Source organism: Anoplopoma fimbria, chromosome 19, assembly GCF_027596085.1.
Source record: "Anoplopoma fimbria isolate UVic2021 breed Golden Eagle Sablefish chromosome 19, Afim_UVic_2022, whole genome shotgun sequence".
NCBI classification, from domain to species: Eukaryota; Metazoa; Chordata; class Actinopteri; order Perciformes; family Anoplopomatidae; genus Anoplopoma; species Anoplopoma fimbria.
The window spans coordinates 66,481-210,659 of NC_072467.1; the positions used below are offsets into that span (position 1 = coordinate 66,481).

At 40.2% G+C, this 144,179-nt stretch overlaps 9 protein-coding genes across 11 annotated transcripts; 6 read left to right on the forward strand and 3 right to left on the reverse strand.

The window, feature by feature from the left end:
• Nucleotides 1-267: 267 nt before the first annotated feature.
• Nucleotides 268-11,006, forward strand: kcnc1b (potassium voltage-gated channel, Shaw-related subfamily, member 1b). 3 transcript variants are annotated; one of them, XM_054620177.1, is made up of 4 exons: nucleotides 268-834; nucleotides 5,076-5,991; nucleotides 7,038-7,211; nucleotides 10,897-11,006. In XM_054620177.1, the coding sequence occupies exons 1-4, from the start codon at nucleotides 268-270 to the stop codon at nucleotides 11,004-11,006; spliced, it is 1,767 nt and encodes a 588-aa protein (XP_054476152.1). The 3 variants fall into 3 exon arrangements, with proteins under 3 accessions (XP_054476152.1, XP_054476151.1, XP_054476153.1); XM_054620176.1 differs by lacking the exon at nucleotides 10,897-11,006 and adding an exon at nucleotides 8,281-8,420; XM_054620178.1 differs by lacking the exons at nucleotides 7,038-7,211; nucleotides 10,897-11,006 and adding an exon at nucleotides 8,256-8,420 and having other exon boundaries at nucleotides 5,076-5,969.
• Nucleotides 11,007-12,872: 1,866 nt separating this feature from the next.
• On the reverse strand, nucleotides 12,873-21,853 carry LOC129107858 (secretion-regulating guanine nucleotide exchange factor-like). The gene is given in 12 exon segments (XM_054619448.1): nucleotides 12,873-13,588; nucleotides 16,082-16,118; nucleotides 17,442-17,608; nucleotides 17,709-17,867; nucleotides 18,153-18,215; nucleotides 18,342-18,455; nucleotides 18,541-18,601; nucleotides 18,774-18,868; nucleotides 19,128-19,280; nucleotides 21,125-21,192; nucleotides 21,194-21,230; nucleotides 21,784-21,853. Coding segments are annotated over 12 exon segments (1,218 nt in total). The 3' UTR covers nucleotides 12,873-13,394.
• A 3,381-nt stretch (nucleotides 21,854-25,234) lies between these two features.
• Nucleotides 25,235-30,638, reverse strand: tph1a (tryptophan hydroxylase 1 (tryptophan 5-monooxygenase) a). The gene is made up of 11 exons (XM_054619375.1): nucleotides 30,446-30,638; nucleotides 28,426-28,560; nucleotides 28,058-28,241; nucleotides 27,866-27,966; nucleotides 27,699-27,766; nucleotides 27,415-27,611; nucleotides 27,168-27,303; nucleotides 26,947-27,073; nucleotides 26,754-26,849; nucleotides 26,265-26,398; nucleotides 25,235-26,155 (listed from the first exon to the last, which is right to left on the reverse strand). The coding sequence occupies exons 1-11, from the start codon at nucleotides 30,533-30,535 to the stop codon at nucleotides 25,981-25,983; spliced, it is 1,443 nt and encodes a 480-aa protein (XP_054475350.1). The 5' UTR covers nucleotides 30,536-30,638; the 3' UTR covers nucleotides 25,235-25,980.
• Nucleotides 30,639-37,751: 7,113 nt separating this feature from the next.
• Nucleotides 37,752-43,304, reverse strand: saal1 (serum amyloid A-like 1). The gene is made up of 12 exons (XM_054620448.1): nucleotides 43,101-43,304; nucleotides 42,416-42,517; nucleotides 41,336-41,419; nucleotides 41,134-41,213; nucleotides 40,982-41,041; nucleotides 40,784-40,899; nucleotides 40,189-40,357; nucleotides 40,027-40,109; nucleotides 39,703-39,888; nucleotides 38,866-39,023; nucleotides 38,674-38,766; nucleotides 37,752-38,097 (listed from the first exon to the last, which is right to left on the reverse strand). The coding sequence occupies exons 1-12, from the start codon at nucleotides 43,224-43,226 to the stop codon at nucleotides 38,020-38,022; spliced, it is 1,335 nt and encodes a 444-aa protein (XP_054476423.1). The 5' UTR covers nucleotides 43,227-43,304; the 3' UTR covers nucleotides 37,752-38,019.
• A 7,854-nt stretch (nucleotides 43,305-51,158) lies between these two features.
• Nucleotides 51,159-59,859, forward strand: LOC129107860 (mucin-2-like; the record flags this gene model as incomplete). Its single annotated transcript, XM_054619451.1, has 25 exons — nucleotides 51,159-51,234; nucleotides 51,345-51,600; nucleotides 51,694-51,808; nucleotides 52,285-52,375; nucleotides 52,468-52,595; nucleotides 52,691-52,907; nucleotides 53,347-53,472; nucleotides 53,585-53,699; nucleotides 53,796-53,946; nucleotides 54,064-54,177; nucleotides 54,277-54,346; nucleotides 54,453-54,590; nucleotides 54,793-54,957; nucleotides 55,093-55,187; nucleotides 55,275-55,401; nucleotides 55,528-55,783; nucleotides 55,944-55,996; nucleotides 56,107-56,210; nucleotides 56,409-56,550; nucleotides 57,428-57,516; nucleotides 57,791-57,970; nucleotides 58,345-58,584; nucleotides 58,688-58,844; nucleotides 59,252-59,380; nucleotides 59,561-59,859. Coding segments are annotated over exons 1-25 (3,633 nt in total), but the record flags the coding sequence as incomplete, so codon positions are not given.
• Nucleotides 59,860-66,845: 6,986 nt separating this feature from the next.
• Nucleotides 66,846-71,601, forward strand: LOC129108557 (intestinal mucin-like protein). The gene is made up of 19 exons (XM_054620413.1): nucleotides 66,846-66,908; nucleotides 67,023-67,195; nucleotides 67,291-67,465; nucleotides 67,572-67,819; nucleotides 67,988-68,171; nucleotides 68,261-68,471; nucleotides 68,571-68,746; nucleotides 68,935-69,004; nucleotides 69,219-69,319; nucleotides 69,400-69,431; nucleotides 69,524-69,701; nucleotides 69,818-69,922; nucleotides 70,014-70,054; nucleotides 70,165-70,287; nucleotides 70,417-70,515; nucleotides 70,796-70,924; nucleotides 71,013-71,052; nucleotides 71,132-71,255; nucleotides 71,391-71,601. Exons 2-19 carry the CDS (start codon nucleotides 67,040-67,042, stop codon nucleotides 71,599-71,601), a joined length of 2,403 nt encoding a protein of 800 aa, XP_054476388.1. The 5' UTR covers nucleotides 66,846-66,908; nucleotides 67,023-67,039.
• Nucleotides 71,602-81,261: 9,660 nt separating this feature from the next.
• Nucleotides 81,262-92,677, forward strand: LOC129107861 (mucin-2-like; the record flags this gene model as incomplete). The annotated part of the gene is made up of 22 exons (XM_054619452.1): nucleotides 81,262-81,382; nucleotides 84,165-84,420; nucleotides 84,514-84,628; nucleotides 85,105-85,195; nucleotides 85,288-85,415; nucleotides 85,511-85,727; nucleotides 86,160-86,285; nucleotides 86,398-86,512; nucleotides 86,609-86,759; nucleotides 86,877-86,990; nucleotides 87,090-87,159; nucleotides 87,266-87,403; nucleotides 87,606-87,770; nucleotides 87,906-88,000; nucleotides 88,088-88,214; nucleotides 88,341-88,596; nucleotides 89,221-89,287; nucleotides 90,608-90,787; nucleotides 91,162-91,401; nucleotides 91,505-91,661; nucleotides 92,070-92,198; nucleotides 92,379-92,677. Coding segments are annotated over exons 1-22 (3,357 nt in total), but the record flags the coding sequence as incomplete, so codon positions are not given.
• A 5,529-nt stretch (nucleotides 92,678-98,206) lies between these two features.
• LOC129108558 (intestinal mucin-like protein) lies at nucleotides 98,207-102,749 on the forward strand. Its single transcript, XM_054620414.1, has 18 exons — nucleotides 98,207-98,284; nucleotides 98,378-98,552; nucleotides 98,659-98,906; nucleotides 99,075-99,258; nucleotides 99,348-99,558; nucleotides 99,658-99,833; nucleotides 99,957-100,026; nucleotides 100,241-100,341; nucleotides 100,422-100,453; nucleotides 100,546-100,723; nucleotides 100,840-100,944; nucleotides 101,036-101,076; nucleotides 101,187-101,309; nucleotides 101,439-101,537; nucleotides 101,801-101,929; nucleotides 102,018-102,057; nucleotides 102,137-102,260; nucleotides 102,396-102,749. The coding sequence occupies exons 1-18, from the start codon at nucleotides 98,222-98,224 to the stop codon at nucleotides 102,604-102,606; spliced, it is 2,310 nt and encodes a 769-aa protein (XP_054476389.1). The 5' UTR covers nucleotides 98,207-98,221; the 3' UTR covers nucleotides 102,607-102,749.
• A 9,813-nt stretch (nucleotides 102,750-112,562) lies between these two features.
• On the forward strand, nucleotides 112,563-143,433 carry LOC129107864 (mucin-5B-like). The gene is made up of 48 exons (XM_054619454.1): nucleotides 112,563-112,575; nucleotides 112,706-112,744; nucleotides 112,841-113,102; nucleotides 114,354-114,468; nucleotides 114,729-114,819; nucleotides 114,899-115,011; nucleotides 115,102-115,312; nucleotides 115,405-115,530; nucleotides 116,185-116,302; nucleotides 116,391-116,529; nucleotides 116,643-116,747; nucleotides 116,869-116,938; nucleotides 117,047-117,184; nucleotides 117,276-117,440; nucleotides 117,524-117,618; nucleotides 117,739-117,865; nucleotides 117,960-118,215; nucleotides 119,063-119,088; nucleotides 119,224-119,324; nucleotides 119,419-119,570; nucleotides 119,678-119,816; nucleotides 119,893-120,000; nucleotides 120,095-120,274; nucleotides 120,359-120,598; nucleotides 120,682-120,838; nucleotides 121,033-121,161; nucleotides 121,382-121,532; nucleotides 130,934-131,511; nucleotides 132,847-132,948; nucleotides 133,581-133,718; nucleotides 133,773-133,816; nucleotides 134,725-134,896; nucleotides 135,027-135,271; nucleotides 135,366-135,549; nucleotides 135,726-135,924; nucleotides 136,022-136,200; nucleotides 136,306-136,375; nucleotides 137,128-137,267; nucleotides 137,357-137,388; nucleotides 137,477-137,645; nucleotides 138,367-138,471; nucleotides 138,581-138,621; nucleotides 138,871-138,993; nucleotides 139,716-139,817; nucleotides 139,923-140,051; nucleotides 140,458-140,497; nucleotides 140,939-141,062; nucleotides 141,201-143,433. The coding sequence occupies exons 2-48, from the start codon at nucleotides 112,708-112,710 to the stop codon at nucleotides 141,373-141,375; spliced, it is 6,642 nt and encodes a 2,213-aa protein (XP_054475429.1). The 5' UTR covers nucleotides 112,563-112,575; nucleotides 112,706-112,707; the 3' UTR covers nucleotides 141,376-143,433.
• Nucleotides 143,434-144,179: the final 746 nt, after the last annotated feature.

Genomic DNA, 144,179 nt, shown 5'->3' on the forward strand with positions numbered 1-144,179 from the left:
ACCAGCTGTCTGTAGAGGATAGAACCAGCTGTCTGTAGAGGATAGAACCAGCTGTCTGTAGAGGATAGAACCAGCTGTCTGACGCACATCTCTTTCATCGTTGGTGAAACGACAGGTTGTTCCCTGCGCTGCTGCCTCTTTATGTAATTGCTTCTTTTGTTTCCTCCTCAGTGGCATCACTGCTGTGCGTGGTTGCACGCAGGAGTGCGCCTGTATGCTCACCTTTGCGATGAAGGGAACTTATTGGAGAAATGCCTGAGGGACGCAATGGGCCTGAGCGACGACAAGGATCGCATTGTGATAAACGTGGGAGGGATCAGACACCAGACGTACCGCAGCACCCTGCGCACCCTGCCCGGCACCCGGCTGTCCTGGCTGGCAGAGCCTGATGCGCCCAATCACTTTGACTATGACGCCAAGATCCAGGAGTTTTTCTTCGACCGCCACCCTGGCGTGTTTGCACATATCCTTAACTACTACAGGACAGGTAAACTGCACTGCCCGGCCGATGTCTGCGGGCCTCTGTACGAGGAGGAACTGGCCTTCTGGGGCATCGATGAGACAGACGTGGAGCCGTGCTGCTGGATGACCTATCGCCAGCACCGGGAGGCAGAGGAGGCCCTTGATAGCTTCGGAGGGGGGGGCTTGTTAGACCTGGGGAGCGACGACGTGGAGCCAGACCTGGATCACGCCACCGAGGATGATGTGGATGAGATGACAAGGAGGCTGGCGCAGGGAGACACTCACGATGCCAGGAGTGGAAGCCTGTGGAGCAGGTGGCAGAAACACGTCTGGGCTCTGTTTGAGGACCCTTACTCCTCTAAATATGCAAGGGTAAGTGGCTTTGAACTCTAACATGCTTGCCATGGTGTAATTCTTCTTAATGAACTGAAGATCTGAGGCCTCATTAGGAGTTATCACTGTAAAACACGCCAAAGTGTTTAACTGCTGGTATGAAACAGTCAAAGTTGTATGAACAAGAGTTTAGTTTTTTCATGTGGCTGCCTTTTTCCTTGATGGTGAAACAAAGATTGATGGCTCTGGGAGGTAAGATAAGATAAGATAAGATAAGATAAGATAAGATAAGATAAGATAAGATAAGATAAGATAAGATAAGATACAATAAGATAAGATAAGATAAGATAAGATAAGATAAGATAAGATACAATAAGATAAGATAAGATAAGATAAGATAATCCTTTATTAGTCCCGCAGCGGGGACATGTGCAGGCTTACAGCAGCAGAGAGTAAAGTGCACACAAGAGACATAGTAGAAGAAGACAAGATAAAAATAAAAATGAAATTTAAAAAAAAAAAAAAGTATTATAAATAAGCAATAAAAAACAGTAGAAAATCAACAATAACTGAAGTATTATATTTACAGACAGAAAAAACTATTCTAGCTATAATTGCAGTGTATTGTATTGCACGTGTCCTGTGGTCTGCTGGGAGCAGAGCTGGTTGTGCAGCCTGACAGCAGCAGGAAGGACCTGCAGTACCTCTCCTTCACACACCGGGAGAGGTACCGCAGTAAAGAAGCTTTATGATGACCTTGAAATAGCCCTCCCATGGGTTGCCACAGCAGTGATGTGACTGTACAGAGAAGAAGTAGCGGAAAAAGTCAACCAAAGACCTCATCTGTCAAAATAATTTACATGCAAATGATCAATCCCACCATGCTCTGTCTGGCAGGAGAAGGTAAAGAGTGATCGTGACTCTCATCGGTCTTTGGATTGATATTTCCAGGACACAAGAATTCCCCGAGCAGCCTGGCTCTTTGGTTAAATAGGCCAGAAACACATTAGGAAAGCAGATCTTTGGCACCACCAGGCTTTCAGTGGCAGACCTCCAGACAAAAATTAGGTTGCTGTTCGAGGTGACATTTTTTTGTTGTGGGCACTTTTCCATCCTTTTGATGGTGACAATGAAATTACTTTACACCTTCAGATTGGTTTTTGTAGTTTTTGTAGTTTTTTTTACCACAGCCCCCTACGAATACCTCTTTGCAGCCCACTGGTTTTACAGCTGTAGCACTGATTGGTGTAATTAGTAACCAGGCCCCATCCAGCAAGTGTGAACTGTATTGACATGTTCTCGCTCTTACAGCAAGCGTCAGTGAAAGTGCTTTTAACCAACACACACACACACACACACACACACACACACACACACACACACACACACACACACACACACACACACACACACACACACACACACACACACACACACACACACACACACACACACACACTCCTTTCAAATACCATCCTCTGCATTCCCAAAGCGGAAAACGACTCAGATGTGTCCCACATTTAAGAGTGAGCAAGACAAAGCACAGAGCGAAGATTGACAGAGCTCCATTAAGACTTGCAAGAAAATTAATTAGCAGGGAGCCTCAGAGTTAATTACAGTCTCTATTCACAGTAGATACATCAGTGGAAAACTCTCGTCGCTGCATATCACTGTCGGCCTGTTATTTGCCAGTAACATTGAGAATTGGCCGATATAAAGAGCAAACAATCCTCGCCTGTCACCCTGCCTCCAAGCCACACTGTTCCTAACTGTCATAAAGACCCATCATTTACTGTAAGAGGCGTTCGGATAAGATGCAGCGTTTGTTTAACAGTTTGAATGGTGGGAGGTTCAGAGGGCTGAGCAAGCCAGTGTGTCAGGAGGCATGAAAGTAGCTTATGGGAATGAAGCTTTATCACAATGAAGCGTGCCCGCAGTGATGGTGATGTTCATTCCCCAACTCCCTTGCTAACTGATGGCTGGACAAAATAACAAGGGAACCTGTTATTAAGGAATATTTTAACCATTTATATATACATGACAATTATATTCTCAATAAATTGAATAATGAAATATTGAAAAATGCCCATCACAATTTTGTACAACCCATGTTGATGTTAAAAAAAAAAAGAAAAGCAATCATTCTCAATTTAGAAGGTAGAGACAGTTCATTTGTATACGTTTTTGCTACAAAGATATTACGTTAACAATAACCGGCCTTTACAAATTTCGGGAGATTATTTTCTGTTCAGCTATTCGATTGACTACTTGTGTCAAATCTAATGTTAAAAAATCAAAAAACTAAAGTATCCATTTACTGCATCTGTGATGTATTGACAGTTACTCACTAGGATGCCCCTACAGTTTGAGGTAATTTAGTTAAATGTATTCTGGAGTATAGATCGTGTACATTTAGATACAGGCAGTCAAGACACTCAAACAAATCTACAATTAATTTAAAAAGCACAAACCAGCAGACAGTAAATCTCTGGCTCTTGGGGCTCCTGATGGGAAGTTTCCCGCTTTGCCCAGATGGTAATCGAGCCTTTGCTGTTGAGTCCAATCTGTTACTTTTTGACCACGTAGTCTTTCAGTGTGGTGGACTTGTATTATATTCCTGGGTGTACTTTGTTATTTTGTACAGTGCATACTGTAGAGGGGGTGGACAAAACAACAACATTATGCAATCCAATACAACACCACATACTATTGCCTCCTAAACTCACACAATCTGTTTCTCACACTTTACCATCAAAAGCTGTCTATTATTAGCTTGACAAAGGTTCATTTGTATCTGATTGCATTGAAATGTTCACATTGAATTTAAAGAGTTTAAAAAGTGACAGAGCAGTTCACATGCCGTACTGTAAATGGCAATGAGACTCCATCTTAATCTTCATCAAAGCTGGCATGTGTCCTCTCTGCTCAGTGTGAGTCGTCTCCCCGAGCAGAGAGGACGGCCCTGCTGACTGAATAGAAGTCAGCATGCTGTTTTCTCTGCTAACACGCCGTTTCTCTCTGGACCTTCGTACTAAAATGGATGGGAAGCAGACATTCATAGGCAGCAGTGATTTCCTCAGCACAATGCGATGAATCGTCAGTGATGAGATGTTATGATGAGGGCCTGGTTTCCATCCTCTGCTGCGTGCCTGCCTTAGAGACACTCTGTGAATCAACCTAACTAAGAGGCTGTCTCTCTTTTCCTCAACAGACTCTCTCTCTCTCTCTATATATATGTATATATATATATATATATATATATATATATATATATATATATATATATATATGCATTAGTCTATGCAGCACTACAGAGCCTCACTTACTCCTATAAAGACAAATTCATGCATGAACAAACTGCTATTGATCTAATCTTTTGTTATAAATAGGATGATTAAGTACATCTGCTCTCATGTCTGGATTGTTGTCCAGCAACTCTGATTTATTGACCTCCGATTCCCATGAAGATAAAGCAGGGGTTTTTTTTCCATTTCAACTACAGTGAACACAAACTGTTAAACCAGTACAGGATGATCAGAGCAGGATAACACGAGGACAGGGCTGCAATCAATACCCAAGAGAGAATACTGTATCGGTTACGCCCATGTAGCATGCATTAGACATATCAGGGCTTTAATGTGATGAAATGGGATCATCTAATCAATACAAATGAAGGTTCAAGTACACGATTGCCATTAAGGGAAATATGGGTTTCTCATACAAGTTTGTCATCAGCTTGGCAAGCATCTCCGCTCACTACAATTCCCAAGAGTTGATCACCCGGATAATGTGACCTTGTGTGGGGAAAACCTACTGTAGCGGTGGTGCAGAAGGGAAAAACCCCAGCTAATTTTAGCCATGTTGGTTAATGTCCTGTCTCCTGCTGCTGATGCCTCTTAGTAATTCAAATGAAGCATGCCCTTGTAAATGCCATGACCTTGAGATACAGCAGAGGGAGGAGAAGCAAGAACGCCAAGCTCGCATTGATTGTCCCTTTTCCGATGACACTTCTGCATCAAGACACATAGAGAGCAGAGATAGAGTAAAGGCGGAGTGAGGGAGTGCAAATGCCACTGTCACTGTCAAACCAGACGGCACTGTCTCTGATAATAGATTGAATTGCATTGTGTGCTGCTAAGAATGGCTGCTTGGTGTTGAGCTTGATTACATTGCATGAATTACTGTTCTCCTCTCTGTCCTTCTTCTCCCCATCCTCACCCTCTCCCTTCTCTCTCCCTTCCATGTTTCCTTCTGCACCCTATATGTGCTTCCCCGCTCAGTGGGTGGCTCTGGCCTCGCTGTTCTTTATTCTGGTGTCCATCACCACTTTCTGCTTGGAGACCCACGAGGCCTTCAACCCCATCATCAACCGCACTGAGACGGAGGTGGTGAACAACGTCACAATTGTGCACACCTACCAGGAGACCGAGACTGCGCTCTACCTCACTTACATCGAAGGCGTTTGTGTGGTGTGGTTCACTTTTGAATTTCTGATGCGAATAACTTTCTGCCCGAATAAATGTGACTTCATCCGGAACGCCCTGAACATCATCGACTTTGTGGCCATCCTGCCCTTCTACCTGGAGGTCGGCCTCAGCGGGCTCTCCTCCAAGGCGGCCAAGGACGTGTTAGGTTTCCTGCGAGTCGTCCGCTTTGTTCGGATCCTTCGTATCTTCAAGCTGACCCGTCACTTTGTGGGGCTGAGGGTGCTGGGCCACACGTTGAGGGCCAGCACCAACGAGTTCCTGCTCCTCATCATCTTCCTCGCCCTCGGTGTCCTCATCTTTGCCACTATGATCTACTACGCTGAAAGGATTGGAGCTAACCCCAACGACCCTCGAGCCAGTGAGCACACACAATTCAAGAACATCCCGATCGGATTCTGGTGGGCTGTGGTGACCATGACGACCCTCGGCTACGGAGACATGTACCCTCAGACGACCTCTGGTATGCTGGTCGGAGCCCTGTGCGCCCTGGCGGGTGTGCTGACCATCGCCATGCCCGTCCCTGTGATTGTCAACAACTTTGGAATGTATTACTCCCTGGCGATGGCAAAACAGAAACTACCAAAGAAAAAGAATCGGCATATCCCACGGGCACCCCAACCAGGTTCTCCAAACTTCTGTAAGTCAAGCATCAGCTCCCAACATCCGAGCCCCATACCCCATGACGACGTTTTCGAGATAAAGTTTCAAGGTAAGAAACAAAGCTGATAAACTGTTGTCTCATCCCTTCTCTGTCCTCCCTAAAGCAGCCGCATCACTATTCAGCTGTTTCATTGATCGTCTGTTCCCACACTTCAATCAGCTGATGATTCAGGCACGAGATTAAACAAATGAGTTTCCCACGGAAAACAATCAATAAAAATATGTGATGAAAAGCATGTTTTACTCTGGTTAGGAGAACAGAGAGATTGAGGCCGACCGTGAGTAATCTCGCTATTGATTTTTCACTTCTTAATGCAGTGATTCACTCCTCCTCTCTCTTAAGTGTAACTGAGAGTCTGTAATCACCATGCATTTGTAATCTTAAGAACATGTAAGTAGATGTGGAAGTCACTTGATTTCCTCTTGAATTCCTCTGGTGGTATTAATGCAGTTTGTGCTCAAGAACTCGTAGAACAACAGAGGGCAAAGCAAACACCAGATATTATTGTACACTTAATTCCTCTGTGCATCCAGATAATAGAATGTGAAAACTGAAAATATACAAAAAAAATGCAGTCCCTTTTTACACCCAGATGAAAATAGTCACTTTGCAGTTATTCATCTATTTACACACGGCCAAGTTGAATATGTTACTTAATTTAACAATAGTTAGCTAGCCTAAAGGCAAAATATTTAGAAGTAGTAGTAGTGTGTTTAGGGAGTGGGTTGTAATGGATGAAAAGGTCAAACTCAGGACTTGCACTCAGGAGACCACTGTTCAAAGAGTGTGAGAAAACTATTTCAAACTAAGTTGACACATTTTTTAGTTTTTGTTATTTATATGATTTACAGTTTTCAGTTGCAGTCTAGTTACATTTAGGCCACAAAATTACTTGATTAGGTTTAGTAAAAACATGCATAGCCTTTAGTAGGCTACACATATAGTATGTAATATGTGCCTGGGTGGGGTGCAAAACACATGGGTTCTAATAGCATCTGTAATCTGAAAATGTGGAATTTAAATTCTGTAAAATGCTGGTATATGAAAACAGATTATTTTGTTATTTTTTATTTTCTTAATTGTTTTCTCAAAAGATTCCAAGTTGAACGGTGAGGCAGCAAACGCAGCGCTGGCCAACGAAGATTGTCCTCATATAGACCAGGCCATATCTCCAGAGGAAATCTTCAGCCCCAGCGAGAGAGAGCGGCCCTGCTTCCTGGTCACCACTTCTGAACGCCCCAACCACACAGGGGGCAGAGTGAGGAGGGGTACGTACAGTAACAGCCAATCACAGGCCCCTAAGACACTGACACCCTGTAGACCGTAGACAGGACACGCTCTTTTTCCCCTCTTTGCTGAGTGTTACGTCTCAGTTTTCACAAGCACACACACACAAACACGCACACGCACACGCACACGCACAACAATCAAATCTCTAATTAAACACTTTCACAGCAGCTGCTTCTCCTCATTCCTCCCTTTGGGAATTGTATATATACCAAGCCACAATAACATCTGTTAAGGCCAAGCACAATCACCACAATGTCAATAATGATTATCCACATCTACATAATATATTTTTTGATACCATGCATAATGTAATACCCCTATTTATTTACGAGCAAGAAAGCTATTTTCACGATTTATATGATCTAGAACGTATTGTCTTACATGCCTAGGAAAGTACTTATGTGCTATCTGTGTACCATGTATGTATATCTGTTTTAATGGTAAATACCATGCAGGATCCTGACTTATGAGTAGTACATTGACCATAACGGTGCATGAAGTGTCTTGCTAATGGGTGCTATCAGTATGGTGAAGGAGCACAACACAAATGGAGGAAGGTTAATGTCAAATATCGCTATTAATGTTATTAGGAGCCGAATTCTAGTTCACTGATTTTCACACTTCATTACCAGGGTTAAACCCTTTGTGTTTATTTCATTTATTTAGTTTAAATCTACAAAACATTCCTCTGATAAAGTTGCATTAGTGTGTGAACGAGCCAGCGCATCAACAGTAAAGGGCCTACAGTTTGAAATTCTACCTGTTACTGAGAAAACATTCCCTACCTGAGGTGCCTACCTTTTTCCGAGTCTTTTGTAGTGTTATACTCCAAACCATTCCAGTACCACCCGGTGCATGCTGTTGTACTCCTGATGCACTCAATGCATGGAGAATAATAAACTGTCTCGAGTCTGTGTTCACCTGTTTCTTTGGAGACAAAAACAAGAAAGCAACAGGTGTAGTATTACCAGTGAGGAACAACCAAAACATTTGTCGTGGATTCAGTGCTGCAGTGTACTCAGAACGTTCTCTGTTTTTCAACTGAAGGTTATGAAAAGCCTTGGAGCCTTAACAGCATGTCTGGCATGAGCGGGGATGCCTCTGGAGTGTCCTCAGTGTCCGCCCTGCCCTGCAGCCCACCTTGTCTAATGCAGCACTCACATTCGCCCATCCCATCCATTATGTAGCATGGTCGAGTAGCAGACACAATGCCATTGGAAGGCCAGTCCACACTTACCTGTCAAATTTTGATTTTACACTTGCCTTCACTCTTTCTTTCTTTCTTTCTTTTTTCATTTTGATTTCATTTATTTTTCTGGAAAACTGTATCTTAACTGTGTCTAATACTCAAGCTTTCCCAAGTGTTCTCCTTGGGTGTGTCATCATATGCTAGACTAGAAAACATTGGCACATGCCACTCTGCATGGGTCACCTCAGTTGCAGACAAAGCACTGTGCTACTTCTACCACAGGCTAACCCCACTCTTTCCCTGTGTTTACATCATTGCCTGTTGCTCTGTTGCTTTTGATCTCACATACTCTTCTGCCAATAACTTTTATCTCATCTGCTTTTTACAATTTTGTGAAAGAAACTTTCATAAGATGTAACCCCTGCAAATTAATATGCTGGACATTGACAATACATGGCTCTGAAACATATCCAAAAGGTACCATTGCCAGCTGTTAAGGGAACTACTCTTAAGTGCTTTGTACGTTGCAAAGTAGAGACGTTATTCTGAAAGTGCAGTCAAGACGAGGCTCAATGTTATCTGAGTTGCCATTAGAAAAAAAAAAATGAACATGATGTTCATAATGTCCAATGCAATATGGAGATAATGACAACTTCTATGATACTAGTGATGAATACATTTAATGTCAACAGAACTAAAACTGTTTTGTTCATTTGCATGAACTGCATGAGAAATTATGTTCAAAAAGACTGTATCGCAGTACCTAGAAAAAGAAAGTTTTCTTTCAAAAGCTTCGTCATTTTTTTATGCATTCTGAGACAGCTTTACAAGAGACTCAGTCAAAGCAGAGATTTTTATGTAGCCGCCATTCTTTGCCTTTCCCCAAATTCATAGATTTATTTTCTTGTGTTTATTTGACTGGGGCCTCCAACTAAAATAGCGTGATTTGACTTGAACAATCGGTCATAAAGCCAACTAATGCTGTTATGAGCATAAACAGTTTTTATACAAATATATTTACTGGTAGTTATTAGTTTTTAAACAGTATCTGTAGTCTGCAGCAGCTTCTATAACTGCTGCGATGCCTAAATTAAGGCAAGACTCAAGAATTATAAAACAATGGTGCCTTCATACCTGGTGAGGCAAAGAAAAAGAGAGTAATACAATGAAAAGACATAACATAAGTGTTACCAGTGTAGCATCAGTACACTTTAACATGCTCATAACAGTGTAACGAAAGCTTTATTTTATAAGGTGCACCTTTTGCACCACCCTTGTACTCTTTATCACAGTAAATTGGTCATTATTGTTACACCTTCCAAAACATAGTATGATTTAACCCTTATGGGAATGCACAGCTCCAAGAAGGAAAAAATAACAGCTGAACATACTGACTTTAAAGTCCCTATCTCAAGAATGTTTTTGTATGAAAAAGCACAAATTATTATCGGGGACCAGGCGACTCTACATAGCCAAAATATATCCAGAGATGTCACGATGACTTCAGCACTATATATTTCTATTGATTTAAAACATCAGTATCCTTACTGTTACATGTATTGATGCTGTCCAAATAATTATGCACAATTCTTTCAGGGCACTTTAACAAATTTTATGTTGACCAATCAGAAATGTTAATTTCTAGGAGAAGATATAAGTATAGCAACTCATCAAAGTTCTGTTTTTATTCTGAATGAGCAGAGTTTCACGTTTCAATTCATGTCTCTTGTGGTAATTAATGGACGTTATATATTTAAGAAAAAAAACTTTGTTAAGATTTGATGTGAAGAGATGCAGGTGAATAATATGCTCATGCAATTCAAGTGGAAAAAAAAAAGTACAAAGTACAATACGACACAGCATGGGATGTGGGTCTACTTGGGGAAAGGTAAATGCATGTATTTTCCATTTATGCAACAGAAAAGTATTCAAATAAAAATATGTAAATATAAGTCCTTGCATGAAATAAATTTTATACACAATGAGCGTTTAGACTCGTTTTTATTCAACAGCACATGCAGACATACATCTTTCCTTTCCCTCTAGCTTAAAGCGAGTGCTTTGAACTGCTGTTTGACCCTTTACTGGTGTCCGGATCAAAGAGAGCATTAAATAAAAACCTCAAAGTGACTGCAAGAGCATGACGCAAATGATACAAACGCATGACAATGACCGAACTACTACCTGTACATCAACCTGTAAAACAAAGCATGACCGGGCATGTCTATTAACCGACTCAGAGTGTAACCTCAGACAGATCATCGTTGTCTGATCGTTGCCTTGACTACGCATGGGAAACACATGGTAAACCTGTTGTTTACCATGAGGAACTAACGGAGCACATTTTCTTTACTCTCCAAGCTCGTGTCATGTCTAACCTCTCGCAGAGGTATCCATCATCGCCATCATTTCCACCGTTATACATAATTTGTGTAATAATTTACTTTTGTTATTGTTTTTTTATATGTTTATAGAGACCCAGCGACAGCACCGGAGCAGACAACCAACAGAGTCAGTTTGTGTTATGAACCATGGTGTCCCAACCACTATGTGTATGACCCATAATGGCCCATCACCCACCTGATAGTGCAGTAGCATTGTTGTGTGTATTACTTAGTCTTTTAAATGGGTGTGACAGTGACAACCTGTACATCACAAACTCAGCATAGATGTAGCACTGAGGAAGTTTTGTTGTCAAGCCTTATGTAGCTCAGTATCTGTGAATGTTTACTGTGTTGTAATTTGTGTGCCTATTTTTGGTTTGTGCCAGTGCTGTAAATACGCTTTTTTGTGTGCAAAGTTGTGTGTACCAATGTTTTTGAGTGCTCATCAAATATCTGTGTGCTTCTTCTGTTGAAAGAAAAAAAAATGTTGCTCCGATTTTAATCACCCAGCAAAAAAACTGTCACCCAGACTACACAGTTAAGAAATCAAGTCGTGAACTTTGCACTGTCATCGTCACATTTTTGTAGACTTTTGCACTGTTTTGCACCAGTGAACTTTTTACATTTCTTTGATATGTTTTCAAGCGTCAAAGAGAAAATATCCACAAAAAAAAGGATTGAAAAAAAGGTCATACTTACCACTCTTTACTTTATGGTTAATCAAACCATATATAGGGTTATTCAGAAATGAATAAAAGATATTCAACATTCATTGAATGTTGATATATCTTCATAGCTACATTTTGATTTACAAAGACAGCTTGTATAAAATACACTAAGTCATATCACAGCTCAGACATACATCATTTTTCTGTAGTACTTTTTAATTGTGAATCATGAAGAATTGGGTTATTTTTCTGCACACATGCAAATTGGCATAAAGCAGTAGTATGCAATACTAACTAATGCCAAAACATTACACACATACTGGACAAGTGCCTCTGTTATGCAACTTATTCTTACCATTCAGGAGTATAGCTTAACCAACATGATGAATTCATGTACATTTCATTTGACATTAGTCACCAGTCATTGAAAGCATCAGTTCAGTACTCAAAAAGCACAAAGATACAACAAGGACCCCCATGAGGATCAGCTTCTAAATGAGAGCAATGAGCAAACCTAATTAAAAACAGAAAGGAGAGCCATTGAGTTCATAGTTCAGCTTAATTGTTTGTGTAGAAAAGTTAGTGAAAAGGGACCAACTTTTTACCAAACAACTGCAAACACACTGCCAACAACCTGCTGAGATCTGTTTGCAGTCAGGTGCAGCAGATTTGAATCTGCCATTAGAGCTGAGCACAAATGGGGGACAGTGTGCTGGTCATTGTCAGACGGAATAAATAACAATAACAGCCGCTGTTATTAAAAGGAATCAATAACACAACTAAGAGGCAACTAATGAGCCGTTTGGTGAGACTTGAAAGTGTGTGTTTTGAACACCGTGCATTGTGTGGTTAGTTATCTCAATAAGGTGTTCAGTGATCGTTTTGATTGGTTTGTTGTTTAGGGATTTTTGTGTCCTTTTTGACCGATACAGTTCAGGCTTGTACAATAAATAGTGATAAATAAAAAATAAAAAAAAAACACAGAAATGATCATTTTTCAAAGTGTTGATTTATTGTTTTCTAAACAATCCAGGTTTAGCACATTAACTTTCATTAACGCATATGTCAGTGATACAGATTGTTTTTATATATAATTTGCATAAATCACAAGGATAAAATAAAAACTTTTAAACAAATAAAGTGAATTAATTGCATTAATGAGCCTTCTGACTCCTCCCATTGGCCTTGACTACAGCACTGGCTTCAGACCTGCAGTTTGGTCCCCTGGTGCTGCACTGCGGCCACCCACAGCTTATAAATATGAAAGTAGGGTCAAATGCAGCGGGCAAATTTCCCCCAAGAGGGATTAAGTGCAAATGAGACTAACAGATCATCAAAGAATATGACACAGACTGCCAAGAGCATCAATAAGTGATGTACAGTTGCCAAAGAAAATGTACTGCACTTACTGTGTGAGTGGTAAATCATGAGATGACCAAGAGATTTTCAGTATGAACTGCAGAGATTGACTGCGTTCTGACACTCAATATCACAGCAATAAAACTGCTGACATGGGAAGATGGAGCTCTAGCACCAGTCCTGCCCATTCCTCACATGATCCATAACGGCTTCCTTCTGGCAGGTGGACCAGGAGCCTTAGGCGTGGCCATGTGCTGCAAAGCCATCAGCCCAAATCACGTCCATCAAAGTAAGAGGCTGGTCAGAGAAATGATGGCCTCTGTCCACATGTAACATAACTCAGTCTGTGTCCAACCAAAAACATCAGTATTTATGACAACTGCAGTTTGAAGCCTGATCTTTTAAAATGAGCTCGAGTCGCCTATTAGAAGGTGAAAGTTACAGTATAAGGCACAATAAGAGCACCAATAAGCCACTTTATCAGTCAGATAATTCAAAAAAATTGTGAATCAATTCTCGTCTCTGATTGACTCATGATGAATAAATGTTCCTGGTCCGAGGTCAGTGAGTAGGAGTCGTTGCAGAGTTTTGTCTTAAGTCGGTCGTCGCAGCGCACATTGCTATAGAGTGTCCAGCTCCACAGCCAATGAGAACGGGTCTGAGACCAGAAACGAGCTGTGGCTGACAGACGTCGCTCTGTGAACCGTCTCCACACATCCCGTGTTCGTTCCAGCCCCAGGAGAGGAGACACCCGCCTGAAAAAGGAGAGGGGTCAAGGGTCATTGGAGCTGAAAGGAGAGCAGGGTGGGGTTGCAGCTCTTGGACCATGTACGCTAAAATTAGTAGCCTGAAGAAAAAAAAGGCGGGGTACAAAAAAAACAAACAGAAGGCATGCGTCACATACACTTTCTCTCTCTCTCTCTCTCTCTCTGTCCCCAACACTGACACTCAGCCAGCAGTAAAGCCTCCCTGCTCTTCACAGCTGGTGAGTTTGTTGGTGGGTGTGGTCAGGTCTGCATCACCGCGGAGACACGTGCCATGGCAACACAGTTACCTAATAGGCTCCATTGCCATGGCAACAGAAGCAAGCTCGCTTTTCTCAAGGGTAACACATCTTCAAGCTTTCCCCATCCTGCAAATTGTGTGTCTTTCATGCCATCTTTTCATTTCTCTCATCGAAGGGTTTCTTTGTCTTTCTGCGTTTTCAGCTCGTCTCTGAAAAATCGGTGGCATCGAAGATTTGGATTCGCCAAGTGACACATATGCTTTTGTCTGTCAATAGACAGTGAAAGCATGCCAGCAATGCATGTTAGTGTGACAATCTGCCACATTACAAACACACATGTTGCACCGTCTTTAAGATAATACATGTATTTATAACTGGACTACATGTGTCTCCATCTTTGATTAAGGTTATTCAGTAAACGTCCTGCTTCTCATTTATTAGTGAGCGTAATGTGTTGACATGGTTTCCTTCACTGGGGGAAAAGCTTTATTTTGGTGCTGTGCTTAATTCATGGACTCACTGACTGGAGTACAGAACATCAGTGTTTCCATGGCAACAAAGTGCCATGGAAAATATTCAGCACAACAAAAGGATCAACATCGAGACGCTCAAGCCAAAAGCCATTTCCTTGTAAACAAATCCTGTCATTTGGTTTTACATTCGACGGTTTAAAAACCTCACACCTTATTAACAATACCACAGTGACACAATCTGCAGGACTTCATCATCATACTACACAAACAGGATCTGAGGTTTTTGTCCTAATGCATTCCGGTTAAGTTCAAAATGTTCACATTAACAAAAATCTTTCCTCAGATTGGATGAGCTGTGCCCACAGCGTCTATGACCATTCTCCCACGTCTGACCACGATGATGATTTTCATACATGAGGAGCACATCCTCAGGTGCAAATGGGCAGAGGGCTGAGCAGGCAACAGATATCACGAGCAGCATGCAATGCTCTCCGTTCCTTTCCACCTGACCTACTTCAGCACCCGAAATAGCAGCACTCAGGTCCCTGCTTCCAATCCTGTTTTGCTATTTCACTGCTCCTGCCACCGCGCTCCAGACAGGAGAAGAAAAAGAGGAGAGCATGGCACAGCAACAAAGGGCAGGAGGTTCATGTGAGCTCTCTATTTACTGGTTCTGCTTTCTCATCACATCACCAAACTTGTGAAAGCACAGAGCGGTGGTTTGTGAAAACTGCCATTATGACGGACACTTTTATAACAATTTCATTATTATGGGGGCATTTCCAGTTAACTTTTCAGATTTGACAGAACATTAAAAGTGGATGGCCATTTGCTCGCAGAAATATCAGCCATGTCCAGCGTTTCCTTTCTAATGGAACCCTGTGCTCGTGCTTCAGTGTTCATCTGCAGTACTTCTATTCATGCCAATGTAAAAAAAAAAGGACAAAAAGAAAGTGAGTCAGTGTTCAAATATTAATGCAAAAGATTTTTACTTCCAAAACGTTTTCAGGTGCAGTCGGTGACTATGTGAAAGCTGGTGACTTTTGGAAAGCCTGTAAAGAATAAAAGTACATTTGATCTCTTTGTAAAGCTGATGAGGAACCACAAACACTGAAATATGTCTGTGTTTGTTTAGTATCATGTAAGCAATGTGTGCAGCTGCAATGTCAATGTTCTGTTGTTATGTGGACAAAAGGAGACTGCTGGGAAAACACTATGGAACTGGAAAGACATGTTTGTAAATGTGTGCGTGGTAAATTCTGCTCTTTTGCAGGTCTGTTCGGGTAATTGCCTGTCATTGATACCCATCTATCCATGCTGTAATTACTTCTTGATGTAAAGGCCACAGAGCATTGAGCTGACCTCAGAAATCCTCTGCAGCATTACCAGAAGGATAAATATTTCACACTCATGTTGAACTGTAATGTATTAGACAGTTCCCTTACTTGTTCTTGGATTCCTATGTATTCCCATTTCTATTTTTAAGTGAGAGCCAGAGTCATGTCAGGACAAAAGTGGAGCCTCTTGTTTCAGGCACCTGCACTTATTGAAACGGATATTGTAAGTTTCAATTATTTATGTTTAATTTCTCAGAAAACGCTCTATCTTGATGTATCTTTCGAATGCATTTGTATGTTATGTTAGATGCTTATGCTTGTCTATTTTCCAGCAGAATTACAGGTTCTGATACAGCTAAATAAGTTTTTGAAAATGCCATACAAAAGAAAATGAGACGAAAAGCCAAGAATACTTTTAGAGAATACACTCACCTACAATAGCGAGGTTATGTTCAGATCCGCATGCAATCTGTCAAGAAAAAGATTGGAAATATGTTTATAATGTGTGATGAAAGCAGACAGACAATTTCAAGATTGTAATATCCACAATTAATGAATATATCCAACATGGATACTGAGATGCTTTGGAACGAAATCTTCTCCGAAACAGAAATAAAATTGAATGTGTCAAGATGTTATCATCCAACGTTTATTCATAACTGCATTCAACATGAGTGCACCAAATGCGAAAGAACACCAGTGATGATTTTATCTGTAAATACATCAGACACTCCAATATAAAAGCATGGCAGGAACCTATAACAAAAAAGAGACCTCAAGCAGCGAACCACCAGAAGAGTTAATGCAACTCTCTCAAGACAGCTGCATGTGCCTGCCTTTGATGACTAAAAGCTTTTACAAATTAATGGCCCTTCCCCCACCCCCCCCCCCATAGTATTTCTCTTCATAACAGCTGCAAGAATTGAGGGGACAATTTTAAATTCTGAACCTGAAATCTACAGAGCTCAACAAGAGTTACATATATATAATATATCCTTGCTAATACCATTTAAACTGCTTTGATAAAGCAATGTTTTTTATAAAGCAAACAACTGAGGCGGGCCATGAATAGAAACAGACCCTTTGATCCCTGAGCCACTGACAGGTTATATCATTTGTTACTCCAGTAATGTTCATAGGCCTCATAAAAATGTGAGTTTAATAAATATTGACTCATGACAGTGTTAGGAGGACTAACATGGTAGGGCAGGCTGAGGGATTCATAATCCCTGCAGATAATCCATCTTGCCTTTAGCTTTACACGCGCAAGGTGACTACGCCTTGACACATGTCAGCGCTAATGCAATGATCATGTGCGCACTAGAAGAATGATCCAGACCTTGCCTCTATCCGTCCCTGACATCCACTTTATTGGCAACTATCTCGTACAATACAGCTGCCATTTAGGCTTCAGGTTAACTGCTGCAATCCTGCTCTCACATAATTGCCCTTATGGGAGAAGAGATCTTTGCTTTCAAAATGTAAGTGGTCCTCTGGCAATATGTGTGCGCTCTGTACGATAGATGTGTTGATGCAAATCATTAGGAAGCTAATCTTAGTTGGCCTCACACAAAAAAACCTTCTACTAGCTGTTTTCTTTAAGGTTGCCTGCTGCCCCCTGCTGATGTGACATTGACTTTTTCTGCTAAAACACAAGGGCGACGTCCACAACAATAGGAAATAATACAGAATATAACTAATAATAACAACACTTAATTTAAAACACACTGCCTGTATAAACGTTTGTCATATGCCTCCTTGGTTTTTCAGTCTGTAGGTGTCAAACACTTACCTGTGTCGCTCCACGGAGGACTTTAACTTCTGCAGGGAGGCAAGCTTCCTGGTTTCCAACGTCTGCTGAGGGATCAGTCGATGGCCACTTTGAGTTCTGACTGGTCGATGCTTGTCGGCCCAGTTGCCCATAATCTCCTCTGCCCCATGTAAACACTCTCCCACTCTCTGAAATGAATGATGAGCATGTTCAGATCTGACAACTGTCCTTTGAATCCTGTTAAAACTGATGAGCATCACTGACATATTACACGTTATTATGTTTCACCTGTTTGAGCAACAATGTGCGTCCAGCCGCTCCACACATTGATAACTTTCTCTTTTCCCAGCAGTGAGCGCTTCACAAGAGTTGGAGAGGACAGGAAGGGCTCTGTAGCAGTCAGCTGGCCACGCTTGTTGCTTCCCCACAGAAACAAATCCCCGTCTCCTGCACACATGACACGATCAACATTATTCTTCATTCAGCAGAGGCAGCAACAGAGAGGGCAGGGCAGTACTTGGGCATTGCTGGTCAACAAATTACTGGACAGATTCTGTTGCCCATGTTAATAATATTCTAAGTTAATAAGTTTGGAGCCTATATTCCAACATGTCCTTGCAATTTCCAGGCTGGTATAAATGTTTTTCTCAATCAAAGGTTCAGAACTGTGCTAAATAAACCAAATGTGACATGAACACAGTATAAAGATAGCCATATACGCAGGTGTCATACCTGTAAGGCACACACAGTGCGCTGAGCCTGCAGTCACCTTGTGTGTGGTCTTCTTATCCAGACCTGCAACAAATGCACAATTATCTGGATACATTTATTGCTCATAAGTGTGATTGCAAATCTCGGAATGCTTAAAAACTTTCTTTTCTGTAACTTTTTCTATTCAGTAGAGAAAAGAGCTTCACTTACCTGGTACCAGAGAGGGCACCGTAGAGCTGAGGTGTGAAGGGACAGGACGTGGACTGAGTGCTCTCCTAGCATGACTGAAAAGACCAATACCCCACTGATATACACAGCCTGAGTCTGTAAAGAAAAAGAGAAAATAAAGTTTGTGAGATAACTGCCAAATAAAAAAAACACACTAATGAAGGTTTTGTTGCAAACTTACCAGTAGCAGCTAGCGAATGTCTGAGTCCTGCTGCTACACTCACCACTGGCTCCTCCAGACTCTGAGAACAAGCAGCACAGTGACATCTGCTTAAAAAGCACCTGATCAAAGTGATCATGAGGTGAAGTTGGTTTGGAGCAATTTGATCACTCAAGAATGAATACATTGGTAGGTTAGAAACATTAGATTGGATGTATTGTGTTCTTTGAACTACATGCTGCTCATGTGCTCACCTCAATGACCAGTAGATCTGCAGAGTGTGTGATGTTTTGTCCAACACCTAGTTGTCCATAAGCATTTGATCCACATGCTAGTACTCGACCACAATCTATCAGTGTTACATTAAAAGAAAAGAAACAAACACTATAAATAAAACGTTTATTAAATAATATTCAACATTTGGATGGGTGGAAGGAATTCAAGTTTTTAACAACTCAACACTGTTGTATTTAAGGATAAATTAAATGTCATTGCAACCTATCCATTATCCCTGTTGAGGAGCAAATGCTTAATTATAGCTGATAGATGTATCCTTCTAGTGTATGTGTAAAACAGAGCACCAAATCCTGGTGTAAAATGGTTCCCACCGTTGAGCAGAAGAGTAAAATCCCAACCACAGGCTACTTTTGTGACCCTCTGATTCAGACTGGGGCAGAGTTGAAGAGTTGAGACGTCTGCATTGTGGCCAAGTCCCAGCTGGCCTCTGTGATTCTGTCCGCACACAAACACCTCTCCATTTTCTGTCCAACAAAAAAATACACCAAACATTTGAGAAACCGTACAACTTTGTTGGCCATTCATGTATAAAAGATTAAGATTAAAAAAGCTCCATGGAGCTAGGGAGATGAGGAAAAACATTGATTAAAAGAGAAACAACATTGACTTTTAATCAAAAATGTATTTAAACAGGCAATGGATTTCATTTTTTGTTTGTTTTAACTTAACCTTACACCTACATGTGATGGCAATGTGATACACTCCTTTTAAGATTAGGAAAAATTAAATTGACCATTTATTTGGAATTTTGCGTGAAACATGCAATCTAAAAATGACATAGATGATGTTATAGTGTTTTTTGTTTGACTGTATATTTTTCCCGTTAAATGAATATGTGTCTTGCTGTACAGTACCAGTCAAAAGTTTGGACACACCTTCTCATTCAATGGTTTTCTTTATTTAATTTATTTTTATTTTTCTATATTGTAGATTAATATTGAAGACATCCAAACTATGAAGGAACACATATGGAATTATGTGGTAAACAAACAAATGCTCAACAAACCAGAATATGTTTTATATCTTATATTCTTCAAAGTAGTTGAATGAGAAGGTGTGTCCACACTTTTGACTGGTACTGTACATGTGATTGATATGTGACATACTTTGGTGTTTTATAATCCCATGTAGAATTGTCATATAAAAATAAACATAAGTACTTTCCATCACTTACTATCTTAACTTAATAGTCAACATCAACAATGAACTCTGACGTATTAGGCCCGGCAGGGGGCGCCACGTGATCTCTGGTGCGTTCACAGGCAGAAAGTGGAAATCAAGTTGTTTATTGTAGAGAGCAGGAAGGTAAAATTATATAATTGTACTAAATATATTTTATTCTACCACCATAGCCACATATCGTCATGTTTGAATGTGCCTTTCCCTCGGGCTGTTTGTTTCCCCCATGCCGTCCAGAAGGGGTGTCCGTCCGCCGGATTACATGTGAATGCAGCACCAGTAGGTGAGAACAGAAACCAGTAGGTAGGAACAGAAACCAGTAGGTAGGAACAGAAACCAGTAGGTAGGAAAACAGAAACCAGTAGGTGAGAACAGAAACCAGTAGGTGAGAACAGAAACCAGTAGGTGAGAACAGAAACCAGTAGGTGTGAACCAGTAGGTGAGGAACAGAAACCAGTAGGTGAGAACAGAAACCAGTAGGTGAGAAACAGAAACCAGTAGGTAGGAACAGAAACCAGTAGGTAGGAACAGAAACCAGTAGGTAGGAACAGAAACCAGTAGGTGAGAACATAAACCAGTAGGTAGGAACAGAAACCAGTAGGTAGGAACAGAAACCAGTAGGTGAGAACATAAACCAGTAGGTGTGAACAGAAACCAGTAGGTAGGAACAGAAACCAGTAGGTAGGAACATAAACCAGTAGGTAGGAACATAAACCAGTAGGTAGGAACAGAAACCAGTAGGTAGGAACAGAAACCAGTAGGTAGGAACAGAAACCAGTAGGTAGGAACATAAACCAGTAGGTAGAAACCAGAACAGAAACCAGTAGGTGAGGAACATAAACCAGTAGGTAGTGAACAGAAACCAGTAGGTAGGAACAGAAACCAGTAGGTAGGAACAGAAACCAGTAGGTAGGAACAGAAACCAGTAGGTAGGAACAGAAACCAGTAGGTAGGAACATAAACCAGTAGGTAGGAACAGAAACCAGTAGGTAGGAACAGAAACCAGTAGGTAGGAACAGAAACCAGTAGGTAGGAACATAAACCAGTAGGTAGGAACAGAAACCAGTAGGTAGGAACAGAAACCAGTAGGTGGAGGAACAGAAACCAGTAGGTGTGAACATAAACGCACCTGTGACGGCCGCCGTGTGACCCCCGCCGCCGCTGAGCGCCGTCACGGCCTCCTGCAGAACAGAAACCAGTCAGCCCGGGCTGAGACACGTCCTCCACAGGTGACCCTGACAGAGAAACTGACCACACACACACACACAGACACAGACACACACACACACACACACACACACAGACACACACACACACAACACAAACACACACACAGAGACAACAGAAACAGACACACAGTAGGTAGGAACAGAAACACAGTAGGTGGAACAGAAACACAGTAGGTACACACAGAAACCAGTAGGTAGATACACAAACACAGTAGGTAGGACACACACACCACAGGTACAGAACAGACACACACACACACACACACCAGTACACAGAACACACACACACAGATACACACACACACAGTAGGTAGGACACACACACACAGTACACACACACACACACACAGACACACACACACACACACACACACACAGATACACACGCACGAACACACACCAGTACACACACACAGATAAACCAGTAGGTAGAACACACACCACACAACAGACACACACACACACACAGTACAGACACCACAGGTAGGAACACTACAGGTGTAACACTACAGAAACCACAGGTGGGTAAACCAGGTAGGTAGGAATGTAAAGAACTTACCCAAGAGTGTAAACAAAACCCAGTCCGCCGGCTCGTTTCCATGAGTCACTTTGCGGTAACTTTGCGGCATGATTTACGACACTGTCGTGAAGCAGGCTGTTGCAGCAGGCTGGCTTGGTATCGAAATGTGAAGAATGGTATGGCTTTGATAGAATATCAGTAACACCTTTCGGACGTATGCATCACAGTTTAGTTTAATTCAGTTTATTTAGTAGAGCCCAGAATCACAAAGTACAAATTAGCCTCAGAGGGCTTTATAATCTGTACACATGAGACATCCACACCTTACACACACACACACACAGACAGTCACTTACACACACACACACATCCTCTGTCCTTACACCCTCACACACACACACACACACACACACCCACACATCCACTGACACACACACCACACACACACAGACCTCTGTCACAGACACACACACACACATCCTCTGTCCTTAGACCCACACCTCCTCTGTCCTTACACCCTCACACATCCTCTGTCCTTACACCCACACAGGTCTGTCCTTACACCCTCACATCCTCTGTCCTTACACCCTCACATCCTCTGTCCTTACACCCTCACATCCTCTGTCCTTACACCTCACCTCCATGTCACTTACACCCTCACATCCTCTGTCCTTACACCCTCACCTCCTCTGAACAGGCTCACATCAGGCTGTCCTTACACCCTCACATCCTCTGTCACTTACACACCTCACATCACTCTGTCCTTACACCCTCACATCCTTAGTAGTCCTTACACCCTCACCACAAAGTACAAATTACACCCTCACATCCTCTTATCCTTACACCCACACACCTCCCTCTGTCCTTACACCCTCACACACCTCTGTCCTTACACCCTCACATCCTCTGTCCTTACACCCTCACATCCTCTGTCCTTAGACCCTCACATCCTCTGTCCTTACACCCTCACATCCTCTGTCCTTACACCCTCACATCCTCTGTCCTTACACCCTCACATCCTCTGTCCTTAGACCCTCACATCCTCTGTCCTTACACCCTCACATCCTCTGTCCTTACACCCTCACATCCTCTGTCCTTAGACCCTCACATCCTCTGTCCTTACACCCTCACATCCTCTGTCCTTACACCCTCACATCCTCTGTCCTTACACCCTCACATCCTCTGTCCTTACACCCTCACATCCTCTGTCCTTACACCCTCACATCCTCTGTCCTTAGACCCTCACATCCTCTGTCCTTACACCCTCACATCCTCGTATATGATGTCTATGGCTGTCCTTAGACCCTCACATCCTCTGTCCTTACACCCTCACATCCTCTGTCCTTACACCCTCACCTCCTCTGTCCTTAGACCCTCACATCCTCTGTCCTTAGACCCTCACACCTCTGTCCTTAGACCCTCACATCCTCTGTCCTTACACCCTCACATCCTCTGTCCTTAGACCCTCACCTCCTCTGTCCTTACACCCTCACATCCTCTGTCCTTACACCCTCACCTCCTCTGTCCTTACACCCTCACATCCTCTGTCCTTACACCCTCACCTCCTCTGTCCTTAGACCCTCACATCCTCTGTCCTTACACCCTCACATCCTCTGTCCTTACACCCTCACATCCTCTGTCCTTACACCCTCACATCCTCTGTCCTTAGACCCTCACATCCTCTGTCCTTAGACCCTCACCTCCTCTGTCCTTACACCCTCACATCCTCTGTCCTTAGACCCTCACATCCTCTGTCCTTACACCCTCACCTCCTCTGTCCTTAGACCCTCACATCCTCTGTCCTTACACCCTCACATCCTCTGTCCTTAGACCCTCACCTCCTCTGTCCTTACACCCTCACCTCCTCTGTCCTTAGACCCTCACATCCTCTGTCCTTACACCCTCACATCCTCTGTCCTTAGACCCTCACATCCTCTGTCCTTAGACCCTCACATCCTCTGTCCTTACACCCTCACCTCCTCTGTCCTTACACCCTCACATCCTCTGTCCTTCCCTCACATCCTCTGTCCTTAGACCCTCACATCCTCTGTCCTTACACCCTCACATCCTCTGTCCTTAGACCCTCACATCCTCTGTCCTTACACCCTCACCTCCTCTGTCCTTACACCCTCACATCCTCTGTCCTTACCCCCTCACATCCTCTGTCCTTAGACCCTCACATCCTCTGTCCTTACACCCTCACATCCTCTGTCCTTACACCCTCACATCCTCTGTCCTTAGCCCCTCACATCCTCTGTCCTTAGACCCTCACATCCTCTGTCCTTAGACCCTCACATCCTCTGTCCTTACACCCTCACATCCTCTGTCCTTAGACCCTCACATCCTCTGTCCTTACACCCTCACATCCTCTGTCCTTACACCCTCACCTCCTCTGTCCTTACCCCTCACATCCTCTGTCCTTCCCCCCCTCACATCCTCTGTCCTTACACCCTCACATCCTCTGTCCTTACACCCTCACATCCTCTGTCCTTAGACCCTCACATCCTCTGTCCTTACACCCTCACATCCTCTGTCCTTACACCCTCACATCCTCTGTCCTTACACCCTCACATCCTCTGTCCTTACACCCTCACATCCTCTGTCCTTACACCCTCACATCCTCTGTCCTTACACCCTCACATCCTCTGTCCTTACACCCTCACATCCTCTGTCCTTAGACCCTCACATCCTCTGTCCTTACACCCTCACATCCTCTGTCCTTAGACCCTCACATCCTCTGTCCTTACACCCTCACATCCTCTGTCCTTAGACCCTCACATCCTCTGTCCTTCCCTCACCTCCTCTGTCCTTACACCCTCACATCCTCTGTCCTTCCCTCACATCGGCACAGGAAAAACTCCCCTAAAAACCCCTTTAACAGGGAGAAAAAAGGAAGAAACCTCTGGGAGAACGACAGAGGAGGGATCCTTCTCCCAGGATGGACAGAAGTCAATAGATGTCATGTGACCAGAATGAGCAGCATAACAGAGATACAACACATTCAATGTATATGACATAAATGATTCATATAATAAGAGTAGTAAGCAGAGTAACACCACAAATGACCATGATGTTTAATTAACACCTTTCTCTGACTGTTTTAATGATATTTAGATTGCATTAGTTTGAACAAGGTGTACCAGTAATCTATAAACTGGCAACTGGGTGTCGAATTTAATAAAGTTATATTAGTAACAAAGCTTCATTATCTGTTTTTTTTACATGGCCCTGGGGTCAAAGGGATAATTATTCTTAGATACACAAACTACAGCCATATTGTCATCACTTTCAGGGTCCTTGCTGTCATCCTTCTGCTTCTTCATGATCATCATCAGCATCTTCCTCAGCATCTAGTATCCACAACCAGACCACCACCATGATGGCATATAAAAGTGACCAAGTCAACAGGTAACAAACTGTTCAACACACTGTTAGGACACAATACATTTTATTTATTCATTTATTTGAATTGTTTTAATACATAGCCTACTCATAATGTATATATTTCTTTACAGTAGAAAAATAGTGTTTTGATTTCAGGTGCACTACAATTATTTTCACTTCCAAGAGGGTGTATTTAAAACCATTACTGTAAAATAAAATAGGTCAGGGTATATGGGCCATGTCAGTCAATAAACATTCTTATAACACCAATTTCCACTTTCACAATTTCCCTCAACAGCACAGCAAAAGGAAAATGATACATACACCGAAAGCATACAAACAAGGTACATTTTTATACATATCACTGAAGTGAGGAAGAGTAAATGTGAAGGAGAATGAAATTAAATATAAAACAATTCACATGATAATATACAACAGCAGAGTTAACAATAGGATGGAGAAACCACATCGGTGTTTGTACCAGCTGGGGATTTTTTAAAAAGGTAATAAAGTACCATGAAAGCGTGATGACTGTTTGCAATTCAGAAGCCGACCGGGCCAAAGCACAACTGACAACAAACAACTGAAGCAAAAACAGTGTCTGGGGTCCAGCAGCTCCTTGGGTTTGTGCAATTTACTGATGTCAGTGGCTAAACATAAAATGTGCCTCTGTTAATTGAATAAGCATTACACCTTGTAGTGGGGACAATGGAGGGTTTTAACAAAAGAAGTGCACAATCATTGTACTGACGAAGGGCGATACACAAGCAGTATCTCTACAGTGGTGCTTTGGGGTTACACAGCGAACAATGATGGACTGAAGGTGGATGACTTCAACTGGAATGCGGGCCGTCAGATACCCAGCTGCTTGTTCAGCCGGCTGAGGGCGTCACCGACAATGTCAAGCTCGTGCCGAAGCTCCTCCACCACGCTGTTGATGCTGGGAGTGTCTTTCAGCACATCCACACTCTGGGTGTAAGGGTTGTATCGGACTGTGAAGGGACGCTTGATGGTCTTGGCAAACTCCCTGAAATGACCATAATATCATTATTGAATTATCTGTAGTGGATATTTAGATCATTTTTCTTGTACTCATATCATTATTAACATATATAATGTTTAACTTCTGAGCTCACCTCATCTTGACTTTGGCCTCCTCAAAGCTGTCTGACACAAAATAGACATCCTGAAATGTTGTGATGATGCATTCTTGTTTGGATGTGACTTTGGGGTCAAAGGGCATTATCCTTGCATTGCCAGATAGTGCATGCTGAAATAGAGAAACACAGTTCAGATGTTGCAACCATTGTGCGTAAACACTAGCACACATTTGTGTCATTTGATTAAATGCAAATCAGAGTAGTTCTAATAGAGAAAAAAATGTAGTCTGTTATCAAGTTAGAAATTCTAAGGGACACTTTAGGATTAAAATGTTAAAATATTGCCAGACCTGTATTATGACTTTAACATTTGTTTAATATAATTATTGAATGGGTTTGGCTGCTTAGAAGTATGGTGTGTAGATAATATACAGCTGGCACTTTTCCATATGATAAGTACATTTATGAGCAATATAATTGGAAAAGATCTGTTAACATGTTTACAGTATGGTCCAAATGTTTTACCTTAAGCTCACTTATAGATGATAGCAGTCCCGCTCCATATGCTCGCAGCTGCCCTTCTTGCTTGCATAGGCCAAACTCCACCGTAAAGAAATAGCACTGTAACATAAGAGTCGATAAAACTATTATGCCAATTATTCTACATTTAAAAAAAGGAGAATATGAAATTAAATTAAATTTGATCAGTGTCACTCACTGTGGCGAGTTTCTGAACTGAGTCATCTGAGGCCCCGAGTGACGCAAGACCAATCTCCTGAGAAAACTGGGCAAAACTGGGCTCTGCTAGCAGGGGGACGTGACCCAGCAACTCATGGCATGTGTCCCTTGTTAATGAAAGATGAACAAATGTGAGGACCCATAGCTTTATAATGAATATTGACAACCTCTTTTCTAACTATAGTGCTGCATATCACTCACGGCTCTGGGGTGTATAAGGGGTCAGAGCTGTGCCGCACATACTGGGTACAATGGAAAACCCGGAAGGCCAAACCAGCGAGGAAGTCCCGAGGGGACAGATAACCAGCCACAGGCCTGATGGTGAATCCACTGCGTTCTGATAAGATAAGACATTTAAAAGGCAGATGAGTGTGTGACTACATATACAAAGCTGAAAAGATTTATAAAAATGACATTTAAATTTTTTTTAAATTTTTTTTAAACCTACCCTTGAGGAAGCGTGACACGTCTTCCAGCTGAGGGATGTTGTCCTCCCGAAATTCACAGTATTTGGACAGCAGTGGCAGGTTCTTCAAGTATTCCCGGCAGGCGTGGGTCGGGTACAACTTGTTGAGCTCTCTGTACACAACTCCCCAGGTCTTCACTTCCTCCTCTGTGAACTCAATACGAGGAATGGGATCCCCACTGCAGCAAGAGAAAATAATGCCATGAATATCAAGTAAAAGCCAGGATTTTCAAAGAGAACCAGTGAAATATGCAGCAATTACTCACTGTTTGTAGGCCATCGCGAGATCAGCAAAGTACTTTCGCCTTTTGCGGTAGACGTTGTCTTTGAAACCCTGATGGAGAGGAACATAGAAGGAAATGAGAATGCATTAATTGAATGAATTGAGTTTGCATTTTCAAGTCAACAAGTTATCTGAATTTTGCCTACATACCGGATGATCAGCATCCAACTCAGAGCCATACATCAGGACACGGTTAGCACACTTGTCCAAGTCTGAAATCTTCTTTGGGAACCAAGGTACATTATACATATCTGAGGAGAGAAAGAGAGAAATTAGTTGTTTGCTGATAATACGGTCAAATATGATATATTTTTAATACGATATCTGCAGGATTTCATTTACCTTCCTCATCGAGACAGGAGTTATCTGGAGGCTCCATATCCACCACGTTCACATGCTTTCTGAGCAGCTGGATTATTTCATTCAGTTGTTCGTGGTTGCTGTCGCAGTCCACAAAAATTTCAAACTCAGAGTTGCGTCGTTTGGATTTTCTGGACTCTATGTGTACAAGGTTGACATGGTTTTCCTGCAAGAAACATGGAGAATCATTCTTAACTTATCAGCGGTTGCTTTATTATCAGTTTGATGAATCAATAAGTTACTGGTAGACATATATATTATATGTTTGCTGTTGTATACTGCAGTTACTGTATTCCAAATTAAAACATTAATAGGAACAAGAACCATGATTATAAAAACTTTGTGCATACCTGGAAGAGTTTGAGCGCCTTAACTAGTCCTCCCACTTCATTCTTGAGAGAAAAGATGATTGTCGCTTTCCCTTTCTCTGATGTATTCTTCTTTTCAGTGTTTTCTTCAATTTTTGTGAAGGTTGATTTGTTTATCTGAAAACAGTAATGAAACACAGATTTTCATTATTGTAACCGCAAGAAATCACCCTCATTCAACAACCAACAGTGGCTCTCCTCTGGTGGTCATGTTAGGAGATATTCAACTCTTACCAACTTTTTAAATGTATATGTGATTATTAAATTTCACCTAAAATTATTGGAAATTCCACTTTTATAGTTAACCTTAGCCCCTAAAAGTAAAGAATGTATTGCAAACAGAGAACTCCTATAAGAAATGCGGCACCTGCATTAACAGTAGTGTGAAACCAGCTTTTTATTAGCATATTCTGTACTGCTTAGTTTTAGTAACCCTTCAACATTGCAATTAAACAACAATGCACTGTTACATAGTGTGGTTAACTTGAGTCAATGACACACAATGGCTTTCCCCCTCGTGACTGAACCACAGCTCAGGGAAGGTAATGACGTGAATGCACAACTTCTAATCACTTAAGAGCGTCTCTATCCATCCAAAAGAACATCTTATTCTGAACATGAAACACCCTCAACAAGTAGTAAGTAGGGTCAAAGTCACAGAGAACTGCTGCAGAATAATTCTGTAACCCTGAAAAAGAAGCATGGGTTGATTCTTTACATTCCTAGAGATTAGTTACATATCACAGGGCTGAGATTAGTGTCCGGACCAACCCCTCTGCTGTGTTTCAGCACCTTGAACAGCGCTCACGTTGACGCACGGCTGTAATCCTGCATTCCATGTTAGAGGCAGGACAGAGAGAATCTGTCACATCAGACACTATATTATATTCCTATCGTTTAACTACAAGCACACTTTCGAAATATTATATCACACATCTGGATAAAACGGATTTTGGAATAGGAATACATCTGTTAAGTGTTAAATTTAATGTTAATGTTTTAATTTAAGCAGTTTCTGCCTACCATAGTGCGCCTCTCCAGCATTGTGTAGACGGCGCAGCAGACCACTTTTCGGTGGACCCTTTTCGGTAGTATCCCTGAAAGCATTGGTGTATGGGGACTGGAGCAGGACGCTCCCCGGGGCCAGCTCTCTGCGTCTCGGTTTAACGAAGATGAACAAGTCTCTGTCTCAAAGAATCGCCTTAGAGCAATCTCATCTAGTCAGCAGGGAAGGATCCCAGTGCAGGGAAGCCTATCAGCTGCACTGGATCCCAGTGCAGGGAAGCCTATCAGCTGCACTGGATCCCAGCAGACACCAGCGTGTAATCACTGTTCCTCGTCCAGTAGTTATCTCCCCTTCATTGGTGTCAGATTTATAAATGTAACTTAGACACAGCTTTAGAATGTTTTTAACATACACAGAAAAGTTCATGTGCTTATTCTAAATGATCATATTTTTCCCCATTGTGATTTATTCTCTCCATCAATTCGTGCAGCATTACAGTCCTGAAATTGAGAAAGAGTCCTGTGTTTAAGATGTATAAACTATAGTAGGTGAAGGTCACACAGTCTGCCTGCTGAAGCTTCAGGTCGTTGGTGCCTCTTGTTCAATAACATCATTATTTGGTGTATTTTTGGTTATTGTCCCCTTTTTTTGTTGAGCGTTAATTTTTGCAACGAATATAGCATAATAGAATTATTTTACTTTTTTTTATAAATAACTACTTTCAACATCGTTTTAGAAAATGTCTCCTGTCAGTGTCCTTGTTCTAGTGCGCAATGGAGACACAACAGCTTATGCAGGTTTATCTTTTATCTCTTCTGTCTTTTACTGTGAATGATATACAGAATGAGAATGAATCTCTAATGACAAATTATGAAACCTGTAAATCCTTTGACGCAAATGACACTAAAACGACAAAGTGAAGGCTTATTTATTAAGACAAACCGAGCCGATGTGAAAAAGTAGTCTTGGAATATCTCAATGCATTGGTTGTCTTACCTCATTGTTCAGCAGTTTTTCTTCATAGCCAATGTTGATGGAGTCGAAAGATCTTCCTCGACGTGGTCCTTCGTTTTTGTTTGAGTACATGTTAAAGAGCTGCTAGATGATTTGCCTTTTTATGTATTCTTACAGGTGAGTTCTCTTAATAATCCCCGCTTTGTAAAGTGGGATGTCTACCCCGAGAAGCAGCGCGCTGTGCTATTTAAGGAGGAAGAGGAAGAGGAGGGGGCAATAATCTCCCACAGCAGCAAATGGAAGAAGAGAGGCCCACGTCATCAGGGAAAAGGACTTTCTTTCATTTCAAGTAAATGCCTGAAACAGCTTCAATAAGATGAATCATACATCCTGATATTACTGAAAGAATATAAAAAAACAGATTGAACAGTTTTGTTTTTTCATATTTCAATGTGTTTGAGAAAACACTCGTCATGAAAAGATTATAAAGCAGGATGTATTGTTATGTTTTGTTATGTTAGACTCATCTGCAAGCATTTAACCATAAAACCAAATATGGATAAATGTGCCATCATATAGTGTCATTGAAAACATTTGCTCCTCATTCTCCCTGTTTGTTGATACCTTGAGACAAGAAAGAGAAAGAGGTCAAGGTTTAAGAGGATTCAAGTATAGCCCACCCACCTCATTATACAGTGAACCAAACATGCCCCCCTTTCAAAATCCTCTGCACTGTAAGCACCTCTGGGTTCCCGTGCACATAACACAAATAACCTGCATGTTTTCCTGCCTTTAACACCATGAGCCTTTTAATAAGATCAACACAATCAGTGGAAAAAGCTACTGAACTTAAAGAGGCTTCATTACTTAAAACAGATAAGACCACTGTTCTCTCTAAGCTTCGGTCACCTCACAAGTAGGGCAGGTGAGCCGTCTTTGTCTGTCAGCCGGTACCTTCAGCTCCACACAGCTCTGGTGCAGTGATGCATGTGGCTGATGCACATGCTGTTTGTCTGAGGTGGTCCTGGCCTGTGTCACTCGTGACATGGACAGATGCTTTACACAACAAAGGAGGCAGTGAAGGGAACTTCCTCCTCTCTGAAACTGAATCCAGATCTGCTCTCAGATGTTGTGTTAGAGCTGTAGCAAGGCCAAGCTTTCATTTTGCAGCCGTGTTACAGAATAGTGAAGCGCTGTAAACTCATTTTGTGGGCATACAGTCCCAAACACTGAGTCTGGACCCACATCTGGGACGCAGGAGATTTTATTTCTTTAATTCAACATTTATATCTACAGTACCTTTGAGCCACATGAGGAAGCTTTAAGGTCTGTATTGTTCTGATATTTGTAGCCTACTTAGAACATTTAAGCTAATATGAAAGGCTAGAATACATTCAGTTTGTTTAACTGATGAGAGGAAATGATCAGAGCGTGTTTACTGCACGTAAATGAATAAATAAAGTATTTTTATATGTAGGGTTCACATACATACACATTCAAATTCAAAACAAAGTTGTGGTCTGACAAACGTATTTGTCTTTGAAATGGCTGGTTTACCTGTTCAAGATAATATAAAGTGATGCAGAATTTGCAGTAATAATGGTCATGAACATTTATGATCCTCTTCTCAAGATTTATAGTTAAGGCCTATTGTGAATTTGGTCACGCTGGTTTGGGATTTTAAAAAGTGGATTCCCCCCAAAAAAGTTTTGGAAACACTGGATTCGGCCATTTAAACACACATGGCTCACACAATTCCTATTAACGGAAACATCAGCCTTACAGCAACTAAATGTAGTTTGCATTGCTCATTAAGTAACCCCGTTTAACATTACATGAGTGAACATGTTTACCCGACTGTTAGCTTAAGCTCTTTATTACCTCCACCTACAGAAGGCAAACAGTTCTGCTTCAGTGGGCAAACAGAATATACGCTGCCTGAGCTACAAAACACAACACATGAACAATGCATAATTTGTACAGTTGAAAGGTCAGCTTTGGTAATAGCATCAAAGAAAACTACAATCACAGTGAAATTCAGTGTAGTATAACATCTTTAGTTATTGTCCCAGCTACTGGTCCTGCACAAGGCAAGAAAATACTTCTTTAATTCAGACAAACACTCTTTGTAGTTCTGAAGCCGTCCATTTACACTAAAATACTTCAGTGGATCTCACAAGTAGTATAAGCTGCTGCTGCCTAAAGCAAATACAAAGAGCATTGTGAACCTTATACACATATGTATCCTGTGACTAATACATGTTTCTCCTTGAATTGTTGCTTGCTTATATACCAAGAGGAGAGAAAAGGCAAGGGAACGGACAAAGCCTACTGAATGGTATGGCCACGGTTTTGTTCATGATTCAGTAATGAATGGTTCCTTTCATTAAGCACCTACACAGCAACAGCAAGCACATCCAAATCCATTTATTAATACATTTTCACAGACAGCTCTTTTATGATGCACATGCTCTGGCCACATCTTTGATCTCCTTGTGTCTTGACAGCTCCTGGATCAGATCTTCTTCATTCAATGTCGGAGTCAGAGGCACCCAGGTTAATAAATCATGCATTTTATCTGCTAACTGATATTTTCTGCAGCACACTCACTATATTATCTTAATACTAGATAAAGGTATGTTTAAACTGTCAGTACTGACTCTTATCAATAATGTGATATGGCTGGTTACTCGTCTGCTCCGCTTTTCAGAAGGTAATTTACGCAGGGGCTTTGAGATGCTTTAAGCCATCGAGTACCTTGACAAGGTGCGGAGAGTGCAACATGAATAAAATGGCTCATTGTGGTTTGCTTTCCTGGCCTGACCTTATGTGGATAGTGGTCTCCAACCAGCTTCAAATCTGAACTCAGCCATTAATAAAAAAATAAAAAAATATATTCTAGAACCCAGTCGTCTTTCTATTTGATAGCAGAGTGAACTTCCACATTTTATTCTATAAATTGTGCAAAACATACATTTGCAAAAGGTTCAACGTAAGGCAGTATTTAAATATTTTCTTTAAAACATTTTCTGTATATTTATCAAAATACATGTGCATGTACTCTAAACTTTATAGTAATTTTCCTTAGTTATAGCTGAACTCAGTAATCCTTAGTATTGCTTTCATGCTCCTCCTGATGAGGCTCTATATTGTAAATTTCCCCGCTGCAGGACTAATAAAGGATTATCTTATCTTATCTTATCTTATCTATATGATCTATTGCAGTCAATGAGAGTACTCAACGCATCCACACACGTCATTACTGAAACGTAAACTCATTTTTTGAAAAAACAGTCATGGAAAGGCTGTTGAAGGGCAACCAAACTGAAGGAACAGGAATAAGTTACAATTATTAATTCCTAGCACGTTTGTCAGACATGTCTGAGAGCGTGAGGGCTTCACTATGTCTTCCAGTCTGTCCCAGTTATGTTCACTTCAATCAGAGGGATTTACTCACAGTGTCTGAGCATCAAGCTGCAAGAGATCTCTCTGGCTAATCTCACCCCTCGTACTAAGAAACTATTAAGAAACAACATGAGCATTAGGATGTATTAAAACTGCACTACAGCTCCCTGGGCATTTGGGAGAAACATAAATGCTAAAATAATAATTATACTTGTGTTGTCTGTGTCAAGCCACCATATGTTGTGTATAAGAAATCAACAGCTAAAGTAATGCACACTTTCTGTGTCAATTCTATTCATATAAATATTTACAACTCGGTAATTTTGCTTTTATGTCAGTAACAGTTACACATCCAAAATTAAGTGTTACCCCAGCACAGAAAACACACCAAAGAGGTCTGGTATAATATAAGTAAGAAAAAAAAACTTAACAAGTGAATCAAAATTGAAAAGCTACCAATTCAATTTGTTCTTTATTGAAATACAAACCTGCAAAACACTAAAATTAGCCAATGCCAAACTAATATAACATGAAGCTATAATCATTTAAACACTGACTCAAGTATATATCTTTAATGCATTCTAATCTCATCAAACCTATGCAAAGATAACAGTTAACATGCTGTAACATTAATGCACAAATCAATCCATGATAGTAATTCCAATGGCATCTGTCTGTAAAAAACAACTTCTACTGAAGAAAAGTCTTATTGGTATTACTTGATTGGGACGTTGTCTCCTTTTCCACTCCAAACTGGTGTTATTTGAATTTCCAGAGAATTCAAGGTCTTCTAACAGCACTTGGTCAATAGAGTTACAGTCTTTCTCCTGATCCTGAACCTTGTTTGATCAACTAACTAATCAGAGCAGTGAATGGTCTGCTTGCGTACACTTCCTGTGGCAACACTACGTCTCTTTAATTAGCTTCAATTCTGTCATTGCAGAACAAACAAGAGCATATGCCGCTTGGTGACAGGCGTCAACGGTACACAAGGACAGGACAGGATAGAGCAGCGCCCGTAAACACCTGCCACATTTAAAATGATAAAGATTTAAAAGAGGTCACTGAAAGTCTTTGCATTTAAATAATATAATCAGTTTTACATTTTTTCTATCTAATTAAATGTAATTAATTAGGCAGTATAACTTTATTAGAGTTTTTTCAAACTTCCAGGTTGTGACATTTAAAAGGACTATTGCTTATCTCTTACACACTGAGGGAAGCAGTTTAAGGCTTTTAAATATAAAATATGATCTAAGATGTCAGACCAACATAACTGCAGACATAAATGTATATTAATAGATCAAAATATGATCACATGTATAAATCTTTCACACTCACTCGATAAAAAATGAAATAGTTTAATAAGTTAAGAAGTCTTCATTGCACTTTTTCTTTATTTGTGTATGAACAATAATTAAAGCAGGATATTAAAGTTTTTAATCCACACTGTTATTGATTTCAGGATGTTTAATGATATTCGTTGATATACAACCTTTCTACCTCGGCATATATGAGATTGCATTGGTGACAATGTGAGAAATATGTTGCACTGCCATTGACAGAGATTGTACACTGTATAGCATCCTTGCTGTCCAGTTTATCATAACATCGTCCTGACAGATAAGGTGGTTGAAGAAGCAGAATAGGAAGTTAAGGCAAATGCAAACACCAACGTCAGCGCATTGCTTTATGCGAGCAGGAGACGTCAGTGTCTTTGATATTCAGGGACCACGAGGGGGAAAGTTTCATTGTGATTCTGTTGACAAGAGATAGAAAGCCAGAGGAACTCAGGAAATGAGCTGAAGAGGGCTTTGATTGCACCGAATAGCATCATGCGTCTTTATTAACATGTCTTGACCAGGTGGTTCTGAATGGGCCAGGCCTTGAAATCAAAGCGGACGTGACACTGCACATGCATTCTTCATCCCTTCATTATCCCTCCCGCTCGCCCAGCAACAGGTACTAGATCAGTGTTAGGGCCATTTTACACACTCAAGAGGGCTTCATTAAGATCATCCAGCCTTGACAAAATATACATAAATTTGAAGGTTAGTCCCGATCTCCTGATAAAAGATACAAGAATAGTCTTAGCAGAAACATGTAATGACCCGAGAAAACATTCTGCTCATGTTGAATAATAGACTGTGTTCCAGTTCAATTACTTTCACTGCTTCTAAATCCCACTTGACCAAAGGTTAAGGTTGTCCAATTTCTTTATTTTTTTTACACAAGTAAATCTGTAAATCCCTTTACGAATGCTCAAAATCATATACATTTATCCATTTCATGGGTATGTCATGTAAACATTTGTGCAATATTCTTTCCAGGTTACAGAAGGACTTGTGCCAAATATGAATTTTCACACAATGAGAGACAAAACTAGAAGGAATTTTTTCACTTAATGGCAAAATGTCAGGTCATTTAAAAGAACAGCGAGTCGAGTGGGGGAAGGTAAACAGAAATATAAGTAACTGACATCTAGCATCAGCGTCAGTCAGGCCTGACATGCCTCAGCGCCTTTGAAGTGTATAGAGCACCGACCTGTCGTGTGCATGGAGTCAGATCATATCAAGCTGCAGTGAAGACAGGCAGACTGACAATGAAGTTTGGCAGGGCAGCAGGAAACATCTGGGCTTCAACCTGATCTCTGTGACATAACACGCCTGGCAGCGAGGCCTGAAGACGCAGCACCCAGCAAAGTGCAAGTCACTGGCCACAAGCAATCTTGAAAGGCCAAGCATGACTACATCTGCATCATTCTAACCATTTACAGCACAAACGGGACATGACTCGCAGATCAAGGCACCGGCCACCTATGTGCATCACAAGTCTAGTCAAGGTTCAGATCGTGTCCAGGGGTAGAAGGATTAAAAAGACAGGGTTGGGTTTTTTTCCCATAGGGTGATCTCTCTCATGCGCTCTGACCATCCAGGGATTTCCATTAGAAAGAGTGTTCTACATATCAATCCAAGCTTTAATTAAAAAGCTGCTATATTCACAGAGCCTTCGTAAGCATGCAGGTTGTCCTGCTCTTCTCCATGAGTGGGCGAAATGGTGCATTTGGAAACCAAATGAGATTATTGTTGCCAGGCTCGAGCCTTTCATCTAATTTTATTGTCGTTACCGAGTGACTGTCACCCTCTGGTAAACACTTGATGTTGTCATCAGCATTGGTACCATTACTCATATGCTTTGAAAGGTGACTCAATACACAGTCAATGCCATTTCAGTTTATAAATGTTTTTACATTTGTATCATACAAGAAAAAGGAAGAAATAATAATATATACATTGATATACGTTGATGGATGCATTTAATTATAAAAACATTAGGATTATTGTCCTTGCTAAAATTTTGTTAAAAATGGCCCTTGTGGCGAAGATGCAGTGAAGACTGATGGTCTATGTCCAACAGAGACATTGATGGACAAAAGAAAGGTGCAGCAGAAAACTGTAATCATCAAAACATATAAATAAATAGTATAGATTTATTTTGTATGCATTTTTATCATGAAATGTAAAATATTGAAATCAAATCTTCACTTTATTAGTTTGGTATTGTTCAATTTAAATGATCTTTGGATGCCCAGAAGATGGGACTTCCTGCTGAGGCCTTTTATGGGCCTATGTAAAGATCAATGGAGATTATTTTGTTTGTTTAGATTTCAAGCAAAGCCATTCATTTCCTGTGAGATGTTTTCTTCTCATTTAATTGTGGACTGAAACTTTGACTCTGGATGTGCTACTAATTTGAATTTATTTAACCTTATTTTAGGCAATCTTTTTTCTTTTCCAGAAATTTAATAAAAGGTGTCTGGCTGCTTTGTACTAACCCTTTCTTTAAAAACAATAAAAATATAAATGCCAAAAATGCTTTTTGTCAGCGAGGACTTTGGTAAGAGCAGTAAATCACAAACAAGAAAGATATTTTTTATGAAAAGACTGTAAATTGTTTAATACAAAAATAGCATTCACAAAATAAAAAACCTTTAAACAGAAACACAATTGAATTCAGCGAAGTGTGGCTCCAATATACAGTCTCTGTCACGCTGTCCGTCACTCACAATGGTGTGACATCCTAGTTTAGACTTTCCAATGGAAATCCAAAAATAGGACATGAAGCGGGATCTTTGGAGGGGAAATAGAGTCTGCTATAAAAAGCAGTGATGAGAGTCTGGATGAGTGCTGAACACTGATCTGCTGGTTTGCTCAGACAGGAAACTGTTTCCTCACCATGTCTGCCATTTGGGGATCAGTCTCTGACAGCATGGACTGCAGGTGCTGAAACTGCACAAGAGGAAGAAGGGCGGGATGGAAAGATAATGTTTATTTTCCACTGGAGCTGGTGGTCGATAGCAGCCGACAGTCCATCACACGTCTTACCTGAAACAAGCTCTAAAATAAATCCTAAACCCTTTTATAATACAATAGCACCACGGACAGCGGGTTGCACAGGATTAGGCTATTAGAGAAAATTCAAGGTGTAATTAACTTGAATCAATTAATGTATTTGTAGACAAGTCTATAACATGTTTAAAACTAGCCTGATATTTTAAATACATAAAGCTGAAGAAAGCTGCGACGAAGCTTCAACCAACCATCTGTTATTTGTAATGAATATGGGCCTTACATTAATAGTAATTAATATATCATTTTCTGTGGATTTACTTTTTTTAACTAATCATATCAACAGTAATAACATAAAATGATAATGCATAATTTAATACTAAGTGGAAAGTTTAAACCTTGTTTTCCTGACACTTTTAAAATAAACAATGAACAGACAGGGTGACTGTAGTTGCTCCATACTTGAATGTGATACATATCTGATCAAACTTAAACCATTTTGGAGAAATCACTTACTGAAGTCTTATAGTTTGTAACTAAACAGCCTGCAGCTGTGAGAGCCGTCTTCTCTGTTAGGTAACCTTTCTTCATCAAATCTGCAACGGTGTCCTACGAAGGAGAAGAAGCCCTCTGGTTCACATTTAAGAATCTCAGTAAAACAATATGAATCAACAGGAAAGTTATCAAGAGTTACTTTGGTATTATTACCTTGGGAATCTGAATGCAGATGTCAGCTAGAAACTCAGCTGTGATCTCTGCCAGAGTCTGTAGCTGTTCATCTTTTGTGTCTTCTTTACTGGCACCGTCATCTTTGTCCTCACTGTGGTACTGAAGCACGCGCAAGACGGTTCCAATAAGGGGAAGACCTGGAGTCAAAAGACAAACGGTATTATGACAAAACACTGAGCTTACATCGCCATTATATTTTTATTTGACTTTTCCCTGCATGATGCAAACTTATTTTTTTAAATGCCTTTATTAGCTTCAGTCACGATCCTGACGGCCAGCTTAGAAAATTACTATTATATCATTAAATTACATCTATTTCAAATACCAGATATTCTACAGCCAGGGAAGCCTATAAAGGGGGGGGGGGGGGGGTTTGGGCCCAGCCTCAAAATAGTCACCATTACTTATTAAAACAAGAAAGAGTAAGCCTTTGTTTGTTTTTTTACTTTAAGAAAGTGTAGCCTGTTTCATAATGAAAACCCCTCTCCTGAATATTGAGTCTTTTTCGTTTATGTGCGAAACCACTGCGAACAAAAAAAACAACCTTTTGCTGCCGGTCACATGACCTGATCTATTCAAATAATTTCCTTGCCATGCTATGCGTGAGTAAGTCTCTCTGAGTTTCCATGTATGTGTTAAATTGAAGAGGGAGAGCATGCTCATGTGTTGATATGAATGAAACAGATTTGGGGAGGTCCCATTCACTAGACCTTTTGAGGGGCCTGTCTACAGCTAACACTAAATCAACATTTACTATTCGACATGCATTCAATAAGGCACATCTCAGGGCCGATGTCATTCTGCTACAAAACTTACTTGTGTCACTTTTGCTGAGCCACTGATCCTGGCACCTATGAAGAGCCTGCAGCACAGCAAACGCCTGAACCAAAATGCTCTTCTGCTCTTGCAGGACAACGGGAAGATCAGATGGCTGGCAGAGGTCCTCACACACAACGTCGTGGACAAAGTCCCACACGGCTTTGCCGGGTCCATCAGGGGCAGCTGGAAGACACAATTCAACAATGTGTTGTCTTTTGAGAGGTTACTTTAATCTTCTGTTACATTTTACTGATTTAAGAAGTATGGTGTCAACCTTAGACCTCTGTAGTGGTTTGCTAAAACTGTGTTGATTGCTCTTACCTAAAGTCTGGATGCCCTCATCTATGGTGGTGAGGAGTTGGAGGGCGTGAAGGTAAACCTCTAAGCCGTTCTGACTCTCTGATCTGTGAAAGACATTTGATACTGTTGAATACTGAGCATCAACTTAATAAATCATCCACATCATAAGTACCATGTGTTTACCTAAGCTGCTTGGCTGCCTCGAGAAGACATGAGGCCACATCCAGATGGCTTTGACCATCATCCTCCTCCTCCTCCTCACTATTTTGAGCTGTGATCCAACTCTTCATCAGATCTTCATCAAGGTCAAACAGTTTGTCAAGCAGCTCTCCAACCTTCTCAAGCAGGTCAGCTGCAAAACACAAAGGTTATTAATTATTATTATTACCATTTTAGAAAGCAGACAATAGGGAAGTAGTTAAAGGAGCCTTGTGGAGTTTTCTTGCTGTAAACAAACCAAAGTAATGTTTACATTAAGTGTAAATCACCAAAAAGGCATTGAGTGTATCTATGGGGTATACCGAATGTGCTGAATGCATTTCCATGGTCAAAAATAATTTTCAAAGCCAATTCAATATTATTAGTATTTCAAATCCAGCACTGTTTCCATTCAGCATTACTACGGGTCAGAAACTCCATAGGCAGCCTTTAAGATAAACAGCTTACAGGGACTTTGACTTATTGTAAGTCATCTTGGTATGTCAAACAGATATTTCCTTTTTCTACACAAGTAACATATCATCAGCTTATTAAAAAAGAGAGAGTAAAATCATGGTACCGTTTGTAGAACTGCACATGATGAAAAAGAGGTTGCAGCGCACGGACGTCTGCTGACGTATTCGCTGAAGCCACAGGGAGCAGACATCTTTCTGAGAGACGCAGGTCAACAGCAATCTGCAAACATCATCACAAAAGATTAAGACTTCTCTCTCTGGGTCTTTGTGTCTCACATGTCTGCAGAACAGCAAACGCAAACCTGCTTGTTTCCAGAAGGGTTGGAGGATCTGTATCTCCAAGCAGAAGCAACAGCACAGCACTGTGGACACAGAGGGAGTTGCATTAATTAGTTGAAAACACAACAGTGAACAAAATCTATTACAAATATGACACATGATGACTTTTACCCACCCTAAGTCTTCATTTTGGCTAAGAGTCAGACAAGTGTCAGGAAAGCAGGCAATGTTTCCAAGGATTCCCACACATATTTCCTAGAGAAACAAAAGAACAATTTATGACTGTTCATGGGAATTATCAAAGATCAAATATGAAATACATAATATAGGATTATAGTTTGACACAGAATGTATGAACTGGAAAGTATTTCACTCACTGTGAGACGTGGACAACGAGATTTGGCTATCACCCCAAGAAGGATATCCGTAGCTTTGAATTCCTGCAGAAAACCAGCCACATCCTACACAGTTGGGGAATAAACATTAATTTGTAAATCACTAAAAGTGTTGATTCAACTTAATGGTCATTATGGAAGGTTTAGTTTGTGTTGCATAATACTGAGGTGTTTCTATCATTTTGTCCACCCAATTGATATGAATGAGGGTGGACAGAAACACCCGTCAGTATAATGCTTTACAATGTAACAGCCCCACAAACTTCATCCTCCAGTGATCATAAAATTAAACAACACAAGCGTTGCTGTTGGTAATTAACACCTCTCAACAAAAACTGAGTATGACCTTCATAAACGGGGATTTATTGCAGGACTTTTTCTAAGACTACATCAGTTGTAGTTAGGTAGTCCTAATAAACTGCCCACTGTAGGATTTAATTAATTGATAATGCTTTATTAATGGCAGACACGAAGACACCAGCAGCTTATTTAATACATTGTGGTTAAATATTGTGATTTCAGAATGTAGTATTACTTTGCTTAGATCATGTTTAATTTCTATTTTCCTGATGTAAATTTTGTAAAGGTGTGTCATTAACTACAACAAAATAGAAAAGTATCCGCATAATACACACTCTCTATTATTTAACAGTTTTTTTACAAGCTTAAATCCAAAATAACCCATTTCATTGTACTTACTATTAAAAATACCACGTGACATTGAGTATTTCCATTTAATGCCTTTTATTATTTATATTCCACAACATTTTGGCTGTCTATAATTTACTTTTTACTGCACTACATTAATTTGGCAAAGTAAGTTACTTTACAGTTTCAGATTATTTATACAAAATAAAATCAACTAATAATTGATGATGTGTTGTCATAGACTAAGCCTCCAAGCAGTATATAGAGTATTTAAAATAAGCCCGCCTATACCCGCTGCAACATTAGAGTGATAACAACCTTTAACAGGGATAAAACAGAGGACACAAGGTGGCAAATAAAACCCTGACCGGTCAAAGAATGAATAGCGGACGGGACATAAATAAAGAACTCTACCTTATCCATTGCCATATCCCAGACTCTGCAAAGATCTTCCTCATCATCTTCGGGGAGCTGCATCTGACCTTCAGAGTTCACCTCCGAATGCTCAGTGACCATCTGGAAGACATGACACATTTTCAAAACATAAAGAAATGTTAGGTGCATTTGGCACTGTGCAGCAGGGAGTGACAAGATGCTCCAACAATTGAATAGAAACTTTTTAATTACCACTAATCAGTGGTCTCTAAATTGGCTGGTCTCCAGTACATTACATTACATTACATTACATTACATTACATTACATTACATTACATTACATTACAGTCATGTAGCAGACGCTTTTATCCAAAGCGACTTACAGGAAGTGTATTCAACATAGGTATTCAAGAGAACTACTAGTCACCAGAAGTCATCAGTGCATCTCCTTTCTTAAACAAGCATCTTAAAGCATAAACCAGAGCAAAAGTACAGTGCAGAGGCAGATTACTACGAAAACAATAATTGCAACAAATTACTAGGAATAGGATAAGTGCAGTGAACTGAGTACTGATTGAAACAGTGCCTACTAAACTATGTCATGCGTCAATGTGACACATCTAAGTGAGTAATAAGTGAGTAATAAGTGAGTAATAAGTGAGTAATAAGTGAGTAATAAGTGAGTAATAAGTGAGTAATAAGTGAGTACTAGGAGCCAACCAACACGAATGAGCCGCGTCAGGGTGCTGAACAGCCAGTGTTTGCTGTAAACAGTGTCTCCAATTGCGTCCAGGTCTCCGTCGGTCTCTGCACCGGCTGATTCCGGGGGTGGAGATGGGTTTCTGTCCATAGCAGAGGACTGTAGTCCAGCTGGAGATGAGGATCCATCATCCTCCAGCTCCTCAGCACCATCAGCACCATCAGCTCTACAGTCTGGAACAGAGAAACACAAAAGGTTCATTTCAGCATCAACTTCACTAGATATCAACTGACTGTTAAACAGCGACTCGATGGAGTAACTGACTAACCGCTGAAAGGGTTGGTTAGTTACTCACACTAACCTAACCCTTAACCTAACCGCTGGAAGGGTTGGTTAGTTACTCACACTAACCAACCCTTAACCTAACCGCTGAAAGGGTTGGTTAGTTACTCACACTAACCAACCCTTTCAACACATTGTACATTCATTTAAACTGCTTCTCTCTCTCTCTCTCGTCCTGAAACACATTCTTAAACATCAACTCACCCATAGTGAAAATGTAAATGCGATGTATCTCACTGCATGTTTCTCTGCGACATTTCAAACATGGATGTTTGTCTCCAACACTTTGTCTCCATTAGAGCGAGTCACTGGATGCGCATGCGCGAGTAGTGGACACGCTTCGCAGTCTTCTTCGTGCTGGTAGAACTCCTCACGTTAAAACGAACACTGCCCCCTGCAGTGCGTAGGGGGCATTACAGAGGACAAGGTTATACAATAAGGTACAATAAGATCATCCTTTATTAGTTTACAGGATCCACAGGACTACAGCAGCAAACAAGAGACATAGTAAAAGAAAAACAAGCAAACAATTTTAAGCAATAAAAACAGTAAAGAATCCACAATCACTGAAATATTATATATACAGACAGAAAACTATTGTAACTATAATTGCACAGTGTATTTGTATTGCACAGGTCCATCCAGCAGTGGTACCTGTTAAAAGGATGGAGCAACCGTTGTAGGCTATATTTATCTTTTTTATTAGCCATAATCCAGTGCCACATTTACTATCCGTGTGACCTTAATATTCACACACACACCGTTTCTCAGGTTTTATGCTAAGGTGTGGAGATATCTGTCTTTGAGATGTCAACTGTCTCCACAGGTGAGGTTAAAGGAGAACATTTGGTGTATACAAATTTAGTTCACTATAAACCTACAAATAATCAGGCATATACTATATATAGCATATACTAATAATGGTAGCTGCTAAATCAAATTACATAACTAGCTAGTTAGCTACTAAACTACAGAACGGTTTGGCTTTTTTCCCTCAGTAATCTTATTATGATATGCAAATCTTCAACATGATAGAACTAAAAAATGATCTAGACTGATCCTCACCCATCATTAATTTGATCTGATTTTCAATTGTTAATCAGAGTCTGAATAAACAAAAATTGCACCCTCTGGGTTGGGAGTGAGTCACTGCCCCAAGCGAGGGAGTTCAAGTATCTCGGGATCTTATTCACGAGTGAGGGTAAAATGGAGCGGGAGATGGACAGGCGGTTCGGTGCAGCGTCAGCAGTGATGCGGGCGTTGTACCGGACCGTTGTGGTGAAGAAGGAGCTGAGCCGAAAGGCAAAGCTCTCGATTTACCAGTCCATCTACGTTCCAACCCTCACCTATGGTCATGAGCTTTGGGTAGTGACCCTCACCTATGGTCATGAGCTTTGGGTAGTGACCCTCACCTATGGTCATGAGCTTTGGGTAGTAACCCTCACCTATGGTCATGAGCTTTGGGTAGTGACCCTCACCTATGGTCATGAGCTTTGGGTAGTGACCCTCACCTATGGTCATGAGCTTTATGGTAGTGAACCCTCACCTATGGTCATGAGCTTTAGGTAGTGACCCTCACCTATGGTCATGAGCTTTGGGTAGTGACCCTCACCTATGGTCATGAGCTTTGGGTAGTAACCCTCACCTATGGTCTCACCTATGGTCATGGTCAGCTTTAGGTAGTGACCCTACCTATGGTCATGACCCTCACCTATGGTCATGAGCTTTAGGTAGTGACCCTCACCTATGGTCATGAGCTTTAGGTAGTAACCCTCACCTATGGTCATGAGCTTTAGGTAGTGACCCTCACCTATGGTCATGAGCTTTAGGTAGTGACCCTCACCTATGGTCATGAGCTTTAGGTAGTCACCCTCACCTATGGTCATGAGCTTTAGGTAGTCACCCTCACCTATGGTCATGAGCTTTGGGTAGTGACCGAAAGAATGAGATCGCGAATACAAGCGGCCGAAATGAGCTTCCTTCGTAGGGTGGCTGGGCTCAGCCTTAGAGAGAGGGTGAGGAGCTCAGCCTTAGAGAGAGGGTGAGGAGCTCAGCCTTAGAGAGAGGGTGAGGAGCTCAGCCTTAGAGAGAGGGTGAGGAGCTCAGCCTTAGAGAGAGGGTGAGGAGCTCAGCCTTAGAGAGAGGGTGAGGAGCTCAGCCTTAGAGAGAGGGTGAGGAGCTCAGCCTTAGAGAGAGGGTGAGGAGCTCAGCCTTAGAGAGAGGGTGAGGAGCTCAGTCTTAGAGAGAGGGTGAGGAGCTCAGCCTTAGAGAGAGGGTGAGGAGCTCAGCCTTAGAGAGAGGGTGAGGAGCTCAGCCTTAGAGAGAGGGTGAGGAGCTCAGCCTTAGAGAGAGGGTGAGGAGCTCAGCCTTAGAGATAGGGTGAGGAGCTCAGCCTTAGAGATAGGGTGAGGAGCTCAGACATCCGGAGGGAGCTCGGAGTAGAGCCGCTGCTCCTTCGCGTCGAAAGGGGCCAGCTGAGGTGGCTCGGGCATCTGATCAGGATCCTCCTGGACGCCTCCCTTTAGAGGTTTTCCAGGCACGTCCAACTGGTAAGAGGCCCCGGGGTCGACCCAGAACACGCTGGAGAGATTATATATCTCGTCTGGCCTGGGAACGCCTCGGGGTTCCCCAGGAGGAGCTGGAAAGTGTTGCTGGGGAGAAGGACGTCTGGAGGACCCTCCTTAGCTTGCTGCCCCCACAACCCGGCCCCGGATAAGCGGAAGGAGATGGATGGATGGATGAATAAACAAAACATCATTCAAATTATGAAAAAAATTATATTAATGAACATTTCTTGCAAGCACAAATCACACTTATCATCTTATTTGGCCATTTTATTATCACAAATAAAGAATGATTTGTCAATTAATCATTTACTCAATCAACAGAAAATTAATCTGCAACTAGTTTTTTTAAATGCAAAAAAAGTAAAACAAAAATGCATAGCTTATTAGAAAATGAACATTTGCTGGTTTTGTTAGTCTGATAGTAAAATTATCTCTTTAGGTTTGTGACTGTTAAATGGACAAAACTAGAAATTCAAAGACACTACCATGGGCTCTGGGTGTTTACAGGCATTTTTCACATTTATGTGACATGTACCACAGACCAAATTATTAATTACAAAAGTAAGCAGTACATTACTGGATAGTGAAAATATTTGTTAGTAACATCCCTTATTTTGACAATATCATTAGCATCAGCTGCTAATAATTGCACTTCTAATAATGCACTTAATGCAGTGTTAGTTGTTTCAACCAAACCATCTCACAAGGATAGTGTTGAATGTTAAATATCATTATGTCAACACGGATTACAAAATCTCAAATGGTGTCCTCTAATAAAAACTGACGGTGAATTGGTGAATGTCCTGTCCTCCCTAAATCAACACTGTATTTGCTGTCAGACAGGAACAACACTACTCACAGACCTCCTTCAAGGCCACATCCTTTCTCACTAAGTTAATGAACATGTAAAATAAATATGTGTATCAAAAATGTATGAATTTTACCAATTTTAGAAAGCATTAATCAATGAATCAATAGCCTGATCCCAAATTAGTTCCCTGATAAACTACTGTCATGTTAAATTGTTTTGTTAAATTCAAACATTGCCTTTATCTTAAACTAATGTCATATTTCTGCAGGATTGTGTAATATTAAAACCATGTAACATTAAAGCATCTTGTCAGCACCATAGTAAAAAAAATTATAAAACAGCATGAATTGTTGCTTTTAGAGGATTTAACATCATTTATGGTTTTACCAAGCAATTATTACTATTATTAGAAGAACACCTTACATATTGGATCATCTTATAAGAGAGAGATGCAAACCCCTACCTTGTAATCAAGCCTAATGAATCAAGTTCATTAAGTTCTTCAAGATTGCATTCTGTGTATTCTTGAAGCCTAACAAATTGAACGCATTTCCTTTCTCATGAAACTGTTTTGAAAGCAATCTTTTTATTTGGATATTTTGGAGGAATGTATATTAATAAAATGTGGCTACACTGTTTAAACTGTGTTCAGGTTTTGTTGTAATAGCAGAAGCCGGTGCCCAGTAGTGTTTAGGCTAAGTGTAATCTAGACTGTAATAATAATAATAATAATAATAATAATAAATATAATAATATAATATAAAATATAATATAAAATGATATATTATATTATAACATATTATATAAGCAATTATAGCAATTATATTATAATTATATATATTATATATTTAATATAAAATATAATAATTATAATTATAACTGTAATCCAGATCAAATTTCAGCATAAATTTGATCTGATTTTCAATTGTTAATCAGATTCTGAATAAACAAAACATTATTTAAATTATTTCAAAAATAATATTAATGAACATTTCTTGCAAGCACAAATCACACTTATCGTCTCATTTGGCCATTTTATTATCACAAATACAGAATGAATAGTCAATTAACCAATAATTCAATCAACAGAAAACTTGGAGTAATATGTTCCCTAAAGGAGTTTTCAACTTTTAAATCATGTTAACAAATTTTTGTCTTTGACCATTTTTGTTTAGATTTCTGATATTCCTCCATCTTAAATCCTGTGCTGTATTCTGACACACTGTTTAAAGAGTCATTTCAGTCTGTTTAATGGGAAATGAGGTGTTGAATGTTAAATATCATTATGTCAACACGGATTACAAAATCTCAAATGGTATCCCGCCTCTAATAAACACTGTCTGACGGTAAATTGGTGAGTGTCCTGTCCTCCCTGAATCAACACTGTATTTGCTGTCAGACAGTAATAACACTTCACTCATCATGCAGCTGTCCCCCTGTGGGAGTGGTCCAAAGCACTGTTTGCACTTGGAGGAGCTTCCAATGAAATGGTATTTGAAAACATATGAAATACTTTACTTATAACAATGTTTGTTTCCAAGAAACGAAAAGACAAATGGACCATGCGTAAAGAGTTGTCATGAGATTGAAAGTGCGTGAGACGTAAAAGATCAACCCACCAGCTGCAATTATTACTAAAGTTCTGTGCAAACATCTCCTGATGAATAGACAATTAGTATTACTTTGGTGTTTAAACGCATTTTACTGAACTTGAGGTAATATGTTCCCTGAAGGAGGTTTCAACTTTTAAATCATGTAAACAAATGTTCCTGCCACAGCACTAGGTTATTGTCAGAGGTTTGTCAGAGGGTTGGAAAGTTTGCACCTTGATATGCCAAGTTTCATGTGTATTCATGTGTCACTGCAGGTAGAGGATGACTGTAATCAAGGATGTGATAGTATTAAAACAAACATTTTAAAAGTGTAACTAGAAGAGAGGTCACAGATCTCCACCAAGGCCACATCCTTCCCTGCTAAGTTAAGGAACTTAAAAAAAAAAAAATGTGTATCCAACTCCACCCTGTGATTTGGATCCGCTCCAAAATGAATGGGTTCTTCGTTGGCCCATGTGTGCTATACGTAACATAACCTAGATGTAAACATAACCCCCTTGGGGGAGGTAAATATAGGTTTCATTATTGGTAGACATTGCCCAACTACATACATATACAGCTATTGTCCATTTCAGGTTTAAATAACACACCTTTTACAAAAGTTGAAATGTCACAGAATTCTTCTGAAAGTTTAGGTTTCAAAAATCAGTTTGAAAAAAGAATAATTCATCTTCTTGGACATCTCATTGTATCCTATAATATATTCTTAGATTTACGAATAAGTGGATTACAATTCAGTTTCAACCCTAATATTTCTGATAACCACTGTTCATTGTCAAATCAAATCTTGTGAATTTTACCAATTTTAGAAAGCATTAATCAATGACACAATAGCCTGATCCCAAATTAGTTCCCTGATAAACTACTGTCATGTTAAATTGTTTTGTTAAATTCAAACATTGCCTTTATCTTAAACTAATATCATATTTCTGCAGGATTGTGTAATATTAAAACCATGTAACATTAAAGCATCTTGTCAGCACCATAGTAAAAAAAATTATAAAACAGCATGAATTGTTGCTTTTAGAGGATTTAACATAATTTATGGTTTTACCAAGCAATTATTACTATTATTAGAAGAACACCTTACATATTGGATCATCTTATAAGAGAGAGATGCAAACCCCTACCTTGTAATCAAGCCTAATGAATCAAGTTCATTAAGTTCTTCAAGATTGCATTCTGTGTATTCTTGAAGCCTAACAAATTGAACGCATTTCCTTTCTCATGAAACTGTTTTGAAAGCAATCTTTTTATTTGGATATTTTGGAGGAATGTATATTAATAAAATGTGGCTACACTGTTTAAACTGTGTTCAGGTTTTGTTGTAATAGCAGAAGCCGGTGCCCAGTAGGGTTTAGGCTAAGTCTGTCAGTAGAGCTTTAATACCTCACCTGTTACAACCTGTTATTAATATTTGTCTAGCACATACGTGTTTGAATTTAAACACTTGCTTCAATGTTTCCTGAGGATCATATTGAGAAGTAGTCTAACTGATAAAGACTGTTTCCCTCAAGTCAGTGTGAATAAGATCGACCTGTAAACATGTTTAGACTGATACTGTCTTTAAAAGTTCATTGATTTTCAACATGGTCAAATACAGAAACTGGAAATAGGGATTACTTTATCTGTCTCAAGGTAATATGTAGCTAAAACTGTACTGGTAATAACATTTTTATTAGCTTACAATATACAGCATAGTGATATATTTCAAACCCTACTTAGGCATGTCATGTATACCACTTTTGTTTGATATATTGTCCAAGAAATGATTGCGATAAACAATATAATTGTCCTTTTAAGACCATTCATTGATACTGATATAATGATAATATAATAGCATAACAATGCAAGTGCACCCTTTCAGAAGCAATGAACTTGGAATTGGAAAATTGAGATATCCTAAATAAATAAAACATTAATAAAATAAAACCACACAAACAAAACAAAAAATAAATGTTCTCTCAGGCTCTTTAAGAAAGATTGCACTACATGTTATGCATTTGGCACAGGGGCATAGAGACTCATCGTGCCAATCAGTTTCTGGTTATCGTGATCATTATGATTAGTTGTTTTTATATAATTATAAAGTAAAGCGTAAAGATTAACTTGTATAATTTTTCATTGTTTACGCTGGGGCTGTTCATAGTCAGACAGTAATCTATACCTGTCTATCCTGAGCAGTGTTGCGTGCTAAAGCATCTCCCAGCTGACACTGGGTGTGACAGGGTTGGATAATAATCCAATCATAAAAAATACATATATTTCCTGTTTAACTATATCATAACACTGTTCTCATATCAAGGTATCATGCCTTCTAAGTTCTAATCACATAATTAAAAAGTTGAATTTTAATGAATCTGTCACAGCATGGCACTCTCATCTCTGACTCTAATATATTACAAATTTCATCCAGAAGAAACTACTTATTAAAGAACATGTTTTATATAATAAAAGGTGCACACTGTCAACAAAACAGTTTTTATTGCACCCATCCGTCTACGAATAAAAGTTCTTAATCAATGAGCATATTTGTTCAATCAAGCGATGAGGATGTAGAATGATTATATTGGACTTGTGAAAGGCGTCACACATCCATTCAGCACATGTTTCCCATGTCTTGGCAATAAAACTTAAGTTCAAACCAAGAATGAAGGCGTGAGCAAAAAGTGCAATCTCAATATAAAGGGCTGTCAAGTGCAGTTAAACTATTACCTTCTTTGGTGACGGCAAGCCCCCAGCAGCAACAATGAGGTGGAGATGCGTATGGTTGTGTTTCCTCGCTCTGTCTGTTACCATTGACATCGATGTCCAAGCAAGACTGGGTAAAACTCACATTATTTTGAATGCTGTTTGGAAGGATCATTCTGATTTATACAAACTAATGAATAATATCATTCAGAACATTCAGTAACTCAAACTGTTTTCTTCTCAGTTCGCAACCATGTCAGCAGCATCTGCAGCACATGGGGCAGAGAGCACTTCAAGACGTTTGACGGTGACGTTTACCAGTTCCCTGGTATGTGTGAGTACAACCTGGTCTCTGATTGCCACGAGTCCTACCAGGAGTTCTCTGTGCACATGAAGAGGAAAGACAAAGATGGAAACCCTAAAGTCAATCATGTGGTTGTCACCATCAATGACCTTATGTTCTACCTCACCAAGGACATGATCACTGTGAATGACGTCCCGTAAGTAAAACATCGTACAGCTGTGAAGACTGTGCTTCTCAGTTCTATCATATTTATGCATTGTTATTTTTTAAATATATGTTTTTTTCCCAGTGTCAAAACGCCATACTACAATGCAGGGGTACAATTGGAAAACAATGCTGTTTACATCAAGCTCCAATCTAAAGTTGGCATCACTGTCATGTGGAACGGTGACGATGCAGTCATGGTATGAAATACCAGGCAGAAATATATCTATACAACTCTCCTCAAAGTAGATTGTATGAAGCTCCTTAAAAGACTTAAAGGAGTATATTGTAAAATACAAACAATTTAGTTAAGACTCCTTTATGAAGATTTATTTTAATGTTTGGTTAAAAAACAACTGCTGATATTTTAATTATTATTGTTCCAGAAAAACAATCAGGTTAATTATTTTTCTTAGGTATCTTATTTGAATAAATTCCTATGATTCTTGAGAATAAATTAATTACAGACTTTTCTTTCAGTCAATTGTCTTTCTTTATTTTGTTATACTTTACAAAAAAATAAATATATATGTGGTTACTGATATAAATGATCAAATTTTAATCATAATACGTATTCCATTCATGTCATTTTCTGAGGCAATTACAATTCACTGGTGTTTTGTTTACTTTATTTGAAGTATTATTTTAATTGTCATGGCCTCTTTCTTTATTGTAGGTTGAACTGGATGCTGATTATGCGAATCGTACTTGTGGACTCTGTGGAGACTTCAATGGTGTTTCTGTCCATAATGAGTTCATTCATAATGGTATATATGGTTTATCATTCTTGTATTAATGCATTTCCTCAACCATCCACTGTATCTTTGACATTTGACAATATAATAACAATCAAATACAGGTCGCAAAATTAGCCCTATTGAGTTTGGAAACAAACAGAAAGTCCATCGTCCAAACGATGATTGCGAGGACCCCTTTGAGGAGGAAGAAGAATCACTGGAGGCTGTGCTGGATTCATGCAAGGAGTTTGTGAGTTCATTAACCACCTAGTGTCAGGGATAGAGATACTTAGCTATATACTCAGATAGCATGTACAGAGTAACTTTATCTCCTTTTCTTTCTAGCAAACCACCTGTAACCAGATGCTGCGTTCAGAGCGCTGGAGCTCCTGCACCAAACTGCTGAACCCTGAACCTTACATCCAGGCCTGTGTGCAGGACATGTGTGGCTGTGCCAATAGTACAAATGACATTTGTGTCTGCAGCACACTGTCTGAGTTCTCTCGACAGTGTTCACACGCAGGAGGGCAGCCTCCCAACTGGAGGACACCTAAGTTCTGTGGTATGTTCTCTTCTCTGTTTTTTTTTTTTTTTTTTTTTTACAATCTTTATATTTCATACAGTACAGGGCTGAGAGAGTATTAAAGCAATGAACAGTCCTTTGAAGAAAAGGTACTGTGTTTCGATCTGAACATGATAACATTTTCTCATGCAGTTCTGGACTGAGACGATTAATTGTATTCTATACAGGAAAAAATCAAAAAAGACATTTAAAAGCCGCATAAAGAAAGGCCAGACATGTCTGCTTACTGGCTGACTTCAATAGTAATTGATGTGATTTAAAATGTAACAAAAACACAATAATGTAGTAAAGATTACGTAAACATTTTGCTACTCTTAAAAAAAGGTCTATTAAGTCACTTCCCCCTTCATATACTGTTGAATAATTCACACAAACTCACACCTACCTCAATTTATTTCATTGTACCATATCTTCACAGCTAAACAGTGCCCATACAACATGGTTTATGAAGAGAGCGGTTCCCCTTGCATGGATACATGCGCACATCTAGACACAAGTTCACTGTGTGAGGACCACAAAATTGACGGCTGCTTCTGCCCTCCTGGTCAGTGCTGTTTAATTTTTTTGTTACCCTTAAAGATTCTTTCAGATTTAAATTTCCTAGTCTGTGAGTTCAGTTAAGTTCTTCATGTTAATGTTAGTCATGTTTTCTTCAGGAACCGTGTTTGATGATATATCCATGAGAGGGTGTATTGCTCAATCTGAGTGTCAGTGCAAACACAATAAAATCTATAACTCTGGTGAGGTCTACAGACAGGACACAAAGGAATGGTATGTCAAATATGTCTTCAACATACTATTTAATATTTAATTGTTTCTTAATCGTTTATTTTTTATTGTTAACTTGACTTGTGTGGCTTGTCTCAGTACATGTGTTGAGGGTAGATGGGCTTGTGAAAGCCTTCAAACACCTGCTACATGTGCAGTTGAAGAAGGTTCACACGTAACTACCTTTGACGGGAAAACCTACACCTTCCATGGAGACTGTTACTACACTCTAGCCAAAGTGGAAAGCAAGGTGAAAGAGCCATAGCTTTGCACAATGAAATATACCATGTAATGGAGCTGATGTAAAAAAGAAAAAAAAAGATGTATTTATATATATATTTTATTGCTATCACTCTGTATATTTCAGGATTATGCAAGTCCCAAGTTCACCATCCTGGTTCAGTTGGTTCCTTGTGCAAATCAAGAATTTGACACTTGTCTTAAGAGCCTCAAAATCCTGCTGAACAACGACAGAAACAATGTGAGTTAAAGTCTATCACGAGAGAAGGTTGTAGTCATTTATAGATTCACTCTGATATCTGCAACTACAACTCAAATGATTGACTCTGTTATATTTCAGGTATTAATGTTCACTTCTGATGGTACAGTAAAGCAGAACATGCAGACCATCAGTTTGCCGTACCACTCAGGTGGGTCACACAATAAGAAATTCATCAAGAAACATGTAATTGTAATGTGTCATTCATGCAATGACGTCAATGATCAAACTGTTTTTGTATTTGTGTTTATCTAAAGGTGACATCAACATATTCCACGCTTCATCCTTTCACATCTTGCTCCAGACCAGTTTTGGGTTGCAAATTCAGATCCAGCATGTGCCTGTTATGCAAGTCTATGTCAGCCTGGACCAAAGCTACAAAGCAAAGACACGTGGTAAGTTTCATATTTGTCAACAACAAGGCAAACCCTTAAATCTCAGTGTATAATATTTGTTTGTCTTATCTCATTTAATTTAACAAAGTTCTCTCATCATATTGATTGACACCTTCCATTTTGCTATTTTATGGTTTCAGACAATATAATACTAGTTTAAGATAAAATTCTACTTTAATTCTAAAATGTTTGGTTTCTTCAGGTTTATGTGGAAACTACAACATGGTCCTGTCTGATGACTTGAAGACTCCTCAGGGGATCGTGGAGGGAACAGCAGTGACTTTTAGTAACTCGTGGAAGGCTAACCTCATGTGCCGAGACAGAGAGGAAAGACTTGAGGACCCTTGTTCCCTCAGTCTGGAAAACGGTAAAAAGCACTGGTTGATTATTATTTAACTGTTTGTTTTTATTGGTTGTATATATCTTCAGCTTTGAACACTTAAAACTTAGACAGTTCAAGATAATAGCAGACATTTAACATAAAGAGTTATTGTTTTTCCAGAGCGGTATGCTAAACACTGGTGCGCCTTGCTACTGAGTCCAGACAGCGATTTTGCGCAGTGCCGTTCAGTGGTGGATCCTGAGATGTACTACAAGGTACTGCAAAACCTTCCTGTTCCTCTTTTGCTGAATTACATTTTGATGGGACTGTAATTCTCTAAAAGTGTTTGCTGTCTTCTGCAGCGATGTACTTATGCTAGCTGTAACTGTGAGAAGAGTGAGGACTGCTTGTGTGCCGTCTTCTCCTCCTACGCTCGGGCTTGTGCATCAAAGGGAGTGTCCTTGACAGACTGGAGAGGGAATGTGTGCGGTAAGGATTTCTTTCATTAAGTTGTGCTAAAGTTGAGTGTTGCGACTTGAGTTCAATGAATATCTTCCCTTTCATTAGTTAGTCATAAAACTAATAAGTAACCATCCTCCATTGTGCACAAAACAGATAAATACACAAGGAGCTGTCCAGCATCTCAGATCTTCTCTTACAAGCATCAGAGATGCCAGTTGACTTGCAGATCACTGGGCACAGTGCAGCAAAGTTGCACTTCTGACTTCTTGCCTGTGGATGGCTGTTCCTGCTCTGAGGGTCTCTACCTAAATGAAAATGGCATCTGCGTTCCCATGGCAAAATGTCCCTGCTACCATAATGAAGTCTACGTCAAGTCAGGAAAGTCAATCAGCATCAAAGATGACCATTGGTGAGTCAGTTGCATGCAATTTGGTACTTAAATGAGTCTAGACTAAGGATTTCGCATGGGTGTAATGCTTGCAGTATTTATGATTTAAGATGACTAAATTGATAGCTTTAGAGTGCCTTTGTGTTGCATTTCATCTTGTATTTTTGCTATCTTTTTCTAGTGTGTGTACCAATGGAATGCTTCATTGCCATTCTTGGAAAGCCCGCTCATCAAGTATGTTTTTTTTTTTTTGTTTATTTACCACAACACAAGCACTTGGTACTGATTCTGGTCTTGTTGATAATTAATATGTTTAATAAAATAAGTTTCTTCTTCTGTTACAGCATGCCCTTTTCCAAAAGTGTTCTTCAACTGCTCCGCTGCGGCCACAGGAGAGCTGGGACAGCAGTGTGCTCGAACTTGTTTAAATCTGGACAGTGATGATTGTGTGAGTGCAAAGTTTTAAATATCAGGATCTGTCAGTTTCCTGATTTCAATGGTGGACAGTATTTTACGTGGAAGATGTAACACACTGCATTATTACACTCGTTTCTAAAGCAGTTCCTAGAGAGTTTTGAACAATGATTTTTAATAGTATCAGTAATGTTTCTCATTTTCAATCACTGTGATCTTTCTATTTTCCCAGGACTCCACAGAGTGTGAATCCGGCTGTCGGTGTCCAGGTGGCCGCCTTGATGATGGCAAAGGTTCCTGTGTGAAAGAAAATGAATGTCCATGTCAACACGATGGGCATATTTATGCCCCTGGAGCACAAATCCCTAACCAGTGCAACATCTGGTATGACCTTAATCAGACGTATAATATTGCATAAATATTATCATATTTTCTTGTATGTTGTACTGGATCATAGTATTCAAAACACTGTATCATATTTAACCATTTCTGATCTAGTACCTGCAAAAGTGGAAGCTGGGAGTGCAGTACAAAAAAATGTCAAGGAACTTGCATTATTTATGGGAGTGGTCACTACAATACATTTGACCAGCAAACATATGGGTTTCAAGGACATTGTGCCTATGTTGCTGTAAAGGTAAGAAAAGAACGTCAACTTCTTCCAAAAGACAGGCTGTATCTGAAATCACTCTCTCCTCACTCATTCATATAGCCAGCAGGATATGGAGATTTCATACACTTACTTACATCATCATTGAAAGCTTTTGAGTTAGTCAACTGCAATTTTCGTATTCAGAATGCAGACACTCAAATAAAATGGCGGACAGTAAATGTAGTGCACTATTAAGTAATTAGGGAGTGAATTCAGACAATCTGAGCTGAACTTATACTGTTGTATAGGGTTTTATCTCTGAACGTCACAGATATGACATTTATGAAAACTTATTGCTGATCTTGAATATCAAAGTTGAAAGGCAATATGTGGTATGTTTACTTACATTCATTTTAAGATGACTGCTTGTCATAATAAAAACATGAATGAGAAATGCAGATAAGTATATAATCTTCACATCTAGGGATCAATTACACTTTTTCTTTATGTTCTATCTTTTTTTTAATGATCTTAACACATTGTGGACTAGTAAAGGTCAAGCTGAAGTTTGATTTCATCACTGGTCTCTGTCTAATTTAAAACAAGTAAAATGTTTAACAAATCTCTCTCTTTTAAGAACAAATGTGGCAATAAAACAGTACAGGACAACTTTGGAGTTATCACAGAAAATGTACCATGCGGATCTACAGGCACCACATGCTCCAAAACTGTCAGAATCCAGCTGGGGGTAAGACCTCATACCAACACCTGATATGCAAAATATTCAACATTATTAAATCAAATTATGTCATATAATTCAATTCAATTCAGTTTATTTTGTATAGCCCAGAATCACAAATTACAAATTTGCCTCAGAGGGCTTTACAATCTGTGCACATGCGACATCCTCTGTCCTTCCCTCACATCGGCACAGGAAAAACTCCCCTAAAAAACCCCTTTAGATATATATAACAATCTGCTTACAATGAAAGCAAAAAAAAAAAATCTCTTTTACATTACAGCGAATGGAAGTCAAACTATCAAAGGGTAAATATGAAGAGGCCGACCTGGGACATGGCGCTGAGATTCAGTACAAAATAAGGAAGGTTGGCTTGTATTTGGTGATAGAATCTGCCATTGGACTGGTAGTGATGTGGGATGGCAAAACATCTGTTCGCATCATCCTGGAACCACAGCACAGCGTGAGTCACAGTAATTATTTAAATGATGACTGAAATCTGTTACAGGAAGAGTTTAGGGATAAAGTTTTTATATGATGTATCATTTTTTGTCATCTGTGGTCTAGCCGTCTTTGGGGATAATTTTCTTACACCACTTATAAAGCTTTGGGACACTAATAGTATTGGTGTAAAGTATATTATCATTGCTGAAGAAGTATTTACTACTATACAATATACAATATTCATAACAAATGAAGTAAAAACTCTGTCAGTCAACATCAAGCAAGTATATTCATGCCTGGAAAATGTGGGTTCCTTGTTATGCCGAAGAGTATTAATATAGAATATTATCTTAATGTGAAAAAAGTAATTGATTTTATTGTTTGGCTGTACAGGGAGAGGTATGTGGCCTGTGTGGAGATTTTGATGGTGATGGACAGAACGACTTCACCACCCAGGGTCAGCTGGTAGTGAGCAATCCGTTAGAATTTGCAAATAGCTGGAAAGTGTCAAGCCAGTGCCCAGATGTAGATATGAATGCTGACCCTTGTGGACTAAGACCCAATCGACATCACTGGGCAAAAATGATGTGCAGCATTATAACTGGAAATACGTTCAAAGAGTGCCACAATAAGGTAATAACACGTTTGTTTCTAACTAATCATTATTTAAAGTGGGATAATTGAAAACACCTAATACATTTGAAAAAATCTATCATATATTTTGATAACTGAACAGGTAGCTCCCCTTCCATTTTATGAAAACTGTGTGAAAGACTCGTGTGCCTGCGACTCTGGAGGAGACTGCGAATGTTTCTGCTCGGCAGTCGCAGCTTATGCTCAAGCTTGTAATGAGGCTTCTGTCTGTGTGGCATGGAGAACTCCAGAAATCTGTCGTAAGTAAAAAACTAATTTACCTCTCAGATTAAAATAAGTGTGTCAGCCTTTTATGGTGCTTAGTACCTGTTTTTATTTCACCAAAAATGTTATGTAAGTGGAAACCTAATTTAGATAGGCATCAGTGCATGCTGAGTAAGTGAGTGATAATATCCGAACTTTAAGTATACAAAACTAAATGCCGGGAAACCCGATAGCCCAGTTGTTAGGGCGCAGTGCAAATGCCCTGAGTAGCGATTCCCTGGTTTGATTCCTGGCTGACTAGACCATTTGCTGCATGTTATTTGCTCTTTTTCCCAACATTTCCTGTCTCTTGTACGTTAAGTTTGAGGTCTCTTTCACTGATTGACACATCAACATTTACTTTATTTAGAAACATAATGTACCTTGTATATTTTCTTTTTAGCTGTCTTTTGTGATTACTACAATAAACCAGAGGAATGTAAGTGGCACTACAACCCCTGCCACAAACCTTGCTACAAGACCTGTTTACATCCCGAAGAAATGTGTAGTAACCCTTTACCCAACCTGGAAGGTAAGAGGTTAACTCACAATGTCTCACCTTACATCTGAGTAATAAGTGCTAGTAAAAATCTTAAATCGTAAACTGATCTAATTCGGCATACTTTTTGTGCCAAAATAAGAAGAGATACCAACTACAATTCTATGACTGTCAAAACATAAAGGATTATGTTTTATGCTGTGATTTGTACAGGCTGTTACCCCGTATGCCCAGAAGATAAGCCCATATTTGATGAGGAGACGGGGTTGTGTGTGGAGGAATGTTCAGGTTGTTTTTACAACAATACTAGATATGACGAAGATGACGTTATTTACAATGTGACTGACAATTTAGGAATGTGCTACTATGCAATATGCAAGAATTCAACAGTGATATTTGGAAGTGAACCTTGCGTTACAAACACAACAACTACAACCCAAGAGCCAACCACACCAACTGAACAAACCACTCCAACCCAAGAGCCAACAACAACCACAACATCTACGACCCCACCAACTGAACCAACTACAACAACCCAAGAGCCAACCACAACCACAAAATCTACAACAATTCCAACTGAACCAACTACTACAACCCCAGAGCCAACCACAACAACACAATCTACAACCCTACCAACTGAACCTACAACTACAACCCAAGAGCAAACCACAAAAGCTACAACCACACCAACTGAACCAACTACTACGACCCAAGAGCAAACCACAACAACACAATCTACAACAATTCCAACTGAACCAACTACTACAACCCAAGAGCCAACCACAACAACACAATCTACAACCCTACCAACTGAACCTACAACTACAACCCAAGAGCCAACCACAAAATCTACAACCCCACCAACTGAACCAACAACTACGACCCAAGAGCCAACCACAACTACAAAATCTACAACAATTCCAACTGAACCAACTACTACAACCCAAGAGCCAACCACAACAACAAAATCTACAACAATTCCAACTGAACCAACTACTACAACCCAAGAGCCAACCACAAAATCTACAACCCCACCAACTGAACCAACAACTACGACCCAAGAGCCAACCACAACTAAAAAATCTACAACAATTCCAACTGAACCAACTACTACAACCCAAGAGCCAACCACAACAACAAAATCTCCAACAATTCCAACTGAACCAACTACTACAACCCAAGAGCCAACCACAACAACAGAATCTCCAACAATTCCAACTGAACCAACTACTACAACACAAGAGCCAACCACAACAACAAAATCTACAACAATTCCAACTGAACCAACTACTACAACCCAAGAGCCAACCACAACAACAAAATCTACAGCAATTCCAACTGAACCAACTACTACAATCCAAGAGCCAACCACAACAACACAATCTACAACCCTACCAACTGAACCTACAACTACAACCCAGGAGCCAACAACACAATCTACAACAATTCCAACTGAACCAACTACTACACCCCAAGAGCCAACCACAACCACAAAATCTACAACACTACCAACTGAACCAACTACTACAACCCAAGAGCCGACCACAACCACAAAATCTATAACCCCACCAACTGAACCTACTACTATAACAGAAGAACCAACCACACCTTGTTATAATCCATGTCAGTGGTCAGAGTGGTATGATGTGCATGACGCAAAAGTGAACAAAAGTGACTGGGAAACATATGAGAACATCATGAATAATAATAAAGAAATATGCAAAAATCCCAAAGAAATTGACTGTAGAGCAACAGATGAACCTGACATGGACTTCGATGACTATCTGAGTGGGACTGGCCAAGTTGTTTCTTGCGATTTGGGATATGGTTTGATATGTAGACAAGAGGACCAGCCCAGACGTCCAGGAAAATGTTTCAACTATAAGATCAGAGTATGTTGTGAGGTGGAATGTGAAATCACAACCGTCTCAACCCCAGCAACTACAACCCCTACTACTACGACCCAAGAGCCAACCACAACCACAAAATCTACAACAATTCCAACTGAACCAACTACTACAACCCAAGAACCAACCACAACAACAAAATCCACAACAATTCCAACTGAGCCAACTACTACAACCCAGGAGCCAACCACAACCACAAAATCTACAACAATTCCAACTGAACCAACTACTACAACCCAAGAGCCAACCACAACAACACAATATACAACCCTACCAACTGAACCTACAACTACAACCCAAGAGCCAACCACAAAATCTACAACCCCACCAACTGAACCAACAACTACGTCCCAAGAGCCAACCACAACTTCAAAATCTACAACACTACCAACTGAACCAACTACTACAACCCAAGAGCCAACCACAACCACAAAATCTTCAACAATTCCAACTGAACCAACTTCTACAACTCAAGAGCCAACCAGAACAACACAATCTACAACACTACTAACTGAACCTACAACAACAACAACCCAAGAGCCAACCACAAAATCTACAACCCTACCAACTGAACCAACTACAACAACCCAAGAGCCAACCACAACCACAAAATCTACAACAATTCCAACTGAACCAACTACTACAACCCCAGAGCCAACCACAACAACACAATCTACAACCCTACCAACTGAACCTACAACTACAACCCAAGAGCCAACCACAAAAGCTACAACCACACCAACTGAACCAACTACTACGACCCAAGAGCAAACCACAACAACACAATCTTCAACAATTCCAACTGAACCAACTACTACAACCCAAGAGCCAACCACAACAACACAATCTACAACCCTACCAACTGAACCTACAACTACAACCCAAGAGCCAACCACAAAATCTACAACCCCACCAACTGAACCAACAACTACTACCCAAGAGCCAACCACAACTACAAAATCTACAACAATTCCAACTGAACCAACTACTACAACCCAAGAGCCAACCAACAACAAAATCTACAACAATTCCAACTGAACCAACTACTACAACCCAAGAGCCAACCACAAAATCTACAACCCCACCAACTGAACCAACAACTACGACCCAAGAGCCAACCACAACTAAAAAATCTACAACAATTCCAACTGAACCAACTACTACAACCCAAGAGCCAACCACAACAACAAAATCTCCAACAATTCCAACTGAACCAACTACTACAACCCAAGAGCCAACCACAACAACAGAATCTCCAACAATTCCAACTGAACCAACTACTACAACCCAAGAGCCAACCACAACAACAAAATCTACAACAATTCCAACTGAACCAACTACTACAACCCAAGAGCCAACCACAACAACAAAATCTACAGCAATTCCAACTGAACCAACTACTACAATCCAAGAGCCAACCACAACAACACAATCTACAACCCTACCAACTGAACCTACAACTACAACCCAGGAGCCAACCACAAAATCCACAACCACACCAACTGAACCAACAACTACGACCCAAGAGCCAACCACAACTTCAAAATCTACAACACTACCAACTGAACCAACTACTACAACCCAAGAGCCAACCACAACCACAAAATCTACAACAATTCCAACTGAACCAACTTCTACAACTCAAGAGCCAACCAGAACAACACAATCTACAACCCTACCAACTGAACCTACAACTACAACCCAAGAGCCAACCACAAAATCTACAACCACACCAACTGAACCAACAACTACGACTCAAGAGCCAACCACAACCACAAAATCTACAACAATTCCAACTGAACCAACTTCTACAACCCAAGAGCCAACCACAACAACAAAATCTACAACAATTCCAACTGAACCAACTACTACAACCCAGGAGCCAACCACAAAATCTACAACCCCACCGACTGAACCAACTACTACAACCCAGGAGCCAACCACAACCACAAAATCTACAACCGCACAAACTGAAGTGACGGGTCCCACGTTGTCAACATCAACGTCTCACTCAACTGCTCCCGTCATCGCTTCCACTACTGAACCAACTACTACAACCCATGAGCCAACCACAACCACAAAATCTACAACAATTCCAACTGAACCAACTACTACAACCCAAGAGCCAACCACAACAACAAAATCTACAACAATTCAAACTGAACCAACTACTACAACCCAAGAGCCAACCACAACAACAAAATCTACAACAATTCCAACTGAACCAACTACTACAACCCAAGAGCCAACCACAACAACAAAATCTACAACAATTCCAACTGAACCAACTACTACAACTAGAGAACCAACCACAACAACAAAATCTACAACAATTCCAACTGAACCAACTACTACAACCCAGGAGCCAACCACAACAACAAAATCTACAACAATTCCAACTGAACCAACTACTACAACCCAAGAGCCAACCACAACAACAAAATCTACAACAATTCCAACTGAACCAACTGCTACAACCCAAGAGCCAACCACAACAACAAAATCTACAGTAATTCCAACTGAACCAACTACTACAATCCAAGAGCCAACCACAACAACACAATCTACAACCCTACCAACTGAACCTACAACTACAACCCAGGAGCCAACCACAAAATCCACAACCACACCAACTGAACCAACAACTACGACCCAAGAGCCAACCACAACTACAAAATCTACAACACTACCAACTGAACCAACTACTACAACCCAAGAGCCAACCACAACCACACAATCTACAACAATTCCAACTGAACCAACTGCTATAACCCCAGAGCCAACCACAACAACACAATCTACAACCCTACCAACTGAACCTACAACTACAACCCAAGAGCCAACCACAAAATCTCCAACCACACCAACTGAACCAACAAATACGACCCAAGAGCCAACCACAACTTCAAAAACTACAACACTACCAACTGAACCAACTACTACAACCCAAGAGCCAACCACAACCACAAAATCTACAACAATTCCAACTGAACCAACTTCTACAACTCAAGAGCCAACCAGAACAACACAATCTACAACACTACCAACTGAACCTACAACAACAACCCAAGAGCCAACCACAAAATCTACAACCCTACCAACTGAACCAACTACTACAACCCAGGAACCAACCACAACCACAAAATCTACAACAATTCCAACTGAACCAACTACTATAATCGATGTGCTAACCACAACAACACAATATACAACCCTACCAACTGAAGCTACAACTACACCCCAAGAGCCAAGCACAACTACAAAATCTACAACACTACCAACTGAACCAACTACTACAACCCAAGAGCCAACCACAACCACACAATCTACAACAATTCCAACTGAACCAACTACTACAACCCAAGAGCCAACCACAAAATCTCCAACCACACCAACTGAACCAACAAATACGACCCAAGAGCCAACCACAACTTCAAAAACTACAACACTACCAACTGAACCAACTACTACAACCCAAGAGCCAACCACAACCACAAAATCTACAACAATTCCAACTGAACCAACTTCTACAACTCAAGAGCCAACCAGAACAACACAATCTACAACACTACCAACTGAACCTACAACAACAACCCAAGAGCCAACCACAAAATCTACAACCCTACCAACTGAACCAACTACTACAACCCAGGAACCAACCACAACCACAAAATCTACAACAATTCCAACTGAACCAACTACTATAATCGATGTGCTAACCACAACATCAAAATCTACAACAATTCCAACTGAACCAACTACTACAACCCAGCAGCCAACCACAACGCCAAAATCTACAACCACACCAACTGAACCAACTACTACAACCCAGGAACCAACCACAACCATAAAATCTACAACAATTCCAACTGAACCAACTACTACAACCCCAGAGCCAACCACAACAACACAATATACAACCCTACCAACTGAACCTACAACTACACCCCAAGAGCCAACCACAACTACAAAATCTACAACACTACCAACTGAACCAACTACTACAACCCAAGAGCCAACCACAACCACACAATCTACAACAATTCCAACTGAACCAACTGCTATAACCCCAGAGCCAACCACAACAACACAATCTACAACCCTACCAACTGAACCTACAACTACAACCCAAGAGCCAACCACAAAATCTCCAACCACACCAACTGAACCAACAACTACGACCCAAGAGACAACCACAACCACAAAATCTACAACAATTCCAACTGAACCAACTTCTACAACTCAAGAGCCAACCAGAACAACACAATCTACAACACTACCAACTGAACCAACTACTACAACCCAAGAGCCAACCACAACAACAAAATCTATAACAATTCCAACTGAACCAACTACTACAACCCAGGAGCCAACCACAAAATCTACAACCCCACCGACTGAACCAACTACTACAACCCAGGAGCCAACCACAACCACAAAATCTACTACCGCACAAACTGAAGTGACGGGTCCCACGTTGTCAACATCAACGTCTCACTCAACTGCTCCCGTCATCGCTTCCACTACTGAACCAACTACTACAACCCAAGAGCCAACCACAACAACAAAATCTACAACCCCACCAACTCAACCTACAACTACTACAACCCAGGAGCCAACCACAACCACAAAATCTACAACAATTCCAACTGAACCAACTACTACAACCCAAGAGACAACCACAACAACAAAATCTACAACAATTCCAACTGAAGCAACAACTACAACCCAAGAGCCAACCACAACCACAAAATCTACAACCCCACCAACTGAACCAACAACTACAACCCAAGAGCCAACCACAACCACGAAATCTACAACCCCACCAACTGAACCAACAACTACAACCCAAGAGCCAACCACAACCACAAAATCTACAACAATTCCAACTGAACCAACTACTACAACAACCCAAGAGCCAACCACAACAACAAAATCTTCAACAATTCCAACTGAACCAACTACTACAACCCAAGAGCCAACCACAACAACAAAATCTACAACCCCACCAACTGAACCTACAACTACTACAACCCAAGAGCCAACCACAACAACAAAATCTACAACAATTCCAACAGAACCAACTACTACAACCCAGGAGCCAACCACAACAATAAAAACTACAACAATTCCAACTGAACCAACTACTACAACCCAGGAGCCAACCACAACCACACAATCTACAACCCCACCAAATGAACCTACAACTACAACCCAAGAGCCAACCACAACCACAGAATCTACAACCCCACCAACTGAACCAACTACTACAACCCAGGAGCCAACCACAAAATCTACAACCCCACCGACTGAACCAACTACTACAACCCAGGAGCCAACCACAACCACAAAATCTACAACCCCACCAACTGAACCAACTACTACAACCCAGGAGCCGACCAAAACCACGAAATCTACAACAATTCCAACTGAACCAACTACTACAACCCAAGAGCCAACCACAACAACAAAATCCACAACAATTCCAACTGAACCAACTACTACAACCCAGGAGACAACCACAAAATCTACAACCGCACAAACTGAAGTGACGGGTCCCACGTTGTCAACATCAACGTCTCACTCAACTGCTCCCGTCATCGCTTCCACTACTGTATGCTTCTGCATAGTTAATGGCAAGCATTATAGTCCAGGTAAGAGAAAAATATAATTACGTCTTTGTCAGCAACAAATGTAATCTGTTCTCAATCTTTGTTTCGTGGCTTACCACTGTTTAATCTATTCTTAATTTTTTTTCTCAACTTTAGGGGATTTGATATTAGACATGGCACACATTGGATCTGGTGTATGTCTCACAATGATATGTTCTGATATTTGCGAGATTCACAACACGACTGTCAATTGCGGTACCACGACCATGCCTACACCCACACCCACACCCACAACTCCTTCACCAAACTGCCCTGAATGGGATGTAGCAGTAAGAATCTTAATGTATCTTGCACATTAAATGATATAATGTAATTTATTGCTAAATACTTTATAATAATTTCCCTTTTTTTCTCTTTACATCAGCAAAATGAGACCTTCCTTTTGTGCAACTGCACCATGGCCAGATGCATTGAGAATAATACAATTGAAATAATTCCTTATGAATGCCCACCCCTTGAGAACATCACTTGTACCAATGGAAAGAAACCAGTTCTTGTGTCTGATGAGTACGGCTGCTGCCATCATTACGCTTGTGACTGTAAGCCATTATGTGGTTAAAAGGGTGTATGACATATCAATTCAGTTATACATTTCTCTTATAAGTAAATTTGTCATTTTTATCTGATTGTTTTCTTTCTTTTCAGGCGTTTGTGAAGGCTGGGGAGATCCTCATTACATAACATTTGATGGATTCTACTACAGTTATCAAGGAAACTGTACTTACGTCTTGATGGAAGAGATTTTACCGAAACATAATTTGAACATTTATATTGACAATGTCTTCTGTGATCCCACTGAAGATGTTTCTTGTCCACGATCAATAATTATATCGTACAAATCAGAAGTTGTCACACTCATAAATCATAACCTTCTTGGAGCAGCGCAGTTGGAGGTAAGACAATATATGCTCAGAATTTAGTTTTTTCTGTATGTTCACAAAATCTCACCAGACTAATTTAAGTAGATTATCACTATCAAAGTAGATGCTGTAATTTGATAAATCCACATAGCACAGAATATTTTTTCTTATCATGTAACATATTCACTTTTTTCCCTGTAGGCACTCAAAAATGGAGTACGTCTGAAACTACCTTATTCACAGCTAGGTGTTAAAATCTTGGATTCTGGCATTAACTTGGTTTTGGAGATCCCTCACCTAAAGGTGGTCGTTACATTTGGAATAACTGGCTTTAGTGTCACCCTTCCATATCAATATTTTGGCAGTAACACACAGGGCCATTGTGGTAAGAACATATCTTTCACCTGTGGCCATATTGGCAAATCCTGTGTTTGAAGTTGACTGCAATTTAAACTGTTTTGTGACTACCATCAGGAACATGCAATAACAACCAGGCTGATGACTGCAGGCTGCCTGGAGGCAAGCTAGTAGAAAATTGTGCAGTGATGGCTGACTATTGGCCTGCAAAACACATTCACCAACCCAACTGCCAGATACCATCTGTACTGCCGACCAATATACCTGGACCTCCACCAACCTTTACTCCATGCATTGCAGACTCCATATGTCACATGCTTAAAAGCAGGTAGAAATGATGTAATCTATTGTATTGTGCACATTCATCCCCATAAGTTTGACACATTAAAACATTTAAACACTTTTTTTGTGTGTTTTTCTCTCTCAGTCTCTTTGCAGCGTGCCATCCTTTTGTCTCTCCTGACAATTTCTACCTAGGTTGTGTTTTTGATAGCTGCCATGTTTCCAACCCAACAGTGGAGTGCACAAGCTTGCAGACTTATGCTGCTGCTTGTGCTCAGGCTGGGGTTTGTCTGCACTGGAGGAACCACACCACGCTGTGTGGTAAGCAACCCTCTTTATTCTATACTATAAATGCTGAGATCAGTGGAATAAAGAGGGGTAACTCATTTAATTTACTTTCGTTACATCTAGCACACATTTAACAGGCTGCTGCGCATTTTATTATGTACAGTAGGTAGGAAGTATGTATTTTCAAAAGAAGTCATTGAGTCTTTTTTTTTTACTAACAGCAAATGACTGCCCATCAGACAAAGTTTACAAGCCATGTGGTCCTGCAGAACAACCAACCTGTGAAGACAGGTACGTTTAATAAAAAAAGAGGGGGTATACATTTTGCAGTTCATTGTGCATATTAGCATTTCCTAAGACAAAGATCATAATAGATGGTGGCAATAGATATTTCTTGTTAACAGTAACTAGTAGTAGAATACATAGTATTGGATTAGCTATGGTTTAGTGATCTGTAAGAAAAACTGTAAACCAACTGTTATTTCTTGATGATTCAATACAACAGTCCTAATGAAGAGACCATGAACTACACTGTTGAGGGCTGCTTTTGTCCAGATGGAATGAAACTCTTCAACAAAGAGTCTGGCATATGTGTTGATAAGTGTGGTAAGTGTAGTGTAAATTCTCAAGTCTTATCATTGAGCTGAATATATCATATCAATCATGAAGTGCTCATTTTCCAACAGGATGTCTTGATCCTGAGGGCATTCCCCGCGAGGTGAGTCTTCTATTCATGATCATTTAATATCCTAACCTGTGCTGTTTACTTGCAAGAGACATTGAGTCACAATTGTGATTTATTTCTTTCAGTTTAATGAGAGGTTTGAGTACAAATGCCAAAACTGCATCTGTGAGGAGTCCACCAAGACTGTGACTTGCAAACCAAAGGCATGCCCAACACCACCTATAGCAAACTGCACTGGCCCTGGGTTTGTCCTCGTCGACCAAACTAATCCCTCAGACTCCTGCTGTTCTGCCTTTGTTTGCCGTAAGACAATTCGTATCAATGCACATTTGTCCTCCAGAGATTTCAGAATGTTATACATTGATAACAATCTTGAAGGTTCTTCATTATTTACTATGAACCTAATATCATCTCCACAGAATGTCAAAGTAACACTTGCCCAGTCTACAACATGAACTGTCCGGTAGGATATATGCCAGTTGTCAGTGTTCCTAAGGGAAAATGCTGTCCAGAACGTACATGTGGTGAGCTCATTTACTCATAGTATAAATTTATATAAACCTTATTATGATAGTGACACGTTTAGGTAATTCACAATACCTTACTCTTTTCTAGAGCCTAAAAGAGTTTGTGTCCACAAAAACAATGAATACCAGGTAAATAAGACATATATCAGTTGTGTTAATTAATGATGATTTTTGCTGCAAAAGTTCTGTATTGCTAAAAACATACACAAGTATGAATGTATTTCTTCTTTTTTTGCTAGCCTGGCTCTTCAGTTCCTGGGCCTCAATGTCAGGATTGTTCATGTACCAATGAGGTGGACCCTGATTCTGGTCTATTCAGGATACGTTGTGAGTTTCAGACATGTGAAGAAAACTGTGCCATGGTAAGAGAAATTTCAAACATTATATTTTTAAACACAATAAATAGAAGTCCTTGTTCTCAGAATATGTTTTTTAGGAAAGCGAACAGGAAAAAAATGGACTTGGCAACTTAATCCCCCCCTTTCTCTCAGGGATATGAATATGTGGAAACTGATTCAGATGAATGCTGTGGGAAGTGTGTACAGACACACTGTGTTGTCAGTGTCAATAATACCAAGAACCTCTTGAAGGTAAGTTGGATCATCTCTGTTGACTGTGAATCCACATTATAATGTTAAATAGCCTATAGTACCTCAGTATGTATTTTTATATCTGTGTGCCTCTGTGTGTTTGTGTTTGTGTGTTTGTTTGTTGTGTGTGTGTGTGTGTGTGTGTGTGTGTGTGTGTGTGTGTGTGTGTGTGTGTGTGTGTGTGTGTGTGTGTGTGTGTGTGTGTGTGTGTGTGTGTGTGTGTCTGTGTGTGTCTGTGTCTGTGTCTGTGTGTCTGTACGTCCATCTCACCGCTTTCCAGCCAGGAGATATTTGGTCACCAGCGGAGAATAAGTGTCAGTATTACACTTGCATTAGGGTCGGTGACACTTTAACAACGTTCAATTCACACATTGTTTGCCCGCCATTCCAGCAGAGCAACTGCCAACCAGTAAGTATCACTTCTCACTTACAACTTATAGATCTGGATTGTATGTATCTGTGAGATCAAATGTTAAAACTAGGTTTTACTTCCTCAGGGCACAGTTCAGACTGCAGCAAATGGCTGTTGTAAAATTTGTGAGTATGACATTTTCTTTACTTTTGGGTGAAAGGTACTTAAATAAAAACAAGCTAATCGTGCGTCTCTTTTTAAAAGGTGTGGAGAGGGAGAGGGCCTGCAAGTTAGTATCCATGAAAACGCATGTTGGGCAAAACGGCTGTCAGTCTTACCAGGAGGTAGATATGCCATATTGTGAAGGATCATGCAACACTTTTACCAAGTAAGCATATCACTAATATTTGTCATTCCTGTGGATATTTGCAAACCTATTAAGATGTGAAAACCTAAACATGTTTAGTTGTGGTTTGTACAGATTTTAGGTTTAGTAATCAACCCTACCTCTTCTTTTTTTCAGGTACTCTGAAGTAGCAGCTGCTATGCAGCATTCTTGCTCCTGCTGTAGGGAGACACGCTCCAGTAATCGCACTGTTGACTTGCACTGCTTGAATGGAGATGTGGTCCCCTATTCATACATCCATGTGGAGGAGTGTGGGTGTGGCGACTCAGACTGCACCAGATCTGTTGCACAACTTGTTCGCAGGAGGCGAAGCTCCACATTGGTGTAATAGATATATCTGTCATCACATTAACGGATGTGGGATGTAAAAATTTCTTCCCATACTGTCTCAACAATCAATACATTTTTTTTACAAAGCAATTGCCTTTGTAGAGTATATTAAGCAATTATTCAAATAAAAATATGCAACTCTGTTAATGTCTCATCCAAAATGTTGTGTATTAAATGGGAGAATTCCTTCGTGCAAGGAAAACTTCACTTCAGTTTCAGTTAAAGGGAGAGCAGTAGTAGACTATATTATTGCCCCACATGAGGGCTTAAATAATTGTGTTAAGTTCTGTGTCTTCACCCCAAATGAGTTAATTGAAAGATTAGGAGGAGAGGGCTTCTCTTTACTTGGTGATAGATGTAAAATATCTGACCATTCTTTAATAACGTTAAAGTTTCAAGTAAGACCTTATTTTGAGAAAGATGAATTGCATCTACCAAACACCACAAAAACATCATTACAAAGGCATCTCCCTGATTCATTTTTGTCCTCTAACCAATGTAACATCGTATTGCTGGACCTTATTGATCAGTTGGGATGTATTAAAAAAACGCCAAAGTGATCTGGACGCTTGGTATGATACATTGAGTGGCTATGTCTACACAGCTTTGAATAAATGTGGTAAGAGAATATGTAATAGCCATAAAGGCTTTTAAAAAATCTAACAAACCTTACTGGAACAAAGACTTGCAGACCTTATGGGACAATCTAAGAAGAGCAGAAAAATCATTTCTAAGATGTAAGGATAAATTCCTGAAGGAAGGGCTGAAGATGGAATTTAAGGAAAAGCAAAACAAATTTGATAAGTACAGTGAAACGTAAATTTAATAGAGGGCTTTCATTGCATATTGATAATGTACAAACTCATAATCCCCAACAATTTTGGAATGAGATTAATATATTGGGACCGAGAAAGCCAAGGGAAATACCCATGGAGGTACGAATACAGAATGATGAATGTAGTTCTGTCTTAGGGGTCGTATTACAAAAATGGGAAAAGGACTTTGCAGATTTGTTTTTTGGTTGCAACAATTAATTTGATGATGTCTTCCTAAAGGAAAAAACAAGTTTAAAAGAGGTAACGGAATCTGAAATGAAAGCGGACATTAATAAACGTAATATGTTTTTGAATGCAAATGTTTCTATTGAAGAGGTAAAAAAAGGTAATAGGTAAATGTAAATTGAAAAAAGCTACTGGAATTGACGAAGTTTCAAATGAAGTGTTGAAGTCTCCTAGGCTGTTGAACGTGCTGAATGAGTTGTTTCAGTATTGTTTTCACAATGGCATTATTCCTACGCAGTGGCAGAAGTCTGTTATTAAACCTATTCTTAAATCTTCAAAAAATGACCCAAAGCTTCCTCTCAGCTATAGGGGTATAAGCCTTATTAGCTGTGTATGTAAATTATATTCCTCACTTTTACATGGCAGACTTGTAAATCACCTTGACAGGATAGGTTTTCTTGCAGACGAGCAAAATGGATTTAGAAAAGCCAGAGCATGTGTTGATCATATACTGTATATGTAGTCACTTCCATTATACGTGCAAAGATTAAGGAGAAGAGGTCTACATTTGTTTGCTTTATTGATTTCCAGAAGGCATTTGACTGGATTAATAGGGAACTTCTTGAATATAAGTTATTAGATTCTGGTGTAAACGGGAAGTTTTATTTTTCCTTAAAGTCCCTTTATCAAGCACCTGTTGCTCATGTTCAAGTGAATTAATATACAACTGGATGGTTTTCCCAACAATTTGGTGTGAAGCAAAGAGATGTTTTGTCTCCAACATTGTTTTCCATTTATATTAATGATTTAGCTCTACAAATTAAAGCTTCTAATTTGGGGGTCAAAGCAGATGATCAGACAGTGGGCATATCATTATATGCTGATGATGTAGTTTTACTTGCTGAACAGGAAAAAGATCTGCAGATTATGCTGAACATTGTTGTGGAGTGGTGCTGGAAATGGAGGCTAGTGGTAAACCAAGACAAAACACGAATAGTACATTTTAGACACAAATCATTACAGAGACGTTCAGTTGTTTTTAGCTTTGGTTCAACAGTACTATCTCACTCTGAACAGTATAAATACCTTGGCATTACTCTCGATGAGCACATGACATTTAAAGAAGCTGTCAATGTTCTAGCTCAGTCAGTGGGAAGAGCACTAGGATCTGTACTGAACAAAGTTAAACATTGTGGTAATTTAGGATTTCATACATATACACAACTATATAACTCATGTGTATGTCCTGTGTCTGACTATGTTTCCGGTGTTTGGGGTTTTGGTGAGCACACAAGTTGCAACACTGTGCACCACAGAGCGATTAGATCATTCTTGGGAGTTATAAAATCAACATCATTTTTGGCCATTACTGGGGATATGGGTTGGGAACACCAAAGATCCGACATAAATGTCAAATGCTTCGACTTTGGAATAGACTTGTGAACATGTCTGATCAGAGACTTACAAAAAAGATATTTCATTGGGACATTTTGCATGGCCATCCATGGGCTAAGGGTTTGAAATCTCTGTTTTATATGACTGACCTGTCTTTCATTTTTCAGAACAGGTTACTTTGTAATATTCAGGATATTAGGACCAAACTGTTTCTTATGCATAAAGAAAAATGGTCAGTTGACATAAGATAAGATAAGATAAGATAAGATAATCCTTTATTAGTCCCACAGCGGGGAAATTTGCAGGCTTACAACAGCGTAGAGTAAAGTGCACACAAGAGACATAGTAGAAGAAGACAAGCTAAAAAATAAAAAATAAAAAATGAAAAATAAAAATAAAATAAAACAAGTATTATAAATAAGCAATAAAAAAAAAACAGTAGAAAAAACAACAATAACTGAAATATTATATTTACAGACAGAGAAAAAAAACAACAACTATTTTAACTATTTTTAACTTTTTTAACTATTATTGCACAGTGTAATGTGTAATGTATTGCACAGGTTTTTATTGTCATGTTATTATTGTCATGTGGTCATGGGGTCTGCTGGGAGCAGAGCTGGTTGTTCAGCCTGACAGCAGCAGGAAGGAAGGACCTGCGGTACCTCTCCTTCACCACCGGGGGTGAAGCAGCCGGTGGTGAAGGAGCTGCACAGAGCTGCCAGGGTGTCCTGCATGGGGTGGGAGGTGTTGTCCATCAGGGATGACAGCTTGGCCATCACCCTCCTGTCTCCCACCACCTCCACCGTATCCAGTGGACACCCCAGCACACTGCTGGCCTTCCTGACAAGCTTGTTCAGTCTCTTCTTGTCTGCTGCTGAGATGCTGCTGCTCCAGCAGACCACTCCATAAAAGATGGCTGATGCCACCACGGAGTTGAAAAAGGTCTTCAGGAGTGCTCCCTGCATTCCAAAAGACCTCAGTCTCCTCAGCAGATACAGTCTGCTCTGATCCTTTTTATAAAGTGCATTTGAATGATTAGTCCAGTCCAGTTTATTGTTCAAGTGAACACCCAGGTACTTATAAGATTGCACAATCTCAATGTCCTGTCCCTGGATGTTCACTGGTTCCGGAGGACAGTGTTTTCCCCGGCACCATCCTATGAAGTCCTGGTTCAGTTCTCTGTATTCCCTCTCATCGCCGGCGGAGATGAGGCCGACGATTGCAGAGTCGTCAGAGAACTTTAGCAGGTGGCAGGTAGCAGAGGTATATTTGAAGTCTAATGTGTAGATGGAGAAGAGGAATGGAGCCAGAACGGTTCCTTGTGGGGCCCCCGTGCTGCAGGACACCCGATCTGACTCACACTCCCTCACATACTGTGGACGGTTGGTGAGGTAGTCCAGTATCCACGCAGTGAGGTGGTGGTCCACCCCGGTCTGCTCCAGCTTGTCCCTCAGAAGCAAAGGCTGGATGGTGTTGAAGGCACTGGAGAAGTCGAAGAACATGACTCTCACAGTGCTTCCAGCCTTTTCCAGGTGAGAAAGGCATCTTTGTAGCAGGTAGACGACAGCGTCATCCACCCCGATGCCAGGTTGGTAGGCGAACTGAAGAGGGTCCAAAGATGAGATCACCAGGGGGCGGAGGTGCACAAGGACCAGCCGCTCCAGGGTCTTCATCAGGTGGGATGTTAGAGCCACCGGCCTGAAGCTGCTGAAGTCCTTGGCCCCCGGGGTCTTTGGGACTGGCACCACGCAGGACATCTTCCATAGCTGTGGTACCCTCCCCAGCTTCAAGCTCAAGTTAAAGATGTGCTCCACTATCCTGCACAGCTGGTCTGCGCAGGATCTGAGGAGCCTTGAGCTGATGCCGTCCGGACCCGTGGCTTTTCTCACCTTTATCTTCCTCAGTTCTTTTATCACCTGGTTAATTGAGAGGGACAAGTTGGGGGAAGGGGGCTGTGTGCTGTAGGTTGTTGGAGTGGGGGTGGGGGTGGGGTGTTGGAGGTGTGCAGTGATTGAGGAGTGTGAAGGGGAGCCGAGTGTTGCGGAAAAGGGGGTGGAGGAGGAGGAAGAAGAGGGGGGTAATCCACAGGGGCTGCAGCGGCAGGGAGGACTGAGTGGGGGGAGGGGTGGGTGGCTGATCAAATCTGTTAAAGAATGAGTTCAGATCATTCACCCACTGTTGGTCCCCCACAGGTTGTTGGTTGGGCCCCTTGTGGCCAGACATGGCCTTGAGGCAGCTACAGTCCTGGTGGGTACGGTGTTCTCCACACAAAAGTTAATGTAGTCCGTTATGGTGTCTGTGAGACCCTCAATGTTTACATATGGTGTAAACCAAAGTTACGAACTTATTGTCTCATAAAGAACAACTATAATTCAGAACTTTATGTTAAGTACAACTTAAACAAAAGACAAAGGTCCCTATGTGCACAGTTACGCTCAGGAACATTACCACTAGCCCTACAGAGACCGATAGGTTTCATTCCACTCCAGAGGAGGACAGAATCTGTTTGTTGTGTGAGCTCGGTGGAATTGAAAATGAGGTGCACTTTTTGTTTTACTGTCCTGTTTACGAGGACATAAGGGATGTCCTCTTCAGTAAAATGACTTCCATTTATGTTGATTTCTTTTGGCTGGATGACTATGAAAAACTTGAGTTGTGTTTTAGGAAAGGAACCTTCTTTGTAGCAGATTTTATTTGCCAGGCCTGGGAGAGAAGGCAGAATGTTTTGTTTAAGATGGAGCGGTGAAGCAACATGTCATCTTGTAATCAAATGTGACCTGATGAGATGTGGATCCACTGCAGCTGTACTGTTGGTGTCTTGTAAACCCATGAGGGTTGAGCACGTTTTTGTGCATGACACGAAAATAAAAAATATCTATCTATCTATCTTGTATGTGCTAACTTCTATTGTTTTTTTTTATTGTTTCAGTGTTTTGCTGTTATTGCTTACATACTTATTTTTGTAATCATTATTGTTAATAGTTGATTACATTATAGTTGTATTCAACTATTGTATCTTTTTAAAAATTCATATATTATTAATTGTATACAGGCCAGAAATAAAATTATTAATCAAAGGAAAGTAAAATAAAAAAATAAAACATTGCTGGCAAACTACAAAATAGCACTGAATACAGCATGATCAGGCATCTTGACTGCCTTTGGTCAGTAGATAAGGTGGCGATAGGTAGAGAGTGAGATGAACAGCCTTTGCGACAATGTGATAGTGCTGTCCAAGGTGCTTAAATGAAGAGGGGCATGTTACCTCTCTCGTCAACAATGTCAGCTGGGTTTGATGCGCCTGGTGATAGTAGTTGTTTGTACAGTTAGATTTGGCTGAAAATATATTTGAGGGAGCTCCCAATTAATCAAGCAGCCATGATGATTCTGCTAGAAGAACTAAGCAGATCATAACAATTTAGTTAAATCAACATTACTAAAAAAATAAACATAAGGTGGAGGTTGGGGTGGTGGAGGAGCAGAGGCAGCAAACAGTGTTGGTATGAGCTGTTAGCAGTAATAGTGAGAGGAGTCAAGTATTATGCTTTACATCTGCTTGAATATGATAGTCGTTTAAGAACAAAGTGTCTGATCCATAAACCTGATAATAGGCCAAATATTGCTGTTGTCTTAGCTGCGCTTACTATGTAATGTGTGTAAGGGCTTTTTTCAGAGGTGTGAGTGGCAGTAATGCTGAGAAAAATATAATCACATTACAGCAAATGTCAAATGTAAAACCAGAATAATTGTTTGTTTTATTTACTCCTGTGTGCTTTTTGTATTGTTTTGTCGCCTGAGCAAACAGGAAGGGAAGATATGAATAGACCTATTTGAGGCAGGATGCTGTCCTCCTTCATCCAGAGAATAAGAAATCTTGTGTGCTATTGTAATCCTGCCGTTCATATCATAGACTTTACAGGGTTCATACCCTTTTAGAGCAGTAGGGGGTGTATATTTTTATTATAAAAAAAAAAAAAAAAAAAAAAAAAAAAAAAAATGAAAAATGAGGGGGTAAGGAAGGGATGAAAGGGATGGAGGGTGATTTGGGAGGAGGTAAGGGGCGGCTGTGGCACATGAGGTAGAGCGCTTGTCCCGTAACCACAAGGTTGGTGGTTCAAGCCCCTCTACCGGCAACATGCCGAGGTGTCCTTGAGCGAGACACCTAACCCCAAGTTGCTCCCCGGGCGCTTCATTGCAGCCCACTGCTCCTCCGGGATGGTTAAATGCAGAGAAATAATTTCCCCATTGTGGGACTAATAAAGGATTGATTATTATTATTATTATTATTATACTTTTAGCCTCTCTATAAGAACAGCGTTGAGATCAGGGGGCAACAGGAACTACCAAAGGTCCAATTAACAGTTCCACCCGTAGCTGATGGTGAGAAAAGTTGATGAGTTATAAAGAGAGATTTTGCCCTCCTTAAAATGGCTCTGGATAACCTTATTGACAATCATCCCCATCTAACTGAGCCATATATATACCAGGTTCTCTTAGAACACCTTAAACACCCAGGAGCAAACAAATTGGCTGGATCCAGCATGCATGATACAACACCATATTTCACTGCTCTCCTAGTACTTCAGGAGAAATATGGTCAATGTATGTCTCTACAATGGAGAAAGGACCATTGAAACCCATGCAATACTTGATAATGGTGCAGATAGATCTATTCTGCTTCCCCAGGCCGTTCAGCGTTTGGGCCTCACAACTCTGCCTGAGACCATCTCATTGCACACAGTGAGACAGGATATTATGCAATTAAATGGAGCATCTACAGTATATCCCCTATCAACCAGCGAACTGAAAGGCATGTTATCAATGGAGCATTCACTGCAGGAAATCTTGGCCTGTCAGAGCACACGTACCCTGTAAAGCAGTTCCAAGAACAGTATCAACATCGCAGAGGTATTCCACTAAAGTCTGTTGATCATGCATGCCCTCTTGTCCTCATCAGCTTGGACTATGCTCATCTCATCACAGCCAAAGAGCCAATACTCATGGGGCTCCCTGGTGGCCCATTGGCAGTACACACAAGACTAGGATGGGCTCTCCAAGGGCCAGCCAGCTTCTTCCAAACCCAGCACACTATCTCCTTCAATCTTACCTGCTTCAAAAGCGAATTGCTCAGGAATGTTGAAAGACTCTGGAAGATTGACACCTTGCCCTACATCAATGAAAAGGCAGCCACAAGGTCAAAGCAAGACAAGCTCGCTCTCGCTCTACTCCACTCTAAGAGAGTAAGAGTAGATATAGACGGTGTTATGCGCTACGCTACTCCACTACTAAGAGCTCCCAACATTGCCACCCTTCAGGCTCCAAAGGACGCTGTCCTGACCCAACTCTGTGCTACAGAAAGACGCCTATCCAACGATCCAAAACTGGCTGATAAATACCAAGAGGAACTGATTAAGCTTGTGCAGTCTGGCTATGTTCAAATTATTCCCAATGTGCAGGTAGACCAACCACAGGAAACCTGGTATTTCCCACATCACATCGTCGATCATAACAACAAACATAAAGTTGTATTTGACTGCTCCTTTGAACACATGGGACAGAACCTAAATAAATGTCTTCTGCCAGGACCAACACTGGGTCCTTCACTCTTTGGGGTTCTACTCAGATTCCGCCAACACACAATTGCCACCTGTGGAGGTATCAAAGGTATGTTACATCAGGTCACCTTTTGAATGACAACAAACCCCTATTGCATTTTATATGGAGAGGAATGCAACTAAACCAGGAGCCCTGTGTTCATGAATGGCAAGTCATGCCATTTGGGACAACCTGTCGTCCATGCTGTGCCACCTACACAGTCCAGAAACATGTCCAAGATCACTGTATTGGAAATGAGGAGGTCCTTCAATCTGTTCAACATTGTTTTTGTCGATACCTGCCTCCAAAGTTTCCCTTGCTCTCATGAAGCAAAGTCCCTCATTGACAAAATGAGACCTCTCCTTGCTGACCGTGACTTTACCTTCAGACAATGGGCTTGTAATGATCTAGCTGTAATAAACCATCTCCCACCAGATGCAAAATCCTCAGGATATGGAGGGCTGACACTAGGCCTACAATGGAACTGCTTCACAGACATGTTGGGTTACAAGAACAGATCCAAAATTTACCTTCAGCCTACAACGAGAAACATATTCAAGGTGCTGGCAAGCCAATATGATCCTCTCTAGGCTATCTGACCCCATTCACAACCCGTGCAAAGATCCTTGTACAGGATCTATTGAAGCAGGAAAGAGGATGGAATAACATAATCAAACCAGATGGGAGAAGCATGGGAGCTAGAGCTGCAGAATCTCCCTAACATTCGTTTTCCTCGCTGTTATCTGCCCCCCTCTACTGACACAGCCACTTATGAATTCCATCTGAATATATTCTGTGATGCCTCTGAGCGTGTGTACTGTGCTGTTGCCTACCTTCTGACCAACGACAAATATGATGACACCCATGTCAGTTTCATCATGGCCAGGTCTCGTGTTGCCCCTAAACGCCAGTTATCTATTCCCCAACTTGAACTATGTGCAGCCTTATCTGGTGCCCAGTTGGCTAACCTACTCAAGTCTGAACTCACTATTCCACTACAATCAGTGACCCTCAGGACAGATTCTACAACAGTCCTGTCATGGCTAACATCTGTTTTATGGCTAACATCTGTTTGTTGGCACAAGAGTAGCTGAGATACAGAATCTGACTAACACAAAGAGCTGGAAATATGTGGAGTCCAAGAATAATCCAGCTGATGACCTGACGCGGGGCAAACCCCTCCTAGAGCTTTCTCAGCAACACAGATGGAGTCAAGGCCCTCCATTCCTCCTGCTGAACACCAGCTATTGGCCAGCCAATCCATGTGTGAAATCTATGTTCTGTGGTACAGTGATGTCAGACGACGCAAACATCCCTGATCTGAACAAGTAAAGCAGCTGGGATGATCTGATAAAGGAAACAAAGAATGTGTTTCATGTGGCGGCAGATCACAACTCAAACATAGCTCAGTTTTATATAAACTCAGAAAAGCATCTTCTGCAACAGGCCAAATCCGAGTGTTTGCCTGAGGAATATAATCCCCTTAAAACTGACAAACCCATACCAAAAACTCCTCCCCCTTTCTCCTGAATATGACCCTGATTCCGGTCTCATCAGGTTGGGAGGTCGACTTCGAAGGGCGGAGACCCTTAACCATGATAACATCCATCCAATTATTTTGGATCCAAAACATCCAATAACCAAACTCATTATTATTGATTACAATGAGAAACTGCTCCACCCAGGCCCTGAGCGTGTCTTGGGGGAAATCAGATGCAGGTACTGGATCTTGCAGGGTCGCCAAGCCATTCGCCAGCATCAACACCAGTGTCAAGACTGTCCGAGGTGGGGACCCAAAATAATCTTGTTAAAAACTCATATTGATCAAATTATTGAGTGTTTTTAAGCCCATAGAAAATACTCCTGCCTAAATTAGAAATAGAATCTATTCCAAAATGTAATTGAATGTGTAAAAAATACCGAAGCAAATTACTGTCTTTAACAACTTTTTGTTTAGATTTCTGATATTCCTCCATCTTAAATCCTGTGCTGTATTCTGACACACTGTTTAAAGAGTAATTTCAGTTCATTTTATGGGAAATTATTACTAGTGTTGAATGTTAAATATCATTATGTCAACACAGATTACAAACTCTCGAATGGTGTCCTACCTCTAATAAAAAGTTTCTGAAGGTAAATTGGTGAGTGTCCTGTCCTCCCTGAATCAACACTGTATTTGCTGTCAGACAGTAATAACACTTCACTCATCATGCAGCTGTCCCCCTGTGGGAGTGGTCCAAAGCACTGTTTGCACTTGGAGGAGCTTCCAATGAAATGGTATTTGAAAACATATGAAATACTTTACTTATAACAATGTTTGTTTCCAAGAAACGAAAAGACAAATGGCACATGCGTAAAGAGTTGTCATGAGATTGAAAGTGCGTGAGACGTAAAAGATCAACCCACCAGCTGCAATTATTACTAAAGTTCTGTGCAAACATCTCCTGATGAATAGACAGTTAGTATTACTTTGGTGTTTAAACGCATTTTACTGAACTTGAGGTAATATGTTCCCTGAAGGAGGTTTCAACTTTTAAATCATGTAAACAAATGTTCCTGTCACAGCACTAGGTTATTGTCAGAGGTTTGTCAGAGGGTTGGAAAGTTTGCACCTTGATATGCCAAGTTTCATGTGTATTCATGTGTCACTGCAGGTAGAGGATGACTGTAATCAAGGATGTGATAGTATTAAAACAAACATTTTAAAAGTGTAACTAGAAGAGAGGTCACAGATCTCCACCAAGGCCACATCCTTCCCTGCTAAGTTAAGGAACTTAAAAAAAAAAAAATGTGTATCCAACTCCACCCTGTGATTTGGATCCGCTCCAAAATGAATGGGTTCTTCGTTGGCCCATGTGTGCTATACGTAACATAACCTAGATGTAAACATAACCCCCTTGGGGGAGGTAAATATAGGTTTCATTATTGGTAGACATTGCCCAACTACATACATATACAGCTATTGTCCATTTCAGGTTTAAATAACACACCTTTTACAAAAGTTGAAATGTCACAGAATTCTTCTGAAAGTTTAGGTTTCAAAAATCAGTTTGAAAAAAGAATAATTCATCTTCTTGGACATCTCATTTTATCCTATAATATATTCTTAGATTTACGAATAAGTGGATTACAATTCAGTTTCAACCCTAATATTTCTGATAACCACTGTTCATTGTCAAATCAAATCTTGTGAATTTTACCAATTTTAGAAAGCATTAATCAATGAATCAATAGCCTGATCCCAAATTAGTTCCCTGATAAACTACTGTCATGTTAAATTGTTTTGTTAAATTCAAACATTGCCTTTATCTTAAACTAATGTCATATTTCTGCAGGATTGTGTAATATTAAAACCATGTAACATTAAAGCATCTTGTCAGCACCATAGTAAAAAGATTTAACATAATTTATTGTTTTAACAAGCAATTATTATTATTATTAGAAGAACACCTTTCATATTGGATCATCTTATGTGGGAGGGATGCAAACCCCTACCTTGTAATTAAAATGATAAAATAAAGTTTATTCAGTTCTCAAAGATTGCATTCTGTGTATTCTTGAAATCTAACAAATTGAACGCATTTCCTTTCTCATGAAACTGTTTTGAAAGCAATCTTTTTATTTGGAAATTTGGAGGAATGTATCTTAATAAAATGTGGCTACCCTGTTTAAATTGTGTTAAGGTTTTGTTGTAATAGCAGAAGCCGGTGCCCAGTAAGTGTAATCTAGACTGATCCTCACCCAGCATAAATTTGATCTGATTTTCAATTGTTAATCAGATTCTGAATAAACAAAACATTATTAAAATTATTACAAAAATAATAATGAACATTTCTTGCAAGCACAAATCACACTTATCGTCTTATTTTGCCATTTTATTATCACAAATACAGAATGAATAGTCAATTAATCAATTATTCAATCAATAGAAAACTTGAAGTAATATGTTCTCTAAAGGAGTTTTCAACTTTTAAATCATGTTAACATATTTTCCTGCCACAACACTAAGTTATTTTCACAAGTTTGTCAGAGTTGGAAAGTTTGCACCTTGATATGCCAAGTTTCGTGTGTATTCATGTGTCACTGCAGGTAGAGGATGACTGTAATCAAGGATGTAGTAGTACAGTTGGCTGCATATCGGGGGGGGTTTATGTCCCAGATGCAACTAGGCTTATTAAAACAAACATTTAAAAGTTTAACTAGAAGAGCCTGTATCTTGGCAATAAACCTAAGTTCAAACTAAGACAGAAGGCGTGAGCAAAAAAAAGGTGCAATCTCAATATAAAGGGCTGTCAAGTGCAGTTAAACTATTACCTTCTTTGGTGACGGCAAGCCCCCAGCGGCAACAATGAAGTGGAGATGCGTATGGTTGTGTTTCCTCGCTCTGTCTGTTACCATTGACATCGATGTCCAAGCAAGACTGGGTAAAACTCACATTATTTTGAATGCTGTGTGGATGGATTGTTCTGCTTTATACAAACTAATCAATAAGGTTTTGTCTATAATTTTAGTCATGCAGAACATTAACTAACTCAAACTGTTTTCTACACTTAAAAATCTTCTTCAGATCGCAACCATGTCAGCAGCATCTGCAGCACATGGGGCAGAGAGCACTTCAAGACGTTTGACGGTGACGTTTACCAGTTCCCTGGTATGTGTGAGTACAACCTGGTCTCTGATTGCCACGAGTCCTACCAGGAGTTCTCTGTGCACATGAAGAGGAAAGACAAAGATGGAAACCCTAAAGTCAATCATGTGGTTGTCACCATCAATGACCTTATGTTCTACCTCACCAAGGACATGATCACTGTGAATGACGTCCCGTAAGTAAAACATCGTACAGCTGTGAAGACTGTGCTTCTCAGTTCTATCATATTTATGCATTGTTATTTTTTAAATATATGTTTTTTTCCCAGTGTCAAAACGCCATACTACAATGCAGGGGTACAATTGGAAAACAATGCTGTTTACATCAAGCTCCAATCTAAAGTTGGCATCACTGTCATGTGGAACGGTGACGATGCAGTCATGGTATGAAATACCAGGCAGAAATATATCTATACAACTCTCCTCAAAGTAGATTGTATGAAGCTCCTTAAAAGACTTAAAGGAGTATATTGTAAAATACAAACAATTTAGTTAAGACTCCTTTATGAAGATTTATTTTAATGTTTGGTTAAAAAACAACTGCTGATATTTTAATTATTATTGTTCCAGAAAAACAATCAGGTTAATTATTTTTCTTAGGTATCTTATTTGAATAAATTCCTATGATTCTTGAGAATAAATTAATTACAGACTTTTCTTTCAGTCAATTGTCTTTCTTTATTTTGTTATACTTTACAAAAAAATAAATATATATGTGGTTACTGATATAAATGATCAAATTTTAATCATAATACGTATTCCATTCATGTCATTTTCTGAGGCAATTACAATTCACTGGTGTTTTGTTTACTTTATTTGAAGTATTATTTTAATTGTCATGGCCTCTTTCTTTATTGTAGGTTGAACTGGATGCTGATTATGCGAATCGTACTTGTGGACTCTGTGGAGACTTCAATGGTGTTTCTGTCCATAATGAGTTCATTCATAATGGTATATATGGTTTATCATTCTTGTATTAATGCATTTCCTCAACCATCCACTGTATCTTTGACATTTGACAATATAATAACAATCAAATACAGGTCGCAAAATTAGCCCTATTGAGTTTGGAAACAAACAGAAAGTCCATCGTCCAAACGATGATTGCGAGGACCCCTTTGAGGAGGAAGAAGAATCACTGGAGGCTGTGCTGGATTCATGCAAGGAGTTTGTGAGTTCATTAACCACCTAGTGTCAGGGATAGAGATACTTAGCTATATACTCAGATAGCATGTACAGAGTAACTTTATCTCCTTTTCTTTCTAGCAAACCACCTGTAACCAGATGCTGCGTTCAGAGCGCTGGAGCTCCTGCACCAAACTGCTGAACCCTGAACCTTACATCCAGGCCTGTGTGCAGGACATGTGTGGCTGTGCCAATAGTACAAATGACATTTGTGTCTGCAGCACACTGTCTGAGTTCTCTCGACAGTGTTCACACGCAGGAGGGCAGCCTCCCAACTGGAGGACACCTAAGTTCTGTGGTATGTTCTCTTCTCTGTTTTTTTTTTTTTTTACAATCTTTATATTTCATACAGTACAGGGCTGAGAGAGTATTAAAGCAATGAACAGTCCTTTGAAGAAAAGGTACTGTGTTTCGATCTGAACATGATAACATTTTCTCATGCAGTTCTGGACTGAGACGATTAATTGTATTCTATACAGGAAAAAATCAAAAAAGACATTTAAAAGCCGCATAAAGAAAGGCCAGACATGTCTGCTTACTGGCTGACTTCAATAGTAATTGATGTGATTTAAAATGTAACAAAAACACAATAATGTAGTAAAGATTACGTAAACATTTTGCTACTCTTAAAAAAAGGTCTATTAAGTCACTTCCCCCTTCATATACTGTTGAATAATTCACACAAACTCACACCTACCTCAATTTATTTCATTGTACCATATCTTCACAGCTAAACAGTGCCCATACAACATGGTTTATGAAGAGAGCGGTTCCCCTTGCATGGATACATGCGCACATCTAGACACAAGTTCACTGTGTGAGGACCACAAAATTGACGGCTGCTTCTGCCCTCCTGGTCAGTGCTGTTTAATTTTTTTGTTACCCTTAAAGATTCTTTCAGATTTAAATTTCCTAGTCTGTGAGTTCAGTTAAGTTCTTCATGTTAATGTTAGTCATGTTTTCTTCAGGAACCGTGTTTGATGATATATCCATGAGAGGGTGTATTGCTCAATCTGAGTGTCAGTGCAAACACAATAAAATCTATAACTCTGGTGAGGTCTACAGACAGGACACAAAGGAATGGTATGTCAAATATGTCTTCAACATACTATTTAATATTTAATTGTTTCTTAATCGTTTATTTTTTATTGTTAACTTGACTTGTGTGGCTTGTCTCAGTACATGTGTTGAGGGTAGATGGGCTTGTGAAAGCCTTCAAACACCTGCTACATGTGCAGTTGAAGAAGGTTCACACGTAACTACCTTTGACGGGAAAACCTACACCTTCCATGGAGACTGTTACTACACTCTAGCCAAAGTGGAAAGCAAGGTGAAAGAGCCATAGCTTTGCACAATGAAATATACCATGTAATGGAGCTGATGTAAAAAAGAAAAAAAAAGATGTATTTATATATATATTTTATTGCTATCACTCTGTATATTTCAGGATTATGCAAGTCCCAAGTTCACCATCCTGGTTCAGTTGGTTCCTTGTGCAAATCAAGAATTTGACACTTGTCTTAAGAGCCTCAAAATCCTGCTGAACAACGACAGAAACAATGTGAGTTAAAGTCTATCACGAGAGAAGGTTGTAGTCATTTATAGATTCACTCTGATATCTGCAACTACAACTCAAATGATTGACTCTGTTATATTTCAGGTATTAATGTTCACTTCTGATGGTACAGTAAAGCAGAACATGCAGACCATCAGTTTGCCGTACCACTCAGGTGGGTCACACAATAAGAAATTCATCAAGAAACATGTAATTGTAATGTGTCATTCATGCAATGACGTCAATGATCAAACTGTTTTTGTATTTGTGTTTATCTAAAGGTGACATCAACATATTCCACGCTTCATCCTTTCACATCTTGCTCCAGACCAGTTTTGGGTTGCAAATTCAGATCCAGCATGTGCCTGTTATGCAAGTCTATGTCAGCCTGGACCAAAGCTACAAAGCAAAGACACGTGGTAAGTTTCATATTTGTCAACAACAAGGCAAACCCTTAAATCTCAGTGTATAATATTTGTTTGTCTTATCTCATTTAATTTAACAAAGTTCTCTCATCATATTGATTGACACCTTCCATTTTGCTATTTTATGGTTTCAGACAATATAATACTAGTTTAAGATAAAATTCTACTTTAATTCTAAAATGTTTGGTTTCTTCAGGTTTATGTGGAAACTACAACATGGTCCTGTCTGATGACTTGAAGACTCCTCAGGGGATCGTGGAGGGAACAGCAGTGACTTTTAGTAACTCGTGGAAGGCTAACCTCATGTGCCGAGACAGAGAGGAAAGACTTGAGGACCCTTGTTCCCTCAGTCTGGAAAACGGTAAAAAGCACTGGTTGATTATTATTTAACTGTTTGTTTTTATTGGTTGTATATATCTTCAGCTTTGAACACTTAAAACTTAGACAGTTCAAGATAATAGCAGACATTTAACATAAAGAGTTATTGTTTTTCCAGAGCGGTATGCTAAACACTGGTGCGCCTTGCTACTGAGTCCAGACAGCGATTTTGCGCAGTGCCGTTCAGTGGTGGATCCTGAGATGTACTACAAGGTACTGCAAAACCTTCCTGTTCCTCTTTTGCTGAATTACATTTTGATGGGACTGTAATTCTCTAAAAGTGTTTGCTGTCTTCTGCAGCGATGTACTTATGCTAGCTGTAACTGTGAGAAGAGTGAGGACTGCTTGTGTGCCGTCTTCTCCTCCTACGCTCGGGCTTGTGCATCAAAGGGAGTGTCCTTGACAGACTGGAGAGGGAATGTGTGCGGTAAGGATTTCTTTCATTAAGTTGTGCTAAAGTTGAGTGTTGCGACTTGAGTTCAATGAATATCTTCCCTTTCATTAGTTAGTCATAAAACTAATAAGTAACCATCCTCCATTGTGCACAAAACAGATAAATACACAAGGAGCTGTCCAGCATCTCAGATCTTCTCTTACAAGCATCAGAGATGCCAGTTGACTTGCAGATCACTGGGCACAGTGCAGCAAAGTTGCACTTCTGACTTCTTGCCTGTGGATGGCTGTTCCTGCTCTGAGGGTCTCTACCTAAATGAAAATGGCATCTGCGTTCCCATGGCAAAATGTCCCTGCTACCATAATGAAGTCTACGTCAAGTCAGGAAAGTCAATCAGCATCAAAGATGACCATTGGTGAGTCAGTTGCATGCAATTTGGTACTTAAATGAGTCTAGACTAAGGATTTCGCATGGGTGTAATGCTTGCAGTATTTATGATTTAAGATGACTAAATTGATAGCTTTAGAGTGCCTTTGTGTTGCATTTCATCTTGTATTTTTGCTATCTTTTTCTAGTGTGTGTACCAATGGAATGCTTCATTGCCATTCTTGGAAAGCCCGCTCATCAAGTATGTTTTTTTTTTTTGTTTATTTACCACAACACAAGCACTTGGTACTGATTCTGGTCTTGTTGATAATTAATATGTTTAATAAAATAAGTTTCTTCTTCTGTTACAGCATGCCCTTTTCCAAAAGTGTTCTTCAACTGCTCCGCTGCGGCCACAGGAGAGCTGGGACAGCAGTGTGCTCGAACTTGTTTAAATCTGGACAGTGATGATTGTGTGAGTGCAAAGTTTTAAATATCAGGATCTGTCAGTTTCCTGATTTCAATGGTGGACAGTATTTTACGTGGAAGATGTAACACACTGCATTATTACACTCGTTTCTAAAGCAGTTCCTAGAGAGTTTTGAACAATGATTTTTAATAGTATCAGTAATGTTTCTCATTTTCAATCACTGTGATCTTTCTATTTTCCCAGGACTCCACAGAGTGTGAATCCGGCTGTCGGTGTCCAGGTGGCCGCCTTGATGATGGCAAAGGTTCCTGTGTGAAAGAAAATGAATGTCCATGTCAACACGATGGGCATATTTATGCCCCTGGAGCACAAATCCCTAACCAGTGCAACATCTGGTATGACCTTAATCAGACGTATAATATTGCATAAATATTATCATATTTTCTTGTATGTTGTACTGGATCATAGTATTCAAAACACTGTATCATATTTAACCATTTCTGATCTAGTACCTGCAAAAGTGGAAGCTGGGAGTGCAGTACAAAAAAATGTCAAGGAACTTGCATTATTTATGGGAGTGGTCACTACAATACATTTGACCAGCAAACATATGGGTTTCAAGGACATTGTGCCTATGTTGCTGTAAAGGTAAGAAAAGAACGTCAACTTCTTCCAAAAGACAGGCTGTATCTGAAATCACTCTCTCCTCACTCATTCATATAGCCAGCAGGATATGGAGATTTCATACACTTACTTACATCATCATTGAAAGCTTTTGAGTTAGTCAACTGCAATTTTCGTATTCAGAATGCAGACACTCAAATAAAATGGCGGACAGTAAATGTAGTGCACTATTAAGTAATTAGGGAGTGAATTCAGACAATCTGAGCTGAACTTATACTGTTGTATAGGGTTTTATCTCTGAACGTCACAGATATGACATTTATGAAAACTTATTGCTGATCTTGAATATCAAAGTTGAAAGGCAATATGTGGTATGTTTACTTACATTCATTTTAAGATGACTGCTTGTCATAATAAAAACATGAATGAGAAATGCAGATAAGTATATAATCTTCACATCTAGGGATCAATTACACTTTTTCTTTATGTTCTATCTTTTTTTTAATGATCTTAACACATTGTGGACTAGTAAAGGTCAAGCTGAAGTTTGATTTCATCACTGGTCTCTGTCTAATTTAAAACAAGTAAAATGTTTAACAAATCTCTCTCTTTTAAGAACAAATGTGGCAATAAAACAGTACAGGACAACTTTGGAGTTATCACAGAAAATGTACCATGCGGATCTACAGGCACCACATGCTCCAAAACTGTCAGAATCCAGCTGGGGGTAAGACCTCATACCAACACCTGATATGCAAAATATTCAACATTATTAAATCAAATTATGTCATATAATTCAATTCAATTCAGTTTATTTTGTATAGCCCAGAATCACAAATTACAAATTTGCCTCAGAGGGCTTTACAATCTGTGCACATGCGACATCCTCTGTCCTTCCCTCACATCGGCACAGGAAAAACTCCCCTAAAAAACCCCTTTAGATATATATAACAATCTGCTTACAATGAAAGCAAAAAAAAAAAAAAAAATCTCTTTTACATTACAGCGAATGGAAGTCAAACTATCAAAGGGTAAATATGAAGAGGCCGACCTGGGACATGGCGCTGAGATTCAGTACAAAATAAGGAAGGTTGGCTTGTATTTGGTGATAGAATCTGCCATTGGACTGGTAGTGATGTGGGATGGCAAAACATCTGTTCGCATCATCCTGGAACCACAGCACAGCGTGAGTCACAGTAATTATTTAAATGATGACTGAAATCTGTTACAGGAAGAGTTTAGGGATAAAGTTTTTATATGATGTATCATTTTTTGTCATCTGTGGTCTAGCCGTCTTTGGGGATAATTTTCTTACACCACTTATAAAGCTTTGGGACACTAATAGTATTGGTGTAAAGTATATTATCATTGCTGAAGAAGTATTTACTACTATACAATATACAATATTCATAACAAATGAAGTAAAAACTCTGTCAGTCAACATCAAGCAAGTATATTCATGCCTGGAAAATGTGGGTTCCTTGTTATGCCGAAGAGTATTAATATAGAATATTATCTTAATGTGAAAAAAGTAATTGATTTTATTGTTTGGCTGTACAGGGAGAGGTATGTGGCCTGTGTGGAGATTTTGATGGTGATGGACAGAACGACTTCACCACCCAGGGTCAGCTGGTAGTGAGCAATCCGTTAGAATTTGCAAATAGCTGGAAAGTGTCAAGCCAGTGCCCAGATGTAGATATGAATGCTGACCCTTGTGGACTAAGACCCAATCGACATCACTGGGCAAAAATGATGTGCAGCATTATAACTGGAAATACGTTCAAAGAGTGCCACAATAAGGTAATAACACGTTTGTTTCTAACTAATCATTATTTAAAGTGGGATAATTGAAAACACCTAATACATTTGAAAAAATCTATCATATATTTTGATAACTGAACAGGTAGCTCCCCTTCCATTTTATGAAAACTGTGTGAAAGACTCGTGTGCCTGCGACTCTGGAGGAGACTGCGAATGTTTCTGCTCGGCAGTCGCAGCTTATGCTCAAGCTTGTAATGAGGCTTCTGTCTGTGTGGCATGGAGAACTCCAGAAATCTGTCGTAAGTAAAAAACTAATTTACCTCTCAGATTAAAATAAGTGTGTCAGCCTTTTATGGTGCTTAGTACCTGTTTTTATTTCACCAAAAATGTTATGTAAGTGGAAACCTAATTTAGATAGGCATCAGTGCATGCTGAGTAAGTGAGTGATAATATCCGAACTTTAAGTATACAAAACTAAATGCCGGGGAAACCCGATAGCCCAGTTGTTAGGGCGCAGTGCAAATGCCCTGAGTAGCGATTCCCTGGTTTGATTCCTGGCTGACTAGACCATTTGCTGCATGTTATTTGCTCTTTTTCCCAACATTTCCTGTCTCTTGTTTGTTAAGTTTGAGGTCTCTTTCACTGATTGACACATCAACATTTACTTTATTTAGAAACATAATGTACCTTGTATATTTTCTTTTTAGCTGTCTTTTGTGATTACTACAATAAACCAGAGGAATGTAAGTGGCACTACAACCCCTGCCACAAACCTTGCTACAAGACCTGTTTACATCCCGAAGAAATGTGTAGTAACCCTTTACCCAACCTGGAAGGTAAGAGGTTAACTCACAATGTCTCACCTTACATCTGAGTAATAAGTGCTAGTAAAAATCTTAAATCGTAAACTGATCTAATTCGGCATACTTTTTGTGCCAAAATAAGAAGAGATACCAACTACAATTCTATGACTGTCAAAACATAAAGGATTATGTTTTATGCTGTGATTTGTACAGGCTGTTACCCCGTATGCCCAGAAGATAAGCCCATATTTGATGAGGAGACGGGGTTGTGTGTGGAGGAATGTTCAGGTTGTTTTTACAACAATACTAGATATGACGAAGATGACGTTATTTACAATGTGACTGACAATTTAGGAATGTGCTACTATGCAATATGCAAGAATTCAACAGTGATATTTGGAAGTGAACCTTGCGTTACAAACACAACAACTACAACCCAAGAGCCAACCACACCAACTGAACAAACCACTCCAACCCAAGAGCCAACAACAACCACAACATCTACGACCCCACCAACTGAACCAACTACAACAACCCAAGAGCCAACCACAACCACAAAATATACAACCCCACCAACTGAACCTACTACTACAACAGAAGAACCAACCACACCTTGTTATAATCCATGTCAATGGTCAGAGTGGTATGATGTGCATGATGCAAAAGTGAACAAAAGTGACTGGGAAACATATGAGAACATCATGAATAATAATAAAGAAATATGCAAAAATCCTAAAGAAATTGACTGTAGAGCAACAGATAATCCTGACATTGACTTCGATGACTATCTGAGTCAGACTGGCCAAGTTGTTTCTTGCGATTTGGGATATGGTTTGATATGTAGACAAGAGGACCAGCCCAGACGTCAAGGAAAATGTTTCAACTATAAGATCAGAGTATGTTGTGAGGTAGAAAAATGTCAAACCACAACCCTCTCAACCCCAGCAACTACAACCCCTACTACTACGACCCAAGAACCAACCACAACCACAAAATCTACAACAATTCCAACTGAACCAACTACTACAACCCAAGAGCCAACCACAACAACAAAATCTACAACAATTCCAACCGAACCAACTACTACAACCCAAGAGCCAACCACAACCACAAAATCAACAACAATTCCAACTGAACCAACTACTACAACCCAAGAGCCAACCACAACAACAAAATCTACAACAATTCCAACTGAACCAACTACTACAACCCAAGAGCCGACCACAACCACAAAATCTACAACCCCACCAACTGAACCTACTACTACAACAGAAGAACCAACCACACCTTGTTATAATCCATGTCAATGGTCAGAGTGGTATGATGTGCATGATGCAAAAGTGAACAAAAGTGACTGGGAAACATATGAGAACATCATGAATAATAATAAAGAAATATGCAAAAATCCTAAAGAAATTGACTGTAGAGCAACAGATAATCCTGACATTGACTTCGATGACTATCTGAGTCAGACTGGCCAAGTTGTTTCTTGCGATTTGGGATATGGTTTGATATGTAGACAAGAGGACCAGCCCAGACGTCCAGGAAAATGTTTCAACTATAAGATCAGAGTATGTTGTGAGGTAGAAAAATGTCAAACCACAACCCTCTCAACCCCAGCAACTACAACCCCTACTACTACGACCCAAGAACCAACCACAACCACAAAATCTACAACAATTCCAACCGAACCAACTACTACAACCCAAGAGCCAACCACAACAACAAAATCTACAACAATTCCAACTGAACCAACTACTACAACCCAAGAGCCAACCACAACAACAAAATCTACAACAATTCCAACTGAACCAACTACTACAACCCAAGAGCCAACCACAACAACAAAGTCTACAACAATTCCAACTGAACCAACTACTACAACCCAAGAGCCAACCACAACCACAAAATCTACAACAATTGCAACTGAACCAACTACTACAACCCAAGAGCCAACCACAACAACAAAATCTACAACAATTGCAACTGAACCAACTACTACAACCCAAGAGCCAACCACAACAATAAAATCTACAACAATTCCAACTGAACCAACTACTACAACCCAAGAGCCAACCACAACAACAAAATCTACAACAATTCCAACTGAACCAACTACTACAACAACCCAAGAGCCAACCACAACAACAAAATCTACAACAATTCCAACTGAACCAACTACTACAACAACCCAAGAGCCAACCACAACAACAAAATCTACAACAATTCCAACTGAACCAACTACTACAACCCAAGAGCCAACCACAACAACAAAATCTACAACAATTCCAACTGAACCAACTACTACAACCCAAGAGCCAACCACAACAACAAAGTCTACAACAATTCCAACTGAACCAACTACTACAACCCAAGAGCCAACCACAACAACAAAATCTACAACAATTCCAACTGAACCAACTACTACAACCCAGGAGCCAACCACAACCACAAAATCTACAACAATTCCAACTGAACCAACTACTACAACCCAAGAGCCAACCACAACAACAAAATCTACAACAATTGCAACTGAACCAACTACTACAACCCAAGAGCCAACCACAACAATAAAATCTACAACAATTCCAACTGAACCAACTACTACAACCCAAGAGCCAACCACAACAACAAAATCTACAACAATTCCAACTGAACCAACTACTACAACCCAGCAGCCAACCACAACCACAAAATCTACAACAATTCCAACTGAACCAACTACTACAACCCAAGAGCCTACCACAACAACAAAGTCTACAACAATTCCAACCGAACCAACTACTTCAACCCAAGAGCCAACCACAACAACAAAATCTACAACAATTCCAACTGAACCAACTACTACAACCCAAGAGCCAACCACAACAACAAAATCTACAACAATTCCAACTGAACCAACTACTACAACCCAGGAGCCAACCACAACCACAAAATCTACAACAATTCCAACTGAACCAACTACTACAACCCAAGAGCCAACCACAACAACAAAATCTACAACAATTCCAACTGAACCAACTACTACAACCCAAGAGCCAACCACAACAATAAAATCTACAACAATTCCAACTGAACCAACTACTACAACCCAAGAGCCAACCACAACAACAAAATCTACAACAATTCCAACTGAACCAACTACTACAACAACCCAAGAGCCAACCACAACAACAAAATCTACAACAATTCCAACTGAACCAACTACTACAACAACCCAAGAGCCAACCACAACAACAAAATCTACAACAATTCCAACTGAACCAACTACTACAACCCAAGAGCCAACCACAACAACAAAATCTACAACAATTCCAACTGAACCAACTACTACAACCCAAGAGCCAACCACAACAACAAAGTCTACAACAATTCCAACTGAACCAACTACTACAACCCAAGAGCCAACCACAACAACAAAATCTACAACAATTCCAACTGAACCAACTACTACAACCCAGGAGCCAACCACAACCACAAAATCTACAACAATTCCAACTGAACCAACTACTACAACCCAAGAGCCAACCACAACAACAAAGTCTACAACAATTCCAACTGAACCAACTACTACAACCCAAGAGCCAACCACAACAACAAAATCTACAACAATTCCAACTGAACCAACTACTACAACCCAGGAGCCAACCACAACCACAAAATCTACAACAATTCCAACTGAACCAACTACTACAACCCAAGAGCCAACCACAACAACAAAATCTACAACAATTGCAACTGAACCAACTACTACAACCCAAGAGCCAACCACAACAATAAAATCTACAACAATTCCAACTGAACCAACTACTACAACCCAAGAGCCAACCACAACAACAAAATCTACAACAATTCCAACTGAACCAACTACTACAACCCAGCAGCCAACCACAACCACAAAATCTACAACAATTCCAACTGAACCAACTACTACAACCCAAGAGCCTACCACAACAACAAAGTCTACAACAATTCCAACCGAACCAACTACTTCAACCCAAGAGCCAACCACAACAACAAAATCTACAACAATTCCAACTGAACCAACTACTACAACCCAAGAGCCAACCACAACAACAAAATCTACAACAATTCCAACTGAACCAACTACTACAACCCAGGAGCCAACCACAACCACAAAATCTACAACAATTCCAACTGAACCAACTACTACAACCCAAGAGCCAACCACAACAACAAAATCTACAACAATTGCAACTGAACCAACTACTACAACCCAAGAGCCAACCACAACAATAAAATCTACAACAATTCCAACTGAACCAACTACTACAACCCAAGAGCCAACCACAACAACAAAATCTACAACAATTCCAACTGAACCAACTACTACAACAACCCAAGAGCCAACCACAACAACAAAATCTACAACAATTCCAACTGAACCAACTACTACAACAACCCAAGAGCCAACCACAACAACAAAATCTACAACAATTCCAACTGAACCAACTACTACAACCCAAGAGCCAACCACAACAACAAAATCTACAACAATTCCAACTGAACCAACTACTACAACCCAAGAGCCAACCACAACAACAAAGTCTACAACAATTCCAACTGAACCAACTACTACAACCCAAGAGCCAACCACAACAACAAAATCTACAACAATTCCAACTGAACCAACTACTACAACCCAGGAGCCAACCACAACCACAAAATCTACAACAATTCCAACTGAACCAACTACTACAACCCAAGAGCCAACCACAACAACAAAATCTACAACAATTGCAACTGAACCAACTACTACAACCCAAGAGCCAACCACAACAATAAAATCTACAACAATTCCAACTGAACCAACTACTACAACCCAAGAGCCAACCACAACAACAAAATCTACAACAATTCCAACTGAACCAACTACTACAACCCAGCAGCCAACCACAACCACAAAATCTACAACAATTCCAACTGAACCAACTACTACAACCCAAGAGCCTACCACAACAACAAAGTCTACAACAATTCCAACCGAACCAACTACTTCAACCCAAGAGCCAACCACAACAACAAAATCTACAACAATTCCAACTGAACCAACTACTACAACCCAAGAGCCAACCACAACAACAAAATCTACAACAATTCCAACTGAACCAACTACTACAACCCAGGAGCCAACCACAACCACAAAATCTACAACAATTCCAACTGAACCAACTACTACAACCCAAGAGCCAACCACAACAACAAAATCTACAACAATTCCAACTGAACCAACTACTACAACCCAAGAGCCAACCACAACAACAAAATCTACAACAATTCCAACTGAACCAACTACTACAACCCAGCAGCCAACCACAACCACAAAATCTACAACAATTCCAACTGAACCAACTACTACAACCCAGGAGCCAACCACAACCACAAAATCTACAACAATTCCAACTGAACCAACTACTACAACCCAAGAGCCAACAACAACAACAAAATCTACAACAATTGCAACTGAACCAACTACTACAACCCAAGAGCCAACCACAACCACAAAATCTACAACAATTCCAACTGAACCAACTACTACAACCCAAGAGCCAACCACAACAACAAAATCTACAACCCCACCAACTCAACCTACAACTACTACAACCCAAGAGCCAACCACAACAACAAAATCTACAACAATTCCAACAGAACCAACTACTACAACCCAGGAGACAACCACAAAATCTACAACCGCACAAACTGAAGTGACGGGTCCCACGTTGTCAACATCAACGTCTCAGTCAACTGCTCTCCTCATCGCTTCCACTACTGTATGCTTCTGCATAGTTAATGGCAAGCATTATAGTCCAGGTAAGAGAAAAATATAATTACGTCTTTTCAGCAACAAATGTAATCTGTTCTCAATCTTTGTTTCGTGGCTTACCACTGTTTAATCTATTCTTTATTTTTTTTTCTCAACTTTAGGGGATTTGATATTAGACATGGCACACATTGGATCTGGTTTATGTCTCACAATGAAATGTTCTGTTATTTGCGAGATTCACAACACGACTGTCAATTGCGGTACCACGACCATGCCTACACCCACACCCACACCCACAACTCCTTCACCAAACTGCCCTGAATGGGATGTAGCAGTAAGAATCTTAATGTATCTTGCACATTAAATGATATAATGTAATTTATTGCTAAATACTTTAATAATTTCCTTTTTTTTCTCTGTACATCAGCAAAATGAAACCTTCTTATTTTGCAACTGCACCATGGCCAGATGCATTGAGAATAATACAATTGAAATAATTCCTTATGAATGCCCACCCCTTAAGAACATCACTTGTACCAATGGAAAGAAACCAGTTCTTGTGTATGATGAGTACTACTGCTGCCAGCATTACGCTTGTGACTGTAAGCCATTATGTGGTTAAAAGGGTGTATGACATATCAATTCAGTTATACATTTCTCTTATAAGTAAATTTGTCATTTTTATCTGATTGTTTTCTTTCTTTTCAGGCGTTTGTGAAGGCTGGGGAGATCCTCATTACATAACATTTGATGGATTCTACTACAGTTATCAAGGAAACTGTACTTACGTCTTGATGGAAGAGATTTTACCGAAACATAATTTGAACATTTATATTGACAATGTCTTCTGTGATCCCACTGAAGATGTTTCTTGTCCACGATCAATAATTATATCGTACAAATCAGAAGTTGTCACACTCATAAATCATAACCTTCTTGGAGCAGCGCAGTTGGAGGTAAGACAATATATGCTCAGAATTAAGTTTTTTCTATATGTTCAGAAAATCTCACCAGACTAATTTAAGTAGATTATCACTATCAAAGTAGACGCTGTAATTTGATGAATCCACATAGCACAAAATATTTTTTCTTATCATATAATGTATTTACTTTTTTCCCTTTAGGCACTCAAAAATGGAGTAAGTCTCAAACTACCTTATTCACATCTCGGTGTTAAAATCCTGAATTCTGGCATTGAATTGGTTTTGGAGATCCCTCGCCTAAAAGTGGTCGTTACATTTGGAATAACTGGCTTTAGTGTCACCCTTCCATATCAATATTTTGGCAGTAACACACAGGGCCATTGTGGTAAGAACATATCTTTCACCTGTGGCCATATTGGCAAATCCTGTGTTTGAAGTTGACTGCAATTTAAACTGTTTTGTGACTACCATCAGGAACATGCAATAACAACCAGGCTGATGACTGCAGGCTGCCTGGAGGCAAGCTAGTAGGAAATTGTGCAGTGATGGCTGACTATTGGCCTGCAAAACACATTCACCAACCCAACTGCCAGATACCATCTGGACTGCCGACCAATATACCTGGACCTACACCATCTTTAACTCCATGCAATGCAAACTCCATATGTCCCATGCTTAAGGACAGGTAGAAATGATATATTCTATTTTATTGTACACATTCATCCCTGTACGTTTGACATATTACATTTTTTTTTAAAATTTTGTTTGTGTTTTACTTTCACAGTCTCTTTGCAGCGTGCCATCCTTTTGTCTCTCCTGACAATGTCTACCTAGGTTGTGTTTTTGATAGCTGCCATGTTTCCAACCCAGCAGTACAGTGCACAAGCTTGCAGACTTATGCTGCTGCTTGTGCTCAGGCTGGGGTTTGTCTGAACTGGAGGAACCACACCACGCTGTGTGGTAAGCAACCCCTCTTTATTTTATACTATAAATGCTGAGATCAGTGAAATATTTTATTATGTACAGTAGGTAGGAAGTATGTATTTTCAAAAGAATTCATTGAGTCCTTTTTTTTACTAACAGCAAATGACTGCCCATCAGACAAAGTTTACAAGCCATGTGGTCCTGCAGAACAACCAACCTGTGAAGACAGGTAAGTTTAATAAAAAAAGAGGGGGTATACATTTTGCAGTTCATTGTGCATATTAGCATTTCCTAAGACAAAGATCATAATAGATGGTGGCAATAGATATTTCTTGTTAACAGTAACTAGTAGTAGAATACATAGTATTGGATTAGCTATGGTTTAGTGATCTGTAAGAAAAACTGTAAACCAACTGTTATTTCTTGATGATTCAATACAACAGTCCTAATGAAGAGACCATGAACTACACTGTTGAGGGCTGCTTTTGTCCAGATGGAATGAAACTCTTCAACAAAGAGTCTGGCATATGTGTTGATAAGTGTGGTAAGTGTAGTGTAAATTCTCAAGTCTTATCATTGAGCTGAATATATCATATCAATCATGAAGTGCTCATTTTCCAACAGGATGTCTTGATCCTGAGGGCATTCCCCGCGAGGTGAGTCTTCTATTCATGATCATTTAATATCCTAACCTGTGCTGTTTACTTGCAAGAGACATTGAGTCACAATTGTGATTTATTTCTTTCAGTTTAATGAGAGGTTTGAGTACAAATGCCAAAACTGCATCTGTGAGGAGTCCACCAAGACTGTGACTTGCAAACCAAAGGCATGCCCAACACCACCTATAGCAAACTGCACTGGCCCTGGGTTTGTCCTCGTCGACCAAACTAATCCCTCAGACTCCTGCTGTTCTGCCTTTGTTTGCCGTAAGACAATTCGTATCAATGCACATTTGTCCTCCAGAGATTTCAGAATGTTATACATTGATAACAATCTTGAAGGTTCTTCATTATTTACTATGAACCTAATATCATCTCCACAGAATGTCAAAGTAACACTTGCCCAGTCTACAACATGAACTGTCCGGTAGGATATATGCCAGTTGTCAGTGTTCCTAAGGGAAAATGCTGTCCAGAACGTACATGTGGTGAGCTCATTTACTCATAGTATAAATTTATATAAACCTTATTATGATAGTGACACGTTTAGGTAATTCACAATACCTTACTCTTTTCTAGAGCCTAAAAGAGTTTGTGTCCACAAAAACAATGAATACCAGGTAAATAAGACATATATCAGTTGTGTTAATTAATGATGATTTTTGCTGCAAAAGTTCTGTATTGCTAAAAACATACACAAGTATGAATGTATTTCTTCTTTTTTTGCTAGCCTGGCTCTTCAGTTCCTGGGCCTCAATGTCAGGATTGTTCATGTACCAATGAGGTGGACCCTGATTCTGGTCTATTCAGGATACGTTGTGAGTTTCAGACATGTGAAGAAAACTGTGCCATGGTAAGAGAAATTTCAAACATTATATTTTTAAACACAATAAATAGAAGTCCTTGTTCTCAGAATATGTTTTTTAGGAAAGCGAACAGGAAAAAAATGGACTTGGCAACTTAATCCCCCCCTTTCTCTCAGGGATATGAATATGTGGAAACTGATTCAGATGAATGCTGTGGGAAGTGTGTACAGACACACTGTGTTGTCAGTGTCAATAATACCAAGAACCTCTTGAAGGTAAGTTGGATCATCTCTGTTGACTGTGAATCCACATTATAATGTTAAATAGCCTATAGTACCTCAGTATGTATTTTTATATCTGTGTGCCTCTGTGTGTTTGTGTTTGTGTGTTTGTTTGTGTGTGTGTGTGTGTGTGTGTGTGTGTGTGTGTGTGTGTGTGTGTGTGTGTGTGTGTGTGTGTGTGTGTGTGTGTGTGTGTGTGTGTGTGTGTGTGTGTCTGTGTGTCTGTGTGTCTGTACGTCCATCTCACCGCTTTCCAGCCAGGAGATACTTGGACACCAGCGGAGAATAAGTGTCAGTATTACACTTGCATTAGGGTCGGTGACACTTTAACAACGTTCAATTCACACATTGTTTGCCCGCCATTCCAGCAGAGCAACTGCCAACCAGTAAGTATCACTTCTCACTTACAACTTATAGATCTGGATTGTATGTATCTGTGAGATCAAATGTTAAAACTAGGTTTTACTTCCTCAGGGCACAGTTCAGAGTGCAGCAAATGGCTGTTGTAAAATTTGTGAGTATGAAATTTTCTTTACTTTTGGGTGAAAGGTACTTAAATAAAAACAAGCTAATCGTGCGTCTCTTTTTAAAAGGTGTGGAGAGGGAGAGGGCCTGCAAGTTAGTATCCATGAAAACGCATGTTGGGCAAAACGGCTGTCAGTCTTACCAGGAGGTAGATATGCCATATTGTGAAGGATCATGCAACACTTTTACCAAGTAAGCATATCACTAATATTTGTCATTCCTGTGGATATTTGCAAACCTATTAAGATGTGAAAACCTAAACATGTTTAGTTGTGGTTTGTACAGATTTTAGGTTTAGTAATCAACCCTACCTCTTCTTTTTTTCAGGTACTCTGAAGTAGCAGCTGCTATGCAGCATTCTTGCTCCTGCTGTAGGGAGACACGCTCCAGTAATCGCACTGTTGACTTGCACTGCTTGAATGGAGAGGTGGTCCCCTATTCATACATCCATGTGGAGGAGTGTGGGTGTGGCCACTCAGACTGCACCAGATCTGTTGCACAACTTGTTCGCAGGAGGCGAAGCTCCACATTGGTGTAATAGATATATCTGTCATCACATTAACGGATGTGGGATGTAAAAATTTCTTCCCATACTGTCTCAACAATCAATACATTTTTTTTACAAAGCAATTGCCTTTGTAGAGTATATTAAGCAATTATTCAAATAAAAATATGCAACTCTGTTAATGTCTCATCCATTGTCTTGTATGTGCTAACTTCTATTGGGTTTTTTTATTGTTTCAGTGTTTTGCTGTTATTGCTTACATACTTCTTTTTGTAATCATTATTGTTAATAGTTGATTACATTATAGTTGTATTCAACTATTGTATCTTTTTAAAAATTCATATATTATTAATTGTATACAGGCCAGAAATAAAATTATTAATCAAAGGAAAGTAAAATAAAAAAATAAAACATTGCTGGCAAACTACAAAATAGCACTGAATACAGCATGATCAGGCATCTTGACTGCCTTTGGTCAGTAGATAAGGTGGCGATAGGTAGAGAGTGAGATGAACAGCCTTTGCGACAATGTGATAGTGCTGTCCAAGGTGCTTAAATGAAGAGGGGCATGTTACCTCTCTCGTCAACAATGTCAGCTGGGTTTGATGCGCCTGGTGATAGTAGTTGTTTGTACAGTTAGATTTGGCTGAAAATATATTTGAGGGAGCTCCCAATTAATCAAGCAGCCATGATGATTCTGCTAGAAGAACTAAGCAGATCATAACAATTTAGTTAAATCAACATTACTAAAAAAATAAACATAAGGTGGAGGTTGGGGTGGTGGAGGAGCAGAGGCAGCAAACAGTGTTGGTATGAGCTGTTAGCAGTAATAGTGAGAGGAGTCAAGTATTATGCTTTACATCTGCTTGAATATGATAGTCGTTTAAGAACAAAGTGTCTGATCCATAAACCTGATAATAGGCCAAATATTGCTGTTGTCTTAGCTGCGCTTACTATGTAATGTGTGTAAGGGCTTTTTTCAGAGGTGTGAGTGGCAGTAATGCTGAGAAAAATATAATCACATTACAGCAAATGTCAAATGTAAAACCAGAATAATTGTTTGTTTTATTTACTCCTGTGTGCTTTTTGTATTGTTTTGTCGCCTGAGCAAACAGGAAGGGAAGATATGAATAGACCTATTTGAGGCAGGATGCTGTCCTCCTTCATCCAGAGAATAAGAAATCTTGTGTGCTATTGTAATCCTGCCGTTCATATCATAGACTTTACAGGGTTCATACCCTTTTAGAGCAGTAGGGGGTGTATACTATTAGCCTATCTATAAGAACAGCGTTGAGATCAGGGGGTAGGAACAGGAACTACCGAAGGTCCAATTAACGGTTCCACCCGTAGCTGATGGTGAGAAAAGTTGATGAGTTATATTTTTGTAGCGGACATCCACCGTAACATTATAAATCTAAGTATCAATGAGAAGATCTAAACTTCCGTCAGGAATTGCTCTCATGACCTATAAGGGCACTAAGTGGTTTCTTCCCTGTAACAATACCATTTCCAGATGCAAACGAGTTTGATGTTACTAGGCCAAATAAATTGAAGTAACATTATAAATAATCTTAGATATAACTATCTTAGACCAAAAGATCAAAAATGTATTTAACTTAAACTAATATAAAGATGCTTCACAATCTTCCCTGGTGCTTCTCGAACTCTCAGCTGCTGAACGGTGCCTAAATCATTCAAACTAAATTTAATGTAAAACGTCAATCGACGAAGTAGATTAATCAGTCAATGATGTGAGTCACTGATTCTACCTGGTCACAGTTAATCACCTTGGTGATTTGAAAGTACCGTATAAAAAGTTGTTTAATGACCGAATGTACCAAATGTGTAAATTAATAGACTAGTATTATATTACAGCCCTATCTAGAGTCCGAGTAGATCTGACTATAATTACTTTTGTGTATTTCATTAATTTAATGTGCTTACATTACATTACATTACATTACAGTCATTTAGCAGACGCTTTTATCCAAAGCGACTTACAGGAAGTGTATTCAACATAGGTATTCAAGAGAACTACTAGTCACCAGAAGTCATAAGTGCATCTCCTTTCTTAAACAAGCATCTTAAAGCATAAACCAGAGCAAAAGTATAGTGCAGAGGCAAGTTACTACGAAAACAATAATTGCAACAGACTAATCCGAATATAGTAAGTGCTACAAACTACGAATAGGATAAGTGCAGTAAACAAATACAAATTCAATAAGTGCAGCGAACTGATACGAATACAGTAAGTGCAACAACTAATACGAGTGCAATAAGTGCTACGAGGAAGGCTCAGGGTAGTACTTGTTTTTACATGTTTTCTTACAGAATAGATGATACTGTAGTGACCACTCACTAGCAGGACAATGTTGGTTAGAATTCACAGCGAGCTAGCCTTGTTGACGTTATATTTACTTGTTAGGTTTATTCAACTACATTACCCATGACCGTTAGCGGGTTGATAGGTTAATGACGCGGGACGGGGGAGCGCTTGTTTTGTTGTTAGCGCGAATGCAGAATGTAAATAAAGCTGACGGTTATTTACTCCGTCCACAAAAAGCCCTTCTCAGCCCTTTTTGTTTCCCACACTCCTACATTGGTGACCCCGATTTTCTCTGGACGTTTCCAGAGTTGACTGAACATGGCAACGAACGCGGTTTCTCTCAAGTTGCCCGAGTTTTGGGAACAGAATGCAAACGCTTGGTTTGCTCAGGCGGAGGCGCAGTTCGCCCTCAGGGACATTACCGCGGACACCACCAAATACTACTATGTAGTGGCGGCTCTTACCAGCTCAACTGCGGGGAGGGTGGTGGTGAGTCTGATTGAAAATCCACCAGCAGACAACAGGTATGCCACCTTAAAAGCACACCTGAAAGAGACGTTTGGACTGTCCGAATCTGAGCGTGCTCGCCAGCTCCTTTCCCGCCCTGGGCTCGGTGACTCGAAGCCCTCTGAACTGATGGACCATATGTTGGCTCTGCTTGGTGACCACCAGCCATGTTTCCTGTTTAAGGAACTTTTCCTGCAACAGCTCCCAGACCAGGTGCGTTTGGCCGTGACCAATTCTGTCCAGACTGAGTTTCGCCAGTTGGCCAGGGAGGCGGATACATTTTTCTCGGCCGGGAAAAAGTGTTTTGCAGCGACGCCCGCCACCGCCCCCAACGCCGCCACTGCTGAGTGTGTGCCGCAACCTTTCTCCGTCTCCGCCACCGCTGTGGCCCGCCATGCGAAGCCATCAGGGTTGTGTTTTTATCACGCTAGGTACGGTAACAAAGCCAAAAAGTGCCTGCCACCATGCAACTTCAGTGCATCGGGAAACGCACTGGCCCCACTCGCTAGCAGCCGTGAGTGTCGGCCATCCTGCAGGCTTGCTTTACGTCACCGACTCCCTCTCCGGCCGCCGATTCCTGTGCGACACGGGGGCCCAGGTGAGCGTGCTGCCTGCATCGGCTATGGACGTCTGTCGGGCGAAACAGGGCCCCGCCCTCGAGGCTGCCAATGGCAGCGCTATCCCCACTTTCGGCACGCGTACCGTGCCGTTGTGTTTTGCTGACCAGCGTTTCACCTGGGATTTTGTTTTGGCCAAGGTGTCCACTCCCCTCCTAGGCGCTGACTTCCTCTGTGCCAACAGTCTCCTGGTGGATGTGGGAAACCGTCGGCTCATCAACGCTGAGACGTTCGGCTCCTTGTCATGTGAGCGCAGTGATGCGGCCGCGATGAAGCTGTCCAGCGCTGTCTCACCGGCTGATGTTTTCTCCCCCCTCCTGTTGGAGTTCTCGGACATCACGACACCTACCTTCTCGTCCGCGGCCACCAAACACGGCGTAGTGCATCATATCTCCACTGAGGGCCCGCCTGTGCATGCCAGGGCCCGTCGCCTCGACCCTCACAAACTCGCCATCGCGAAAGATGAGTTCGCCTCCATGGAGAAGCTCGGCATCATCCGTCGTTCCGACAGTCCTTGGGCCTCGCCTCTCCATCTCGTTCCCAAGTCCAATGGCGGCTGGCGTCCGTGCGGCGACTACCGGCGCCTTAATGGTGCCACTACGCCTGACCGCTACCCTGTTCCGCACATCCAGGATTTTTCAGCCCACCTGGCTGGAGCATCTATTTTTTCAAAAGTGGATCTGGTGCGGGGCTACCACCAGGTGCCGGTTAGTCCGCAAGACATCTCCAAGACGGCGGTTATAACTCCATTCGGGCTTTTTGAGTTTTTACGGATGCCGTTCGGCCTCAAGAATGCTGCACAGACCTTCCAGCGTCTGATGGACGTCGTGCTGCGTGACTTATCTTTTGTGTTTGTTTACTTGGACGACATCCTGGTAGCCAGCACATCCAAGGCAGAGCACCTATCGCACCTCCGTCTCCTCTTCGGTCGCCTCCACGAGCATGGCTTGATCATCAATCCAGCAAAGTGCCGGTTTGGGCTGCCTTCCATGGACTTCCTTGGCCACCACATCACTGCTGCTGGGGCGATCCCACTGCCGTCAAAGGTGGAGGCTGTGCAGCAGCTCCCACGCCCTATCACTGTCAAGGCTCTGCAGGAGTTCCTGGGGATGGTGAATTTTTACCATCGCTTCATCCCCCAGGCTGCTCACCTGATGCGCCCCCTGTACGAGGCTCTCAAGACAAAGACCCCCAAGCACGCCATCGCCTGGTCCGACGACATGTTGAAGGCGTTCTCGGATACTAAGGAGGCCCTCGCGGGCGCAACTATGCTGACTCACCCCGTGCCTGAAGCTTCCGTGGCATTGACGACTGATGCCTCGGACTATGCCGTCGGTGGTGTTTTTGAGCAGCTGGTCAAGGGGATCTGGCAACCCCTGGCGTTTTTCAGCCGACAGCTCCGGCCCAGTGAGCAAAAGTACAGCACCTTTGACCGTGAGCTCCTCGCCCTGTACTTAGCGGTCAGGCATTTCCGTTTCCTGCTGGAAGCTCGCCCGTTCACTGTTTTTGTGGACCACAAGCCGTTGATTTTCGCCATGGCTAAGGTGTCGGAACCGTGGTCTGCCAGGCAGCAGCGTCATCTGGCTTTCATTTCGGAGTTCACCACGGACATCCGGCATGTGGCGGGGAAGGACAACCCCGTGGCTGACTGCCTCTCTCGTGCCGCCGTCGGAGCTGTCCACCTCGGCATCGATTACGCCCGTATGGCTGCAGATCAAGCCTCGGACCCTGACATCCAGGCATACAGGACGGCGGTTTCTGGCCTCCGGTTGGCGGACGTCCCCTTCGATGACAGCGGCACAACGCTGCTTTGTGATGTTTCTATGGCACAGCCGCGCCCAGTGGTTCCGCAGGCGTGGAAAAGGCAGGTTTTCGATGCCGTACATGGTTTATCGCACCCGGGCAGGAAGCCGTCGCAACGTCTGATGGCGGCGAAGTTCGTCTGGCGTGGTATGAAGACGGACGTAGGGGGTTGGGTGAGGACCTGCGTAGCATGCCAACGTGCCAAGGTCCATCATCACATTAAGGCCCCGTTGGAGCAGTTCACAGTGCCGGAAAGGCGTTTCGACCACGTGAACGTGGACCTGGTTGGGCCCCTTCCCCCCTCCAGGGGGTACACTCACCTCCTGACGATGGTGGACAGGACAACCCGTTGGCCAGAGGCTGTCCCACTGTCCGCGACTACTACAGCTGATGTAGCTCGTGCCTTCATCGGCACCTGGGTAGCCCGGTTCGGAGTCCCCTCTGACCTTTCCTCTGATCGGGGGGCCCAGTTCACTTCCGAGCTTTGGACTTCCATTACCCAGCAGTTAGGGGTCTCCCTCCACCACACTACGGCTTATCATCCGCAAGCCAATGGCCTCTGTGAACGTTTTCACCGGTCTATGAAGGCTGCCCTCAAGGCTGGTCTCCGGGACGACAGCTGGGTCGACAGACTCCCTTGGGTGATGCTGGGACTCCGTACTGCACCAAAAGAGGACCTTCTCTCGTCCTCTGCTGAGCTAGTTTATGGCCAGCCCCTCCGGGTCCCGGGGGATTTCCTTCCCTGCGCTACGGTCCCCTGGTCAGCACCGGAACAGCGAAGTGCTCTACTGGACAGGGCCAGGTCTTTTCGGCCGATCCCAACTTCACACCATGGCGTCCCCCGGGTGCGTGTCCCGCCTGATCTGCAGGCGGCGGAGTATGTGTTTATCCGACACGACGCCCATCGGGGCCCACTGCGGCCGCCCTATGATGGTCCGTACCGGGTTGTGGAGGCTGGCGACAAAAACTTTGTCGTTGATGTGGGTGGTGGTAGTGAACGCATCTCGGTGGACCGCCTCAAACCAGCCCATCTGGACTTGGACCGCCCTGTTGTGGTGGCCCAGCCGCCTCGCCGTGGTCGCCCCCCTCTTGGGACGTCCCCGATGTCAAGCCTGGCTCCTGCGGGCCCCCCGCCTTGCCGTCCGGTGCCTGCTCGTCGCCTGCCTGCTGTTTCCCCCCTGCCTCGGCCCCCTGTGCCTGCTTGGGAGCCCCGGAATCGTTTTGGGCGGGTCATTAGGGTCCCTGATCGTTTTTCGGGCTAGTGCTTGTGAACTCTGGGGGGACGTGTGTAGTGACCACTCACTAGCAGGACAATGTTGGTTAGAATTCACAGCGAGCTAGCCTTGTTGACGTTATATTTACTTGTTAGGTTTATTCAACTACATTACCCATGACCGTTAGCGGGTTGATAGGTTAATGACGCGGGACGGGGGAGCGCTTGTTTTGTTGTTAGCGCGAATGCAGAATGTAAATAAAGCTGACGGTTATTTACTCCGTCCACAAAAAGCCCTTCTCAGCCCTTTTTGTTTCCTGCAACCCCGGTGGTGTAAAACGGACTGGGGAGCATATAAGAAATAGCAAAAATATAAAAACATGATTCAAAGTTGTAGGCAGCCTTACTTTGATATATTATCATCCACCACAGCATACATAAAACTACCAGCAACAGCCATTAACTCATTAACTTTTTGTATTAATATGTTGTCTTTTCGTCTTTATTGCTGGAGCTTGTATGGCCTATGAGAAGAAGCGTGAGGGTTGAATAAAGGACCTTGAGACGATCACCGGCCATAGCATATTCCGACCACCCAGCCAGACCAGCCGAAGCAATGTGTTTGGGTGTTGTGTGCAAATATCAATAATCTTTCTACAGAATTGCTGACTCGACCTTAAAGCAAACTAAAATAATGATTTAAAAAAAAGAAAGAATTTGAAACAAACACATATTCAAGAATGCATATAGAGTAAGTTATAGTAAGTTATAATTAATAACACATACGGAGAATGTAAGGTCATTGGGCAGCCTGTTGCTTTAAAACAGTAGTTAACACAGTGTCATGATCTTGGTTTTTTGTTAAGTCTGTTTCATGTAATATTTTGAAAGTTACTCTCCCTACATGTCATGTTTTGTTTTACTTCTTGCCTTTGTCTTGTTCCCACCTATTTTCCACTACACCAGAGTTTCATAATGTTGTTTGTCAGGGCAAGCCTTTCTGTTTGTTGTTCATCAGAGCATGTCTTGCTGTTTGCTATGTGTCAGGGCAAGCCTTTCTGTTTGCATAACATCGTAAAAATAATAAATGTGCACACAAAACAGTGTCTTCTTTGATGTGCTCCGTGGAAAGACTTTTTTAACAAAGCTAACATATTATTCTGCGACCCCTATTAGCTAATGTTAGTTGTCGTCGTGTAATGGGGTGAGCATTGATAAACTGGGCTGATTGAAATGATATCTTCATTGTTGCTTCAAGTTATTCGGCTGGGTGGCCCAGTTTTTGCTACGTCTGCATCAGAGCGGTGTTCATTAAAGAGCTTAACCGTGTTTAAACTCTAAGTCATGGGTGTATCTAGTGTGTTTTTGTTTGCATCAGCATCTCCCTGACCGCCTCAACAAAAGATATTAGATAAAATATCCAGAATGATATATTTGCATTGTTATTATATTTAAATTTACACAGGGTGTGATACTTTAACTGTAATATTATATCTTACAGTCTGTATGAAGCCACAGTGTAATACAATCCAGACAGGAGTGTAACAAAACTAAATTGATAACATTTCAGCAGAAGGTTGATGGTTGTTTGGATCTTTTAATGATTGCATGTAAATCTGACTGAAAACTCTTTCACAATGCATGTTTCTCTGTTTCACTAGGTGCTCAAGCCAGGTTATGGTATAACATGGAACAGATGCATACTGGTGTGTGCAGCAGAATTTTGTTTGTACCTGACAAGGTGTCTTCATGGTGCCAGTGAAAAGACTGCAAACATGCAACAGCTAATGAAAGAAGGTAAACGCCCCACTGATGATGGACTCTACTATCTCAAGAAAAAAACATCCCCTCCTCCCGGTGTAAGGAGTTACTGATCTTGAAGGACTTCTTTATTCTTAGTCATTAATTTTCCTTACGTTAAGCATCACCTTACTGAAGCTGTAATTCTTTGTTGAATTTCATGCAGAATTTCAAATTCACAGATTGATCACCACATTATAGGCATTTGTTATTTCATGAAGCAGCCATACCGACAATCTGTTAAGATGAATGTTAATATAATTGCACCTAACCTGTCACTGGTTTAAGTTTATTTAGGTTTACTAACTAAACCAAAATACTATAGGGATGAGGGGCTTTCATTCATTTTACATCAAGATCTCAACCAAAAAGTTGCTTGCTATGAGCAGCATGTCACTCTCATCACCATTGACTCTTTGGCGTCTGAAAAAAGAAAGTTACATTTTCAATAATATCAGACAAAAGAAAACTGTTTTTATTTGTATTATTCAGTATACGCAACAGACTCATATCAGATAAGATATGCTTCTTAATGATTGGCAACCAATTTGTCAATGACAACCTGAGACCGTGTTTCAAAGTAACTGCCAATGAGTGTATTTGTCAATTTATCAAAGGTGCAACTCTCGCTATGTCTATAACTCTTCCATTGTGTTGTTTGTGCTCACCATACTGGTGGCAGATAGGGTTGGGCTATTGTATTTGTTTTAATCAAATTAATAATATAATTTTAATAATATCCGTTATTAGTCATTTTGTTACAGGGTTTTGCCTTCACCTTTTACAGCTCCACAATTATTAGCACAGTAAGACAACAGAGCAATCTTCTTTTGTGGGACTGAAAGAGTATATCCATGACAACTAAACTAATATAGTTGGTTTGTAGCAAAATATTAATCTATCCCAAATAAATGCTAACAGGAATTAAGAAGCACTTCTTAATCATAAAAAATGAAATATTGCTCTCCCCAACCCACTACTCAGAAATGAAAAGTTTGTGTAGTTTCTGTTTCCTAGTCTATAAGAACATCAAAGGGCTACATGAAATTCTGGAAAATGAACAGGCTTGACTGTCATCACCCATTTCAAACGTCTTTGCCAAATGTCCAAAGTATAAATAAGTGAGTTCTGAATTTACTTAACCGACACAGGTTCAACCCACAGCTTAAAATGCTATGCATCAGTGAGAAAAGTACACCATTCTTGTTTAAGTATGCATAAATATACTAATATTTCCCTGTCAAGAAACAGGACATGATTAAAGTGTATACCATAATTTAACCATACAGTGCAGTGTATCACCTACTGAAACTATATGTCAGTTACATTTAAAAGATTGTTCCCACCTATAGGATGTATGTTAATGTTTACCAAAGGGCAACATCGAAATAGAGACTGAGAATGAGAGTGATACACAGCTTTATGACAAAAGTATACTGTACAAGGATGATATATCCTTGTACAGTATACTTTTGTCATAAGCAACCTCTTCATGGGTGTGATCTTTATGGAGACAAACCCTACAATGGTTGACACCCAAATGTCTCTTGTACCCCTCCTTAACTGCAAACATCCAATCAACTATATAACATGACATTGGTAGTGTGGGACTAGTTGGCTCATCAGTCTCTGTCAGGACAGGGACTACTCAAGGACCATGAGAACAGCCAGGATGCTACTTGAATGGGTGATACCATGGCTCACACTCTACGTTGGACTAACAGCAGCAAGCACTGGTATGTACAGTCAACGGCACACAAAAAGAGCTGCATAGATCTAATCCAACATTGTTGCGTATACTGGATAATACAAATAAAAAGTTTGCTTTTGTCTGATATTAATGATAATGTGTCTATCTTTTTTCAGTCATGGTTCAGACGGTTACCAAAATGCCAGTAATTAGAGGTAATTTTTTTTTCAAAGATGAAGGATAACAAACCTTAAAGTCATGTACAGTTTGAACTACAGTGTAAACCATGCTTTTTTTTCTCCTTAATCAAGAAGTGAGACCCGCTCACAATGAACAGATCTGCAGTACATGGGGAAACTATCACTTTAAGACCTTCGATGGAGATTTCTTCCAGCTTCCCTCCACTTGCAACTACATCCTTGTGTCCGAGTGTAAGGCAAGCTATGAAAGTTTCAATATTCAGTTCCAACGGCAGGAGATAAACGGGGCCATCACCATTAAAGAGGTCACTATGAAACTGGATGGGGCCATTGTGGAATTAACCAATACATCCATCAAAGTCAATAATGAGCTGTGAGTCTGTTTTTGCTTATTTAAACGTTTTATTTAAGAGGATATGTCACATTAAAAGAACAGTGAGCAAGAAGCAAATATGAAACAAGAATAACAAATATGAGGTAATGGGATAATCAGTAAATCAAGGCAAATTGTCTACTATAAAATAAAATATAGCACATACCTCAAATATTTATGAAATATCTTATTTGCTAAATAAGCACACCACTGTTGTTATCCCAATTGGTTTTTGTGTCATATGGAGTAGGTCACCTGTTATAGAAGATGTATGTGACAACATTGACAAAGAGCCAGTATTTTGTTAAGGCCTTTCTACTTGCTCCAAGCAAGACCTTTAGGAGTTGGGTATCATTTTTACTTAGCCCATCAGGTATATGTCAAAAAGAGGGACGTGAATGTCAAACTAATACTAAAAATCCAGGGGTTTTGAGATGATTGTTGCTACATCCTTCCAGAGAGTCTGAATAGTGGGACAAACCAGAAAATGTGAGCATGGTAAACCATGATTTCTCCACGTTCCTTCCAGCTGCAAATCTAAGTGCCATTTTATATGGACTTCTGTTTGGAAGTGATAAAAGTTATTTCAATGTCCAGCTATTTTTTTCACATAATCTGTTGTGTGTTTTATTGAGTGCATGTATGAATATATGAATAACATTTAATGACTCCCTTGGATTAGAACCTTCTACTCTTTGACAAAAATAATCACAAAGCTTTAAATACCATTAAAAGTCCTGCCCCGCCAATCCAAATGTCTGACAAAAATTACCAAAACTATAAGGAACCCTTTTTTTAAACAATATTGCATATGGAAGTGCTACCAGAACATACCCATTGTCTGTGTCTATGATCTTGCATTGCTCGAGTAAAATCGGGTCATATGCTTTTTTTGGAGTTGGAAACATTTAATCACTTCCACCAATACTTTCAGTGAGAAATTCATCCACTGACTCACCTTCCGTCATGTTTCCTTCTCCTTACCAACACAACCAAGTAATATCTGTCTTGGTGTATCTATTAAATATAAATCCATAGTCTTCCATTTTGCTACACAAGATGGATTACACCCAGAGGTCTCAATTGAGCTGATAAATAATTACCCCTACGTGATTTTATACTCCACTGCTCCTGTAAATATACCCTTAAATTCTGTCTCCTCTTCCTTCTGTCTTAATGCTTGGGCCAGAGGTTTAACAACTGTCAGTCAGTGTTGATAATGTGACTTATCCCCCCCCCCTCTCCCTATAGTGTCAATATACCATTCAGCCAGGTTGGCATTTCAATTGAAAGAACCGTCTCCTACGTGAAAATCGAGGCAACGCTGGGTTTGGTGGTTATGTGGAATGAAGAAGACTCTCTCTGGGTATGTGTATTCATTATGCCATCCATACATTGCACATGCATATGAATAATATCTCAATATTGATTTGTATTATTATTTTTGATAACTTACTCTTTTTTAGCTTTAATTCTGTTTGGGAGATTATAGAATTAACTATAGTGACATAAAGATGAATCATTTTAAATTAAAGGGCAATGCAATAAAGTGCATAATATGAACTGTAGTTAGAGATTTCTTAATCAACTTATTTATTTCACCTTAAATTCTCACCTGGTTTTAAGGTTGAGCTGGATACCAAATTTAATAATCAGACCTGCGGCCTGTGTGGTGACTACAATGGAGTCCAGGTTTACGACGAGTTCATCAAAACAGGTGAATACTTAATAATAAAGCCGAAGACAATCTGTTCAAAATCAGTCTCCACATTTGCTAAACCCTCTTTTTCCTCTAGGACCAAGGGAGTCTGTGGATCTAGACTATTATGGGGAGATCTGGAAAGTCAACGGTCCTAATGAAGAGTGTGAAGGAATCTCCTCTATTGCTACACAGACCTGTGAAAATCAAGTATGTGAAAATGAATCTGCCTTTCACATAATTCTATACATAAATATAGTCGAGGTACGTTTTTTATACATCGTATACTTTGACCCGCAGAAAGACCTCTGTGCAAACCTGCTGACAGGACCTGCATTCCTCAGCTGTCAAAAGCTGATTGATACTGACTCCTTCATAGAAGCCTGTGTGAAGGACTTGTGCCACTGCAACAGTAGTACCTCATGTTTGTGTTCAACCACATCAGAGTATTCCCGTCAGTGCGCTCATGCAGGCGGGGTACCACAGCAATGGAAGACAGCACAACTTTGTGGTAAGAACATTTTTTATGATTGAGCTTAGTTGTTTTTACTGTAGTTGTAGCAGTCTCATTGTTTCTTAATTGTACTTTTTTGTGTTAAATAGAAAAAACATGCCCTTTTAACATGGAGTATAAAGAATGCGGTAGTCCCTGTACTGACACCTGTAGCAACCCCCAGAGAAGCCAAGTATGTGAGGATCACTGCTTGGATGGATGCTTTTGTCCAACTGGTAAGTTTCTGGATATTAAAACCAGCACAGATGATGTTTGTAGTCCAGCAGATATCAAAGGGTTTATTTTTGAGTCACACGTGATTAATTCATGCTCTCTAATTACTTAATTGGTGCTCTTTACTTTTGCAATTGGTGTGCAAAATGAGTTATTCATGCGGTTGAATTACCATCAAGTTGTTGTAACAACAGAAGCTAAAGTTATAGATTAGACGGCGGGCTAGGACCTGTGTATTGGTATTTAGTTGCCTACAAATACTGGATCAATTACGTAATGTTAACATAGTAAGTTTATCTTATTCATTACATTTGTCCTTGTCCTCTCAACACTCTTGCTTCTACAGTTGCTAAATTGTACATAACTTTGACTGCAATCAGTTAGGTGCACTTGTACAACTGTGGAGCCTTATGTACCACAAATAAATAGTGAAAGTTTTCAGGCCATGGACAAAGATATGTAAATTAGGTTTTGTTTTGATCTTTGATGCAGATAAACAATGTTGTTATCTTTTACATCCCTTAAAAATATGTTAAATTGGCAAAAATATAGTTTATGTTGTTAATTCACATGCACAAATTAGTAATGGGGTTTGCATTCTGTAGAAAAGGTTACTTTACAGACTTCACTAATCATGTCATTATGTTTCTCCCAAGGGACTGTCTTTGATGACATTACACAAAGGGGTTGCGTTGCTGCTGACACATGCTCCTGCTTACACGATGGCAAGCCATACAAACCAGGGGAGTCATACTCAAGGACATGTCAAAATTGGTATTTGTTCACAATTTTCAATATAATATCCATAAGATGTTCATTTAAGGTGATTTGTCCAGTTGGACTGACTGAGCTCTGTTAACAGCACCTGTACCCAGGCTCAGTGGCGCTGTGAGAATATAGACTGTCCTGGTATCTGCTCCTTGCTGGGTGGCTGCCACATCTCCACCTTTGATGACAAAACGTATTATTTCCATGGAGACTGCTCTTATGTTCTCTCCAAGGTAAGGCATTTAAACCTAAATGAATGCCTCTGGGAATCCACATATAAAGTTGCAATACTTGTTAATAAGCAAACTAATTGTAATTAAGTGCATTTTTTTCTTCTTGACTTTAGGAAACTAATGGGACTTTCCGTGTCCTTGGTAATCTGGCCAAATGTAAAAATTCAGTTATGTCCACTTGCCTGACTGCAGTCACCCTACTACTGCCTAATGACAGGGTACAATTACACTATATTATCTTTCTCTCTTAATAAAGTGAACTTCCATTTCATATCTGTTGGAAAGGTTTAGGTTTACTCTGAAGTTTTTAACATATTGTCATTTTTATTCCCACTGCAGATGATTGTAGTTCAAGCTAATGGACAGGTTTTGTATAACAAACTGAACACTCAGCTGCCTCTTATCATAGGTGAGTGGTTGGTTCTTTTTAGTGCTCATTCTCCGATGTAGCGAAACATTTAATTGAGTTTGGCCAAATAAATCTCTTTATTCAATGTGAAAATATTTTCCCTTGCAGATGACATCAAAGTCTTCAGCCCATCAACATTCTTCATTGTAATCCACACCAACTATGGGCTGCTTCTCGAGATTCAGCTTTCACCCATTATGCAAGTCTACATCAAAGCCAGTGTTTCCAATAAGGGAAAACTCAGGGGTGTGTTTTACTTATTTTGATTATAGTGTAAAATATCTGCCTTTTGCATTGAGTATTGTATTAAGTATTCAATATCATTACCTTTTTCCAGGTCTTTGCGGAGATTTTAATGATGTGGAAGCTGATGACTTCAAGACCACAAATGGGCTGACCGAGGGAACGGCTGGGTCATTTGTCAACACATGGAAGATCAAAACAAGCTGCTCCGATGTGACTAACATACTTGGGGACCCCTGCCTTTTGAGCATAAACAATGGTAGGTCACAGTCATCGTATTCTATATATTCATATCATTCGTTTTGACATTTTACCAATAAACATGTTTATTTGTCTTTGTAGAGAAATATGCCAAGCACTGGTGCGCCTTGCTGTCAGACCCAGAAGCGATTTTTGCAAAGTGCCATTCTGTAATAAATCCAGAAGACTATAAAGCTGTAAGCAGTGATTCATTTTTTATGCAGTCTAATGTATGTGTGTATATATGTTTTATTTTACTTTTTAAACAATGTAACATTTCACCTATTAATTGGGCTTGTTGCTGCTTCTCCCTGCAGTCTTGTATTTATGACACCTGCGCCTGTGCTAACAGTGAGGAGTGCATGTGTGCTGCCATATCCTCCTATGTCTATGCATGTGCTGCTGAAGGTGTCTTATTGAATGGATGGAGGAACACCGTATGCCGTAAGTTAAACCGAAACTATCTAATGTGAAATAAATGAAGTGGATATTTATTGATAATATTTAAACACGAAGTGAACCTGTTTCCTTTCAAAAGAGAAATACATGACTGGCTGCCCTTCTACTTTTGTGTATGGCTACCAAATGACAAGCTGTGGTCGCACCTGCCGCTCTCTTAGTCAGTCAGACTCAACATGTGAGGTTGAATTTACCCCGTTTGACGGCTGCGGCTGTGCTGAAGGAACTTACCTCAATGAGAATGGACAGTGTGTGTCAGCCACACAGTGCTCCTGTCATATGGGAGACCAGCTGGTTCGCGCCGGGCATATCATCAAAGTCCATGCACAAACTTGGTGAGATTTTCAAAATTTCTAGCAAAATTAAAGCAGAGCAATTGTTTTTTATGATTATTTTAGGGTTATTTTAGTTTCTTATTAGTCAGCTGACAAAAGTGAGAGATGAGAAAAGAGGGAGTATAATAATATAATATAATACATATGGTTTTACTAAAGTGAAGACTTACCAACAAACGGTGTGTTGTATGCAGTGAAGTACTGGCCTTGCTACCCTTTTTGGAAAAATCTAGACTGTAAACAATGTTTTTCTCTCTTTATTTTTATCAGCAAAGAAATTGTTTTATTGCACTTTACTAAGTAGTATGCCTATTTACGTGCTACGATGTAAAGGTGTTTTGTAAGCCTGAATATGTTCTAATTACTGATGCAATGGTTTTACTGTTGTTGGTTTTGAAATCATAATTGCACACCTTACACTGTTTCTTATTTAATTTGGTTTTAAGATCCATTTGCACTTTTGTTCATTTATATTTTCATTTTGAAAGTTTGGCACATGGGCTCAGTGGACAGCCAAGCTGTTCTGGGTTTGACCTCTCAGTTTAATTCCCAAGTCCAAAAAGTATTCAGTGAATTGGAATCACTAAACTGCCAACATTTATTTGATTATCTGTTTATATGTGTGAAAAACCAGTGAACAGTCAGATGTGCACTGCTATACGCTTAGTATGTGCTAAAAAAAATGTCACCAGCTCCCTGCAAACTGTCAAGTAAGCCTATCTGTGTAGACAATGACTTAAGGAGAATTGTAGATATAAAGATCGTTGGGAACCACTGTTTTTGGTTTGCATGAAATTGAGCAAAAACTAGTAAGAACTAACACTGCGTGTCTTTGTATGTATTTCAGCTCATGCCATAGTGGAAAACTAGAATGTACAGGAACCCAAATACCTGAATGTAGGTACAAAGCACTCAGCTCCTTATAGTAATCCTTCCATAACAAAGCACAGTATGATCCAAACCAAGCATACAGTGGTGTCCTTTGTAACACACTATCATTGTCATCAGCATGCACCGAGCCAATGGTTTTCTTCAACTGCTCAAGCGCGAATCCAGGTGACAAGGGGGCCGAGTGCCAGGAAACCTGCCAGATACTGGACACAGAATGTGTAAGAGTGAAATACTGGTTCATAATTGTTGTTGAATATTCTACACATGTATATTAAAGCAGAATGTTAAATCATTTACTGTTACACTGTATAGGTCAGTACACAGTGTATGTCAGGCTGCATATGTCCTGCTGACCTGCTGTCTGATGGTAAAGGAGGCTGTATTAAGAAGGAGGACTGTCCCTGCACATATAATGGCAATTCCTTTAATACTGGACAGAACATTACTGTGGACTGCAATACCTGGTAAACCCTTTATTCTTTCCATACTAATGTAGGGCTGTGTCAGGTCGCTGTTGTGTGTATTTTTGTGTATAAATAACTTGATATCACTTAATCTATTTAAATCATAGCACCTGCAAAGGCAGACACTGGCAATGTACAAATCATGATTGTGATGGAACCTGTACCATATATGGAGAAGGACATTACATCACATTTGATGAGAAGAAATTCTCCTTTAATGGGGACTGTGGCTACGTCTTCACTCAGGTATTGCACAGACTAATATATAGAATTTTTGATTTTAAAAAGTCAGTGTTGTAATTCTGATCTCAATATCTTGCAGGATTACTGTGAGGATGATATGAAGGGCACCTTTCGGGTCCTGACTGAGAGCATCCCATGTGGAACAACAGAAAGCATCTGCTCCACTGCTATCAAACTCTACCTTGGGGTACATAACACTATCATATGCATTTAGAATAGTTTTTTTTAATGCTGAAAATAATATTGCAGGGTTACAAATAAACATGTATTGTTTCTTTCAGAACAATGAAATTGTTCTTTCGGAGGAAAATGTCAGAGTTATTAAACAAAAAAAGGGGGTGGATATACCCTTTAAAGTCCACACTATGGGCATATACCTTGTCATTGAGGCAAATAATGGTCTTGTTCTCATTTGGAATAAGAAGACAACAATCATGATCAAACTCAAGCCTACATTCAAGGTGGGTTAGGAAATGTACAGGTGTTCAGATAAATGTTAGTAAGGTTGCCATTTTACAAATTAACTAGATCTCATTTCATCCCAGGGAAAAATATGTGGTCTTTGTGGGAATTACGATGGAAATATCAAGAACGATTTCACCACCAGAAACAAGGAAGTTGTTGTTGAAGCCATTGACTTTGGAAACAGCTGGAAAGTGTCACCTACTTGCCCTAATGCTAACACACACAAAAATGCCTGCAGTCTGTATTCACACAGGCAAGCATGGGCATTAAAACACTGCAGCATCATCAATAGTAAAGTATTTGCTGGTTGCCATTCAAAGGTAAGAAATCTGCCAAATAACTGTCTACTCAATCACAGAATACAATCCAAACTACTTACATTTACAATGGTTTCTTTCAAAAGGTGGGTCCACAAAACTATTATGATACTTGTGTGAGAGACACTTGTTCCTGCAACACAGGAGGAGATTGTGAATGTTTCTGCTCGGCTGTAGCAGCCTATGCAGCAGCCTGTAATGAGGCCGGAGCCTGCGTGAAATGGAGGACTCCCACAATCTGCCGTGAGTGTTTTATTTCTGTTTCTGCCAGGATATAAACAAAAAACTATGTGATGCAATCACCATCTCTCATTTGTTATACGTTAATTATAGAATTCAAAAATAATGCCTGACTTGTATTTTATTATAAACATTTTAAACACGATTTAAGAAACTTATAATGTTTATTTCTAATATTCATTTATTTTGTTTTTTAGCTCTATTCTGTGATTTTTACAACCCTGATGGAGAGTGTGAATGGCATTACGAGCCTTGTGGAAAACCATGCATGAAGACATGCAGGAATCCCTCAGGAGTATGCTACAATCACATTCCAGCCCTAGAAGGTAGAAATAACATAAAATTACTAGTGTATGTATTGTTAAGGTTGTAATAAAAGAGTAAACCATGCTCTGTGTTTTCTAGTAAAGCCCACTGATTCAGCACAATTGTACTTACTGTTAATGATTTACCACACAGAGATTCTCACTTGATTTAGGCTAGACTTTCTGTCTGTACATATTAGGTGCTACTTTGGCAATTTACAATAACGTTTAACTTTGCTAGGTTGCTATCCAAATTGCCCGCCTGAACGATCTTATTTGGAAGAAGATACAATGCACTGTGTGTCACAGGAAAAATGTGGCTGCTATGATAACGAAGGGAAACATTATGAAGAAGGGGCGCTCATGCCTCCAAAGGAAAACTGTCACAACTGGTAGGTCACCTTCCATCTTATTAATTACACTTATATAATACTATATATATATATGAAATAAATTAAGGTTGTTGTGAAAATGATTACTAATAAGACAATAACATAAGATATAAGAGCACCACTTCTGCAAATCCTGCAGCGCAGATCACAGTTAAGGGCAGCTCAGCCAGGGCTTAAGACACGCCTGTTGCACCTGGGGCACACTTGGATACAGAGTAGAATAAGAAAGAATACACTATCACACATTCTAGGTGGTTTTGTTAGAGATTGTGACAATCATGGCCTAACACATTTGTTACTTTCATTCCATTTATACAAAAGACGTCATATTTGGGAACATTTGTCACAGTTTGGGAACCCTGAAGAAAGTTTTCCTCAGAGGAAACGTGTTGTTGTGTGGCACCTGCAGAGCTTTATATATGCTCAAGCCCCGCGAGACCCTCAAAATTGATAAGGGGGTATAGCTAATGAATAGATGGATTGATAATCTTTGTTTCTGAATATATTGAAGACTATACCGTCTATTTTCTGTGCATAATACTGCATGGTTTTATTTATCATCACAATCCATACAATAACCATCTGCAGTTTAAAATTTGTGTGTTGCTTGTTGTATTGTATTTTTAAGTTTGAGTTGGTCAGATTTGTTTTACATGGGAAAATAATTGCTTGACAATATGAAAAAGATTGAGTTGCTTAACCTTCAAAATGCAAAATAAGCATTATCCTGGCAATGACCTACACATAAGTTTTACCGCTCTTTTGTTTTTGGGAACACCAACCTAAGATTAACCCTGAACAATCTGTATCACATAAAGTCAATGAAAGGCCATCATTATAGGCTACAGCAGATGAAAGACGGTGGTAGGAAAATCTCTGTAATTTGTATTCTTTCATCTGGCTAAAGAACATAGATTAAAAGTGGAAACACAAGCAAAACATAAAAAAATGGGCTTTTATATGAATTTACCTTCACCAAATGAATTGGCCAAGATAGTATGGAATACAATTACCGTGTCTCTCCTCCAACGGTGCAGAGCAATTTACCAAGATACCAAACCAGAACTGAGAACATATCACGCAGAAATCCATCCTGTCAGTCAAGTAATGCATGTGTGTTTAATGCATGCCAGTGCATGGACCATCAGCTTCCTGTGAGGAATTATAAAATTATGGAATATCATACTAAAAGTAATTTACTCTGTCGATGGAGATTGACCAACAACTCAAAAAAGCCTTGAGCCCACTGTCTAATTGTGTTTAAATTTTCCCACTCTCATCTACCTTTAAGTCATTGTTCTTCAACAAAGATGGAGTGCACCTATGACATCCCATGTGAGTATAATTATGACCATTTTTGTGATGTGATCATAACACACAAACTAATTAAAAGACAAAAATATGAATCTATGAAAAATCTATTAAGATTCTTGTAATTTGCATATAATTATTTATTTTGCAGCTTGCACTTGTTCATACAAAGGACATTTATACAAGTATGGAGAGACAGTCTATGATACACATGATGGAGATGGAACTTGTATCACGGCTGTTTGTGGAGAAAAAGGAAATATTACAAGAATCATAGAGACATGCTCTACAACGGCATCGACCCAAACACCAACAACAACTGTCTTTGTTTTTGACACAACAACAGAAATACCCACTACAACAACCCTGATCACAGAAAAACCCACCACGACAACAGAAACGGAACAAACTACTGCTTCCACAACAACTAAAGAACCCAGCACACCACTAGAAACCACAGAAAAACCCTCCACACCAACCACGATCACAGAAAAACCCACCACCACAACTACAATCACAGAAAAACCCATCACAACACCTACAATCACAGAGAAACCCACCACAACAACTACAGTCACAGAAAAACCCACCACGACAACCACAATCACAGAAATACCCACTACAACAACCCCGATCACAGAAAAACCCACCACGACAACCCCGATCACAGAAAAACCCACCATAACAACTACAATCACAGAAAAACCCACCACAACAACCATTGACTGCTATGTTTGTAAGTGGTCAAACTGGACGAACAGTGATTACCCTGTACCTAATGAAGATGGTGGAGATTATGAACCCATTGAAAAAATCACTGATCTAGATCTGAGTGTTTGCAGTAAACCTCTTGAAATAGAATGTAGAGCATCACAATACAAGGATTTACCTTTGAAGGATTTAGATCAAAAAGTAACATGCAACCCAAGTGATGGACTAATCTGCCTTAACAAAGAGCAAGTTGGGGTTCCTCTATGTTTTGACTATGAAATTCGAGTGAAATGTTGTGTCAACAGGTGTAACACTTCAACCACAACTGCCCCCTCAACAACAGCAATCAAAGGAAAGTCTACTACAACCTCAGAAACAACTACAGAAATACACACTACAACAACCCCGATCACAGAAAAACCCACCACGACAACCCCGATCACAGAAAAACCCACCACGACAACCACAATCACAGAAAAACCCACCACGACAACCACAATCACAGAGAAACCCACCATAACTACAATCACAGAAAAACCCACCACAACAACAGAAACGGAACAAACTACGGCTTCCACAACAACTAAAGAACCCAGCACACCACTAGAAACCACAGAAAAACCCTCCACAACAACGACGATCCCAGAAATACACACTACAACAACCCTGATCACAGAAAAACCCACCACGACAACAGAAACTGAACAAACTACTGCTTCCACAACCACTGAAGAATCTAGCCCCACTGTAAAATCCACAGAAAATTCTTCCACAAAAACAACTGAAACTACTGCTTTTACAACAACTAAAAACCCCACCACAACAACACCAGGAGCTGTTACAAATACAGTGGTTATAACAACAGGAGCCATGCATTCACCAACTACCACATCAAAACCCACCACGACAACCACAATCACAGAAAAACCCACCACAACAACGACGATCACAGCAAAACCCACAACAGAAACGGAACAAACTACTGCTTCCACAACAACTAAAGAACCCAGCACACCACTAGAAACCACAGAAAAACCCTCCACACCAACCACGATCACAGAAAAACCCACCACAACAACACAATCACAGAAAACCACAATCACAATCACAAAAAACCATCACAACACCTACAATCACAGAGAAACCCACCACAACAACTACAGTCACAGAAAAACCCACCACGACAACCACAATCACAGAAATACCCACTACAACAACCCCGATCACAGAAAAACCCACCACGACAACCACAATCACAGAAAAACCCACCATAACAACTACAATCACAGAAAAACCCACCACAACAACAGAAACGGAACAAACTACGGCTTCCACAACAACTAAAGAACCCAGCACACCACTAGAAACCACAGAAAAACCCTCCACACCAACCACGATCACAGAAAAACCCACCACAACAACTACAATCACAGAAAAACCCACCACGCCAACCACAATCACAGAAATAAACACTACAACAACCCCGATCACAGAAAAACCCACCACGACAACAGAAACGGAACAAACTACTGCTTCCACAACAACTAAAGAACCCAGCACACCAATAGAAACCACAGAAGAACCCACCACAATCACAGAAAAACCCACCACCATAACTACAATCACAGAAAAACCCACCACAACAACGACCATCACAGAAAAACCCACAACAACAACAGAAACGGAACAAACTACTGCTTCCACAACAACTAAAGAACCCAGCACACCACTAGAAACCACAGAAAAACCCACCACACCAACCACAATCACAGAAAAACCCACCACCATAACTACAATCACAGAAAAACCCACCACGACAACCACAATCACAGAAAAACCCACCACAACAACGACGATCACAGCAAAACCCACAACAACAGAAACGGAACAAACTACTGCTTCCACAACAACTAAAGAACCCAGCACACCACTAGAAACCACAGAAAAACCCTCCACACCAACCACAATCACAGAAAAACCCACCACAACAACCCCGATCACAGAAAAACCCACCACGACAACAGAAACGGAACAAACTACTGCTTCCACAACAACTAAAGAACCCAGCACACCACTAGAAACCACAGAAAAACCCTCCACACCAACCACGATCACAGAAAAACCCACCACGACAACCACAATCACAGAAAAACCCATCACAACACCTACAATCACAGAGAAACCCACCACAACAACTACAGTCACAGAAAACCCACCACGACAACCACAATCACAGAAAAACCCACCCACTACAACAACCCTACAATCACAGATCACAGAAAAACCCACAACACAATCACAGAAATACCCAACCACAATCACAGAAAAATCCCACCATAACAACTACAATCACAGAAAAACCCACCACAACAACAGAAACGGAACAAACTACGGCTTCCACAACAACTAAAGAACCCAGCACACCACTAGAAACCACAGAAAAACCCACCACACCAACCACAATCACAGAAAAACCCACCACAACAACCATTGACTGCTATGTTTGTAAGTGGTCGAACTGGACGAACAGTGATTACCCTGTACCTAATGAAGATGGTGGAGATTATGAACCCATTGAAAAAATCACTGATCTAGATCTGAGTGTTTGCAGTAAACCTCTTGAAATAGAATGTAGAGCATCACAATACAAGGATTTGCCTTTGAAGGATTTAGATCAAAAAGTAACATGCAACCCAAGTGATGGACTAATCTGTCTTAACAAAGAGCAAGTTGGGGTTCCTCTATGTTTTGACTATGAAATTCGAGTGAAATGTTGTGTCAACAGGTGTAACACTTCAACCACAACTGCCCCCTCAACAACAGCAATCAAAGGAAAGTCTACTACAACCTCAGAAACAACTACAGAAATACACACTACAACAACCCCGATCACAGAAAAACCCACCACAACAACCACGATCACAGAAAAACCCACCACAACAACCACGATCACAGAAAAACCCACCACAACATCAGAAACGGAACAAACTACTGCCTCCACAACAACTAAAGAACCCAGCACACCACTAGAAACCACAGAAAAACCCACCACACCAACCACAATCACAGAAATAAACACTACAACAACCCCGATCACAGAAAAACCCACCATGACAACAGAAACGGAACAAACTACTGCTTCCACAACAACTAAAGAACCCAGCACACCAATAGAAACCACAGAAGAACCCACCACACCAACCACAATCACAGAAAAACCCACCACCATAACTACAATCACAGAAAAACCCACCACAACAACGACCATCACAGAAAAACCCACAACAACAACAGAAACGGAACAAACTACTGCTTCCACAACAACTAAAGAACCCAGCACACCACTAGAAACCACAGAAAACCCACCACACCAACCACAATCACAGAAAAACCCACCACCATAACTACAATCACAGAAAAACCCACCACAACAACGACGATCACAGCAAAATCCACAACAACAGAAACGGAACAAACTACTGCTTCCACAACAACTAAAGAACCCAGCACACCACTAGAAACCACAGAAAAACCCTCCACACCAACCACGATCACAGAAAAACCCACCACGACAACCACAATCACAGAAAAACCCATCACAACACCTACAATCACAGAGAAACCCACCACAACAACTACAGTCACAGAAAAACCCACCACGACAACCACAATCACAGAAATACCCACTACAACAACCCCGATCACAGAAAAACCCACCACACCAACCACAATCACAGAAAAACCCACCACAACAACGACGATCACAGCAAAATCCACAACAACAGAAACGGAACAAACTACTGCTTCCACAACAACTAAAGAACCCAGCACACCACTAGAAACCACAGAAAAACCCTCCATGACCAACCACGACCAACCACGATCACAGAAAAACCCACCACGACAACCACAATCACAGAAAAACCCATCACAACACCTACAATCACAGAGAAACCCACCACAACAACTACAGTCACAGAAAAACCCACCACGACAACCACAATCACAGAAATACCCACTACAACAACCCCGATCACAGAAAAACCCACCACGACAACCACAATCACAGAAAAACCCACCATAACAACTACAATCACAGAAAAACCCACCACAACAACAGAAACGGAACAAACTACGGCTTCCACAACAACTAAAGAACCCAGCACACCACTAGAAACCACAGAAAAACCCACCACACCAACCACAATCACAGAAAAACCCACCACAACAACCATTGACTGCTATGTTTGTAAGTGGTCAAACTGGACGAACAGTGATTACCCTGTACCTAATGAAGATGGTGGAGATTATGAACCCATTGAAAAAATCACTGATCTAGATCTGAGTGTTTGCAGTAAACCTCTTGAAATAGAATGTAGAGCATCACAATACAAGGATTTGCCTTTGAAGGATTTAGATCAAAAAGTAACATGCAACCCAAGTGATGGACTAATCTGCCTTAACAAAGAGCAAGTTGGGGTTCCTCTATGTTTTGACTATGAAATTCGAGTGAAATGTTGTGTCAACAGGTGTAACACTTCAACCACAACTGCCCCCTCAACAACAGCAATCAAAGGAAAGTCTACTACAACCTCAGAAACAACTACAGAAATACACACTACAACAACCCCGATCACAGAAAAACCCACCACGACAACCCCGATCACAGAAAAACCCACCACGACAACCACAATCACAGAAAAACCCACCACGACAACCACAATCACAGAGAAACCCACCATAACTACAATCACAGAAAAACCCACCACAACAACAGAAACGGAACAAACTACGGCTTCCACAACAACTAAAGAACCCAGCACACCACTAGAAACCACAGAAAAACCCTCCACACCAACCACGATCACAGAAAAACCCACCACAACAACGACGATCCCAGAAATACACACTACAACAACCCTGATCACAGAAAAACCCACCACGACAACAGAAACTGAACAAACTACTGCTTCCACAACCACTGAAGAATCCAGGCCCACTGTAAAATCCACAGAAAATTCTTCCACAAAAACAACTGAAACTACTGCTTTTACAACAACTAAAAACCCCACCACAACAACACCAGGAGCTGTTACAAATACAGTGGTTATAGCAACAGGAGCCATGCATTCACCAACTGCCACATCAAAACCCACCACGACAACCACAATCACAGAAAAACCCACCACAACAACGACGATCACAGCAAAACCCACAACAACAGAAACGGAACAAACTACTGCTTCCACAACAACTAAAGAACCCAGCACACCACTAGAAACCACTGAAAAACCCTCCACACCAACCACGATCACAGAAAAACCCACCACAACTACAATCACAGAAAAACCCACCACAACAACTACAGTCACAGAAAAACCCACAACCACAACAACCACAATCACAGAAAAACCCACCACGACAACAGAAACGGAACAAACTACTGCTTCCACAACAACTAAAGAACCCAGCACACCAATAGAAACCACAGAAAAACCCACCACACCAACCACGATCACAGAAAAACCCACCACCATAACTACAATCACAGAAAAACCCACCACAACAACAGAAACGGAACAAACTACGGCTTCCACAACAACTAAAGAACCCAGCACACCACTAGAAACCACAGAAAAACCCACCACACCAACTACAATCACAGAAAAACCCACCACAACAACGACCATCACAGAAAAACCCACCACAACAACAAGAGAAACGGAACAAACTACTGCTTCCACAACAACTAAAGAACCCAGCACACCACTAGAAACCACAGAAAAACCCACCACACCAACCACGATCACAGAAATACCCACCACAACAACTACGGTCACAGAAAAACCCACCACACCAACCACGATCACAGAAAAACCCACAACAACAGAAACGGAACAAACTACTGCTTCCACAACAACTAAAGAACCCAGCACACCACTAGAAACCACAGAAAAACCCTCCACACCAACCACTATCACAGAAAAACCCACCACAACAACTACAATCACAGAAAAACCCACCACACCAACCACAATCACAGAAATAAACACTACAACAACCCCGATCACAGAAAAACCCACCACGACAACAGAAACGGAACAAACTACTGCTTCCACAACAACTAAAGAACCCAGCACACCAATAGAAACCACAGAAGAACCCACCACACCAACCACGATCACAGAAAAACCCACCACCATAACTACAATCACAGAAAAACCCACCACAACAACGACCATCACAGAAAAACCCACAACAACAACAGAAACGGAACAAACTACTGCTTCCACAACAACTAAAGAACCCAGCACACCACTAGAAACCACAGAAAAACCCACCACACCAACCACAATCACAGAAAAACCCACCACAACAACGACGATCACAGCAAAATCCACAACAACAGAAACGGAACAAACTACTGCTTCCACAACAACTAAAGAACCCAGCACACCACTAGAAACCACAGAAAAACCCTCCACACCAACCACGATCACAGAAAAACCCACCACGACAACCACAATCACAGAAAAACCCATCACAACACCTACAATCACAGAGAAACCCACCACAACAACTACAGTCACAGAAAAACCCACCACGACAACCACAATCACAGAAATACCCACTACAACAACCCCGATCACAGAAAAACCCACCACGACAACCACAATCACAGAAAAACCCACCATAACAACTACAATCACAGAAAAACCCACCACAACAACAGAAACGGAACAAACTACGGCTTCCACAACAACTAAAGAACCCAGCACACCACTAGAAACCACAGAAAAACCCTCCACACCAACCACGATCACAGAAAAACCCACCACGACAACCACAATCACAGAAAAACCCATCACAACACCTACAATCACAGAGAAACCCACCACAACAACTACAGTCACAGAAAAACCCACCACGACAACCACAATCACAGAAATACCCACTACAACAACCCCGATCACAGAAAAACCCACCACGACAACCACAATCACAGAAAAACCCACCATAACAACTACAATCACAGAAAAACCCACCACAACAACAGAAACGGAACAAACTACGGCTTCCACAACAACTAAAGAACCCAGCACACCACTAGAAACCACAGAAAAACCCACCACACCAACCACAATCACAGAAAAACCCACCACAACAACCATTGACTGCTATGTTTGTAAGTGGTCAAACTGGACGAACAGTGATTACCCTGTACCTAATGAAGATGGTGGAGATTATGAACCCATTGAAAAAATCACTGATCTAGATCTGAGTGTTTGCAGTAAACCTCTTGAAATAGAATGTAGAGCATCACAATACAAGGATTTGCCTTTGAAGGATTTAGATCAAAAAGTAACATGCAACCCAAGTGATGGACTAATCTGCCTTAACAAAGAGCAAGTTGGGGTTCCTCTATGTTTTGACTATGAAATTCGAGTGAAATGTTGTGTCAACAGGTGTAACACTTCAACCACAACTGCCCCCTCAACAACAGCAATCAAAGGAAAGTCTACTACAACCTCAGAAACAACTACAGAAATACACACTACAACAACCCCGATCACAGAAAAACCTACCACAACAACCACGATCACAGAAAAACCCACCACAACAACAGAAACGGAACAAACTACTGCTTCTACAACAACTAAAGAACCCAGCACAACACTAGAAACCACAGAAAAACCCACCACACCAACCACGATCACAGAAAAAAACACTACAACAACCCCGATCACAGAAGAACCCACCACGACAACAGAAACGGAACAAACTACTGCTTCTACAACAACTAAAGAACCCAGCACACCAATAGAAACCACAGAAAAACCCACCACACTAACCACGATCACAGAAAAACCCACCACCATAACTACAATCACAGAAAAACCCACCACAACAACAGAAACGGAACAAACTACGGCTTCCACAACAACTAAAGAACCCAGCACACCACTAGAAACCACAGAAAAACCCACCACACCAACCACAATCACAGAAAAACCCACCACAACAACGACGATCACAGCAAAATCCACAACAACAGAAACGGAACAAACTACTGCTTCTACAACAACTAAAGAACCCAGCACACCAATAGAAACCACAGAAAAACCCACCACACTAACCACGATCACAGAAAAACCCACCACCATAACTACAATCACAGAAAAACCCACCACAACAACAGAAACGGAACAAACTACGGCTTCCACAACAACTAAAGAACCCAGCACACCACTAGAAACCACAGAAAAACCCACCACACCAACCACAATCACAGAAAAACCCACCACAACAACGACGATCACAGCAAAATCCACAACAACAGAAACGGAACAAACTACTGCTTCCACAACAACTAAAGAACCCAGCACACCACTAGAAACCACAGAAAAACCCTCCACACCAACCACGATCACAGAAAAACCCACCACGACAACCACAATCACAGAAAAACCCATCACAACACCTACAATCACAGAGAAACCCACCACGACAACCACAGTCACAGAAAAACCCACCACGACAACCACAATCACAGAAATACCCACTACAACAACCCCGATCACAGAAAAACCCACCACGACAACCACGATCACAGAAAAACCCACAACAACAGAAACGGAACAAACTACTGCTTCCACAACAACTAAAGAACCCAGCACACCACTAGAAACCACAGAAAAACCCTCCACACCAACCACGATCACAGAAAAACCCACCACGACAACCACAATCACAGAAAAACCCATCACAACACCTACAATCACAGAGAAACCCACCACAACAACTACAGTCACAGAAAAACCCACCACGACAACCACAATCACAGAAATACCCACTACAACAACCCCGATCACAGAAAAACCCACCACGACAACCACGATCACAGAAAAACCCACAACAACAGAAACGGAACAAACTACTGCTTCCACAACAACTAAAGAACCCAGCACACCACTAGAAACCACAGAAAAACCCTCCACACCAACCACGATCACAGAAAAACCCACCACGACAACCACAATCACAGAAAAACCCACCACAACAACAGAAACGGAACAAACTACTGCTTCCACAACCACTGAAGAATCCAGCCCCACTGTAAAACCCACAGAAAATTCTTCCACAAAAACAACTGAAACTACTGCTTTTACAACAACTAAAAACCCCACCACAACAACACCAGGAGCTGTTACAAATACAGTGGTTATAACAACAGGAGCCATGCATTCACCAACTGCCACATCAAAACCCTCCAGAACAACCACAATCACAGGAAAACCCACTACTGAAACTTCACCTGTACAGACAAAGTCTTCAACAACAGACAGAACAACTTTATGTTTCTGCAAGTACATGGATCAAATGTTTTCTCCTGGTAAGCAAACGGTTATTTACTCAGTTGTTGTTATCTATCATAATTAATATTTTGGTCATGGATACACCTGTCCTTACAATGCAACTTGGCACATCTGATCACAACAGGCAGCTTAAACTCTAATGTATTCATGCTCTTAGGTCAAATCCTGTTTGCAACGATATCTATAATAATAATCAACACTCTGAGTTGGCCTGCATTCCTTTTGGATCTTTTTCAAAACTTGATTTGGTGAAATTGATTTACATATCGGCAGTACATGTGTTCCAAAAAGAAAACAATTTGCTTTAATCTGTACACGGAAGATGTTCTTCATTTTTGTCCATGAATTAGTGGCTTCTTCTGGTTTGTTATGGAACATGCACAGTGGAGGGAAAAGTTACCACTGGACCTGGAAGGTTATGATGGTGATTGGAACTATTTATGATAATGTGCAGTAAATTAAGATCTGATCATGGATCCAGACATAGAATTTAGTGTCCATTTAGAAAACTTTAATTTGATTAGACTAGTATTTACAAATGTTGCATTTTAAAGACAGCTGTCACCCTGGCCCTGTAATGTGTGTAACATTGTGTTCTCACATCATTAGTCGTTTTTTAATTAACTGCCTTGGTTTTATTCTCATATAGGTAGTTTCATGTACAATAAGACTGATGGAGAAGGATGGTGTTTCACAGCATATTGCAATTCGAAATGCAATGTTGAGAAAAAGGCTAGACCATGTCCCTCTACGACTCCACCAACTCCTACCACCACAACCAGCTCTGGCACTACAAAACAAATTGGCTCTACAACTGCCAGTACAATTAGTGTATCCACAGAGAAGCCTTCCAAAGACTGCTTATATCTGCAGCCACCTCGAAAGGTATTGACCTTAGTTAAACAAGGAAAAAATTCAGTCATTATGTACCTTTCCCCAAATTTAATCAGAACTGCTTCATCTTAACTGGCATTGTTTCCAGAGTCTCTATTCTGAGAGAACCTGAAACAAGGTCTTTTGAATACCGTGGATAAAAAAGAAGGCACTTTTAATGCACATTCTCCATATTCTCCAATACTCATTGGGCTTTTAAGTTATCAAGGAAACTATCAACATTCAAGTGCAACTGTAGTTGATAAATTCAACATGCAATCGCCGATTTAATTTGAAATGCCTCCAATTCGTCCATATTATTGGTGGGTGCTTCTTTGTTGATTTTCACACCTTAGGTCTTCATTAGATATCTTCCCTCAGTAGTTGCAGAATATTGGAACAAAGGTCAATGGTTGTTTATTATAATTGAATGTATTACTGTCCCCATTAGCTCAATAGAAAACCAAAGCTAATCTCTTTGGGATCTTATCACAAAACACATTAACAGAAAACATAAAAGCACTTTCAAACACACCATAACATCAATACACAACATACAAAACCAGACAAACTGACAGATCGAGATATTGATACATAAACAAAACAAATAGATCCATATATATAATGATTTACATATACGTAATATAACTTTGCTGAGTACCTCATATATCACTACAGGTTACATCTACAAATAAATCCAAGATAACAATTATCAAAGAATGTCAGCCCATTAGTGGGATTGATAATAACACCTATGTATATACTGTGTCTCATCAGCACTGATCAATGTAAAAGTATTTTTTCGTTTCATGAATTACATGTATTCTAGATGTATATGTTGTGCATGTGTGCAACTGGGGGGAACATACTATTTATTTCACTGGTAGTAGATCACTAAAAGTACTACTTTGCATTTACAGAATGGTGAGTCCTGGAGTTCAAACAACTGCAGCACAGAAAAATGTGACAATGGAAAAGTAATAACAGATCATGTGCCATGTAAATCGCTGACCATGCCTGTATGTGAAAATGGGCAACCACCAGTCAGGGTTTATGATGAAGGAGGCTGCTGTTTCCACTATGACTGCAGATGTAAGTTCAAGTTGAAACCTTTTTAAATGATACATTCACGCAAGATCTTTAGACACCACAAAAAAACCCTACAATATAAATATTTGTCTTTGATGTAAAACTCAATGTATTCTCAATCTAAAATTTGCAGGTTTTTGCGCTGGCTGGGGAGATCCTCATTATTTAACATTTGATGGCCAGTATTACAGCTTCCAGAAAAACTGCACATATGTCCTCGTCAAAGAGATCATTCCTCAACACAATTTTAAGATTCTTATCGACAACGAAAACTGTAATCCATCTGGAACTGTGACCTGTGCAAAAGCCTTGATCGTGTATTACAAAAACTATGAAGTTATTCTTACACAGGAGAGAAACCCAAGGACCGTAAATAAGGTAAATTTTGCCAAAACAAATGAAAACTTATTACATGACTTTACTTGAATATATTTAAATGATATGCAGTGCTAATGACGATGAAAATGTTTAGGTGTTCATCAACGGCAAGCAGGTACTCCCAACCTACTCAAATGATGACTTCATCATAACAAGTACATCAATTGAGCTGCTTTTGACAATCCCGGAAATTGAGGCCGTAGTGAAGTTCAAAGGGCTTTTGTTCAGCGTTGACTTGCCCTTTTCCCTTTTCCACAACAACACAGAGGGGCAGTGTGGTAAGTTGATAATCAATTTGGTGTTAGAATAAACACAGAAAATGAGGCTGCATGTTACGTCCATGGATGAAAATACATAAACAGTGATAGATTTAATATGAAAGTGCCAATGGATGTACCACATGGGGTGACACATGGGTTGTAATATCTGCCATGTTACTATTTACTTTCTCAAGGTACCTGTGACAATAACAGGAAAAATGACTGCAGATTACCGAATGGCCAGATTAATCCTGCATGCTCACAGATGGGACAGTGGCATGTACCGGATAAGAAAAAAACATATTGTGAGAACCCATCTCCTCCACCAACACCAAAACCAACACCTTCACCAACACCCTGCAAACCTGAAATCTGTGAAATTTTAATCAGCAAGTAAGAAATAACAGAATAGATATGAACACAATACATCAACTCATTCTGAAGTTTAGCTCTGATTAACAGCCGTCTTCCTTCTGATTTGTACATTAAGGGTGTTTGTGGAATGCCACAAAGTAATCTCACCAAAACCATTTTACGAGAGCTGTAAATTTGATGTTTGCCACATGGAAAATTCCACCATTGGCTGTTCAAGTATTGAGGTGTATGCCGCGATGTGTGCTGAAGCATCTGTCTGTACACCCTGGAGGAATGCAACAAACGGACAGTGTGGTAGGAGATGTTCAGTTTAGTGGAAAGCTAACATTGACATTTTCAGATGTCAAGACTACCTTTTTTCATAATTTTGGTGTTTAAATCCATTTTCTCTTGTTGTAGAATATAAATGTCCAGAAAATAAGGTCTACAAGCCTTGCGGGCCAACTGTTGTTCAAACTTGCAATACAAGGTACAGTAATTGCTCCTTTCTATCAAAAATATCATGAATTAAATAATGTCAGCAACTTGCAATTTAACAAGACTAACCATGAATAGCCATGTTCGCAGCTCTTAGAGGTTGTAATAGGTTGAACCAAATGCAAACATCAACATGCATAACATGCACACAGTGGCAATGCAAACATGATGATGTTAAGCAGTAATGTTTACAATTATCACCATCTTAGATTTGCGTGACAGGCTTTTAGGAATGTAATTAGTTTTGCAGGTATTTGGGGATGAATCAAAACATATTCAAATTTTGATTTGATGATGGGGTTAGATGAAAAGTGAATGAATAACAATAGTCGAAACAGACTGATCCTGAGGGGGTCTTGGATGTCTGTACCTAATGACACTGCAATCCACCCAATAGTTTTGATTGTTTTCACTTGAAACCTGTATGTCAACCTCTTGGTAGCTTTAGAAGAAAAGTCAGTGTATCACCAAAGGCATTAGGATTCGTCCTCTGGGGACCATGAATGTCTGTACAAAATGTCCTATCAACGATTTTAAAGAGTTGTTGAAATATTTAATTCGGGACCAAAGTGGTGGACCAACAGACCAACACTGCTATCTATAGAGCCATGCCACAAGCATTGCAAAAAAAACCCAAAAAACAATACTTGTGTTTGCACTGAATTTTTCATTATTTATTCATTTATAATTTTATGTCTGAAATGATTATCTTTGTTTTTCACCATCAATTATCTTCTTATTTAGATACAATGACAGGCATGCAAAACAATGCCAGGGAAAAAATGGCAAAAACAAACAAGCTTGTAATGGCGTCATAGAAGGATGTTTCTGCCCAGAGGGGATGACCCTGTTCAGGCCAAATTCTGACCTCTGTGTCTCCTCCTGTAAGATCATTTTACTTTTCTGAAGAAAAATCTAATTATTTGTGATTGAATTAATGTTCAGGTTAACTAATTGTTTTGTATTGTTAAAGGTTGCACTGGACCTGATGGCGAACCTAAACAGGTAAATGCTACCATACTTGACTCATAATCATTTTTCACAGATTATTTGTTGCTGACATGTTACCAACTCTGTTCCGTCTTTTAAACAGCTTGGTGAGACTTGGCAGAGTGGCTGTAAGCAGTGTACTTGTGATAAGCACTCTCTTAGTGTTCAGTGTAAGCCTCTCACATGTCCCACTCAAGAACCAATAACCTGTACTGAGGAAGGTGAGGTGTTGGTCAAGCGCAAAGTGGACTGCTGTAAGAGACTGACCTGTGGTGAGTGAATCAATGTACCACACCTTGATCTGCCGACAATGTTTAGTGGAAGGATCTTTAGATGATTTGGCGGTAACTTCACTGATTTTACACATAAATATCCGTTTTCTCATAATAAGGAGTACTACTCAGTTTGAGAAAACTTCTTTCCTCTTCCGTAGAATAGCTTTCTAAAGTCAGAGAAAGTACCCACAGATGCTGTTCTAGTAGGTCGTCCTTGCTAAACCGTATGCAGTCTATTACAACTATCCTTTTATGAATCCTAAATACCTTAATGTAGTAAATAATGTTCAGTTTTGTTGAGTTTAAGATTGAATCAACTTCATGATCATTTTGGAGGAGTTTGTGGTGCTGTTGAACTGTATTGCATTATGCTGTCATCTGTTTCTGTTATTTTCCACCTCCCTAAACTCGTATTTTGGGCTTAATTAATTTGCCTTAAAAGAGACAATACACAAATTTAACAAAGTAAAAGATGAATTTGACTGATAGCATTATTATTATCATTTCAGTTTTTTATGGATATCACAATAATATTGTTATCACTCATTTATTTTTTATCATTTATTATTTTGCCACAATTGTGTAGTGAAAATCTGATGATTTAACTTGGCAATGTCTGCTGCTGTCTATGATCTATTTTCCAGGAGTACCTGTAAATAGTTAAAAAAAATTGTTATACTCGACCAGCCTTTGAAACGTCTTTCCTTTTAACCAACAGAATGTGACAGGAGCCGCTGTTCGTTGCCATTACATAAATGCAAACTTGGATTTGAGTTGGAGATCCACATGTCAAATGACACTTGCTGCCCATCTTACCGCTGTGGTAAGCTTTCCATATGGGTTTCAGTTCCATTTGTTTATAGTGTTAGTTTGTCAAACTAAACCATTTATAACCTTTTATGTAATCATCTTTGTCAACATTTTTAATCTAGTACCCAAAGGCGTCTGTGTCTTCAATGATACTGAGTACAAGGTAAGGAATAATATACTGTATTTACCTTAAATGTGCACTATTAAGAGTAAATTTGTTTGTTAAAGTGTTACTAAAACTCTGCAGTCTTTAAATTAAGTATACTATAAATTCAGTAATATCTTAAGAATAGTATTTAAACTAAACATAAATCACCATTTTTCTGTATTTTCACACACTTCAAAGATTTAAATTGAATTTGCCGGCCTTTATTTGAAATACGGCTCAGACTTCGCGTTTCACTGTTTACAGCCAGGTATGGATTTCTACAAAAATCCATGTGAATCATGCAGCTGTACTAAGACTCAGGATCCCAGAAGCAAGTTGAACACCATTGAGTGTAATGTGATGTCATGTAACACATTGTGTCCGGAGGTATGTTTGTATCTAACTATTAACAGCATTGCAGTTTTTTATCAAATAGAGAGCCAGTAAAGGTATATAGTGTACAAAATGTTTAACATGACAACACATGCTTTTGTGTTGATCAGTATTCCATTTGCAGACGCATAGACTTTCCTGTCTTTGTGCACATGATAAGTTTGAAGATGTCACTGTTTTGTTCACTCAAAAGTTAAACAAAATTACAAAACATGTTTTACTTATCTAGTCTCTAATAATGCAAATGTTTTTATGTTATTATTTAGCACACGTTTTTTTTCAATTTTTTTAATATGTAGTCAGTCACCATCAAAAATACAAAACTTGAGAAAAACTTCAAGTCTTTTTACTTTATATATTCTCTAGTCATGCAAATGTTGTAGTTTTATTTGCACAGGTTTGAGACATCTGTTTCTGAGTTTTTTGCTGCCTTCCAAATAAAAAAAAAGGGGAATGTAATAACAGAAATGGTAGAGTTTTGAGCACCACAAACTAAACTGCATTCACCTCGATTTGGGTGACAGCAAGAATCTCAGAGAAGGGTATCTCAAACCATAACATCACAATGACTAGATATAACTTTTTGTGTAAGTGAGATTTTCTTTTTGTAATTTCGATGAAAGGGACAGCATAAAAACACTTATTAGTAATTCTGTCTACATTTAATTGAATGAAGTTTCACCCCATTTTGATTTTTGATTTTTTTTTCCTAATAGGGCTATGTTTATAATAAACAACCTGGACAATGTTGTGGATCATGTAAACAAACCAGCTGTGTTGTGGATGTCCCAGGCTTCACTTCTCCAATAATTATTAAAGTAAGTATAGTCTAATGGAAACATCTTCAGAAGTCTGTAACCTTAAATTGTGGTATCATTGAATTGTTTATGTTCACTTATTGACCTCTTCTTCCCCTCTGACAGCCTTCTCAGTCTTGGTCACCACCAAACGATAAGTGTGCCAAGTATGATTGCCAAAAGATGAAGGATGAGTTCATAACCTCTAAAAATCAAACAACATGTCCTGCATTTGATCCAGCAAACTGCATTCCTGTGAGTATTATCCAGTCCTGAAACAAGCAGAAATTCGTATTTTTGTCAGCTATAATCTTTGTTAATAACTCTGAACTGGTGCTGACTTGACCTAGAGTACACTTTGCATCCAAACATTAGAATATGGGGTTAGTTTCAATATTTCTTCTAATGCATTGCTTACCATGCACAAAAAGTATTTACTTTTCTGATTGTAGACTTTTGGTCAATGGGATGAAATAAGATAAATGGGCAATTAGAAATATGAGGTCGTCAATACTCAAAATGTGCTAAAATAAACAAATACATAGTGAAGAAGAAATGGATTTATACATTGCACCAGTAATACTGTACACATGACTCATACGAGACTCTATATCAATCAGTCTATCTGCATATTTTACCATCCATATTGTCTATATTACAGGGCACTGAACAAAGTGACAACAACGGTTGTTGCAAATCTTGTAAGTATGAGCCAATAAAAATTAATTCAAATTATACGATATCACTATCATCCTCTGTTACTCGTAACGTGTGTCGACAGCGGTAAAAAAAATGTGGGGATGCGTGTAAAGAATATTTTCATTAATGATTAATATGTTGATATTTTCTGGAAATGTTCATAATTCAGGAGCTGTATTTTTTCCATTTGAGTGAAAAGAAGAAAACTCATTAATGGATTAGCAAAATTGCTAAATTGATGCAGATCATTTTGTCAAGTCTATTAAATCACTAATTGAGCTCTAATCTAATCCATAATGGGCAAGCATCTGTGGTCAATCAAAACCCATAATGCAGTTTTTGCATAAAAAACAGAGCCTAAAATTCCACATATTAGAGGCTTTAGTTTATTTTGCCACTTAAATGGCAGCAAAATGAAAAAGATGTTTGTGTGTCATTCACAGGTACTCCAAGAACCAACTGTCAAATGAACAAGAACACCACCTATCTGCAGACAAAGGACTGCAAGTCAGTTGTGCCAGTGGAAATCACAGCCTGTGCAGGACCTTGTGGAGCGTCTTCATCAATGTGAGATTTATAACAGAATATTTGAGATATATACAGTACAAACTACTCACTCAATCATGCTGAAAGCACCTGCTCAGTTTCAAGATAGATGTTTGTTCACATTGAACAGCATGTGACTGAAACTGTCTCTATTTACAGGTACTCTGCAGAAAACAACCGTTTGATGCATGCATGCTCATGCTGTCAAGAAATGGCCACCAGTGAGAAGGTGGTGGAGATGATCTGCTCCAATGGCCAAAAGATAAAGCACGTCTACATTTCAGTTGACAAGTGTGGTTGCCAAGTCGCTGAATGTAAGGACAAGACAGACTGATACAAAAATTTAGCAAGACAACATTAAAGCTTTATTGAAGGGAAAATTTAACTATTATACTTACATTAACTTTACCAATTCCTCTCCAAAAACTTTAAGAGTCAGGACTTAATATGTGAAGACACACACCTCTGTTTTTTTCAGCAACCCAAAATAAGTCAGATAAGTTCAACATGTTAAACAGCAGAGTTGTTGTGGGCTGAAATTTCCTGCACCCCTGGAAATTCTCCCTTTATACTCGTAACTTTTCTCATTTATTGTCAGGGAGGCAGGTCCGCATAGCGCCCTGTAATGACAGCACGTTTGATTCCTGGAGACTCTAAGCTTTTGTAGAGGATTTACCTTTTATAGAAAGTTAGCAATGTGGTGTTTTTAATCTTAGGAGGGTGTTTCTTTTTATTTTACTTGAGACTACTATTACTTGAGAGATAAATGACACAAGAATGGCTTCAGATTTCACAGTATATTGTAGCAATATTTTCTTCCAATTATATTTGTGGTAAAATGTGAAAGATTTAAAACATTGATTTGAATTTTAAATAGTTGCTGGTCATTATTTCAAACAGCAACATAAACAAAAAACAACTCTTAACCTTTTGAACATATAAATAAAAGAGTGTAAAGAATACCAAGACTATATTTGTCCTGCATCTTATGTGTCAAACTTCTGCAAATATGAATGTCTTCATTGTCATTAAAATCTCCGGTTTACTTGCAAGTGTGTGTTTGTTTTGTTTTCTCTGATATTTATTTATGTGGATTTGTCTTAGTATTTGCATGATATAGTGTTGGTAGCAAGAAGAATCTCTTCAATTAAATAGAAAATCACTTTATTTTGCCTATGGCAGTACACCATCATTTATGGCTGTATACACTGTGTGCACAATTATTAGGCAAATTGTATTTTTGAGGATTCATTTTATTATTGAACAACTACAGTGCTCTCGGTCAATCCAAAATGTTAATAAACCTCAAACCTGAATATTTAAGAAAGTAAAAGTGAGAATATCTATGTGTGCACAAATATTGGGCACACATAGATAAAAAATTGAGAATAATAAACAAACGACTCAAAATTTACAAATAAACATTTCTGACAATAACAGTCATAAGCCTTCCATTCATGGAGTCTGTCAGTTTCTTGATCTGTTGACGATCAACTTTTTGTGCAGCAGCAACCACAGCCTCCCAGACATTATTCAGAGAGGTGTACTGTTTACCTTCACCGTAAATCTCCCGTTTAAGAAGGGCCCACAAGTTCTCAATAGGGTTTAGGTCAGGTGAGGAAGGGGACCATGTCATTATTATTTAATCTGTAAGGCCTTTACTGGCTAGCCACGCAGTGGAGTACTTCGATGCATCCAATGGAGCATTGTCCTGCATAAAAATCATGGTCTTCTTGAAAGATGCAGACTTTTTCCTGTACCACTGCTTGAAGAAAGTGTCTTCTAAAAACTGGCAGTAGGTTTGGGAGTTGATTTTGAGTCCATCTTCAACCCGAAAAGGTCCAACTAGCTCATCTTTAATAATACCAGCCCATACCAGTACCCCACCTCCACCTTGCTGGCGTCTGAGTCGAAGTGGAGCTCTGTGCCCATTACTGATCCAGCCACGGGCCCGTCCATCTGGTCCGTCAAGAGTCACTCTCATCTCATCAGTCCATAAAACCTTTGAAAAATCTGTCTTCAGATATTTCTTGGCCCAGTCTTGACGTTTCAACTTATGTGTCTTGTTCAGTGGTGGTCGGGTTTCAGCCTTCCTTACCTTGGCCACGTCTCCGAGCACTTAACACCTTGTACTTCTGGGCACTCCAGGTAGGTTGCAGTTCTGGAGTATGACAGCACTGGAGGATAATGGGTTCCTGGTAGCTTCACCTTTGATTCTTCTCAAATCTTTGGCAGTTAATTTTCGTCTTTTTTTCTCAACACGTTTCTTGCGACCCTGTTGACTATTTGCAACAAAACGTTTGATGGTTCTGTGATCACGCCCCAATATCAAGAGTGCTGTATCCCTCTGAGATACTGTTTACAAGTCAGTTAAATCTCTTTTTTGGCCCATTTTGCCTGAGGAAAAGAAGCTGCCTAATAATTATGCACACCTTGATATAGGGTGTTGATCTCCTTAGGCCACACCCTCCCTCATTACACAAATAAACGTCACCTGATATGCTTAAATCCAATAGGCATTCAAGTTTATACAGCTTGGATTTGGAAAATATGCATAAAAATGATGATATGGTAAAAATACTCACTTGCCTAATAATTGTGCACACAGTGTATGATCATTCATTATCCGTAACCGCTTATCCTGTTAAGGGTCACGGGGGGCTGGAGCTGATCTCAGCTGACATTGGGCGACGGCAGTACACCCTGGACAGGTCACCAGACTATTGCAGGGTTGACACATAGAGACAAACAACCATTCACGCTCACATCCACACCTAGGGGCAATTTAGAGTCATCAATTAACCTAAGGTGCACGTCTTTGGACTGTGGGAGGAAGCCGGAGAACCCGGAGAGAACCCATGCTGACACGGGGAGAACATTAAAACTCCACACAGAAGGCTTGTCTAGCCCCAGGATTGAACCCGGGCCCCTCTTGCTATGAGGCGACAGTGCTATCCACCACACCAATGTGCAGCCTTATATGATTTATTTAATAATTATATATTTTTCTATTATTTTATATGTAGTCAGTCACCATCAAGCACATACTTTGAGTCACAGTCTACTTTAAATAATGAATCAACTCAAGAAATATATTTTTGCAAGTGATACCTCTTAAATTAAAAAATATAATCTTAG

Excerpts from the sequence above, each read along its gene's own strand:
- LOC129108557 (XM_054620413.1), top strand. The coding sequence starts at position 67,040 with ATGGCACACATTGGATCTGGTGTATGTCTCACAATGATATGTTCTGAT. Across the intron at positions 68,172-68,260 it reads TAACACACAGGGCCATTGTG|GAACATGCAATAACAACCAG; the intron begins GTAAGAACATAT and ends GACTACCATCAG. Across the intron at positions 70,055-70,164 it reads ACAAAAACAATGAATACCAG|CCTGGCTCTTCAGTTCCTGG; the intron begins GTAAATAAGACA and ends TTTTTTTGCTAG.
- LOC129107864 (XM_054619454.1), top strand. The coding sequence starts at position 112,708 with ATGGTTCAGACGGTTACCAAAATGCCAGTAATTAGAG. Across the intron at positions 117,185-117,275 it reads CAATAAGGGAAAACTCAGGG|GTCTTTGCGGAGATTTTAAT; the intron begins GTGTGTTTTACT and ends ACCTTTTTCCAG. Across the intron at positions 121,533-130,933 it reads AAGGAAAACTGTCACAACTG|TGATGGACTAATCTGCCTTA; the intron begins GTAGGTCACCTT and ends ATGCAACCCAAG.
- LOC129108558 (XM_054620414.1), top strand. The coding sequence starts at position 98,222 with ATGCCTACACCCACACCCACACCCACAACTCCTTCACCAAACTGCCCT. Across the intron at positions 100,027-100,240 it reads CAACCAACCTGTGAAGACAG|TCCTAATGAAGAGACCATGA; the intron begins GTAAGTTTAATA and ends TCAATACAACAG. Across the intron at positions 101,930-102,017 it reads AGCAGAGCAACTGCCAACCA|GGCACAGTTCAGAGTGCAGC; the intron begins GTAAGTATCACT and ends TTACTTCCTCAG.
- tph1a (XM_054619375.1), bottom strand. The coding sequence starts at position 30,535 with ATGTACTCAAACAAAAACGAAGGACCACGTCGAGGAAGATCTTTCGAC. Across the intron at positions 28,561-30,445 it reads AAAAACTGCTGAACAATGAG|ATAAACAAATCAACCTTCAC; the intron begins GTAAGACAACCA and ends TACTGTTTTCAG. Across the intron at positions 26,399-26,753 it reads CATCTATAAGTGAGCTTAAG|CATGCACTATCTGGCAATGC; the intron begins GTAAAACATTTG and ends TCTCTATTTCAG.
- kcnc1b (XM_054620176.1), top strand. The coding sequence starts at position 268 with ATGGGCCTGAGCGACGACAAGGATCGCATTGTGATAAACGTGGGAGGG. Across the intron at positions 835-5,075 it reads ACTCCTCTAAATATGCAAGG|TGGGTGGCTCTGGCCTCGCT; the intron begins GTAAGTGGCTTT and ends TTCCCCGCTCAG. Across the intron at positions 5,992-7,037 it reads TTTCGAGATAAAGTTTCAAG|ATTCCAAGTTGAACGGTGAG; the intron begins GTAAGAAACAAA and ends TTTTCTCAAAAG.
- saal1 (XM_054620448.1), bottom strand. The coding sequence starts at position 43,226 with ATGGACAGAAACCCATCTCCACCCCCGGAATCAGCCGGTGCAGAGACC. Across the intron at positions 41,420-42,415 it reads GGGATATGGCAATGGATAAG|GATGTGGCTGGTTTTCTGCA; the intron begins GTAGAGTTCTTT and ends CCAACTGTGTAG. Across the intron at positions 41,042-41,133 it reads AGCCAAAATGAAGACTTAGG|TGCTGTGCTGTTGCTTCTGC; the intron begins GTGGGTAAAAGT and ends CTGTGTCCACAG.